At 46.9% G+C, this 144179-nt stretch overlaps 1 protein-coding gene across 1 annotated transcript; it reads right to left on the reverse strand.

Moving 5' to 3' along the window:
- Window positions 1–13306: 13306 nt before the first annotated feature.
- On the reverse strand, window positions 13307–78577 carry LOC142729278 (uncharacterized). Its single transcript, XM_075849246.1, has 15 exons — window positions 78492–78577; window positions 54638–54748; window positions 53823–53946; window positions 53257–53740; window positions 53024–53157; window positions 41667–41822; window positions 41400–41591; window positions 40712–41315; window positions 38880–40595; window positions 38122–38219; window positions 37581–37644; window positions 16887–16990; window positions 16570–16761; window positions 16064–16487; window positions 13307–15977 (listed from the first exon to the last, which is right to left on the reverse strand). The coding sequence occupies exons 3-15, from the start codon at window positions 53934–53936 to the stop codon at window positions 14782–14784; spliced, it is 5478 nt and encodes a 1825-aa protein (XP_075705361.1). The 5' UTR covers window positions 53937–53946; window positions 54638–54748; window positions 78492–78577; the 3' UTR covers window positions 13307–14781.
- Window positions 78578–144179: the final 65602 nt, after the last annotated feature.

Genomic DNA, 144179 nt, shown 5'->3' on the forward strand with positions numbered 1-144179 from the left:
TAACATCCGGCACTCCCCCCCCCCGGTGTATAACATGCGGAACCCCCCAGTGTATAACATCCGGCACTCCCCCCCAGTGTATAACATCTGAGACCCCCCCCCCCCCCTGGTGTATAACATCTGGCACTCCCCCCCAGTGTATAATATCCAGCACTCCCCCCCCTGTCTATAACACCCCGGCACTCCCCCCCGGTGTATAACATCCGGCAGTCCCCCCCCCCAGTGTATAACATCCGGCCTCCCCCCCCCCAGTGTATAACATCCGGCACTGCCCCCCCCAGTGTATAACATCTGGCACTCCCCCCCAGTGTATAACATCCGGCACTCCCCCCCCCCCCGGTGTATAACATCCTGCACTCCCCCCCAGTGTATAACATCCGGCACTCCCCCCCCCCCCCAGTGTATAGCATCCGCCACTCCCCCCCCAGTGTATAACATCCGCCACTCCCCCCCCAGTGTATAACATCCGCCACTCCCCCCCAGTGTATGACATCCGGCAGTGTATGACTCTCCCCCCCCCCAGTGTATAACATCCGGCACTCCCCCCCCCAGTGTATAACATCCGGCACTCCACCCCCAGTGTATAAAATCCGGCACTCCCCCCAGTGTATAACATCCGGCACTCCCCCCCCCCCCCAGTGTATAACATCCGGCACTCGCCCTGCAGTCACGTTACAGACATTATATAGATATAGTTGGTGTTGCTGAAACATGGCTGGACTCTTCACATGACTGGCTGTAAATCTACAGGGTTTTACACTGTTCCGGAAAGACAGGACACATAGGAAAGGTGGGTGTGTCTGTATGTGAGAAGTGATATGAAGACGGTGGTGTATGTCTGTATGTGAGAAGTGATATGAAGGTGGTGGTGTATGTCTGTATGTGAGAAGTGATATGAAGGCGGTGGTGTATGTCTGTAGTGAGAAGAGATATGAAGGTGGTGGTGTATGTCTGTATGTGAGAAGCGATATGAAGGTGAGTGTGAATGAGACATTAGAGGTTGAAGATTGTGAGGAGGTTGAAACCTTGTGGGTGGAATTACAAAGGGAGGTAAACAATGAAAAAATTACTTTTGGTGTAATCTATAGACCCCCCAATATAACTGAGGAGATGGAAGGTCAGCTATATAAACAGATGGAGCGGGCTGCGCAGGCGGGTACTGTAGTGATAATGGGAGATTTTAATTTCCGGGATATTAATTGGTGTCATGGTTCAGCTTCAACTTCAAAGGGGAGACATTTCCTCAACCTGTTGCAGGAAAATTTTATGGGCCAGTTTGTGGAAGACCCGACTAGAGGTGAAGCTCTGTTGGATCTGGTCATTTCTAATAATACAGAGCTTGTTGGGAATGTCAATATTCGTGAAAACCTCGGTAACAGTGATCATAATATAGTTACATTTTACCTATACTGTAAAAAACAAACGCAGGCTGGGAGGGCAAAAACATTTAATTTTAAGAAAGCCAATTTCCCCAGGATGAGGGCGGCAATTCAGGATATGGACTGGGAAGAACTAATGTCAAATAATGGAACAAATGATAAATGGGAGATTTTCACATCTACTTTGAGTTATTATAGTGCAAAACTTATTCCTATAGGTAACAAGTATAAACGACTCAAATTAAACCCCACATGGCTTACACCTTCTGTGAAAGGGGCAATACATGACAAAAAAAGGGCATTTAAAAAATACAAATCTGAGGGTACAGCTGTAGCCTTTGTAAAATATAAAGAGCTTAATAAAATCTGTAAAAATGTAACAAAATCAGCAAAAATACAAAATGAAAGGCAGGTGGCCAAGGATAGTAAAACAAATCCCAAAAAATTCTTCAAGTATATAAATGCTAAAAAGCCAAGGTCTGAACATGTAGGACCCCTAGATAGTGGTAATGGGGAGTTGATCACAGGGGATCAAGAGAAGGCAGAGTTACTAAATGGGTTCTTCCGCTCTGTATATACAACAGAAGAAGGAGCAGCTGATGTAGCCGGTGCCAGTGCTGTTAATATATCAGTTGATATACTGAATTGGATGAATGTAGATCTGGTCCAAGCTAAATAAAATAAAATAAATGTGCACAAGGCCCCGGGACCAGATGGGTTACACCCTAGAATTCTTAAAGAGCTTAGTTCAGTTATTTCTGCCCCCCTCTTCATAATATTCAGAGAATCTCTAGTGACTGGTATAGTGCCAAGGGACTGGCGCAGGGCAAATGTGGTGCCTATTTTCAAAAAGGGCTCTAGGTCTTCCCCGGGTAATTATAGACCAGTAAGCTTAACATCCATCGTGGGGAAAATGTTTGAGGGGCTATTGAGGGACTATATACAGAATTATGTGACAATAAATAGCATTATAAGTGACAGCCAGCACGGTTTTACTAAGGACAGAAGCTGTCAAACCAACCTAATCTGTTTTTATGAAGAGGTGAGCAGAAGCCTAGACAGAGGGGCCGCTGTGGATATAGTGTTTATATGAGAGGTGAGGAGAAGCCTAGACAGAGGGGCCGCTGTGGATTTAGTGTTTATATGAGAGGTGAGCAGAAGCCTAGACAGAGGGGCCGCTGTGGATATAGTGTTTATATGAAGAGGTGAGCAGAAGTCTAGACAGAGGGGCCGCTGTGGATTTAGTGTTTTTGGACTTTGCAAAGGCATTTGACACTGTCCCCCATAGACGCCTAATGGGTAAATTAAGGACTATAGGTTTAGAAAGTATAGTTTGTAATTGGATTGAGAATTGGCTCAAGGACCGTATCCAGAGAGTTGTGGTCAATGATTCCTACTCTGAATGGTCCCCGGTTATAAGTGGTGTACCCCAGGGTTCAGTGCTGGGACCACTATTATTCACCTTATTTATTAATGATAAAGAGGATGGGATTAATAGCACTATTTCTATTGTTGCAGATGACACCAAGCTATGCAATATAGTTCAGACTATGGAAGATGTTCATGAATTGCAGGCAGATTTAAACAAACTAAGTGTTTGGGCGTCCACTTGGCAGATGAAGTTTAATGTAGATAAATGTAAAGTTATGCATCTGGGTACCAACAACCTGCATGCATCATATGTCCTAGGGGGAGCTACACTGGCGGATTCACTTGTTGAGAAGGATCTGGGTGTAATAATCTGCAGCATCATATGTCCTAGGGGGAGCTACACGAGTCACTTGTTGAGAAGGATCTGGGTGTACTTGTAAATTATAAACTCAATAACAGCATGCAGTGTCAATCAGCTGCTTCAAAGGCCAACAGGATATTGTCGTGTATTAAAAGAGGCCTGGACTCGCGGGACAGGGATGTAATATTACCACTTTACAAAGCATTAGTGAGGCCTCATCTAGAATATGCAGTTCAGTTCTGGGCTCCAGTTCATAGAAAGGATGAAAAATACAAAGAAGATCAACGAAGCTAATAAGGGACATGGAGAATCTAAGTTATGAGGAAAGATTAAAAGAACTAAACCTATTTAGCCTTGAGAAAAGACGACTAAGGGGGGACGTGATTAACTTATTATATATTAATGGCACATACAAAAAATATGGTGAAATCCTGTTCCATGTAAAACCCCCTCAAAAAACAAGGGGGCGCTCCCTCCATCTGGAAAAAGAAAGGTTCAACCTGCAGAGGCGACAAGCCTTCTTTACTGTGAGAACTGTGAATCTATGGAATAGTCACCGCAGGAGCTGGTCGCAGCAGGGACAGGAGATGGCTTTAAAAAAGGCCTAGATAATTTTCTAGAACAAAAAAGTATTAGCTCCTACGTGTAGAAATATTTTACTTCCCTTTTCCCTTCCCTTCGTTGAACTTGATGGACATGTGTCTTTTTTCAGCCGTACTAACTATGTAACTATGTAATCATACAGCACATCCCTCCCGGCATCAGTCCCATCATACAGCACATCCCTCCCGGCATCAGTCCCATCATACAGCACATCCCTCCCGGCATCAGTCCCATCATACAGCACATCCCTCCCGGCATCAGTCCCATCATACAGCACATCCCTCCCGGCATCAGTCCCATCATACAGCACATCCCTCCCGGCATCAGTCCCATCATACATCACATCAATCCCAGCATCAGTCCCATCATACAGCACATCCCTCCCGGCATCAGTCCCATCATACAGCACATCCCTCCCGGCATCAGTCCCATCATACAGCACATCCATCCCGGCATCAGTCCCATCATACAGCACATCCCTCCCGGCATCAGTCCCATCATACAGCACATCCCTCCCGGCATCAGTCCCATCATACAGCACATCCATCCCAGCATCAGTCCCATCATACAGCACATCCCTCCCGGCATCAGTCCCATCATACAGCACATCCCTCCCGGCATCAGTCCCATCATACAGCACATCCCTCCCGGCATCAGTCCCATCATACAGCACATCCCTCCCGGCATCAGTCCCATCATACAGCACATCCCTCCCGGCATCAGTCCCATCATACAGCACATCCCTCCCGGCATCAGTCCCATCATACAGCACATCCCTCCCGGCATCAGTCCCATCATACAGCACATCCCTCCCGGCATCAGTCCCATCATACATCACATCAATCCCAGCATCAGTCCCATCATACAGCACATCCCTCCCGGCATCAGTCCCATCATACAGCACATCCCTCCCGGCATCAGTCCCATCATACAGCACATCCATCCCGGCATCAGTCCCATCATACATCACATCCCTCCCGGCATCAGTCCCATCATACAGCACATCAATCCCAGCATCAGTCCCATCATACAGCACATCCCTCCCGGCATCAGTCCCATCATACAGCACATCCCTCCCGGCATCAGTCCCATCATACAGCACATCCCTCCCGGCATCAGTCCCATCATACAGCACATCCCTCCCGGCATCAGTCCCATCATACAGCACATCCCTCCCGGCATCAGTCCCATCATACAGCACATCCCTCCCGGCATCAGTCCCATCATACAGCACATCCCTCCCGGCATCAGTCCCATCATACAGCACATCCCTCCCGGCATCAGTCCCATCATACAGCACATCCCTCCCGGCATCAGTCCCATCATACAGCACATCCCTCCCGGCATCAGTCCCATCATACAGCACATCCCTCCCGGCATCAGTCCCATCATACAGCACATCCCTCCCGGCATCAGTCCCATCATACATCACATCAATCCCAGCATCAGTCCCATCATACAGCACATCCCTCCCGGCATCAGTCCCATCATACAGCACATCCCTCCCGGCATCAGTCCCATCATACATCACATCAATCCCAGCATCAGTCCCATCATACAGCACATCCCTCCCGGCATCAGTCCCATCATACAGCACATCCCTCCCGGCATCAGTCCCATCATACAGCACATCCCTCCCGGCATCAGTCCCATGCCTTTGCAAAGGCATTTGACACTGTCCCCCATAGACGCCTAATGGGTAAATTAAGGACTATAGGTTTAGAAAGTATAGTTTGTAATTGGATTGAGAATTGGCTCAAGGACCGTATCCAGAGAGTTGTGGTCAATGATTCCTACTCTGAATGGTCCCCAGTTATAAGTGGTGTACCCCAGGGTTCAGTGCTGGGACCACTATTATTCAACTTATTTATTAATGATATAGAGGATGGGATTAATAGCACTATTTCTATTTTTGCAGATGACACCAAGCTATGTAATATAGTTCAGACTATGGAAGATGTTCATGAATTACAGGCAGATTTAAACAAACTAAGTGTTTGGGCGTCCACTTGGCAGATGAAGTTTAATGTAGATAAATGTAAAGTTATGCACCTGGGTACGAATAAGCTGCAGCATCATATGTCCTAGGGGGGCTACACTGGCGGATTCACTTGTAGAGAAGGATCTGGGTGTAATAATCTGCAGCATCATATGTCCTAGGGGGAGCTACACTGGGAGAGTCACTTGTTGAGAAGAATCTGGGTGTAATAATCTGCAGCATCATATGTCCTAGGGGGCGCTACACTGGGGGAGTCACTTGTTGAGAAGGATCTGGGTGTAATAATCTGCAGCATCATATGTCCTAGGGGGCGCTACACTGGGGGAGTCACTTGTTGAGAAGGATCTGGGTGTAATAATCTGCAGCATCATATGTCCTAGGGGGCGCTACACTGGGGGAGTCACTTGTTGAGAAGGATCTGGGAGTAATAATCTGCAGCATCATATGTCCTAGGGGGCGCTACACTGGGGGAGTCACTTGTAGAGAAGGATCTGGGTGTAATAATCTGCAGCATCATATGTCCTAGGGGGAGCTACACTGGGGGAGTCACTTGTTGAGAAGGATCTGGGTGTAATAATCTGCAGCATCATATGTCCTAGGGGGAGCTACACTGGGGGAGTCACTTGTTGAGAAGGATCTGGGTGTAATAATCTGCAGCATCATATGTCCTAGGAGGAGCTACACTGGGGGAGTCACTTGTTGAGAAGAATCTGGGTGTAATAATCTGCAGCATCATATGTCCTAGGGGGCGCTACACTGGGGGAGTCACTTGTTGAGAAGGATCTGGGTGTAATAATCTGCAGCATCATATGTCCTAGGAGGAGCTACACTGGGGGAGTCACTTGTTGAGAAGAATCTGGGTGTAATAATCTGCAGCATCATATGTCCTAGGGGGAGCTACACTGGGAGAGTCACTTGTTGAGAAGAATCTGGGTGTAATAATCTGCAGCATCATATGTCCTAGGGGGAGTTACACTGGGGGAGTCACTTGTAGAGACGGATCTGGGTGTAATAATCTGCAGCATCATATGTCCTAGGGGGCGCTACACTGGGGGAGTCACTTGTGGAGAAGGATCTGGGTGTAATAATCTGCAGCATCATATGTCCTAGGGGGCGCTACACTGGGGGAGTCACTTGTTGAGAAGGATCTGGGAGTAATAATCTGCAGCATCATATGTCCTAGGGGGCGCTACACTGGGGGAGTCACTTGTAGAGAAGGATCTGGGTGTAATAATCTGCAGCATCATATGTCCTAGGGGGAGCTACACTGGGGGAGTCACTTGTTGAGAAGGATCTGGGTGTAATAATCTGCAGCATCATATGTCCTAGGGGGAGCTACACTGGGGGAGTCACTTGTTGAGAAGGATCTGGGTGTAATAATCTGCAGCATCATATGTCCTAGGAGGAGCTACACTGGGGGAGTCACTTGTTGAGAAGAATCTGGGTGTAATAATCTGCAGCATCATATGTCCTAGGGGGCGCTACACTGGGGGAGTCACTTGTTGAGAAGGATCTGGGTGTAATAATCTGCAGCATCATATGTCCTAGGAGGAGCTACACTGGGGGAGTCACTTGTTGAGAAGAATCTGGGTGTAATAATCTGCAGCATCATATGTCCTAGGGGGAGCTACACTGGGAGAGTCACTTGTTGAGAAGAATCTGGGTGTAATAATCTGCAGCATCATATGTCCTAGGGGGAGTTACACTGGGGGAGTCACTTGTAGAGACGGATCTGGGTGTAATAATCTGCAGCATCATATGTCCTAGGGGGCGCTACACTGGGGGAGTCACTTGTAGAGACGGATCTGGGTGTAATAATCTGCAGCATCATATGTCCTAGGGGGCGCTACACTGGGAGTAATAATCTGCAGCATCATATGTCCTAGGGGGGGCTACACTGGGGGAGTCACTTGTTGAGAAGGATCTGGGTGTAATAATCTGCAGCATCATATGTCCTAGGGGGGCTACACTGGCGGATTCACTTGTAGAGAAGGATCTGGGTGTAATAATCTGCAGCATCATATGTCCTAGGGGGAGCTACACTGGGAGAGTCACTTGTTGAGAAGGATCTGGGTGTAATAATCTGCAGCATCATATGTCCTAGGGGGGGCTACACTGGGGGAGTCACTTGTTGAGAAGGATCTGGTGTAATAATCTGCAGCATCATATGTCCTAGGGGGGGCTACACTGGGGGAGTCACTTGTAGAGAAGGATCTGAGTGTAATAATCTGCAGCATCATATGTCCTAGGGGGAGCTACACTGGGGGAGTCACTTGTTGAGAAGGATCTGGTGTAATAATCTGCAGCATCATATGTCCTAGGGGGAGTTACACTGGGGGAGTCACTTGTTGAGAAGGATCTGGTGTAATAATCTGCAGCATCACATGTCCTAGGGGGCGCTACACTGGGGGAGTCACTTGTTGAGAAGGATCTGGGTGTAATAATCTGCAGCATCACATGTCCTAGGGGGCGCTACACTGGGGGAGTCACTTGTAGAGAAGGATCTGGGTGTAATAATCTGCAGCATCACATGTCCTAGGGGGCGCTACACTGGGGGAGTCACTTGTTGAGAAGAATCTGGGTGTAATAATCTGCAGCATCATATGTCCTAGGGGGAGCTACACTGGCGGATTCACTTGTAGAGAAGGATCTGGGTGTAATAATCTGCAGCATCATATGTCCTAGGGGGAGCTACACTGGGGGAGTCACTTGTTGAGAAGGATCTGGGTGTAATAATCTGCAGCATCATATGTCCTAGGGGGGCTACACTGGCGGATTCACTTGTAGAGAAGGATCTGGGTGTAATAATCTGCAGCATCATATGTCCTAGGGGGAGCTACACTGGGAGAGTCACTTGTTGAGAAGAATCTGGGTGTAATAATCTGCAGCATCATATGTCCTAGGGGGAGCTACACTGGGGGAGTCACTTGTTGAGAAGGATCTGGGGGTAATAATCTGCAGCATCATATGTCCTAGGGGGAGCTACACTGGGGGAGTCACTTGTAGAGAAGGATCTGGGTGTAATAATCTGCAGCATCATATGTCCTAGGGGGAGCTACACTGGGAGAGTCACTTGTTGAGAAGAATCTGGGTGTAATAATCTGCAGCATCATATGTCCTAGGGGGAGTTACACTGGGGGAGTCACTTGTAGAGAAGGATCTGGGTGTAATAATCTGCAGCATCATATGACCTAGGGGGCGCTACACTGGGAGTAATAATCTACAGCATCATATGTCCTAGGGGGCGCTACACTGGGGGAGTCACTTGTTGAGAAGGATCTGGGTGTAATAATCTGCAGCATCATATGACCTAGGGGGCGCTACACTGGGGGAGTCACTTGTAGAGAAGGATCTGGGTGTAATAATCTGCAGGCATCATATGTCCTAGGGGGGCTACACTGGGAGAGTCACTTGTAGAGAAGGATCTGGGTGTAATAATCTGCAGCATCATATGTCCTAGGGGGAGCTACACTGGGGGAGTCACTTGTTGAGAAGGATCTGGGTGTAATAATCTGCAGCATCATATGTCCTAGGGGGAGCTACACTGGGGGAGTCACTTGTTGAGAAGGATCTGGGTGTAATAATCTACAGCATCATATGTCCTAGGGGGCGCTACACTGGGGGAGTCACTTGTTGAGAAGGATCTGGGTGTAATAATCTGCAGCATCATATGTCCTAGGGGGCGCTACACTGGGAGTAATAATCTGCAGCATCACATGTCCTAGGGGGCGCTACACTGGGGGAGTCACTTGTTGAGAAGGATCTGGGTGTAATAATCTGCAGCATCATATGTCCTAGGGGGCGCTACACTGGGAGTAATAATCTGCAGCATCATATGTCCTAGGGGGCGCTACACTGGGGGAGTCACTTGTTGAGAAGGATCTGGGTGTAATAATCTGCAGCATCATATGTCCTAGGGGGCGCTACACTGGGGGAGTCACTTGTTGAGAAGGATCTGGGTGTAATAATCTGCAGCATCATATGTCCTAGGGGGCGCTACACTAGGGGAGTCACTTGTTGAGAAGGATCTGGGTGTAATAATCTGCAGCATCATATGTCCTAGGGGGCGCTACACTGGGAGTAATAATCTGCAGCATCACATGTCCTAGGGGGCGCTACACTGGGGGAGTCACTTGTTGAGAAGGATCTGGGTGTACTTGTAAATCATAAACTCAATAACAGCACAATGTCAATCAGCTGCTTCAAAGGCCAGCAGGATATTGTCGTGTATTAAAAGAGGCATGGACTCGCGGGACAGGGATGTAATATTGCCACTTTACAAAGCATTAGTGAGGCCTCATCTAGAATATGCAGTCCAGTTCTGGGCTCCAGTTCATAGAAAGGATGCCCTGGAGTTGGAAAAAATACAAAGAAGAGCAACAAAGCTAATAAGGGGCGCGGAGAATTTAAGTTATGAGGAAAGATTGAAAGAATTAAACCTATTTAGCCTTGAGAAAAGACGACTAAGGGGGGACGTGATTAACTTATATAAATATATGAATGGCACATACAAAAAATATGGTGAAATCCTGTTCCTTGTAAAACCCCCTCAAAAAACAAGGGGGCGCTCCCTCCGTCTGGAGAAAAAAAGGTTCACCCTGCAGAGGCGACAAGGCTTCTTTACTGTGAGAACGGTGAATTTATGGAATAGCCTACCGCAGGAGCCGTCACAGCAGGGACAGTAGACACCGCAGGAGCCGTCACAGCAGGGACAGTAGACACCGCAGGAGCCGACACAGCAGGGACAGTAGACACCGCAGGAGCCGTCACAGCAGGGACAGGAGACACCGCAGGAGCCGTCACAGCAGGGACAGGAGATGCTGCAAAAAAGGGTTAGATAATTTCCTAGAACAAAAAAGTATTAGCTCCTATGTGTAGAAATGTTTCCTTCCCTTTTCCCTTCCCTTGGTTGAACTTGATGGACATGTGTCTTTTTTCAGCCGTACAAACTATGTAACATTAGTGATAGAACGGGTCGTTATATAGAGATCAGTGACCTCCACCGCGGTCCTGTAATAGGACGTCTCCGGTGTAACTGGTCAGTTCCGGAAATTTCTTCCCTCCCAGATATTCCACCATCAGGTGTGACTGATATTATTATAACGTGGAAGGAACTGCCGCAACTCAGCCACGAAGTGCAGACCACGTAAAGTTACAGAGCAGGGGCCGAGTGCTGAGGAGCAAGTGCAGAGAAGTCACCAACACTCCGCTGACTCCATAACTGCAGAGTACAGACCTAATCTGGTGTCAACATCTGCAATCTTGTAGAAAGCCCCCAGAATAGTGGAAGGTGATTTACTGCAAAGGGGGAACCAATGCCATATTAATGTTTGGAGCGTGCTCTATATGTTCCTGGCTGTTTAACCCCTCAAATGCTGCGGTCCGAGCGCCACATCTGAGGCGTTGAAAAGAGGGGTGCGGCCCCCTCCGACAGCTCATCTCCCCCCCCCCCCGTGCAGTGAGATCGGGTGTGATGACGGTTGTTATGGCAGCCTAGGGTGTGGGGAGTGAAAAACAAAAATAAAAAAATAGCTTCGTCCCGAAGGGGTTAAAGGGAATGTGTCGCAAATTGATTTTGTGGGTTTTTACTTATTTTTATTATATTTTTGAAGCTTTTTTGTGGTATTTTTTTTTTCTACCACATGGTGGGAAGTATTAAATAATTTGACATGTTTTCCTATGTTGGCCACCAGAGGGAGCACTTCCCAGAATTACAGCAAGGTGAATGAGGGAAAGCAACCTGACTCACAGCTGCTGTAAATGTGGGAGGGAATGTGCGGACACACACACAGCTCTGCTACACACACAGCACTGCTACACACACACACACACACACACGCAGCTCTGCTACACACATGCAGCTCTGCTACACACACACGCAGCTCTGCTACACACACACACACAGCACTGCTACACACATACACAGCTTTGCTACACACACAGCGCTGCTACAACACAGCCCTGCTATATGTGCACACACACAGCACTGCTACGCACGCGCACACACAACACTGCTACACACACACAGCTGATACGCATACACACACAGCTCTGCTACGCGCACACACACATATAAACAGCTCTGCTACGCATACACACACCGCTTTGCTGCACACACACATATATACACAGAGCTTCTATGCACGCACACAGCTCCGCTACGCACACTCAGTTACAGCAGGTGTGCAAACTGGGGGGGGGGGGTCACGATAGGGGAGGGGCTGTGAGAGACAAACAGAGACACACACTTTATCTGCAGTGCGGCCGGTCTTCAAAATGGCACCGGCTTTACCCCTATAAACCAGCTTCTACGCTGGGTTGTGCTGCGCCTGCGCAGTAGAGTGAGACAGCAGAGGATACAATGGACGGGAGCCGCTCATTATGTCCTATGCCCTGTAGATGCCGTACCCCGTCTGTGTATGTGTCGTTAAGAGACGCATACAAAGATGTACTAAAACATGGCAGCCCCCAGTCCAGTCAGAAAGGGTTAATTAAAAAAAAAAACATTGTGTGTGAAAAAATAAATAAAAAGTCAATATATTTTACTAAATAAAAACACATAAATGAATAATTCATGACACTGTCCCTTTAGTGCCTATGGATTTAGGATGGGACGTCATAAAAGCTCCTGTAGAGTAACGTGGAGGCGTCCCAATACTTTTAGCCATATCGTGTATATCGCAAGCTCCAGATTATAAATCTATAGTTAATTGCCGCACAATATTGCAGGTAATAGTGCGCAGGTTTTCGGCTGCACGCGTGCACCACTACGTGTCCTCATCCTAAGGCCTGACGAGCTCATTATACATCTGTGTGCGGTCGGTTAAAAAAACGGACAGCACGCGGACCCATGCAATTCAATGGGGCTATTCACCTGTCCGTGTTTTTTCACGTAGCGTGTGTCCGTTACGTGAAACACATTGAATGTCCTATATTGCTCCGCAGATGTTGCATTTTTTTTGTGGCCGGAAAAATAAAGATTCTGGAGCAAAAATCGCAACTCTGAAAAAATAATAAATCTTATAGTTACCCAGAATTCTGTGCTTCTTCGTCCAGCCCGGCCCCCTTGGCTGACGTTTCATCCCATGTGACCGAGCAGCCGATAACAGGCTGCAGTGGTGACATGGAATGAAACCTCGTCCCAGGGCAACAGGACGGCAGAGGGACGCGTCGCGGTGGTTAAAGGATGAAACTTTTTGTTTTTTTCTAGCGCAGGATTTTCGTAGCGGACCTTCTGGCCGTAAAACTGCACCAATTTGGTTCGGTTTTCCGCCGGAATTCCCTGCGGGGACCAGGGCGGATACGTGGTGTGCTTTTACGCAGCATCCCTGTGTGAACATACCCGAACACTGCAGGCTCTTTAAAACTGAGATTATTTAAAGGGGAAGTTCACCTTTTACAAGTATTTTGCATTAGAACGGGCACAAAAATTTCTCCTTGTAAGATTTCTCGAATGGTTACATTGACTCGGATGGAAAGTCGATGTCTGATCACCAAATGACGCATTTTTTTACGATCCCAAAACGATGAACTTTTTGTGTTGACTTTAGACGTCGGAGGCCTCTACGACATAACAATGAAGTAACGCACAAGTCCAAGATCTAAATACTTTCTTTATTCAACTTTTTTTTTTTATGTACATTTTTTAATCTACATATTTACATAAGAAAGTCAAAAGGGGATCCCTGGGATCTGACGTTAGCAGAAAAAATGAGGTCCCCATTTGTGGCCACCTCGAGGCTGCTGGTGGGTTACTCGTTTCTCAGCAGCGGGGGGAGGGGATCCAGACATTCCCAAGTAAAGTGGAAAGCACAAGGTAACGATAGAAGTAAAATTAGTCCACAGGGTTTTATCATTTTATTTTTGTGTTGTTTTTTTTTAGATATAATACCGGGACATCTGTAAAACGCTTCGATAACCTAAACATGTGGAGCCATTAGATGTCCATCTAAGTGCCATGTGATGTAAAGAGCGCCCTACATGTTAATGGATTTCTTTCGGTGAACCCTTTTGGCCAGTCGGAAGCCCCGAATTGTGTTTTTTTTTCTCCCCATCACCTAATATTCTACAAAATACACAATAAAGGGGCATCTCACGTCCACCAATTATATGGAGAAGGTCTTCAGAGAGTGCAAAGTGTCTCGTGACCATACACAACGTAGAGTATCTCGCCTTCCCCGTATATACCTCAGAGTCCCACACCCCCATACACAATGTAGAGTATCTCGCCTTCCCCGTATATACCTCAGAGTCCCACACCCCCATACACAATGTAGAGTATCTCGCCTTCCCCGTATATACTTCAGAGTCCCACACCCCCATACACAATACAGTATCTCACCTTCCCCATATATACCTGAGTCTCACACCCCCATACACAACGTAGAGTATCTCGCCTTCCCCGTATATACCTCAGAGTCCCACACCCCCATACACAATGTAGAGTATCTCGCCGTCCCCGTATACACCTGAGTCCCACACCCTCATACACAATAGAGTATCTCACCTTCCCCGTATATACCTGAGTCCCACACCCCCATACACAACGTAGAGTATCTCGCCTTCCCCGTATATACCTCAGAGTCCCACACCCCCATACACAACGTAGAGTATCTCGCCATCCCCGTATATACCTCAGAGTCCCACACCCCCATACACAATGTAGAGTATCTCGCCGTCCCCGTATACACTTCAGAGTCCCACACCCTCATACACAATGTAGAGTATCTCGCCTTCCCCGTATATACCTGAGTCTCACACCCCCATACACAATGTAGAGTATCTCGCCTTCCCCGTATATACCTCAGAGTCCCACACCCCCATACACAATGTAGGGCACCTTCTACTCCATATATAAAGTAGATGTACCTGTCCCAAAGTGCAGAGTTCTTCCGATGGACTCGAAAGACTCACTTAAGGGAAGGAAACCACATTAACATACAAGGAATGCTTCATTTTGGCTTTCGGCTCAGGGCCTTCAGGAGGCATTTACTGGTGTGATTACCCCATATAATATATAAGGTCTCCGGAGGGTATGATATAATCTGGTTAGCCAAAATAAGAGCCGGTCACTGCTTTGTATGAGTCTTTAAATGCAGCGTCAGCAGTGCCTTCTGGACAAAACGTTTCCCGCAGACGGAACAAGAATATGGCTTTTCCCTAATGTGAATTTTCTGATGTTTAATTAAATGGGACTTGCAATTGAAACTTTTCTTGCAGTCCAAGCAAGAGAAAGATTTTATACCAGTATGGACCTTCAGATGCTTCGCACGGTCGGAATTGGTGGCAAAGCGTTTACCACATTCGGAGCATGGATATGGTTTCTCCCCTGTGTGAATTCTCCGATGGACAATAAGGCTAGCGCTACAATTGAAACTCTTCCCACACACGTTGCAGGAGTACGGTCTCTCTCCTGTGTGTATCCTACGGTGCACGGTGAGGTGAGCATTACGGTTGAAACATTTCCCACAATCAGAACAGGAAAAAGGTCTCTCTCCGGTATGAACTCGCTGATGAAGCGTAAGGTGGGCGCTGCAACTAAAACATTTCCCACATTCCGTACAAGGATAGATCTTCATCCCTTTATGAATCCTCTGATGGACATCAAAGAGAGACCTCGTCCTAAAGCAATCCCCACATTCTGTACATTCAAAAAGTTGAGAAGCTTTATGGCCTAACAACTCTGAGCCGTTGTTGAGGTGTTTTTGATCTTCGAAGATGTAGTATGTTTGGCCCGAGACGAGGGTCGCAGGGTTCATAGCCGTAAATCGCGTCCTTGTGTTTTTGACGGGTCTATAAAGGTTCTTGGCATCTTTGACTTTCCCTCCTTCCAATGAAACTGGTTCCTCTTTAATATGAGTAGGTGGGTACTGCAGATGATCTCTGGAAGTATAAATGTCGATGTCTAGGAGATGACCTCCTTCCCAGACGGGTTCCTCCTTAATGTATGGAGCGGAGTACTGTTGGATATGTTCTGTAGGTGAATAAATATCTGAATTTGTGAGGAACCCTTCATCACATAACCCATCCTTAATATGGATAGATGTATAGTGTACATCTGAAGGTGAATACATTTCCGGGTGTAGAAGATGTTCCTCTTCGAATGACACTGGTTCTTCTTTAATGTGTGGAGATGAATATTGTTGGATATAGTCTTCTATAGGTGTACAAATTTCAATTTCTCTGGGGTCTACTCCGTCACACAACGCTGGCTTAGTCTTACCACCAGCCAGTTGATATGCAGATGTGACCATTTTTGGTAAATCTGTTAGGAGTAAAGAAAAGGAAGTAAGATGTCTACGATTACCTTGTGTTATACTGATCATAGATGAACGTGGTTAAATCTCTTACCCGGAGGTGTGCGGTTCCGGTGGTCCTCCATCATGACGTCCTTGTAGAGATCCCTCTTACCCGATGATGTTTGGTTCCGGTGGTCCTCCATCATGACGTCCTTGTACAGATCCCTCTTACCCGGTGGTGTGTAGTTCCGGTGCTCCTCCAGCATGATGTCCTTGTACAGATCCCTCTTACCAGGAGGTGTGTGGTTCCGGTGGTCTTCCATCATGACCTTCTTGTACAGATCCCTCTTACCCGGTGATGTGCAGTTCCTGTGGTCCTCCATCATGACGTCCTTGTACAGATCCCTCTTACCCGGTGGTGTGCGGTGACGGTGGTCCTCCATCATGACGTCCTTGTAGAGATCCTTGTGGTCTTCTATATACTCCCACTCCTCCATGGAGAAATAGACGGTGAGATCCTGACATCTTATAGGAACCTGACACACAATGATACAGTCATCATCCCGACACCTTCACAGCGTTACTATATAACGTCCCAGCATTCCCGGTAGTGCTCACCTCTCCAGTCAGCAGATGAATGATCTTGTTGGTGAGGTCTAGGATCTTCTGCTCATCCTTTCTCTCATGTATGGGTGAAGGACGCGGAGGCTCCGTGATGGGGCTCTGGGTCCTCCTCAATCCTTCCGATTCACAAGGACGGCTGCCGGGGGTCGCACTCTCTCCAGACGTCTTCTTCACTACTGTGTAATCCTGTGTATGGAGAACAAACATCACTATATACATTCCAGTAATCCATCACCTCCCCAGTCACGTCTTCAGTGTGTTATCAATGGTCACTAGTGGTGCCATGAAGTCTTACTCCACTATTTCCTCACCTCTCCAGTTAGAATGAAGATGATCTCAAGAGTGAGATTTAGTATTCGGTTGGTGAGGTGCTTCTGGTACTTGTCCATCCTCCGTGGATATGTCAGATGATGTCCTCAAGACTGTTTATCAAAAACATAGGATTCACTTTGATGTTACCTCGGCTGGAGACAACGCTCTGCCCGGGTCCCTAAAGTGAGAAAGACAATTTGGTATCACAAATATATCTGTGTAGAATGCTATAGCCCACAGATTAGTCCACGAGCTAAAGGGGACTAAACTTGGCGTCCGTTATGTGAAAGACAGACACAATAGGCGGCGCATGCACCAGAAAACACATTTTTGTTTAGCCAGGCCTCTAACCACGCCGAATCCCTGCCCAAGCACACGCAATCACGCCGAATCCCTGCCGAAGCACACGCAATCACGCCGAATCCCTGCCCAAGCACACGCAATCACGCCGAATCCCTGCCCAAGCACACCCAATCACGCCGAATCCCTGCCCAAGCACACGCAATCACGCCGAATCCCTGCCCAAGCACACGCAATCACGCCGAATCCCTGCCGAAGCACACGCAATCACGCCGAATCCCTGCCGAAGCACACGCAATCACGCCGTATACCTGCCCAAGCACACGCAATCACGCCGAATACCTGCCCAAGCACACGCAATCACGCCGAATCCCTGCCCAAGCACACAATCACGCCGAATCCCTGCCGAAGCACACGCAATCACGCCGAATCCCTGCCCAAGCACACGCAATCAAGCCGAATCCCTGCCCAAGCACACGCAATCACGCCGAATCCCTGCCCAAGCACACGCAATCACGCCGAATCCCTGCCGAAGCACACACAATCACGCCGAATCCCTGTCCAAGCACACGCAATCACGCCGAATCCCTGTCCAAGCACACGCAATCACGCCGAATCCCTGCCCAAGCACACGCAATCACGCCGAATCCCTGCCCAAGCACACGCAATCAAGCCGAATCCCTGCCCAAGCACACACAATCATGCCGAATCCCTGCCCAAGCACACAATATCACGCCGAATCCCTTCCCAAGCACACACAATCAACCGAATCCCTGCCCAAGCACACGCAATCAAGCCGAATCCCTGCCCAAGCACACGCAATCACGCCGAATCCCTGCCCAAGCACACGCAATCACGCCGAATCCCTGCCCAAGCACACGCAATCACGCCGAATCCCTGCCCAAGCACACGCAATCACGCCGAATCCCTGCCCAAGCACACGCAATCACGCCGAATCCCTGCCCAAGCACACGCAATCACGCCGAATCCCTGCCCAAGCACACGCAATCACGCCGAATCCCTGCCCAAGCACACGCAATCACGCCGAATCCCTGCCCAAGCACACGCAATCACGCCGAATCCCTGCCCAAGCACACAATATCACGCCGAATCCCTGCTCAAGCAGACGCAATCACGCCGAATCCCTGCTCAAGCACACGCAATCACGCCGAATCCCTGCTCAAGCACACGCAATTTTTCATCCTCCAAATAACGACTAAGAACGAGGTGACAGCATTTACACCAGACCAGGGGCTGAGCGGTGGCAGCGTTTACACTAGACCGGGGGCTGAGCGGTGGCAGTGTTTACACTAGACCGGGGGCGGAGCGGTGGCAGCGTTTACACTAGACCGGGGGCTGAGCGGTGGCAGCGTTTACACTAGACCGGGGGCTGAGCGGTGGCAGCGTTTACACTAGACCGGGGGCTGAGCGGTGGCAGCGTTTACACTAGACCGGGGGCTGAGCGGTGGCAGCGTTTACACTATGCCGGGGGCTGAGCGGCGGCAGCGTTTACACTAGACTGGGGGCTGAGCAGTGGCAGCGTTTACACTAGACCGGGGGATGACTTAGCAACCACAACATGATGATGATGATGAGACTGCTGTATATAGTGACAGACCTGATGATGATGATGAGGACGTCGAGGACCAGCACAGACGCCGAGGACCAGCACAGACGCCGAGGACCAGCACAGACGCCGAGGACCTGCACAGACGCCGAGGACCTGCACAGACGCCGAGGACCTGCACAGACGCCGAGGACCTGCACAGACGCGGAGGACCTGCACAGACGCGGAGGACCTGCACAGACGCCGAGGACCTGCACAGACGCCGAGGACCAGCACAGACGCCGAGGACCAGCACAGACGCCGAGGACCAGCACAGACGCCGAGGACCAGCACAGACGCCGAGGACCAGCACAGACGCCGAGAACCTGCACAGACGCCGAGGACCAGCACAGACGCCGAGTATGTCGCACAGAAGTCGTCCATTCGCTGTCCATTTTTCCCCCGCACACCTAGAACTCAATGTGACAGCACGGACAAGAAATACTTGTGTGAATAAGTCCTTAGAAGGTATGGACCGCTGTGCAGCCGACACTCGATTAACCTGTTCCTCCCTGGTCACATGTTGTGAATTACCCTCCAGGCCGCTGAGGGGATATTGGAAGGGCTGGAGAGGGCTCTTGTGGATTAACTCTATTGTTGTTAGATTGTTTTAGTTACGGAGCCCCCACTCCCCCCCCCTAGGACCTACACACCCTATACAGCGACACACACATTTACATAACGAGACGGCTCCACGCAGCGTTATTACGTTATTGTGAAATAAATAAATAAAAGGTATCAAACTACTGACTAGTAGTATACTGCCGACGGCCACACCGCCGTATACTCCTAGACACACCGCCGTATACTCCAAGACACACCGCCGTATAATCCTAGACGCTCCGCCGTATACGCCCCCGCACACACCGCCGTATAATCCTAGACGCTCCGCCGTATAATCCTAGACACACCGCCGTATAATCCTAGACACACCGCCGTATAATCCTAGACGCTCCGCCGTATACGCCCCCGCACACACCGCCGTATAATCCTAGACGCACCACCGTATAATCCTAGACACACCGCCGTATAATCCTAGCCACACCGCCGTATACTCCTAGACACACCGCCGTATACTCCAAGACACACCGCCGTATAATCCTAGACGCTCCGCCGTATACGCCCCCGCACACACCGCCGTATAATCCTAAACGCTCCGCCGTATAATCCTAGACACACCGCCGTATAATCCTAGACACACCGCCGTATAATCCTAGACGCTCCGCCGTATACGCCCCCGCACACACCGCCGTATAATCCTAGACGCACCACCGTATAATCCTAGACACACCGCCGTATAATCCTAGCCACACCGCCGTATACTCCTAGACGCTCCGCCGTATACGCCCCCGCACACTCCGCTGTATAATCCTAGACGCACCGCCGTATAATCCTAGACACACCGCCGTATAATCCTAGACACACCGCCGTATAATCCTAGACGCTCCGCCGTATACTCCTAGACACACCGCCGTATAATCCTAGACGCTCCGCCGTATAATCCTAGACAAACCGCCGTATACTCCTAGACGCTCCGCCGTATACGCCCCCGCACACTCCGCTGTATAATCCTAGACGCACCGCCGTATAATCCTAGACACACCGCCGTATAATCCTAGCCACACCGCCGTATACTCCTAGACGCTCCGCCGTATACGCCCCCGCACACTCCGCTGTATAATCCTAGACGCACCGCCGTATAATCCTAGACACACCGCCGTATACTCCTAGACGCTCCGCCGTATAATCCTAGACACACCGCCGTATAATCCTAGACACACCGCCGTATAATCCTAGACACACCGCCGTATACTCCTAGACACACCGCCGTATACTCCTAGACACACCGCCGTATAATCCTAGACGCTCCGCCGTATACGCCCCCACACACACCGCCGTATAATCCTAGACGCTCCGCCGTATAATCCTAGACACACCGCCGTATAATCCTAGACACACCGCCGTATAATCCTAGACGCTCCGCCGTATACGCCACCGCACACACCGCCGTATAATCCTAGACGCTCCGCCGTATAATCCTAGACACACCGCCGTATACTCCTAGACGCTCCGCCGTATACGCCCCCGCACACTCCGCTGTATAATCCTAGCCACACCGCCGTATAATCCTAGCCACACCGCCGTATACTCCTAGACGCTCCGCCGTATACGCCCCCGCACACTCCGCTGTATAATCCTAGACGCACCGCCGTATAATCCTAGACACACCGCCGTATAATCCTAGACACACCGCCGTATACTCCTAGACACACCGCCGTATAATCCTAGACGCTCCGCCGTATACGCCCCCGCACACACCGCCGTATAATCCTAGACGCTCCGCCGTATAATCCTAGACAAACCGCCGTATACTCCTAGACGCTCCGCCGTATACGCCCCCGCACACTCCGCTGTATAATCCTAGACGCACCGCCGTATAATCCTAGACACACCGCCGTATAATCCTAGCCACACCGCCGTATACTCCTAGACGCTCCGCCGTATACGCCCCCGCACACTCCGCTGTATAATCCTAGACGCACCGCCGTATAATCCTAGACACACCGCCGTATAATCCTAGACACACCGCCGTATACTCCTAGACACACCGCCGTATAATCCTAGACGCTCCGCCGTATACGCCCCCGCACATACCGCCGTATAATCCTAGACGCTCCGCCGTATAATCCTAGACACACCGCCGTATATTCCTACACGCCCCCGCACACTCCGCTGTATAATCCTAGACGCACCGCCGTATAATCCTAGACGCACCGCCGTATAATCCTAGACACACCGCCGTATAATCCTAGCCACACCGCCGTATACTCCTAGACGCTCCGCCGTATACGCCCCCGCACACTCCTCTGTATAATCCTAGACGCACCGCCGTATAATCCTAGACGCACCGCCGTATAATCCTAGACGCTCCGCCGTATACGACCCCGCACACTCTGCTGTATAATCCTAGCCACACCGCCGTATAATCCTAGACACACCTCCGTATACTCCTAGACGCTCCGCCGTATACGCCCCCGCACACTCCGCTGTATAATCCTAGACGCACCGCCGTATAATCCTAGACACACCGCCGTATAATCCTAGCCACACCGCCGTATACTCCTAGACGCTCCGCCGTATACGCCCCCGCACACTCCGCTGTATAATCCTAGACGCACCGCCGTATAATCCTAGACACACCGCCGTATAATCCTAGACACACCGCCGTATAATCCTAGACACACCGCCGTATAATCCTAGACGCTCCACTGTATACTCCTAGACGCTCCGCCGTATACGCCCCCGCACACTCCGCTGTATAATCCTAGACGCACCGCCGTATAATCCTAGACACACCGCCGTATACTCCTAGACACACCGCCGTATACTCCTAGACACACCGCCGTATACTCCTAGACACACCGCCGTATACTCCTAGACACACCGCCGTATACTCCTAGACGCTCCGCCGTATACGCCCCCGCACACACCGCCGTATAATCCTAGACGCTCCGCCGTATAATCCTTCTAGCCACACCGCCGTATAATCCTTCTAGACACACCGCAGTATAATCCTAGCCACACCGCCGTATAATCCTAGACACACCGCCGTATAATCCTAGACACACCGCCGTATACCCCCCTGCACACTCCGCTGTATAATCCTAGCCACACCGCCGTATAATCCTAGACGCTCCGCCGTATACGCCCCCGCACACTCCGCTGTATAATCCTAGACGCATCGCCGTATAATCCTAGACACACCGCCGTATAATCCTAGCCACACCGCCGTATACTCCTAGACGCTCCGCCGTATACGCCCCCGCACACTCCGCTGTATAATCCTAGACGCACCGCCGTATAATCCTAGACACACCGCCGTATAATTCTAGCCACACCGCCGTATACTCCTAGACGCTCCGCCGTATACGCCCCCGCACACTCCGCTGTATAATCCTAGACGCACCGCCGTATAATCCTAGACACACCGCCGTATAATCCTAGAGACACCGCTGTATAATCCTAGACACACCGCCGTATAATCCTAGACGCTCCACTGTATACTCCTAGACGCTCCGCCGTATACGCCCCCGCACACTCCGCTGTATAATCCTAGACGCACCGCCGTATAATCTTAGACACACCGCCGTATACTCCTAGACACACCGCCGTATAATCCTAGACGCTCCGCCGTATACGCCCCCGCACACACCGCCGTATAATCCTAGCCACACCGCCGTATAATCCTTCTAGCCACACCGGCGTATAATCCTTCTAGACACACCGCAGTATAATCCTAGCCACACCGCCGTATAATCCTAGACACACCGCCGTATACGCCCCCGCACACTCCGCTGTATAATCCTAGCCACACCGCCGTATAATCCTAGACACACCGCCGTATACTCCTAGACGCTCCGCCGTATACGCCCCCGCACACTCCGCTGTATAATCCTAGACGCACCGCCGTATAATCCTAGACACACCGCCGTATACTCCTAGACGCTCCGCCGTATACGCCCCCGCACACTCCGCTGTATAATCCTAGACGCACCGCCGTATAATCCTAGACACACCGCCGTATAATCCTAGACACACCGCCGTATAATCCTAGACACACCGCCGTATAATCCTAGACACACCGCCGTATAATCCTAGACACACCGCCGTATAATTCTAGACGCTCCACTGTATACTCCTAGACGCTCCACTGTATACTCCTAGACGCTCCGCCGTATACGCCCCCGCACACTCCGCTGTATAATCCTAGACGCACCGCCGTATAATCCTAGACACACCGCCGTATACTCCTAGACACACCGCCGTATACTCCTAGACACACCGCCGTATACTCCTAGACACACCGCCGTATAATCCTAGACGCTCCGCCGTATACGCCCCCGCACACACCGCCGTATAATCCTAGACGCTCCGCCGTATAATCCTTCTAGCCACACCGCCGTATAATCCTTCTAGACACACCGCAGTATAATCCTACCCACACCGCCGTATAATCCTAGACACACCGCCGTATAATCCTTCTAGACACACCGCAGTATAATCCTAGACACACCGCCGTATAATCCTTCTAGACACACCGCAGTATAATCCTAGCCACACCGCCGTATAATCCTTCTAGACACACCGCAGTATAATCCTACCCACACCGCCGTATAATCCTAGACACACCGCCGTATAATCCTTCTAGACACACCGCAGTATAATCCTAGACACACCGCCGTATAATCCTTCTAGACACACCGCAGTATAATCCTAGACACACCGCCGTATAATCCTTCTAGGCACACCGCAGTATAATCCTAGCCACACCGCCGAATACTCCTAGACGCTCCGCCGTATACGCCCCCGCACACTCCGCTGTATAATCCTAGCCACACCACCGTATAATCCTAGACACACCGCCGTATACTCCTAGATGCTCCGCCGTATACGCCCCCGCACACTCCGCTGTATAATCCTAGACGCACCGCCGTATAATCCTAGACACACCGCCGTATAATCCTAGCCACACCGCCGTATACTCCTAGATGCTCCGCCGTATACGCCCCCGCACACTCCGCTGTATAATCCTAGACGCACCGCCGTATAATCCTAGACACACCGCCGTATAATCCTAGACACACCGCCGTATAATCCTAGACACACCGCCGTATAATCCTAGACGCTCCACTGTATACTCCTAGACGCTCCGCCGTATACGCCCCCGCACACTCCGCTGTATAATCCTAGACGCACCGCCGTATAATCCTAGACACACCGCCGTATACTCCTAGACACACCGCCGTATACTCCTAGACACACCGCCGTATACTCCTAGACACACCGCCGTATACTCCTAGACACACCGCCGTATACTCCTAGACACACCGCCGTATAATCCTAGACGCTCCGCCGTATACGCCCCCGCACACACCGCCGTATAATCCTAGACGCTCCGCCGTATAATCCTTCTAGCCACACCGCCGTATAATCCTTCTAGACACACCGCAGTATAATCCTAGCCACACCGCCGTATAATCCTAGCCACACCGCCGTATAATCCTTCTAGACACACCGCCGTATAATCCTAGACGCTCCGCCGTATACGCCCCCGCACACTCCGCTGTATAATCCTAGCCACACCGCCGTATAGTCCTAGACACACCGACGTATACTCCTAGACGCTCCGCCGTATACGCCCCCGCACACTCCGCTGTATAATCCTAGACGCATCGCCGTATAATCCTAGCCACACCGCCGTATACTCCTAGACGCTCCGCCGTATACGCCCCCGCACACTCCGCTGTATAATCCTAGACGCACCGCCGTATAATCCTAGACACACCGCCGTATAATCCTAGCCACACCGCCGTATACTCCTAGACGCTCCGCCGTATACGCCCCCGCACACTCCGCTGTATAATCCTAGACGAACCGCCGTATAATCCTAGACACACCGCCGTATAATCCTAGAGACACCGCCGTATAATCCTAGACACACCGCCGTATAATCCTAGACGCTCCACTGCATACTCCTAGACGCTCCGCCGTATACGCCCCCGCACACTCCGCTGTATAATCCTAGACGCACCGCCGTATAATCTTAGACACACCGCCGTATACTCCTAGACACACCGCCGTATAATCCTAGACGCTCCGCCGTATACGCGCCCGCACACACCGCCGTATAATCCTAGACGCTCCGCCGTATAATCCTTCTAGCCACTCCGGCGTATAATCCTTCTAGACACACCGCAGTATAATCCTAGCCACACCGCCGTATAATCCTAGAAACACCGCCGTATACGCCCCCGCACACTCCGCTGTATAATCCTAGCCACACCGCCGTATAATCCTAGCCACACCGCCGTATAATCCTTCTAGACCCACCGCCGTATAATCCTAGACACACCGCCGTATAATCCTTCTAGACACACCGCAGTATAATCCTAGACACACCGCCGTATAATCCTTCTAGACACACCGCAGCATAATCCTAGCCACACCGCCGTATAATCCTAGACACACCGCCGTATAATCCTTCTAGACACACTGCAGTATAATCCTAGACACACCGCCGTATAATCCTTCTAGACACACCGCAGTATAATCCTAGCCACACCGCCGTATAATCCTAGACACACCGCCGTATACTCCTAGACGCTGCGCCGTATACGCCCCCGCACACTCCGCAGTATAATCCTAGCCACACCGCCGTATACTCCTAGACGCTCCGCCGTATACACCTCCGCACACTCCGCTGTATAATCCTAGCCACACCGCCGTATAATCCTAGCCACACCGCCGTATAATCCTTCTAGACACACCGCAGTATAATCCTAGACACACCGCCGTATAATCCTTCTAAACACACCGCAGTATAATCCTAGACACACCACCGTATAATCCTTCTAGACACACCGCAGTATAATCCTAGCCACACCGCCGTATAATCCTAGACACACCGCCGTATAATCCTTCTAGACACACCGCCGTATAATCCTAGACACACCGCCGTATAATCCTTCTAGACACACCGCCGTATAATCCTAGACACACCGCCGTATAATCCTTCTAGACACACCGCCGTATAATCCTAGCCACACCGCCGTAAACTCCTAGCCAAACCGCAGTATACGCCCCCGCACACTCCGCTGTATAATCCTAGACGAACCGCCGTATAATCTCCTAGACACACCGCCGTATAATCCTAGACACACCGCCGTATAATCCTAGCCACACCGCCGTAAACTCCTAGACGCTCCGCCGTATACGCCCCCGCACACTCCGCTGAATAATCCTAGACGAACCGCCGTATAATCCTAGACACACCGCCGTATAATCCTAGACACACCGCCGTATAATCCTAGACACACCGCCGTATAATCCTAGACACACCGCCGTATAATCCTAGACGCTCCACCGTATACTCCTAGACGCTCCGCCGTATACGCCCCCGCACACACCGCCGTATACTCCTAGACACACCGCCGTATACTCCTAGACACACCGCCGTATACTCCTAGACACACCGCCGTATACTCCTAGACACACCGCCGTATACTCCTAGACACACCACCGTATAATCCTAGACGCTCCGCCGTATACGCCCCCGCACACACCGCCGTATAATCCTAGACGCTCCGCCGTATAATCCTTCTAGCCACACCGCCGTATAATCCTAGACACACCGCCGTATAATCCTTCTAGACACACCGCAGTATAATCCTAGACACACCGCCGTATAATCCTTCTAGACACACCGCAGTATAATCCTAGACACACCGCCGTATAATCCTAGACACACCGCCGTATAATCCTAGACACACCGCCGTATAATCCTAGACACACCGCCGTATACTCCTAGACGCTCCGCCGTATACGCCCCCGCACACTCCGCTGTATAATCCTAGACGCACCGCCGTATAATCCTAGACACACCGCCGTATACTCCTAGACGCTCCGCCGTATACTCCTAGACGCTCCGCCGTATACTCCTAGACGCTCCGCCGTATACGCCCCCGCACACTCCGCTGTATAATCCTAGCCACACCGCCGTATAATCCTAGACACACCGCCGTATAATCCTAGCCACACCGCCGTATAATCCTAGACGCTCCGCTGTATAATCCTAGACGCTCCGCCGTATAATCCTAGACACACCGCCGTATACTCCTAGACGCTCCGCCGTATACGCCCCCGCACACTCCGCCGTATAATCCTAGACACACCGCCGTATAATCCTAGACACACCGCCGTATAATCCTTCTAGACACACCGCAGTATAATCCTAGCCACACCGCCGTATAATCCTAGCCACACCGCCGTATAATCCTTCTAGACACACCGCCGTATAATCCTAGACACACCGCCGTATAATCCTTCTAGACACACCGCAGTATAATCCTAGACACACCGCCGTATAATCCTTCTAGATACACCGCAGTATAATCCTAGACACACCGCCGTATAATCCTTCTAGACACACCGCAGCATAATCCTAGCCACACCGCCGTATAATCCTAGACACACCGCCGTATAATCCTAGACACACCGCCGTATAATCCTAGCCACACCGCAGTATAATCCTAGACACACCGCCGTATAATCCTTCTAGACACACTGCAGTATAATCCTAGACACACCGCCGTATAATCCTTCTAGACACACCGCAGTATAATCCTAGCCACACCGCCGTATACTCCTAGACGCTCCGCCGTATACACCTCCGCACACTCCGCTGTATAATCCTAGACGCACCGCCGTATAATCCTAGACACACCGCCGTATACTCCTAGACGCTGCGCCGTATACGCCCCCGCCCACTCCGCAGTATAATCCTAGCCACACCGCCGTATACTCCTAGACGCTCCGCCGTATACACCTCCGCACACTCCGCTGTATAATCCTAGCCACACCGCCGTATAATCCTAGCCACACCGCCGTATAATCCTTCTAGACACACTGCAGTATAATCCTAGACACACCGCCGTATAATCCTTCTAGACACACCGCAGTATAATCCTAGACACACCACCGTATAATCCTTCTAGACACACCGCAGTATAATCCTAGCCACACCGCCGTATAATCCTAGACACACCGCCGTATAATCCTTCTAGACACACCGCCGTATAATCCTAGACACACCGCCGTATAATCCTTCTAGACACACCGCCGTATAATCCTAGCCACACCGCCGTAAACTCCTAGCCACACCGCAGTATACGCCCCCGCACACTCTGCTGTATAATCCTAGACGAACCGCCGTATAATCCTAGACACACCGCCGTATAATCCTAGACACACCGCCGTATAATCCTAGACACACCGCCGTATAATCCTTCTAGACACACCGCAGTATAATCCTAGACGCACCGCCGTATAATCCTAGACACACCGCTGTATAATCCTAGCCACACCGCCGTATACTCCTAGACGCTCCGCCGTATACGCCCCCGCACACTCCGCTGTATAATCCTAGCCACACCGCCGTATAATCCTAGACACACCGCCGTATAATCCTAGACACACCGCCGTATAATCCTAGACAAACCGCCGTATAATCCTAGACACACCACCGTATAATCCTAGACGCTCCGCCGTATAATCCTAGACGCTCCGCCGTATAATCCTAGACGCTCCGCCGTATAATCCTAGACGCTCCGCCGTATACGCCCCCGCACACACCGCCGTATAATCCTAGACGCTCCGCCGTATAATCCTTCTAGCCACACCGCCGTATAATCCTTCTAGACACACCGCAGTATAATCCTAGCCACACCGCCGTATACTCCTAGACGCTCCGCTGTATACGCCCCCGCACACTCCGCTGTATAATCCTAGACGCACCGCCGTATACTCCTAGACACACACCGCCGTATAATCCTAGCCACACCGCCGTATACTCCTAGACGTTCCGCCGTATAATCCTAGACACACCGCCGTATACGCCCCCGTACACACCGCCGTATAATCCTAGACACACCGCCGTATACTCCTAGACACACCGCCGTATAATCCTAGACACACCGCCGTATACGCCCCCGCACACACCGCCGTATAATCCTAGACGCTCCGCAGTATAATCCTACCCACACCGCCGTATAATCCTAGACACACCGCCGTATACGCCCCCGCACACACCGCCGTATAATCCTAGACACACCGCAGTATAATCCTACCCACACCGCCGTATAATCCTTCTAGACACACCGCAGTATAATCCTACCCACACCGCCGTATAATCCTAGACACACCGCCGTATAATCCTAGACACACCGCCGTATAATCCTTCTAGACACACCGCAGTATAATCCTAGACACACCGCCGTATACTCCTTCTAGACACACCGCAGTATAATCCTAGCCACACCGCCGTATAATCCTTCTAGACACACCGCAGTATAATCCTAGACACACCGCCGTATAATCCTTCTAGCCACACCGCCGTATAATCCTAGACACACCGCCGTATAATCCTAGACACACCGCCGTATAATCCTAGCCACACCGCCGTATACTCCTAGACGCTCCGCCGTATAATCCTAGACGCTCCGCCGTATAATCCTAGACACACCGCTGTATAATCCTAGACGCTCCGCCGTATAATCCTAGACGCTCCGCCGTATAATCCTAGACGCTCCGCCGTATAATCCTAGACGCTCCGCCGTATAATCCTAGACGCTCCGCCGTATAATCCTAGACGCTCCGCCGTATAATCCTAGACGCTCCCCTGTATACTCCCCCGCACACTCCACTGTATACGCCCCCGCACACTCCACTGTATACGCCCCCGCACACTCCACTGTATACGCCCCCGCACACTCCACTGTATACTCCCCCGCACACTCCACTGTATACGCCCCCGCACACTCCACTGTATACGCCCCCGCACACTCCACTGTATACGCCCCCGCACACTCCGCTGTATACGCCCCCACACACTCCACTGTATACGCCCCCGCACACTCCACTGTATACGCCCCCACACACTCCACTGTATACGCCCCCGCACACTCCGCTGTACCGCCCCCGCACACTCCACTGTATACTCCCCCGCACACTCCACTGTATACTCCCCCGCACACTCCACTGTATACGCCCCCGCACACTCCGCTGTATATGCCCCCGCACACTCCGCTGTATACGCCCCCGCACACTCCGCTGTATACGCCCCGCTCACTCCGCTGTATACGCCCCCCGCAGTCCGCTGTATACGCCCCCCGCAGTCCGCTGCATACGCCCACGCAGTCCGCTGCATACGCCCCCCGCATTCCGCTGTATACGCCCCCCGCAGTCCGCTGTATACGCCCCCCGCAGTCCGCTGTATACGACCCCGCGCACTCCGCTGTATACGCCCCGCTCACTCCGCTGTATACGCCCCCCGCAGTCCGCTGTATACGCCCCCCGCAGTCCGCTGTATATGCCCCCCCGCAGTCCGCTGCATACGCCCACGCAGTCCGCTGCATACGCCCCCCGCATTCCGCTGTATACGCCCCCCGCAGTCCGCTGTATACGCCCCCCGCAGTCCGCTGTATACGACCCCGCGCACTCCGCTGTATCCGCCCCCCGCAGTCCGCTGTATCCGCCCCCCGCACACACCGCTGTATACGCCCCCCACAGTCCGCTGTATACGCCCTGTTCCGCCTCCGCTGTATACGCGCTCCACTGTATACACCCCCCGCACGCTCCACTGTATACACCCCCCGCACGCTCCACTGTATACACCCCTTGCACGCTCCACTGTATACACCCCCCGCACGCTCCGCTGTATACGCCCCTCACACACTCCCTGTGCCGCCCCCGCTGTATACGCCCTGTGCCGCCCCCCCTGTATACGCCTTGTGCCGCCCCCCTGTATACGCCCTGTGCCGCCCCCCCAGTATACGCCCTGTGCCGCCCCCCCTGTATACGCCCTGTGCCGCCCCCCCAGTATACGCCCTGTGCCGCCCCGCTGTATACGCCCTGTGCCCCCCTCCCTGTATACGCCCTGTGCCGCCCCCGCAGTATACGCCCTGTGCCGCCCCCCCTGTATACGCCCTGTGCCGCCCCGCTGTATACGCCCTGTGCCCCCCTCCCTGTATACGCCCTGTGCCGCCCCCGCAGTATACGCCCTGTGCCGCCCCGCTGTATACGCCCTGTGCCGCCCCCCCTGTATACGCCCTGTGCCGCCCCCCCTGTATACGCCCTGTGCCGCCCCCCTGCCATGCCTTAACATTCCCTCTCTATAAATGTTTCCTGAGGTCTGTGCGGGGCAGTGGGATCCATCCTCTGTGGACACGTTTATTATAACATTATTACATTACCTGCTGTGCGCTGCGGGCGGGGGAGCTCCTCTTCCTCAGTGACTGGGAGAGAAAAGTTTTTTTTTTCTGCCCTTCCACTTCTTGTTGCTGCGTTTCACTTCACTTCCGGGTTGTCTATCCCAAGCCTCAATCCTACAGTGATGATCTCACAGGGGGCGGAGCCGACGTCAACCTACATGTCCCATGATGCCTAGCAAAGCAAAGGCAGACACTAAAACGAATGTGCGTGTTCCCTGCATCTCCAGTAAAGCTCACCGCGCATGTTCACAATCAGGCATGGTGGGAGATGTAGTCTCAGAGCAGAATATGCCGCTCTCCAGAACTCCTCCTACCCGGAAGTAAAGAAAAACATAAGCCGGAAGCAGATGTGAGGGGGGCAGGGCCCGGGTTACGTCTGTGAACGCATAACCTGGAAGCTCAACCGAGCACGTCCGACCGGCTGTCATACCGTCACTCGGAGAGAATAACGGAAAACATAAATAACATTCATAGTACTGCAGCAGAGCCTCATATACACCCCACAGCTGCTGCAGAACCTCATATAACATACCTCAGCTGCTGCAGAACCTCATATAACATACCTCAGCTGCTGCAGAACCTCATATACACCCCCACAGCTGCAGCAGAACCTCATACACAGCCACAGCTCCTGCAGAACCTCATATACACCCCCACAGCTGCAGCAGAACCTCATATAACATACCTCAGCTGTTGCAGAACCTCATATACACCCACACAGCTGCTGCAGAACCTCATATACACCCCCACAGCTGCTGCAGAACCTCATACACCCCCTCAGCTCCTGCAGAACCTTATATACACCTCTACAGCTGCTGCAGAACCTCATGAACATACCCCAGCTGCTGCAGAACCTCCTATAACATACCTCAGCTGCTGCAGAACCTCATATAACATACCTCAGCTGCTGCAGAACCTCATATACACCCCCACATCTGCAGCAGAACCTCATATAACATACCTCAGCTGCTGCAGAACCTCATATACACCCCCACAGCTGCTGCAGAACCTCATATACACCCCCACAGCTGCTGCAGAACCTCATATACACCCCCACAGCTGCTGCAGAACCTCATACACCCCCTCAGCTCCTGAAGAACCTTATATACACCCCTACAGCTGCTGCAGAACATCATGAACATACCCCAGCTGCTGCAGAACCTCATATAACATACCTCAGCTGCTGCAGAACCTCATATAACATACCTCAGCTGCTGCAGAACCTCATATACACCCCCACATCTGCAGCAGAACCTCATATAACATACCTCAGCTGCTGCAGAACCTCATATACACCCCCACAGCTGCTGCAGAACCTCATACACCCCCTCAGCTCCTGCAGAACCTTATATACACCCCTACAGCTGCTGCAGAACCTCATGAACATACCCCAACTGCTGCAGAACCTCATATAACATACCTCAGCTGCTGCAGAACCTCATATAACATACCTCAGCTGCTGCAGTACCTCATATACACCCCCACATCTGCAGCAGAACCTCATAGAAAACATACCTCAGCTGCTGCAGAACCTCATATACACCCCCACAGCTGCTGCAGAACCTCATATACACCCCCACAGCTGCTGCAGAACCTCATATACACCCCACAGCTGCTGCAGAACCTCATACACCCCCTCAGCTCCTGCAGAACCTTATATACACCCCTGCAGCTGCTGCAGAACCTCATGAACATACCCCAGCTGCTGCAGAACCTCATATAACATACCTCAGCTGCTGCAGAACCTCATATAACATACATCTGCTGCTGCATAACCTCATATACACCCCCACATCTGCAGCAGAACCTCATATAACATACCTCAGCTGCTGCAGAACCTCATATACACCCCCACAGCTGCTGCAGAACCTCATACACCCCTCAGCTCCTGCAGAACCTTATATACACCCCTACAGCTGCTGCAGAACCTCATGAACATACCCCAGCTGCTACAGAACCTCATATAAAATACCTCAGCTGCTGCAGAACCTCATATAACATACCTCAGCTGCTGCAGAACCTCATATACACCCCCACATCTGCAGCAGAACCTCATATAACATCTCAGCTGCTGCAGAACCTCATATACACCCCCACAGCTGCTGCAGAACCTCATACACCCCCTCAGCTCCTGCAGAACCTTATATACACCCCTACAGCTGCTGCAGAACCTCATGAACATACCCCAGCTGCTACAGAACCTCATATAAAATACCTCAGCTGCTGCAGAACCTCATATAACATACCTCAGCTGCTGCAGAACCTCATATACACCCCCACATCTGCAGCAGAACCTCATATAACATACCTCAGCTGCTGCAGAACCTCATATACACCCTCACAGCTGCTGGAGAACCTCATATACACCCCCACATCTGCAGCAGAACCTCATATAACATACCTCAGCTGCTGCAGAACCTCATATACACCCCCACAGCTGCTGCAGAACCTCATATACACCCCCACAGCTGCTGCAGAACCTCATACACCCCCGCAGCTCCTGCAGAACCTTATATTCACCCATACAGCAGCTGCAGAACCTTATGAACATACCCCAGCTGCTGCAGAACCTCATATAACATACCTCAGCTGCTGCAGAACCTCATATAACATACCTCAGCTGCTGCAGAACCTCATATACACCCCCACATCTGCAGCAGAACCTCAGAAAACATACCTCAGCTGCTGCAGAACCTCATATACACCCCCACAGCTGCTGCAGAACCTCATATACACCCCCACAGCTGCTGCAGAACCTCATACACCCCCTCAGCTCCTTCAGAACCTTATATACACCCCTGCAGCTGCTGCAGAACCTCATGAACATACCCCAGCTGCTGCAGAACCTCATATAACATACCTCAGCTGCTGCAGAACCTCATATAACATACCTCAGCTGCTGCAGAACCTCATATACACCCCCATATCTGCAGCAGAACCTCATATAACATACCTCAGCTGCTGCAGAACCTCATATACACCCCCACAGCTGATGCAGAACCTCATATACACCCCTCAGCTGCTCTAGAACCTCATATACATCCCCACAGCTGCTGCAGAACCTCATATACACCCCCACAGCTGCTGCAGAACCTCATAAAACACCAGCTACTGCAGAACCTCATACACCCCCAGCTGCTGCAGAACCTCATAAAACACCTCAGCTGCTGCAGGACCTCATACACATCCCCAGCTGCTGCAGAACCTCATATACGCACCCCAGCTGCTGCAGAACCTCATATACGCACCCCAGCTGCTGCAGAACCTAATTTCCCCCCTAGCTCCTGCAGAACCTCATACACCCCCAGCTGCTGCAGAACCTCATATACGCACCCCAGCTGCTGCAGAACCTAATTTCCCCCCTAGCTCCTGCAGAACCTCATACACCCCAGCTGCTGCAGAACCTCATATACACATCCCAGCTGCTGATGAACCTCATATATACATCCCAGCTCCTGCTCTACCATTGGATTCAGCTGTATCTGCGTCCTGAAGATGCAGATAGTTTAAACCGGGAAAAATAATTGATGAAACTGAAATTTGCAAGATGACGTCGATTAATTGCGCGGAACTTCGGTTTTGTATTTTTTTCGCGGTTTAAAGGTTCCCTTTAAGAGAATTATGGGATATGTGAATGAGAGAATAGAGTCCAGCAATCTGAGCCCGTTACAGCTGATACTTAAACTTTGCTTTGGGTGACCACCGCGTCCTAGGATCAGGGGGTAAATGACATTTTATAAGGGGGGCACCCCATCATCAACGTGTTACTGGAGGCCCTATCGTTTTTAATCAGACCATCCCTAAGTTCTGGGAAGTCACCTTGGACGTGCTAAAAACCGTTATTATGTTGGCTTCTATATCAGTTTCCGGATTTGCTCCGACTCTCGACCATAAGAAAAGACCTCGGACGCGGTTACAAGCAGCCATCTTTTATTTACACAGAAAATATCCATCACTTGAAGAACCGCAATCGAGTCCTCGGCACCATTCTGTGGTGTGTGGACCACTCCCGTTCCCGCTCTTCCATGGTCGGCAGCCTTCCATTACCCAATCACTTGTTCACTTTCTGTGTTGGGGACTACTTTCTCAATAAATGCAATAGTCACCATCGTTGGGGCCCACCAGTAGGTATTCTGTGCAGCAATTAGGACCCAAATATCATCCAGGACGTAGCATAAGCTACGAGCACAGAGACCAAATTTAGGGAGGTGAAGGATAAGTTTAAAAAAAAATAATTGGTGTGGAGCAGATGCTTCGCATGATAAAACGGTGTCTACTGGTTTCTGCCGGTAAACGAGAAAGCACGTGGACCGACGCTCGTTTAGCTCCATCTACATGAAGCAATGATTGTAATGTATAGGGACGATTTGTTCTTCCCCATTCAGTTTACATCATTGTCGACAACACATCTCGTTTACACGGGGCGATCAGTGATCAGTGAGCGTTTGACGGTTGATCGCTGGGCCCTTTTATATGGGCCGATGATTGGGAATGAGCGTTAAGTTTCCCCGATCATCGAGCCATGTAAAGGTGCCTTAATAGTTGGGCTCATAGTGTATTAAAGGCTTTTCTGGAAGGACTACGGCCGGGTTCCCACGTAGCGTAAATGGACTGCGCAGAGAAGAGGGAGGGGGGTAAGTATAAACTTTTTTTTTTTACCCCAGCTTTCCGCAGTGGAAATTCTGTTCGAAAAATCGCACCACAATGTGGTGCGGTTTTTCGGACGGAAGGTGCTGTAGGTTCCGGGTTGGATACGCTGCAGTTTTAACCTGTGGGAACCCGGCCTAAAGCCTATGAGATATGAAGACCCTAATTTAGCTGGTATCTTGAGCTGGCCATACACTTGAGATAGCTAGTTCGACCGCAGTTTCTGTAGTCTCGAACCACCGGGACCAAATTTTACCAAATTTATCTGGGCATCGTCTGCTGAGATATGGTTTTTGATACATGGGGCAGTGGCGTAACTACCGCCGTAGCGGCTGCTACGGGGCTCGCGGCATGAGGGGGCCCGTGTCGCCCGCCGGCACGGGCCCCCACCATGGCCGGAGGCTCCGCTAGCAGCCGCTATGGCTGCTACAGCGGGACGCCACTGAACACTACGGCAGAGCAGGGAGGTATCTCCCCGCTCTGCCATTAAACATAAGACATGTATCCCCTATCCACAGGATATCCACAGGACAGGGGATACATGTGTGATCGCTGGCAGCGATAGGGAGAACGGGGGACTGAAAGTCCCCTGAAGTTCTCCATCACAAACCTCGGACTTCCGGGGTCTGTGTCGACAGCTCCGTAGAAATGAATGGAGCGCCGGTCCCGCTTGTGCGCATGCGTGACCAGCGCTCCTTTCATTTTTATTGAGCTGCGCAGACGCCGGAAGTCAGAGGTTAGTCATGGAGAACTTTGGGGGACTTTTGGTCCCCCGTTCTTCCTATCGCTGCCAGCGATCACACATGTATCTCCTATCCTGTGGAGAGGAGATACATGTCTTTTGTAGGACACACTGTAGGTCAGATGTTTTTTGGGGGTTGGGGCTGCATGGCGTTACAAACAGGGGGCTGTATAGCGTTACCTACAGGGGGGCTGTATAGCGTTACCTACAGGGGGGCTGTATAGCGTTACCTACAGGGGGGCTGTAGCGTTACCTACAGGGGGGCTGTATAGCGTTACCTACAGGGGGGGCTGTATGACGTTACCTACAGGGGGGCTGTATGGCGTTATCTACAGGGGGGGCTGTATGGCGTTATCTACAGAGGGGGGGGGCTGTATGCGTTATCTACAGAGGGGGGGGCTGTATGGCGTTATCTACAGGGGGGGCTGTATGGCGTTATTTACAGGGGGGCTGTAAAAAAGGCACTATCTACAAGGGTAGATAGCCAGGGGAGGGGGGCCCCAGTCAAAAGTTTGCTATGGGGCCCAGTCTTTCCTAGTTACGCCCCTGACATGGGGATATATTTGTTCACCAGTTGCTTCCAATGCGCCAAGCTCAGACCCTCCGTATCCTTCCAGGCCATAATAACAATCTTTCTGGCACAGAAAAGAACAAAGCGAAAAAATATCTTGTCATAATGGCTCTGTATCACTTCATTCAAAATGCCCAAGAAGCACAACTGAGGGGTAACAAGTCGTGGAAATTCAAAGTGTGTGCATAGGAACTCCACTACCTCCGACCAAAAGGGGGCAACTCTGGGACATACCCACACACAATGTAAATAAGTACCAACATCCGACAGCGAAAACAACTATCTGAAGTCAATGCCCCCATCCTCTGAAGTGTGACTGGTGTGTAATAAATCATATGCAAAAACCGAGACTGTATCAGAAAATCTTTCCACCTCCTTCCAGTCCTCCTCTGCCAAGTCAGGGACACCCCCCCCCCCTCCAACATATTAATGCTTCATCAAACGGTCTATGTCCAAGGGATGTCATTAAGGTGTATACCCGGGTGAGGACCTTTGAAAGATCTGTATCGCCAAGAAGGTCCTCCAACCTGGAGAAACCCACCTGAGGTGACAGGGAACCAAATTGGGCACACCAAGCTTGTCGCAGCTGGAGATAATGGAAAAAAACTGTCCCCGAAATATTAAACCTCTCCTGAAGATCTGAAAAGGATACAAAGCCAGAGTCAACAGTAAACACCAGACCCAGGAATTTGACCCCCGACCACTCTCGGCAATGCCTCAAGATGGGACAACCAAGGATTATTCCATAATGGTGTCCTAGGTGAGTATACAGGGACCGTAGGGACCCCCATCGGAGCATGAGCCACTTACCAAGCCACAGCCACCGTCCAAAGAGGCAGCGGAATGCAACCTGGGGATTTAAATCAGTATAACAAATTTGTAAGACTTTCGTAAGAAGACAGGAGCGCCCCCGCCAGAACAGTGGCTGCATGACTCATATCTATCCACCAGCGTGCCATCACCAGTCGAGAGGCCAAGTAGTACATAGAAAGATTTGGCGCCGCCATTCCTCCCGTCCGTTTAGGGGCCTGCAGCAGACTAAGACTGAACGTAGGAACCAATGGAAGGATCGGGGAATACTATCCAGTTGTTTAAAGAATCTTTTGGACAACACAACAGGACAGGCAGGAAAGAGTTATTAAAATTTTGGTAAATAGTGTACATGTTATTTCAATGGGGACCATCATGGTCTGCAAATTGAAATCTAATTTTTTTAATCTAATTTCTAAGAGAAAAGCTTGGGGCTTTGGGTGAGAGGGTTACGTTCCGTCCCATAGGAGATGAGTGAGGTTTCAGCTTACTTCTTACTGTCTGCGTGAGTTTTCTGGTGTCGATGAAGGGAAGGCTTGCAGGCGAACGGTTTAGCGCACTCTGTGCAGGAGTATGGTTTCTCCCCAGAGTGAACCCTCCGATGTTTTTTAAGTTCCCAGGTTGTGATGAAACATTTACCGCAGTCAGAGCAGAAGTATGGCTTTTCTCCCGTGTGAGTTCTATGATGTTTTATTAGATCGGAGCTACTGATAAAACTTTTGCCACATTCTGTACAAGAATACGGCTTTTCCCCCGTGTGGATTTTAAGATGTACGATCAGGTGCGAGTTCCTGATGAAAGATTTTCCACATTCTGTACAAGAGTAGGGCCTCTCACCTGTGTGTGTCCTCACATGGGCAATTAGATCTCGGTTAGCGATAAAACGTTTCCCACATTCGTCACAAGAATACGGCCGATCCCCGCTGTGAAGTTTTTCATGTCTCCGGAGGTTTGGTTTCCTCACGAAACAGACCCCACATTCTGAACACTGAAACGGTTTCAAGTCTGAGTGGATTTTTTTATGGATGGAGAGATTAGACTTTGATTTGAATGATTTTCCACATTGGTTACATGGGTAAAACCTCCCATGTTGCCTCTGGTGTTGGACAAGATCAGATATAAAATAATAAAACTTGCCACAGTCCGAGCAGGGATAGGTTGGCTCTGTTGTGGCACGGCACTGAAGATTGGGATGGACTGAGCTGTGCTTAAAACCATCAGAAAGTGGTGGGGAGAGACAGTCTTGATGTTCAGAATTCATATGACTTGTGGGTGTATGAATGTTGGTGAGACTTTTTCCATTAGGTGAGACTTGTTCCTCCTTAATTTTAGTGGATGGATATAATTGTACGTGATCTGTGGGTGTATAGATGTTGAGGTCTGTGCATTTTCTTCCATCACCTGAGACTTCTTCCTCCTTATTATGAGGAGATGGATATTGTTGTACATGATCTGTGAGGGTACAAATGTTAGGGTCCTTGAGGTTTCCACCATCACCTGAGACTGGTTCCTCCTTAATATGAGGAGATGGATGTTGTTGTACATGATCTGTGAGGGTACAAATGTTAGGGTCCTTGAGGTTTCCACCATCACATGAAACTGGTTCCTCCTTAATATGAGGAGATGGATGTTGTTGTACATGATCTGTGAGGGTACAAATGTTAGGGTCCTTGAGGTTTCCACCATCACCTGAAACTGGTTCCTCCTTAATATGAGGAGATGGATATTGTTGTACATGATCTGTGAGGGTACAAATGTTAGGGTCCTTGAGGTTTCCACCATCACCTGAGACTGGTTCCTCCTTAATATGAGGAGATGGATGTTGTTGTACATGATCTGTGAGGGTACAAATGTTAGGGTCCTTGAGGTTTCCACCATCACATGAGACTGGTTCCTCCTTAATATAAGTAGATGGATATTGTTGTACATGATCTGTGCAGTTTCCTCCATCACGTAAGACTGGTTTCTCCTTAACACAACTAGATGGGTATTGTTGCGAATGATCTTCGGGTGCATAAATATCCGGTTCTGTGAGGTTTCCTCCATCTCGCGAGACTGGTTCCTTTTTAACTTTAGAACATTGATACTGTTGCTTAGGACCTGTCAGCTTACTGCAACTCTCTTCAAAATCTGATTCATGAAAAGGCAATAATTCTTCTTTTATGCAAGTAGAGGGACAACCGGTCGCGGAATTCTTAGGTGGTCCTGTTGGAAGAAATGTATTGACCTCAAAATCATTTTCTAGATCCTAATCTTTAACATTTGCTCAGTTTCTTAATTGTATACTCTGCTGATGTTTAAAAGGGATTATGTTATCTTACCCATTGATGTGAGGGGCCGGTGGTCCTCCATCATGACGTCCTTGTACAGATCCTTCTTACCCGAAGGTGTGCGGTTCCGGTGGTCCTCCATCATGACGTCCTTGTAGAGATCCTTCTTACCCGGTGGTGTGCGGTTCTGGTGGTCCTCCATCATGACGTCCTTGTACAGATCCCTCTTACCCGGGGGTGTGCGGTTCCGGTGGTCCTCCATCATGACGTCCTTGTACAGATCCTTCTTACCCGGTGATGTGAGGGGCTGGTGGTCCTCCATCATGACGTCCTTGTACAGATCCCTCTTACCCAGTGATGTGCGGTCCCGGTGGTCCTCCATCATGACCTCCTTGTACAGATCCCTCTTACCCGGAGATGTGCAGTTCCGGTGGTCCTCCATCATGACGTCCTTGTACAGATCCCTCTTACCCGGAGATGAGCGGTTTCGGTGGTCCTCCATCATGACCTCCTTGTACAGATCCCTCTTACCGGGTGGTGTGAGGGGCCGGTGGTCCTCCATCATGACGTCCTTGTACAGATCCTTGTGTTCTTCTAGATACTCCCACTCCTCCATGGAGAAATAGACGGAGACATCCTGACATCTTATAGGCACCTGACACACAATGATACAGTCATCATCCAGACACATTATACCTTGTGTTATTATATAATGTCCCAGCATTCCCGGCAGTGTCACCTCTCCAGTCAGCAGCTCAATGATCTTGTGGGTGAGGTCTAGGATCTTCTCATCATTGTTATTCTCATGTATCAGTGAGTGAGGTGTAGGCTCCGTGATGGGGGTCTGGGTCCTGCACCATCCACCGGACACATGAGGACGGCTGCTGGGGGTCACACGCACTCCAAATTTCTTCTTTACTACCGTGTAGTCCTGTGTATAGACAGACACTGATGAATATCACAATAAACATTCCAGGAATTGGACATAATTCCTAGAATCGCTCACCTCCCTGATCAGAAGGTAGACGATCTCTAGGGCAAGATTTAATATCCTCTCTGCCATGCAAGTTTTCATCTTGTCCATTCTCTGCTCAGCAACTGATTCATCTCTGCCATTAAAGATTATTACTGGAATAATGATGTACGCCTCCGATAAATCAATCTGAAATAGAAACATAAGGTTATCTGAGGATATTGCCAATGAATAATTTCCATGCATGTTTGACGTATGCACCGGGAAAGCTGATAAAGGGATGGATGTGCTGTATGATGGGACTGATGCCGGGAGGGATGTGCTGTATGATGGGACTGATGCCGGGATGGATGTGCTGTATGATGGGACTCATGCCGGGAGGGATGTGCTGTATGATGGGACTGATGCCGGGAGGGATGTGCTGTATGATGGGACTGATACCGGGAGGGATGTGCTGTATGATGGGACTGATGCCGGGAGGGATGTGCTGTATGATGGGACTGATGCCGGGAGGGATGTGCTGTATGATGGGACTGATTCCGGGAGGGATGTGCTGTATGATGGGACTGATGCCGGGAGGGATGTGCTGTATGATGGGATTGATGCCGGGAGGGATGTGCTCTATGATGGGACTGATGCCGGGAGGGATGTGCTGTATGATGGGACTGATGCCGGGAGGGATGTGCTGTATGATGGGACTGATGCCGGGAGGGATGTGATGTATGATGGGACTGATGCCGGGAGGGATGTGCTGTATGATGGGACTGATGCCGGGAGGGATGTGCTGTATGATGGGACTGATGCCGGGAGGGATGTGCTGTATGATGGGACTGATGCCGGGAGGGATGTGCTGTATGATGGGACTGATGCCGGGAGGGATGTGCTGTATGATGGGACTGATGCCGGGAGGGATGTGCTGTATGATGGGACTGATGCCGGGAGGGATGTGCTGTATGATGGGACTGATGCCGGGAGGGATGTGCTGTATGTTGGGACTGATGCCGGGAGGAATGTGCTGTATGATGGGATTGATGCCTGGAGGGATGTGCTGTATGATGGGACAGATGCCGGGAGGGATGTGCTGTATGATGGGACTGATGCCGGGAGGGATTTGCTGTATGATGGGACTGATGCCGGGAGGGATTTGCTGTATGATGGGACTGATGCCGGGAGGGATGTGCTGTATGATGGGACTGATGCCGGGATGGATGTGCTGTATGATGGGACTGATGCCGGGAGGGATGTGCTGTATGATGGGACTGATGCCGGGAGGGATGTGCTGTATGATGGGACTGATACCGGGAGGGATGTGCTGTATGATGGGACTGATGCCGGGAGGGATGTGCTGTATGATGGGACTGATGCCGGGAGGGATGTGCTGTATGATGGGACTGATGCCGGGAGGGATGTGCTGTATGATGGGACTGATGCCGGGAGGGATGTGCTGTATGATGGGACTGATGCCGGGAGGGATGTGCTGTATGATGGGACTGATTCCGGGAGGGATGTGCTGTATGATGGGACTGATGCCGGGAGGGATGTGCTGTATGATGGGATTGATGCCGGGAGGGATGTGCTGTATGATGGGACTGATGCCGGGAGGGATGTGATGTATGATGGGACTGATGCCGGGAGGGATGTGCTGTATGATGGGACTGATGCCGGGAGGAATGTGCTGTATGATGGGACTGATGCCGGGAGGGATGTGCTGTATGATGGGACTGATGCCGGGAGGGATGTGCTGTATGATGGGACTGATGCCGGGAGGGATGTGCTGTATGATGGGACTGATGCCGGGAGGGATGTGCTGTATGATGGGACTGATGCCGGGAGGGATGTGATGTATGATGGGACTGATGCCGGGAGGGATGTGCTGTATGATGGGACTGATGCCGGGAGGAATGTGCTGTATGATGGGACTGATGCCGGGAGGGATGTGCTGTATGATGGGACTGATGCCGGGAGGGATGTGCTGTATGATGGGACTGATGCCGCGAGGGATGTGCTGTATGATGGGACTGATGCCGGGAGGGATGTGCTGTATGATGGGACTGATGCCGGGAGGGATGTGCTGTATGATGGGACTGATGCCGGGAGGGATGTGCTGTATGATGGGACTGATGCCGGGAGGGATGTGCTGTATGTTGGGACTGATGCCGGGAGGGATGTGCTGTATGATGGGACTGATGCCTGGAGGGATGTGCTGTATGATGGGACAGATGCCGGGAGGGATGTGCTGTATGATGGGACTGATGCCGGGAGGGATTTGCTGTATGATGGGACTGATTCCGGGAGGGATGTGCTGTATGATGGGACTGATGCCGGGAGGGATGTGCTGTATGATGGGACTGATGCCGGGAGGGATGTGCTCTATGATGGGACTGATGCCGGGAGGGATGTGCTGTATGATGGGACTGATGCCGGGATGGATGTGCTGTATGATGGGACTGATGCCGGGAGGGATGTGCTGTATGATGGGACTGATGCCGGGAGGAATGTGCTTTATGATGGGACTGATGCCGGGATGGATGTGCTGTATGATGGGACTGATGCCGGGAGGGATGTGCTGTATGATGGGACTGATGCCGGGATGGATGTGCTGTATGATGGGACTGATGCCGGGAGGGATGTGCTGTATGATGGGACTGATGCCGGGAGGGATGTGCTGTATGATGGGACTGATGCCGGGAGGGATGTGCTGTATGATGGGACTGATGCCGGGAGGGATGTGATGTATGATGGGGCTGATGCCGGGAGGGATGTGCTGTATGATGGGACTGATGCCGGGTGGAATGTGCTGTATGATGGGACAGATGCCGGGAGGGATGTGCTGTATGATGGGACTGATGCCGGGAGGGATGTGCTGTATGATGGGATTGATACCGGGAGGGATGTGCTGTATGATGGGACTGATGCCGGGAGGGATGTGCTGTATGATGGGACTGATGCCGGGAGGGATGTGCTGTATGATGGGACTGATGCCGGGAGGGATGTGATGTATGATGGGACTGATGCCGGGAGGGATGTGCTGTATGATGGGACTGATGCCGGGAGGAATGTGCTGTATGATGGGACTGATGCCGGGAGGGATGTGCTGTATGATGGGACTGATGCCGGGAGGGATGTGCTGTATGATGGGACTGATGCCGCGAGGGATGTGCTGTATGATGGGACTGATGCCGGGAGGGATGTGCTGTATGATGGGACTGATGCCGGGAGGGATGTGCTGTATGATGGGACTGATGCCGGGAGGGATGTGCTGTATGTTGGGACTGATGCCGGGAGGGATGTGCTGTATGATGGGACTGATGCCTGGAGGGATGTGCTGTATGATGGGACAGATGCCGGGAGGGATGTGCTGTATGATGGGACTGATGCCGGGAGGGATTTGCTGTATGATGGGACTGATTCCGGGAGGGATGTGCTGTATGATGGGACTGATGCCGGGAGGGATGTGCTGTATGATGGGACTGATGCCGGGAGGGATGTGCTCTATGATGGGACTGATGCCGGGAGGGATGTGCTGTATGATGGGACTGATGCCGGGATGGATGTGCTGTATGATGGGACTGATGCCGGGAGGGATGTGCTGTATGATGGGACTGATGCCGGGAGGAATGTGCTTTATGATGGGACTGATGCCGGGATGGATGTGCTGTATGATGGGACTGATGCCGGGAGGGATGTGCTGTATGATGGGACTGATGCCGGGATGGATGTGCTGTATGATGGGACTGATGCCGGGAGGGATGTGCTGTATGATGGGACTGATGCCGGGAGGGATGTGCTGTATGATGGGACTGATGCCGGGAGGGATGTGCTGTATGATGGGACTGATGCCGGGAGGGATGTGATGTATGATGGGGCTGATGCCGGGAGGGATGTGCTGTATGATGGGACTGATGCCGGGTGGAATGTGCTGTATGATGGGACAGATGCCGGGAGGGATGTGCTGTATGATGGGACTGATGCCGGGAGGGATGTGCTGTATGATGGGATTGATACCGGGAGGGATGTGCTGTATGATGGGACTGATGCCGGGAGGGATGTGCTGTATGATGGGACTGATGCCGGGAGGGATGTGCTCTATGATGGGACTGATGCCGGGAGGGATGTGCTGTATGATGGGACTGATGCCGGGATGGATGTGCTGTATGATGGGACTGATGCCGGGAGGGATGTGCTGTATGATGGGACTGATGCCGGGAGGAATGTGCTTTATGATGGGACTGATGCCGGGATGGATGTGCTGTATGATGGGACTGATGCCGGGAGGGATGTGCTGTATGATGGGACTGATGCCGGGATGGATGTGCTGTATGATGGGACTGATGCCGGGAGGGATGTGCTGTATGATGGGACTGATGCCGGGAGGGATGTGCTGTATGATGGGACTGATGCCGGGAGGGATGTGCTGTATGATGGGACTGATGCCGGGAGGGATGTGATGTATGATGGGGCTGATGCCGGGAGGGATGTGCTGTATGATGGGACTGATGCCGGGTGGAATGTGCTGTATGATGGGACAGATGCCGGGAGGGATGTGCTGTATGATGGGACTGATGCCGGGAGGGATGTGCTGTATGATGGGATTGATACCGGGAGGGATGTGCTGTATGATGGGACTGATGCCGGGAGGGATGTGCTGTATGATGGGACTGATGCCGGGAGGGATGTGCTGTATGATGGGGCTGATGCCGGGAGGGATGTGCTGTATGATGGGACTGATGCCGGGAGGGATGTGCTGTATGATGGGACTATATTCTGTCTCCAGAGGTTTGTCTCCCTCTCTGTTACGGGGCTTTACCTCCACGTGCTCAGGCATGACAGGCAGAACTGTGGGGCATATAGCCGTCATCCTTAGGGTTACGTACAGGAGCATACACTGGACTGGCACAGACAGCAATGCCCTGCACATTTCGTGTGTAGTTTATACATTAAATAATTTGTCCATTTTGCACCCCTGAATTCCTGACTGTGATCCTGTCCCTGTCTGGATCAGCCATGGATCTGTCCTTTCATAGACATGACGGATGTTCTAATCCCCTTCACCTCCCCCCTCGTTTACATCCCCGAGCCCAGCACTCACCCCAGCACTTCCTCAGACAGCAGCTGTACAACAAAGAGGTTCCGGAGTCACTGAGCTCCTGCCCCACCTTCTATGGCGTCACTTCCTCTGAGAGCTAAACTGACCTCTGAACAATACTACCCTCATCATGTTACTCTGGAGCCCGAGCATGCTGGGACTTGTAGTTTTCTCTGGTTACACATCATCCCTGTATTGTCCTATAGCCTATAACACAAGTATGGAAATAGTAGTTGACATGTTGGAGGTTGTAGTTCTCTGCTGTTAGGCATCCATACTGTATTTTTCTTGATATTCCATATTATGAACTGGCATCTACCTGGTTGATTTTATGAGATTGAGGGGGGGGGGGGGGGGGCGGGGGGGGACGTCATGGAATTATTTTTATATTTTTGGATGAACTCGATCATCCAGAATTGCTGTTTTTTTTGGTCACCTCCGCTCCCAAATTAAATGGAATAAAATGTGATCGAAAAGTTATAGATACCCAAAAATGATACCAATAAGGACTACAGCAGAAAACAAGTTCTCACGCCGCTCCATGGACGGAAAATGAAGACGTTACGGCTCGCAGAATACGGCGACACAATGTTTTATACAGACGCGCAGAACAAAGTGAACATGTCGTTTTTACTGCACGGTGAACGTCTTAGAAAACAAAACCTGAAAAACAATTGGAGGAATCTCGTTTTTTTTTTTATATTCCACACCACAAAGAATGTTTTGCCGTTTCCCAGTACATTATATGGTACAATAAATGATGCGTTTAAAAACAACTACGTTTAACTAGTAATAACTTACTGCGTCTCTTTTTTAGAATCGGTCACACAACGGCCTCCCAAATCCAGGGTGTAGTTTAACCTACAGGTATTTCCAAGCCAGGCCTATAGAGACTACTAGTAGTTGCGCTCCTTTAGTGGTGCTTACACCGAACATTTTGCACTAACATTATACAGTGCGTTGAAAAACTATTTGCCCCTTACTTGAATTAAAAATGTTGATAATTTGTCCCATTTAAATGTTTCACATCATCCAACCTATTTTAATTCCATTCCATTTAATGAGAATAATTAAAAACCTATTTTGCCCATGTGATCAAGTATTTTCCCCCCTAAAGCGAATAACTGGTTGCGCCAGCCTTGGTGGTAACAACTGCAATCAAACGTTTGCGATAACTTGCGATGAGTCTTTTACATCTCTGTGGAGGAATTTTGGCGCGCTCGTCTTTGCAGAATTGTTTTTATTTGGTTACATTGGAGGGTTTTCGAGCATGAAGTGCCAATTTAAGGTTTTGCCACAGCATCTCAATGGGATTCAAGTCAGGACTTTGACTCGGCCACCCCAAATCCTTAATTTTGTTTCTGTTGACCCATTCAGAGGTGGACTTGCTTGTGGACCTCGGATCTTTGTCCTGCCCCTTGGTGCTGCAGCTAGTCTGTGCTCCTGGGGGAGAGGCTCTAAGCAAAATTATTCTCCTTCCTACTCTGGCAGCTGACAACAGTGCCTTATTTTCCCAGCAGGAGGAGTCTCCAAAGCTATACCGCCATGGAACTGCAGAGGCTCCGCTCCTTTCCTGACAAGCAGGAATGAAAGCTATTTCTATTGGCTGATCTGCAGGTATCAGAAGATTACAATGCAGAGACAAGGTTGTGGGGAGAGTGACTGTGCATGCATGTCCACCAGAATTGAGCTCACTAGGTGGACGTGCACATTGCTATACACTTCGAACACCCGGAGGCGCCATAAATATGTAAGGTAAATTTCATAACTCTCCACTGGATCATTTTTTTTTTTAACAGTAAATGGAAAACATTATTTTTTTTATGATCTTTACAATGTATATGATATTTAATAATGGGACCACTAAGTTAAGGGTCTAAAAGTAGTCATGGCGACGTGTCCCTCTATTGTCCAGCAGCCCGGCCTCCTGGGATGACGTTTCATCTCAGGTGACTGCTGCAGCCTGTGATTGGCGGCAGCCAATCACATGGGATGAAACGTCATCCGAGGAGGCCGGCCTGGATGGAGAAGTATATAAAGCGGGTAAGTTTAAGCTTTTCTTTTGTTTCAGCTATTCCGTCGCAAAAAACGCAACATTTAAGATTTGTCGCAAGTTTTACCTCCGCATTAAATTAAATGGGGAAAACCTGCAAGAAAAAACCAGCAATTTCACAGCATAATGCTGCGGATTAATATAAATCTGATTGTTCAAATCTCATTCCCTCTACTGCTCCTGCATTAGGCCTCAGGCACACGAACGTAAAAACACCCGTAATTACAGGCCCATAGACTTCTATTAGCCATGGGTACCTTCCCGTTTACTTACAGGAAGGTGCCCGTGGCGTTGAAAAACATGTCCTATTTCGGGCTGTAATAACGGCACGGGCAGGCCCACAGAAGTCTATGGGGCTCCCGTAATTACGGGAGCGTTGCTAGGCAACGTCAGGGGATAGTCACTGTCCAGGGTGCTGAAAGAGTTAACTGATCTGCAGTAACTCTCAGCACCCGGGACAGTGACTACCGCTGGAGTTAATAGTATTAAAAGTTAACTTACCCAGAACTCCCTGCTTCTTCCTCCAGTCCGGCCTCCCGGGATGACGTTTCATCCCATGTGACTGGTGCAGCCAATCACAGGCCAATCACAGGCTGCAGCGGTCACATGAACTGCCGCGTCATCCAGGGAGGACGAACTGGATGTCAAAAGAGGGGCGCGTCACCAAGACAACGGTACGTATGAACTTCTTTTACTTTCAATAGCTGCGGAAATTCTACCCAAAAGGGCTGCCCCTTCTCTCTTTCCAGCACTGATAGAGAGAAGGGGCTGCCGATTAGTGCAGCGAAAACGGATATGTAAATACTGGTGGAATATGGGTCAAATACGTGTAACAAAGGACCCGCATTTATGCCAGTATTTACGGGAGGAAAAAAATACGTTCGTGTGCATGAGGCCTTAGGCTGCAGATTTTACGCAATGAAATACGTTGCGAAAGATCTGCAGTATTTATTCTACTAAATGTCTATACTCAATAGACCGAGATGTGATCCTTAAAAAGTTGTGGTGTAAAGGGGAAATTCGCGTAATAAAGTAAAACAAATAATGTTATTCTCAGACTGTAAAAGAGATCAAAACCTGAGAGGGTCTTTTTGGAGGTAAAAAAATAACAAAAACGTTGAGTTTTCATTTATATACCCGACGAAGCTAAGAATTATCCATAAAGGCCAGACAGTCGTCTTAGGAGATCCCGTCCTTAGTTACAGCTTGTGACGAATATTTTTGAAACATACATCGAATAATATCTGGTTTCTGCCGGACAGCCGCCTCCTGTAATGTCCGTGGCTGCGGGCTGTCGGTGCCAACCTCCCACTGACAGCCGCAGCCACGAGTCGGCAAGCGCTGGCCCCAGCCTCCTCCTCAGGAGACGCCAGCTCTTGCATCCACTCCCCTCTGCCGTCCCGTAGGGTGCGCGCGCATGCTCGTGCCCGCTCTTAAAGGGGCAGCGCGCGCACCGAACCTCACGGGTCAAAGTTCGTCCTTGAGGTTCGGTGCGCGCGCATGCTCGTGCCCGTTCTTAAAAGGGCAGCGCGCGCACCGAACCTCAAGGACGAACTTTGACCCGTGAGTACCCTGGACTATAAGAGGGGTCCAGCACCCTAGTTCTATGGCTGAGTTTTGTTGTGTTCCCTATAGTTTGTTTATGTGATGGCCTCCTAGTGTGTTTCCTGTTCCAGTCCCTGTCCCTATATCTGTTTCCAGTTCCTGTTCCTAGCAATCCATACCTTCCTGGTCTAGCACTGAGCTGTGCCAAAGTCGTGCCGTGCTGCATCCACATCTGATTTGCTTCACCTCGCCTGACGTTCGCCTGCTACCCAAGTCCCAGCCGAGCCTGCACTGCAGCTGTCTGAGCTGCCACAGGTCCTATAGAACTATAGACCCTCACCTGCTCCCTGTTGGCCAGCTGCCTTACCGCCAAGGCGGTACGGCCCAGTGGGTCCAAAGACCCTTCGTGACACCTCCATTGTAATGAATGGAAATCCTAAGAAAAGGGGCTTTGCCTTCTAAACTCTCATGGGCGGTTGTGTGGGTGCATCTACTTAGTGACGGAGTGCCCTCCACGTTGCACTAATCATAGTAGGCACAAGTAGATATCGTAGGTATTAATACCCAGACTGACAAGGGAAGAGTTTGTGTATTTCATATGTCTATTTTCAGTGAACATAAAAAGAATATTTCTCACCCCAAAAAATCTGAACACGTGATTACAAGTTTTCTATAACCCCTTAACACAGAATGACGTCCATACAGCTACGTCGACGGAAAAATAAAAACTTTATGGCTCTTGGAATGCAACGATGGAAAAACCAAAAACAATGCTTGGTCCTTAAAGGGGTTGTCCGGGCACGGGGCGGTTTTTCATACTGAGGACCTATCCACAGGATAGGTCCTCAGGATAGGCATGGACATCCGGTGCTCGGAATCAGCCGGAGCAGCTGATCGGTGCCGGGTCTTTATTTATAAAATCTGTTTCCATCTAAGGACGGTGATTTGTCAATTTCCCGTTTAGAGAACATAATCATTCTTTACATCAATGTTCTCCCACAATTGAACATGTCATTTTTGTCTCACTTTTGTGGGATTTTGGATGTATATTAAAACATTTTCCAAAATCAGAGCAGAAAAACGGCTTCTCTCCAGTGTGCGTCCTTTGATGGATGGTCAGATACGTCTTCAATGAAAAACATTTCCCACATTCGGTGCAAGAGAATGGCTTCTCACCTGTGTGGGTTTTCCGATGGTTGACGAGACTTAGGCCTCATGCACACGACCGTAGCCGCGTGCACGGCCGTGATTTTCGGGTCGGCCGGCTGCGGACTGTCAGCGGACTGTCAGCCGCAGGCCGCCCGCAAATCGCGGCACATGCACATTGTTTTCAATGAGCCGGGACCGCAGAACCGGGCCGTAATAAGACATGCCTGTTCTTTCTGCGGTCCGGGCTCCCGGGCCGTGCAAGGACCGCAAAAACTACGGTCGTGTGCATGGCCCCATAGAAAAGAATGGGGCCGCAATTCTCCCGTGGATTTTCGGGGGAATTGCGGCCGCAAAAACACGGTCGTGTGCATGGGGCCTTAGTTTATCAGCAAAGAGCTTCCCGCAATCAGCACATGGATATGGTTTCTCCCCTGTGTGAACCCTCTAGTGTCTTCTAAGTTTTGATCCACTTCTAAAGCATTTTCCGCATTGTCCACATTGGAACGGCTTATCCTCGGTGTGAGTTTTCTTATGTTTATTCAGATAGGATTTTAGTGGAAAACATTTCCCACACTCAGAACATGAAAACATATTATTGTCCTTACAATCTGTACTAGGTGAATTGACGCTCAATCTAATAGAAGAACATTCCTGGTGGTCAGAAGAATCGGATGATAAACCGGCACTAACAACCCTTGGAGAAGTGACGTTTTCTCCTGGAGAACCTTGAGTGATGTTGCCGTTGTCCAGTATACAGTCTGGAGATAAAAAGAGACATCCTTCCAAAATATTTTTGCTGTCCTCGCCATCTGTGGGAGCATATGTGAAGATGTTAAATGTAAAGATCTCTTATCAAAGTGTCAGAGTAGAAAGTTATGACAATGATGATAAGATGTCACAGCATTTCCAAGGATGGCAGGAGTCCAAAAGATGATGTTGGCTCCTCGTAGCCCCTACTGGACACTAAACACATACCAAGGCTACCTGCTCATGATTGTTTGTATTTGCGTCCCGCAAACAATGGATCCATTGTCCGTGTTTTTGCGGTACGACAGTGTGTCCTCCGCATCCGTCCCATTTGTTCCATAGGTTTGACTTGAATGGGCGAGACCGAGCCACAAATGCTGACAGGAACAGGACCTGCTCTGAGTTTTGTGGCCCGGTCCCACACAAGGATCTGTGAAGAACATGGTAGTGTGCACGGAGCTATAGAAATGAAGGGGTCAGTCTGCCGTCCGTTACCATACGGATAGCACACTGACGAGAAGAACGGTCGTCTGCATGCAGCCAAGGAAAGTTCATAAAAAGGGATTGTTTTAGTCACTGAACAGTTTGTGGTTGTCGCTCACCTGGGTAGATATTGTTAGAAGTTTCTTCCTTATTGCACTTTTGATCCTGCCACACATACGCCTAGTATCCTCCGTCTACATTCTCAACTTTAATATGAATATTTCCCTAAACACCCACATAAAATATTAAAAATTGTTTCCTCAGTTAATGAGCTGAAATGTAACAAATTATTAGGTAATATTGGCAAAGCATGAAGTGCACATTCACCTTTATGGGATTTGACGAGACTTTGGTTCCACCTACGTGATGACCCTCTGGGACGTTGTGATATTCCTGTGGACAATCCCGGGAAAACACAGAACTGGGACATCTCTCTGATGGATTTCTCGTACTGGATATACCTGTAGGAGACACATACAGTGGAGGACATTGTCTATATGTACTGTAGTTATCAGGTGATGGGTGCATCTTGTGGACTGTCAAAAATGCTCTCCTCTTACCCGCTGATGTGATGGGCCGGTAGTCCTCCATCATGACGTCCCTGTACAGATCCCTCTTACCCGGTGATGTGAGGGGCTGGTGGTCCTCCATCATGACGTCTCTGTACAGATCCCTCTTACCCGGTGATGTGAGGGGCAGGTGGTCCTCCATCATGACGTCCTTGTACAGATTCCTCTTACCCGGTGGTGTACGGTTCTGGTGGTCCTCCATCATGACGTCCTTGTACAGATCCCTCTTACCCGGTGATGTGCGGGGCCGATGGTCCTCCATCATGATGTCCTTGTACAGATCCCTCTTACCCGGTGATGTGCGGTCCCGGTGGTCGTCCATCATGACGTCCTTGTACAGATCCCTCTTACCCGGTAATGTGCGGTCCCGGTGGTCCTCCATCATGACGTCCTTGTACAGATCCTTGTGGTCTTCTATATACTCCCACTCCTCCATGGAGAAATAGACGGGGTCATCCTGACCTCTTATAGGAACCTGACACACAATGAGACAGTCATCATCCCGACACCTTCATAGCGTTACTATATAATGTCCCAGCATTCCCGGTAGTCCTCACCTCTCCAGTCAGCAGATGAATGATCTTGTTGGTGAGGTCCAGGATCTTCTGCTCATTATTTCTCTTAGGTATCAGTGAAGGCTCCGTGATGGTACTGGTCCATCCTCCAGACATGTGGGGACAGCTGTTGGGGGATAGAGAGTCACCAGATGTCTTCTTCACTACTGAACAATCCTGGATATCGAGATGGAACTTACAAGAGAATCAAAATGAACAGGAAGTCCTCAGTAAACATTTTGATCGTATGAGCCCACCTGCCTCCTCATGGCGACTTCTTTTAAGTGGGTCCCTAATCTATTAGGTGCCGCACCACATGGCAACCAGTGCCACCGCAACACCCCTCCTGCAGAGGGAGCAACACAGTCCCCAGGCTAAGACACCTTATGTTGTAGCCGACAGATCAGTCCATAGTAATGCATCCAAAGGATAACTGAATGCAACCACCACCAGGTAACACTGTCCAGGTATAGAACAGGTGAATGATAGGTTATTAACCCCTTAATGAACAGCCTATTTTCGGTTTTTTGAATTTTCGTTTTTACCTCCCAGCATTCCAAAAATCATAACTTTTATAATGCGTGTCCACCGCGGACTGTTTAGGAAGGTGGAAGCAGCTTTAGGGGGGGTCAGTCGAAATGCTAGGGGGCGCTATCATTGTATTAAAATAAATATCTATGCACCAGAGAAGATTTGTTACAGCATTTATATTTACAAATCAATTATGATGACGTGATCTTTTGCTTTTTATATAATATTGTCCGTAGGATAGAAAAGATAAGAGAAAGGACATATACATGAGTCCCGGATTATTTTACCTCTCCGGTAAGAAGGTAGATTATGTCCAGGGTGACGTTCAGTATCTTCTCCGTTATGTGTCCCTTATCCATCACAAAGAACAATGACGTGTAGATGGTTTCAAATGAGATCTACAAATAAAGAGATGATAACTAGATGATATAATTATGAAATGTTAAAGGGACACTCCGGCCATAACTAACCTCTCCCATGTGCTGCATTCTGGTATTCCATGTGTCAGTCCCTCACCTGTTATTTATCTCTATATATCAGACCGGGACGGTTGCTTAGCAGCAGTGTGAATCCGGCTCGGTGACTACTTTCTCTACTTGGGTCTATGGAGATCTATGTGTCACCCGTCACAGGCTTCAGCAGTTTCTGTACCACACTAGTTATACACAGGGGGAAACAGAAACTTCTATCATCAACTGCCACTGATACTTAGACAGGTTCCTGTCACACAGGTGTAGCAGAATATAGTGCAGCCTCCCTGTCTGTATACTTATGGTTTCTCAGCTTATTTAGAAGAATATAGAGAGAATAATAATCACAATCTCCCCCAGCATAAAGAAATGATATGGTCTTTAGCTGGTCATGTGATTGATAGCAAAGCAGAGAGGAAGAGAAAGCTGGGGAAATCTAAGAATCAAGACAGAGGCTTTCTTAAAGCACGGACAAGGCAGGAGTTCAAAAAGTAAGTACAGTATACATAAAAGAAGTGTAGAAAGATATATACAGTCAGGTGGGGGGTGCAGACATGGAAAGTTGTGCTTCCACTGGAGCTCTTCTTTAATTTTTAGTTCCGTGTCTCTTGGCAGTAAGGAGAAAATACAGCATGTGGGAGGTGAGAGACAATACTATATGGATAAAAGTACGTGAACTCCCCACCTAATTATTGAGCTTAGGTGTTTCAGCTTCACGCATTGCAAACAGGTGCATAAAATCAAGCCCACAGGCATGCAATCTCCAGAGAAACATTGCTAGTAGTATGGGTCGTACTGAAGAGCTCAGTGGCTTTAAACGTGGCACAGAACAAGAACTGTGTGTCAGGAGCTTCTTGAAATGGATTTCCTTAGATCCCCATGCACAATGCCAGGCGTAAGCTGGAGAGGTGTAAAGCACGTCGTTCTCTAGAGTGATGAATCACGTCTTGTTATCTGGTAGTCTGATGGGTGAATCTGGGCCTCTAAACGTTACCTACAGGAATATATAGTGTCTACTGTAAAAATTTAGGGGAGGAAGGATAAATGTCTGGGGATGGTTTTTAGGGTTTGGGCTACATCTCTTATTTCCATTGAAGAGTAATGTTAATGCTTCCACATAGGAAGACATTTTGGACAATTGTGGGAACAGTTTGGGGAAGGACCTTTCCTGTCCCAGCATGACTGCGCCCCTGTAAGCAAGGTCCATAAAGACATGGTTTGATGAGTTTGTTGCGTAGGGACTCGAGTGGCCTGCACAAAGGACCATCCAACACCTTTGGGATGAATTATAACACGGGTTGCGAGCAAAACCTACTCATCCAATATCAGTGCTTGTCTGTGGGAATTTGTGCCCATTCAGCCAAAAAAAGCATCTGTGAGGTCACACTCCAAAATCTTGTGGCAAGCCTTCCCAGAAGAGTAGAGACTGTTAAAGCCGCAAAAGGGCTGTAATGCCGGGGTAGGGAGACAGACAGGTGAGCCCTAATCTACCCGCCACTCAGTCCCTGCCTACTTGCACGGCCTGTCCTAGGCGACGGCGTACAACTGGGCGACGGTCCCTACGCTCAATAAGTGCACGACAGACAAACAGACGAGGGTACACAGAAGCTAAGGGAAATGGGGCAGTTGCCCACGGCAACACCGTGAGCAACAAGAGTAGTGAACGAGCCAAGTCAAACCAGGAGTGTACGAGGTACTAAATGCAGAGCAGGAGAGTAGTCAGTAAAGCCAGGGTCAAATTGAAGCAGAGGTCAATAGTACTAGCAGGAACAGCAGAGCCAGGAAACCAGACAGAATCACAGGCAAAGGAAAAGCAGGAAATGAAGGTATAAATAGACCGAGGGCGGCAGCTAGCGCCGTCTGGCCAGGCTGTGATAGGTTCTCCCACTCCTCAGCCTACCAGCCTGAGTGGTAGCAGATCGAGTCACTCTATCAGACCTAGGAGCAGATGCAGACTGATTAATCACGGGCGTCGACACAGAAGCTGTGTCTGGTAAATCCTTTACAGTACCCCCCCTTTTATGAGGGGCAACTGGACCCTTCCTAGGTGGACCTGGCTTATTGGGGAACTGAAGATGGAACCTCCTGAGCAATACCCCAGCGTGAACCTCCCGGGCGGGTACCCAAGTCCTCTCCTCAGGCCCGTATCCTCTCCAATGGACCTGGTGCTGGAGGGAGCCTTGGACCATCCTGCTATCCACAATCTTGGTCACCTCGAATTCTACCCCTTCAGGGGTGAGAACAGGGACCGGAGGTTTCCTCGAGGTAGTTCTAGGACGGGGAGCAGCGTTTCAGGAGCGAGGCATGAAACACGTTGTGTATTTGAAAAGACGGGGGTAACTGCAGCCGGAAGGAGACAGGGTTAAGAACCTCAATGACCTTGTATGGCCCTATATACCGGGGAGCAAATTTTTTGGACGGAACTTTAAGACGCAAATTTTTTGAAGACAGCCACACCAGATCCCCGACCACAAACAATGGGTTAGCAGAACGTCTTCTATCTGCCTGAGTCTTTTGTATGTTCTGGGACGCCTCTAGGTTCTTCTGAACCTGGGCCCAGACTGTGCACAGTTTCCGATGAACTACATCTACCTCGGGATTGTTGGAACTACCAGGTAAAACGGAGGAGAACTGTGGATTAAACCCAAAATTACAGAAAAAGGGGGAGACCCCTGCCGAGTTACTGACCCGGTTATTAAGGGAAAATTTGGCGAGGGGAATGAAGGAGACACAATCATATTGACAGTCAGAGATAAAACACCTTAAATATTGTTCTAGAGATTGATTAGTCCTCTCGGTTTGGCCATTAGTTTCAGGATGGAGGGCCGAAGAGAAGGACAGATCAATCTCCAACTTTTTACAGAAGGCTCTCCAAAACAAAGAAATAAATTGTACCCCTCTGTCCGAAACAATATTGACAGGGACCCCATGGAGACGCAGGATGTGTTTGACAAACAAGGTAGCTAACGTCTTGCCATTGGGTAGTTTCTTGAGGGGCACAAAGTGGCACATCTTACTGAAGCGGTCTACTACAACCCACACCACCGACTTGCCTTGAGGTGGAGGCAGATCGGTGATAAAATCCATGGAGATATGGGTCCAAGGTCTCTGGGGAATGGGCAAAGAATGTAGTAAGCCCGCTGGTCGGGACCTGGGAGTCTTGGACCTAGCACAAACCTCACAAGCGGCGACGTATGCCTTAACGTCTTTAAGCAACCCAGGCCACAAATAGTTTCTGGCAATGAGGTGTTTGGTACCCAGGATGCCTGGATGGCCAGATAGTGCCGAGTCATGATTTTCCCTGAGTACCCTTAGCCGGAATTGCAGGGGAACAAACAGCTTGTTCTCAGGAAGGTTCCCGGGAGCTGAACCTTGATCGGCCGCAATTTCGGAGACTAAGTCAGAATCAATAGAGGAAATGATTATACCTGTGGTCAAAACACAAGCAGGATCTTCCTCCGCAGGAGGGCTGGCCATGAAGCTACGCGACAGTGCATCAGCCGTAATATTTTTAGACCCAGCCCTATAGGTGACCACAAAGTTGAATCTAGTAAAAAACAACGCCCATCGAGCTTGTCTCGGGTTTAGCCTCCGGGCAGATTCTAGGAAAACCAGATTCTTTCGGTCGGTAAGGACCGTTACCTGGTGCCTAGCCCCCTCCAGGAAGTGGCGCCACTCTTCAAATGCCCATTTAATGGCCAAGAGTTTGCGGTTGCCCACGTCATAGTTACTCTCAGTGGGCGAGAACTTCCTGGAGAAGTAGGCACAGGGACGGAGATGTGTGAGAGACCTGGTACCCTGGGACAAGACAGCCCCCACTCCCACCTCGGAGGCGTCAACCTCCACGATGAATGGCTCCATTTGGTTAGGCTGAATCAGCACTGGGGCCAAGATAAAGCACTTCTTAAAGGGAATGTGTTGCCAGAAAAACATGTTTTTTTTTTAAAAATTAAACATTTAGTGTGTGGGTGATTAAACATTGTTCAAATTTTTTTTATTTTTTTCGCGAGTCAGGAAATATTATAAATTATTTCTAATTTATAATACTAAGGTTCACTGAAGTAACAATTGAGTAAAAAATACCTTTTAATAGTAACTTGTTAAAAACAGGGGTAACACACCACTGTGACATAAGCCCCACCGTGATTATTAAAAAATGTATTAAACAAAAAACACTGAGTCATTATGATGCATATATCTCGGTGTTTGTAACGATATTTTGTCTGGAATCAGCATATATCCAGGGCACACCAGTAGTACAATCCCCAAATAAAGCACAGGTGTCCGAATAAATCGGATCTCCTAGTGCTGGGTGTAACACAATATGACTGTCCCCAATGCAAACATTCCATAAACAATAAACGACCCTACGCGTTTCAGATACTCATCCTCAGGGGTCCGTATCTTGGTAACTCTGGCCTCTTCACCAGCGATAGTGATATTCAACAGCAGATATTCTGCTGTGCGTCACGGCAAGATGCACGTATCGATGTCAACGGCATACTTCATTGCAGGCGCTAGGTTACTATAAACGCTAAAACTCCACCCCTCGTATTAGGCGGCAACACATGAACTGACCAATCCCAGCACCCTCTCGATTCGTGACACCTGCCCATGTGACCCCCCGCCGTCAGCTGACAACCAGGGGTCATCATCGGCCGCATCAACCCGAACGCGCAGGCGCAGTAGAAGCCAAGGACAAGTCGCCCAGACTGCCAAACACGAGGAGGTAAGCGCTACACGATAATGTATTATAAGTATATCTTGCGGGACAGTTAAACACCGCAAGTGGACTACCTCACAGAGCAACTCAAAAGTAAATAAACACTTGTAAGGTGGACATGAATACTAGATCCCTCATGTCAGGAGGGACTGACTGGCAATCTCTAAATGTATCGGCTGACCCATATGGCCATCTCAAAACTTAGTATATTAGGCAAATATGAACTCACCCACCCTATAGGCAACCCAGTGGAGATAGGCCACCCACAGGGGAATGGTAAGGCATATTAGATGAAACATGTGTAATTAGTCTGCTCATTTAAACCTGCTGGTTGTATACATTCCAGTCTATGGATCCATTGTGCTTCTTTGCGTAAAATCAGGTTGTCCCAATCCCCTCCTCTTTTAGGGGGTCTAACAAGTTCAATTGCTTGAAACTTTAAGCATGCTGCCTGACCTTGGTGTTTTGCATGCACATGCTTAGATATTGGGGTGTCCCTAACATGGATAATGTCTCCAACATGCTCCCTAATACGGCGACGAAATTGTCGTGCTGTTTTACCCACATAATTAAGGGGGCATGGACATGTGATTAGGTAGACCACTCCCGCTGTCTTGCAATTGACATAATCCCGAATATTGTATTGTTTCTGTGTGACGACACTAGTGAAGCTATTCCCTTTAAAAATGAATTCACAGGCTTTACAGCTACCACATCTAAAAGTGCCTGGTATTTGTCTATCCAGCCACGTACCCCTAGGTGAGATGGGGTCAAAACAGCTATGCATGACTCTGTCCCTTATGTTTTTCCCTCTCCGATATGTGACAGACGGCCTCTGTGTGATCTGATCTACTAAATCTACATCAGAACTGAGAATACGCCAATACCTATTCAGTATCTGCATGATGTCATTTTGTTTGGAATCATAGGTGCCTATGAGTCTCGTGACCTGTTCTTCTTTCCGTTTTTTAGGGACCAGGAGACATTGCCTATCTGCATCCCTTGCTCCCTCATAGGCCTTCCTAATAACACTCTTGGGGAAGCCTCTGTCCTTCAATCTTGTTTTGAGTTCCTGGGCCTGGCACTCAAAATCACCCATAGAGCTACAATTCCTGCGTACTCTCATAAATTGGCCTTTCGGAATGCCACGTTTGAGGGAATAAGGATGACAGCTATTCCATTGCAGAAAACTATTAGTTGCTGTTTCTTTCCGATGTACCTTGGTGCGGATTGTGCCTTCTTCTGTTTTTGTGATTTTCAAGTCTAAAAAGGACAATTCTTTCTCACTGATCTCACTTAATTTATAATACTACCCATTTTTGGTCACTAGATGGAGCTAGTTCCCAAAATTGCAGCATTGCAACATTGGGTTAAAAGCCCTCGCTCTAGTGAGCTCTCAGCATCCCCCCCTCCTTTATCCTGGCTAGTGCCGGGATAAACGAGGGGTTTGAACGGTGTAACCTCCTACACTGTGTGTCGCCATTTTTTGAGCTAACACACAGCGTAGTAGGTTTACATACAGTAGTAAACACACACAAACACGAACATACATTGAAATCTCTTACCTGCTCCTGCCGCCGCGGCTCCCTCCGGCCCGTCCGCTCCGTTTGCTGCCGCTGGTCCAAGTGCACAAATCCGGAAGCCGCGACCGGAAGTAGTAATATTACTGTGAGCCGCGACTTCCGGTCCACAGGAAAATGGCGCCGGACGGCGGCAATTTCGAATTGGACTGTGTGGGAGCGGCGCATGCGCAGTTCCCACACAGACGCCGTACACGGAAGTCAATGGGACGGGAGCCGTTCACAGTCCCTATGGGACTGTGGCTGCCGTACTTCATGTCTGTATGTGTCGTTAATCGACACAGACAGAAATTGAACAAAAAATGGCAGCCCCCATAGGGAAGAAAAAGTGTAAAAATAAGAAAAAGTAAAACACAAACACACAAATGAATATAAACGTTTTTAATAAAGCACTAACATCTTTAACATATAAAAAAATAATTTGTGATGACACTGTTCCTTTAAGGATCTCAAAAGCCTGGACAGCCTCAGGAGGCCAGCGGAGGAGATCAGAACCCTTGCGAGTGAGATCCGTAAGAGGTTTAGCGATGACCGAGAAGTTAGCAATAAATCTCCTGTAATAATTAGCGAACCCCAGGAAGCACTGTAACGCCTTTAGGGAGGCAGGTTGGACCCATTCCGCCACAGCCTGGACCTTGGCGGGTCCATGCGGAATTCATTAGGAGTGAGGATTTGACCCAAAAATGGTATCTCCTGCACCCCAAACACACATTTTTCGGATTTAGCAAAGAGTTTGTATTCCCGTAGTGCCTGGAGCACCTTCCTGACATGCTCAATGTGGGAGGACCAGTCCTTGGAAAACACCAGTATGTCATCAAGGTACACTACAAGAAATACCCCCAGGTAATCTCTAAAAATCTCATTTATGAAATTCTGGAAGACCACGGGAGCATTACACAACCCAAAGGGCATGACGAGGTATTCGAAATGGCCTTCGGGCGTGTTAAACGCAGTCTTCCACTCATCCCCTTCTCTGATTCGGATAAGGTTATAAGCCCCCCGTAGATCAAACTTAGAGAACCATAGGGCCCCCTGAACCTGATTGAAGAGATCAGGAATCAAAGGAAGGGGATACTGGTTCCTTACATTGACCTTATTCAAGTTACAGGAGTCAATGCATGGCCTAAGACCACCATCCTTCTTCCCTACGAAAAAGAAGCCAGCACCTACCGGAGAAGTAGAGGGGCGAATGTAACCCTTGGCCAGGCATTCCTGGATATACTCTCTCATGGCCTCACGTTCGGGACAAGAGAGATTAAATATCCTACCCTTAGGGAGCTTAGCTCCTGGTACCAAATCGATAGCGCAATCGTATTCTCTATGAGGAGGTAACACTTCGGAGGCCTCCTTAGAGAAAACATCGGCGAAGTCCTGAACAAACTCAGGTAGAGTGTTTACCTCCTCAGGGGGAGAAATAGAATTAACAGAAAAACATGACGTCATGCATTCATTACCCCATTTGATAAGATCCCCAGTATTCCAGTTAAACGTGGGATTATGCAACTGCAACCAGGGAAGGCCTAAAACCAAATCGGACGATAATCCCTGCATCACCAGTACAGAGCACTGCTCCAAATGCATGGAGCCAACAAGGAGTTCAAAAACAGGGGTATGCTGTGTAAAATAACCATTAGCAAGAGGAATGGAGTCGATACCCACTACCGGGACAGGATTAGGCAAATCAATCAATGGCATAGCTAGAGACATAGCAAATTCCACAGACATGATATTAGCAGAAGACCCTGAATCCACGAAGGCGCTGCCGGTAGCAGACCTACCACCAAAAGAGACCTGAGGGAGACACGGAGGCCCCGAGTTGCATTGGTTCATCCGAGTTTTTCGTGGAAGAACGAAGCAACGGAACCTCGGGAGGCATCATGGGGGAGTCAGAGGAGAAAACACAAAAACGTTCAAGTCGTCGTTCCCTGAGACGTCGGTCAAGTCGTACCGCTAAAGTCATAACCTGATCTAGAGAGTCAGAAGAGGGATGGCTAACTAGCAGGTCCTTCAGGGCGTTCGACAGACCCAACCTAAACTGGCACCTCAAGGCAGGGTCATTCCACCGAGAAGCTACACACCACTTCCTAAAGTCAGAACAGTACTCCTCAACAGGTCTCTTACCCTGACGTAAGGTCACCAGCTGACTCTCGGCAAAGGCAGTCCTGTCAGTCTCGTTATAGATGAGCCCAAGAGCAGAAAAAAAAGGTCAACAGAGGAAAGTTCAGGGGCGTCAGGTGCCAAGGAGAAGGCCCATTTTTGGGGGCCGTCCTGGAGCCGGGACATAATTATACCCACTCGCTGGCTCTCAGAACCTGAGGAGTGGGGCCTTAGACGGAAATAGAGCCTACAACTCTCCTGAAAGGAGAAAAAAGTCTTCCGGTCCCCTGAGAACCGGTCAGGCAACTTGAGGTGGGGTTCAAGAGGTGAGGTGGAGGGCACTACCTGGGTAGCATCACGCTGGTTGCACCCCCGAGCCAGAGCTTGGACCTGTAGGGAGAGACCCTGCATTTGCTGAGCCAGGGCCTCAAGGGGGTCCATAGTAGTGTGGGAACCAGGGTAGAAAAGGTATATGGGCCTGTGATTATGTAATGCCGGGGTAGGGAGACAGACAGGTGAGCCCTAATCTACCCGCCACTCAGTCCCTGCCTACTTGCACGGCCCGTCCTAGGCGACGGCGTACTACTGGGCGACAGTCCCTATGCTCAATAAGTGCACGACAGACAAACAGACGAGGGTACACAGAAGCTAAGGGAAATGGGGCAGTTGCCCACGGCAACACCGTGAGCAACAAGAGTAGTGAACGAGCCAAGTTAAACCAGGAGTGTACGAGGTACCAAACGCAGAGCAAGAGAGTAGTCAGTAAAGCCAGGGTCAAATTGAAGCAGAGGTCAATAGTACCAGCAGGAACAGCAGAGCCAGGAAACCAGACAGAATCACAGGCAAAGAAAGAGCAGGAAATGAAGGTATAAATAAACCGAGGGCGGGAGCTAGCTTCGCCTGGCCAGGCTGTGATAGGTTCTCCCACTCCTCAGCCTACCAGCCTGAGTCGTAGCAGATCGAGTCACTCTATCAGACCTAGGAGAAGATGCAGACTGATTAATCACAGGCATCGACACAGAAGCTGTGTCTGGTAAATCCTTTACAAGGGCAATGATCGAGAACGAGGGTTCATATGGCAGTAAAACTTCTACTGATCGCAAAATGATGGCATAACCCAACGATATGCCATCACTTTGTGTGATGAGAATATTCTGTTACTTCTTCAGTGGAGATCCACACAGTAACAGCCAATATCCTATGGCCTTCCTCTATCTATCAGAAGTTTAGTCCAGATGGGCCTGTGCTGTCTATACGTGTCTGCAGGAACATGATCAAAAGATGGTCTCTTGGTTATGGCCATGTCAACTTCCAGCAGATGGTGAGTACTGGTCATTACATTGTAATATGTACCCGGTAATGTAATAAGTGGTGATATATGACACCCGGACCCCACACCGATCAGCTGTTCGGGCTGCCTCCGGGCACCGGATGTTATGCTGGGTATGCAGTGCTTCATACACTGTATAGCGGCCATGCTGCAGTACTGCAGCTCCAGTCCCATTCACGGCCGCTATACTGTGAGCCATCTGCTTCCGGAACGGACCCCCATCAATGATATACCGATGACCTATCCTATGGAAAGGTCATCAGTATGAAAAACCGCCCCCTGCCCGGACAACCCCTTTAATTCTGGAGCACTGAACTCTCTTTAGCCATGGGAACCTTCCAGTATTACACTTGAAGATCTCTGACCAAAAATGGAGCCAACTCAACGTTCTATAAACAAGTCAACTTTATGGTCCAGTCAGGTAATGTCCTTGTCAGAGGTTATAATGTTGTCAGTCATTATAATGCCTGAACTGAAGTGTCCACATCTCACCTGACCCAGCTCCTCTCCAGACACTGATACCTTCAACATGCTCAGAACTGACGCTGTGCCGAGAAAATCCTGACAATCCACCAAAAACATTCACCAAATATTTTTTATCAATGCCAGATTAGGGGCCGTTCACATATGACCGTTGCTCCTGTCAGTTTCCCTCCGGCGTGTTGCAGAACAGCCGGAGTGAAACTGATGCTAGAACGGATTCCATAGCTTTCTATGTGATCTGTCCTGGCACAGGGAACATCAGTTGTGGCTCCGTCCATTGATAGACCACTGCAGGAACCAGGATCCAAAAACGTTACCTGCAGCGTTTTTTGGTCTGGCTCCCAGGATGTCCGGCGCCATATCCTATCTATTTTAACTGTGGCCGGATGAACGCCAGGTGCTGCCGCGTCCACCTTCCAGCAGCACCCGGCGGAAAGGCAGCCGGGGGTATGTCCCGCTGTCAACTGTATCTGCAGCCTCAGAACGCAGATAGAGTTGAACCCAATTCTGAAGCAGGGAACCATCAGCTCCCTGCTTCAGAATTAGTTCAGAGTGGAGAAGTAGAGGGAGCTCCTCCACTTGCTGAGGACTCTCTGGCCACAGCGCTACCTACGGGGAAGCCCTTGACGTCACTGTCCATGTATGGACAGTGACGTCAGTGGCTACGGATTGGGAAGAATCCCCGTTGCCGATGATCTTGGCTCCTAGAGGAAACCCCTGAGGTTAATGTCCATATTTGGACATTGACGTCAGGGATCTCCTCCTGGAGCAGAATCCCTGGCCAGGGGATTCCACTCAAGGAGTAGACACTGACGTCACTGTCCATATATGGACTGTGGCGTCAGGGGGTCCTTAATGAGGCAATCCCCGGCCACAGCATGACTTAAGGTATGTTTGATGCTTCCGCTATCTACGACCTTACACCCCAAACCCCAATAAGAGACCACACATGAATTTTGGTGTAAAGGCCACAGCAGCCATTTATTAAACACACCTTTTTTCTGAAAAAGAGCATAACCATAAACACATCATAACTCCATGATAACATCCTGCTCTATTTCCCAACTCCAGATAAAGGATCCTTGAAGGCACTTCAATCATTAAACTCCATCGTTTCCTTATTAGGTCTGGACCCCTTACCCTACAGCCGTTCTGCACCTGACCCGAGGGCACCAACCATGTCCAAGACCTCTCTCTCCCTTCCTGGGGACCCTGCCCATCAGGAATATATATGAGCTGGGTAACCACTCCCCAGCCCCTCCAATACTATCCCGGGTTAAACGCCCCGAGTTCTCTTGCAACAATCTCCATTGTTGCTTCTCCTTCTCATTCCGTGCCTCCAAAGACCCCTCCTCCTACCGCCATTGCTACTGTGACAAAACAAAACCCCAACCGACAAATTCCCATAAACAGGAGAAAATACTGGGAGGGCGGGCGGGACAAAAATTTCTCCTGTTGTCCAGCGGGAAAGAGGGCTGCCTCTTCCCCGCATGGACTTATATACTTTATTCTCCACCCACCACATATAGATACATTTTGCCCCATGCCCCCTTTCACATAACCCTCCCATCCCTACAAATATAGCCTAACACATAATACCTAATACATAATAGCCTAGAACTCCCAAACACCTAGTCATGCGCTTGCTTCATTACGGCTGCGCCTACATTACGCTGGGCTTACTTGACTTAAGGTATGTTTGATGCTTCCGCTATCTACGACCTTACACCCCAAACCCCAATAAGAGACCACACATGAATTTTGGTGTAAAGGCCACAGCAGCCATTTATTAAACACACCTTTTTTCTGAAAAAGAGCATAACCATAAACACATCATAACTCCATGATAACATCCTGCTCTATTTCCCAACTCCAGATAAAGGATCCTTGAAGGCACTTCAATCATTAAACTCCATCGTTTCCTTATTAGGTCTGGACCCCTTACCCTACAGCCGTTCTGCACCTGACCCGAGGGCACCAACCATGTCCAAGACCTCTCTCTCCCTTCCTGGGGACCCTGCCCATCAGGAATATATATGAGCTGGGTAACCACTCCCCAGCCCCTCCAATACTATCCCGGGTTAAACGCCCCGAGTTCTCTTGCAACAATCTCCATTGTTGCTTCTCCTTCTCATTCCGTGCCTCCAAAGACCCCTCCTCCTACCGCCACGACAATCATGTGTGACCCCTTACACATGATTGTCCCTCCACAACTGCAGGGCTTTCTCCATGCCCTCCTTAATGTCCAAGGTCCACATATCCAGACCCACCTCGTTTAGATGAACACCATCCGCCCTGAGGAAACCTACCTCTCTACCCTCCAACTCCTTATGCCTCACCACAACACCGCCATTGCGTGCCACAAACCTGCCAACTACCTTGTTGACCTTTGCTCGCGCTTTGTTTAAGCTATGTATGGAACGTGCCTGCCGCCACACCTTGCGAGCCACAATATCAGACCATACAATAACCACTCCTGGGAACGCCGACCACAACCGCAAAAGGTCAATCTTCACATCCCTCACTAAATCCCTGGACGACCGAATGCCCAAATCATTGCCGCCAAGGTGCACCACTAAGATATCCGGCGCCCTGTCCAATCCCGCATAAAATTGTACCTCTGGTAACAGCCTACACCACAGCATGCCCCGCAGGCCCAACCATCTGACCTGCACCTCTGCGTGATCCATGCCCAACTGCCGTCCGGCCGGACGAACATCAGCACGCACACCTCCCCAGTGTACGTAGGAGTGCCCCATGATCCAAATCAAGCAGGGACCTGCACCTAAAACAACACAAAACAACAACGTAACTACTCCATATCCACCTCCAGCACATCTTATCACCACCGCCTCAAAGCAAGTGAGGCCGCACATACAACCTGTATCTGTCTGACTCCCACCTACCAATCTTCTTAACCATCGCCGGGGATAAACCCCACCGAGCTGCTTCCGTAGCTGCGCCAATTCTAAAGGAATGAGAGCTAAAACCTGCTCCCCCTCTGCCGGACAACAGGATACATTTTTTGAACACCTGTGAAAACTGGAATTTTGACAGAGACAGCCCGTCTGCATGAACCAACAAGGATGCCGGGCCCTCAGGCCTCACCGCAACAAACTCCCGAAAACAGCGGACCGGGCACACCCGCGACCCTGGTAACTCATACAAACGCACCACAAAACCTCTCCCCTCCTGATCTGTCTTAGATCTACGGAGCAAACAAGAAAGGCAGGAGCCATCCAAATCCACATCAGCATACAATAAACCCCCTGCCACACTCTTACTGGCCGACACCAACTCCGATATCCGGAACGCCCCAAAGAAAGCCAAAGAAAAGGCCAGTGTAAATAGCCGCACTTCAAATGCTGAAACACAAACCTCCCTCAACAATTCACAAATCGCTACCAACAGCTCAAATGACACCGGCTTCCTGAGATCCCTAACTGCGGAACCCCTCCTGAAACCCTTCATTGCCTGCCGCACCAGAAAGGACTTAGTCACGTCCTCCTCACCTTTCTTCTTAAACCAAAAAGCCAAGGCCGACAAACTGCGAGCGACCATTGCTGCAGACGACCCCTCACTGTACGCATTTCCTATAAAATACAGCACACACGCCTGCCGATCTGCAATACCTGCCTGCGCATTTTCCAACAACGTCTCCCATACTTGCCACACCGCACTGTACCTCTGCCACGTGACCGCACTAACCGACCTTTCCACAAGCGACATCGCCATTGTCACACCACCTTCCACAGATGCTCTGGACAAGGCAGGCCATGAGACTCCGCCCCCGGCGCCAGCAGACGAAACCTGTCCCACTGTTGACGAGAAAGGGAATCAGCCACAGAATTCAGCACCCCAGGAATATGCACTGCCACAAAATGCGCATTCAACATCAGACCTCTCAAAACTAAATGTCGCAATAGTCGCACGACTGGCGGAGAATTAGCTGTCTGCGCATTAACAGCCTGAACGACACCTAGATTGTCACATACGAAACGCACTCTCCGGTCCCGCAGACAATCCCCCCACAACTCCGCAGCCACCACAATCGGGAACAATTCCAGCAGAGCCAAGTTACGGACAAAACCACATTCATGCCATGTATCAGGCCAAACTCCTGCACACCACTGCCCCTGGAAATAAGCCCCAAATCCACATGCACCTGATGCATCAGTATACAGCTCCAAGTCCACACTAGACACCGGCTGATACATGAGCACCGACCGCCCATTATAGGTCTGCAAAAACTCCCCCCACACCAACAAGTCAGCTTTCAACTCCGCCGACAACCTAATGAAATGATGAGGGGAATGCACCCCTGCGGTAGCATTCGCCAACCGCCTGCAAAACACCCGCCCCATGGGCATAATCCTACAAGCGAAATTCAAATGCCCCAACAAGGATTGCAAGTCCCGCAATTGTATCTTCTTCCTGCGCAGCGCACTCGCCACCAACTCTCTCATCTCCAGCAACTTATCATCAGGCAAGCGACACTCCATGTTATCTGAATCAATCATGATTCCCAAAAACTTAATGACCGTCGTGGGTCCCTCAGTTTTCTCAGGCGCCAAAGGTACCCCAAAATCCATTGCCACTCTCTCCATAGTGTGTAGCAATCCTGCACACACATAGGTACCCGGCGGACCGATAAACAGGAAATCATCCAGATAATGTAGGGCAGATTGCACCTGCGCCTCCCGACGGACCACCCACTCCAAAAACGTGCTAAACATCTCAAAATAAGCGCATGAAATGGAGCAGCCCATCGGGAGGCAACAATCCACAAAATATTCCTCCTGCCAATAACATCCCAGCAAACAAAAACTATCCGGATGCACCGGCAATAAACGAAAAGCGGCCTCAATGTCAGTTTTCGCTAACAGAGAGCCCTTCCCGTATTTCCGAACCCAAACAACCGCCGCATCAAAGTTAGTGTAACTGACCGCGCACAGGGCCGGATCAATGCCGTCATTCACCGACTCGCCTTCCGGATAAGACAAGTGATGAATAAGGCGGAATTTATTCACCTCCTTTTTTGGAACCAAACCTAACGGGGAAACACGCAAATTCTGAACAGGCGGGGAGGAAAACGGCCCTGCCATGCGGCCCAAAGCCACCTCCTTCAGCAGCTTATCCGTAACCAGATCAGGCCGCGCCAAAGCAGACGACAAATTACGGACTACCCCGTCACGTCCAACCGACGTACAAGGAATCCGAAAACCTTCTGAAAATCCTAACCACAACAAATCCGCCACTTTCTTATTTGGATAGCCCCTTAAAAACGGGAGCATCCTTTCCACCCTCACCGGCGTCGCCCCTCTTCTGCTCAGCATCTCCCTGCCTGCCCTTATGCTTCTTGAAGCATCTGGACAAACCATGGGCGCCTCCGCAACCGGAGCACTCGTGCTTGTACCTACAATCTGGGCCGAACTTGCAATGCCCCTCATTATACTGCCAGCAACACCCCTTTCCTGAGGATCCTGACCGACCCGCTGCTGACCCCTGACCGCCGGCCGCATCACGAAAGGGCTGCTGCCCCTGTTTTGGCGCAGACATCAGACGCATCCATAAACTGATATCCTTGTGATCCCATCGCAACGACGGGCGCACCGACTTCCGCTGACGAAACTGTTCGTCATACCGCAACCACGCATTACCACCGTATACACGATACGCCTCCCCTACCGAATCCATATAACAGAATAGCGCCGAACAGTTCTCCGGCGCCTTCTCACCCACCACACTAGCCAAGATAGCGAAGGCCTGCAGCCAATTCGCAAAAGTCCGTGGAATCAAACGATACCGCCGCCGCTCCTCCTCCTCCTTCTTACTTTCATCCGGTTTCCACCGGTCCAAATTAAACTTCTCTAACGGCAGCAAAGAAAAAATCTCAACATATTCATCTTTCCATATCTTTTCCCTAATCTCCACCTTCAAATGTGCCCCCAGCGGGCCCTCAAAACACACATAAACCTCACCTTTAGCGGCGTCAGCCAAACGCACATCCTCCACCACCTTCTTAGCTGTACTAGCCGCCTCGTCAACTGCTTTTCCCACAGCCACTACGGCACCCACAACCGGCGCCACTTCACTAACACCCGCAATCACTGCCGCAGCTGCACCAGAAATCGCCTCATTAGCAACCGCACTCCCTGCCGCACTAGCAGACGCCTCACTAGCAGCGCCCCATACCCTCGCTGGCGACTGCTCTACGCCTGGCACAATTCTCATAAAATACTCCTGCATCCCTCTAAACAACAATTGCATCTGTGACATTGACAATATCCCCCCCACATCCCCCCCACACATCCCCGGCACCACATCAGTGGTAGACTCACCCGTACGTCCCTGAGGTGACCTCCCAGCGGACGCGTCCATCACTCCAGATAATCCAGGCGTCGGTCGTGACGATCCTAGGGAGTGGTGCTCCTGCACCCCACGCTCCCCGTAGCTCCCCGCACTTCCAGTCGCTGCTGCTCTAGGCTCCGCGGAATGCGGCCCGTCCACGATCCTGCCACCCCCTGGTGGCGTGGCATATTCAGAACGACAGCCCTGCCGATCCAGTCCTTCTGCAGGGCTGTCAAAATAAAATCTTCTTGTAGTCGTCGCTGCCTGTATAGCAGACCGCTGCCCCCCCTCGTCCGGATGGGGCCCGGCGTCATTCCAAGAAGTTGCCCGGGTACCTCCGGTCGCTGTCGCCGCCGCACGCCTCCCTGCTCCTGCAGGAGGCGATCTCGCTCCCCATCTAGATGCCGCCCGCCTCTTCCTGCGGGTCGGCGCTGGTGTCCTGATGTCTGTCCGCTGAGCTCCTCCGGCACCTGGAGCATCGGCGCCGGAGAAAGCCGTCACTTCCGGACCTGCGCGCGCATCCGGCCCCGCACGCACATCCGGTCCTGTGCGCGCATCCGGTCTTGCGCGCGCATCCGGTCCCGCCTCCACTTCCGGCGTTGTTGTTGAAGACAGGAGGGAGGAAGATGGCCGCCGCGGCCCCCCCCCTCCTGTCACCTCCGGTCTCGCCCGCCTGATGGGATTCCTCCCAGACCTCCGTGGACCGACGCCAGGGTGCAGCTCCGGACCAGCAGGAGGAGGAGGGTCCCTGGAGGGGCTCCCTCGGCGCCGACCAGACCGAGGCGTCTCTGCAGATGAAGGCCTCTCCTGAGGCCTGGAACGCCTGCTGCTGCGTCCCTCACTCTCCTCTCCAGCCGCTGGAACCGGAGGAAGAGCCCCGGCAATCAGCGCATCCAGCCATCCCACGCCGTGCTGCATCGCTGCATCGCGGATCCTGGCCATCGTTGTCTCCATCGCCGCTTCCATCAGGTAAGTAGAAATATTAATCTGTATATTTGTCTTTTAAATATAATAACAGGACAAAAATTTCTCCTGTTGTCCAGCGGGAAAGAGGGCTGCCTCTTCCCCGCATGGACTTATATACTTTATTCTCCACCCACCACATATAGATACATTTTGCCCCATGCCCCCTTTCACATAACCCTCCCATCCCTACAAATATAGCCTAACACATAATACCTAATACATAATAGCCTAGAACTCCCAAACACCTAGTCATGCGCTTGCTTCATTACGGCTGCGCCTACATTACGCTGGGCTTACTTTGCGCTGTGTGGCACAATCTACAGTGGGCGCTGTGTGGCGTTATCTACAGGGGGGTGTGGCATTATATACAGAGGGCACTGTGGCATTATTTCCAGGGAGTGTGGCATTATATACAGAGGGCACTGTGGCATTATCTCCAGGGAGTGTGGCATTATATACAGAGGGCACTGTGGCATTATCTCCAGGGAGTGTGGCATTATATACAGACGGCACTGTGGCATTATCTCCAGGGAGTGTGGCATTATATACAGAGGGCACTGTGGCATTATCTCCAGGGAGTGTGGCATTATATACAGAGAGCACTGTGGCATTATCTCCAGGGAGTGTGGCATTATATACAGACGTCACTGTGGCATTATATACAGGGAGTGTGGCATTATATACAGAGGGCACTGTGGCATTATCTCCAGGGAGTGTGGCATTATATACAGAGGGCACTGTGGCATTATCTCCAGGGAGTGTGGCATTATATACAGAGGGAACTGTGGCATTATCTCCAGGGAGTGTGTCAGCATCTACAGAGGGCACTGTGGCATTATCTCCAGGGAGTGTGGCATTATATACAGAGGGCACTGTGGCATTATCTCCAGGGACTGTGGCATTATATACAAAGGGCACTGTGGCATTATCTACAGGGAGTGTGGCAGCATCTACAGAGGGCACTGTGGCATTATCTCCAGGGAGTGTGGCATTATATACAGAGGGCACTGTGGCATTATCTACAGGGAGTGTGGCATTATATACAGAGGGCACTGTGGCATTATCTCTAGGGGGTGTGGCATTATATACAGAGGGCACTGTGGCATTATCTCCAGGGAGTGTGGCATTATATACAGAGGGCACTGTGGCATTATCTCCAGGGAGTGTGGCATTATATACAGAGGGCACTGTGGCATTATCTCCAGGGAGTGTGGCATTATATACAGAGGGCACTGTGGCATTATCTCCAGGGAGTGTGGCATTATATACAGAGGGCACTGTGGCATTATCTCCAGGGAGTGTGGCATTATATACAGACGGCACTGTGGCATTATCTCCAGGGAGTGTGGCATTATATACAGAGGGCACTGTGGCATTATATACAGGGAGTGTGGCATTATATACAGAGGGCTCTGTGGCATTATCTACAGGGAGTGTGGCATTATATACAGAGGGCACTGTGGCATTATCTACAGGGAGTGTGGCATTATATACAGAGGGCACTGTGGCATTATCTACAGGGAGTGTGGCAGCATCTACAGAGGGCACTGTGGCATTATATACAGAGGGCACTGTGGCATTATCTCCAGGGAGTGTGGCATTATATACAGAGAAAATCCTGACAATCCACCAAAAACATTCACCAAATATTTTTTATCAATGCCAGATTAGGGGCCGTTCACATATGACCGTTGCTCCTGTCAGTTTCCCTCCGGCGTGTTGCAGAACAGCCGGAGTGAAACTGATGCTAGAACGGATTCCATAGCTTTCTATGTGATCTGTCCTGGCACAGGGAACATCAGTTGTGGCTCCGTCCATTGATAGACCACTGCAGGAACCAGGATCCAAAAACGTTACCTGCAGCGTTTTTTGGTCTGGCTCCCAGGATGTCCGGCGCCATATCCTATCTATTTTAACTGTGGCCGGATGAACGCCAGGTGCTGCCGCGTCCACCTTCCAGCAGCACCCGGCGGAAAGGCAGCCGGGGGTATGTCCCGCTGTCAACTGTATCTGCAGCCTCAGAACGCAGATAGAGTTGAACCCAATTCTGAAGCAGGGAACCATCAGCTCCCTGCTTCAGAATTAGTTCAGAGTGGAGAAGTAGAGGGAGCTCCTCCACTTGCTGAGGACTCTCTGGCCACAGCGCTACCTACGGGGAAGCCCTTGACGTCACTGTCCATGTATGGACAGTGACGTCAGTGGCTACGGATTGGGAAGAATCCCCGTTGCCGATGATCTTGGCTCCTAGAGGAAACCCCTGAGGTTAATGTCCATATTTGGACATTGACGTCAGGGATCTCCTCCTGGAGCAGAATCCCTGGCCAGGGGATTCCACTCAAGGAGTAGACACTGACGTCACTGTCCATATATGGACTGTGGCGTCAGGGGGTCCTTAATGAGGCAATCCCCGGCCACAGCATTGCGCTGTGTGGCACAATCTACAGTGGGCGCTGTGTGGCGTTATCTACAGGGGGGTGTGGCATTATATACAGAGGGCACTGTGGCATTATTTCCAGGGAGTGTGGCATTATATACAGAGGGCACTGTGGCATTATCTCCAGGGAGTGTGGCATTATATACAGAGGGCACTGTGGCATTATCTCCAGGGAGTGTGGCATTATATACAGACGGCACTGTGGCATTATCTCCAGGGAGTGTGGCATTATATACAGAGGGCACTGTGGCATTATCTCCAGGGAGTGTGGCATTATATACAGAGAGCACTGTGGCATTATCTCCAGGGAGTGTGGCATTATATACAGACGTCACTGTGGCATTATATACAGGGAGTGTGGCATTATATACAGAAGGCACTGTGGCATTATCTCCAGGGAGTGTGGCATTATATACAGACGGCACTGTGGCATTATCTCCAGGGAGTGTGGCATTATATACAGAGGGCACTGTGGCATTATCTCCAGGGAGTGTGGCATTATATACAGAGGGCACTGTGGCATTATCTACAGGGAGTGTGTCAGCATCTACAGAGGGCACTGTGGCATTATCTCCAGGGAGTGTGGCATTATATACAGAGGGCACTGTGGCATTATCTCCAGGGACTGTGGCATTATATACAGAGGGCACTGTGGCATTATCTACAGGGAGTGTGGCAGCATCTACAGAGGGCACTGTGGCATTATCTCCAGGGAGTGTGGCATTATATACAGAGGGCACTGTGGCATTATCTACAGGGAGTGTGGCATTATATACAGAGGGCACTGTGGCATTATCTCTAGGGGGTGTGGCATTATATACAGAGGGCACTGTGGCATTATATACAGGGAGTGTGGCATTATATACAGAGGGCACTGTGGCATTATATACAGGGAGTGTGGCATTATATACAGAAGGCACTGTGGCATTATCTCCAGGGATTGTGGCATTATATACAGAGGGCACTGTGGCATTATCTCCAGGGACTGTGGCATTATATACAGAGGGCACTGTGGCATTATCTACAGGGAGTGTGTCAGCATCTACAGAGGGCACTGTGGCATTATCTCCAGGGAGTGTGGCATTATATACAGAGGGCACTGTGGCATTATCTCCAGGGACTGTGGCATTATATACAGAGGGCACTGTGGCATTATCTACAGGGAGTGTGGCAGCATCTACAGAGGGCACTGTGGCATTATCTCCAGGGAGTGTGGCATTATATACAGAGGGCACTGTGGCATTATCTACAGGGAGTGTGGCATTATATACAGAGGGCACTGTGGCATTATCTCTAGGGGGTGTGGCATTATATACAGAGGGCACTGTGGCATTATATACAGGGAGTGTGGCATTATATACAGAGGGCTCTGTGGCATTATATACAGGGGGGGGGGGTGACATTTTCAGACCATAGGCGACCTTTTTGGTGGACCATTGTGGTAAAAACTGATGTTAAAAATGGATGACAACGAACGACAACTGATGGTTTTGTAGTAAAAATTGTGAAAAAGTCTGATGCAACTGATACATTTTTGAATCGGTTTTTGCATCAGTTGTAATCACTTGAGACCAAAAAACTGACGATGATGCAATTGATATATGTGAACGCACCCTTAGATGGAACTCCAAACAATGTAACAGTGGCCATCAGCTGTTAATCAACTGTTATGGGGGACTTTGACTGTTGCTGTTATGTGGGCACTGCGGCTGTCACTGTTATGGGAGCACTATGGCTGTCACTTTCCTGGGGGAGAGTCGGTTGTCCCTGTTATGGAGGACTTTGACAGTTACAGTGCCCACATAACAGCAACAGTCAAAGTCCTCCATAACAGGGACAACCAAAACTCCCCCAGAACAGTGACAGCCATAGTGCTCCCATAACAGTAACAGCCACAGTGCCCACATAACAGCAACAGTCAATGTTATGGGAGCACTTTGGCTGTCACTGTTCTGGCAGAAAGGTGGTTGTCCCTGTTATGGGGGCCCTTGACTGTTGCTGTCATGTGGGCACTGTGACCGTCACTGTATTACGCCTCGAATTACGCCTGAAAAGACGGCTCCAATACGTCAGCAAACATCTGCCCATTGCCTGCAATGGGTTTTACGATGTTCTGTTCCCACGAGGTGTAATTTTACGCGTCGCTGTCAAAAGATGGCGCATAAAAATACGCCCGCGTCAAAGAAGTGCAGGACACTTCTTGGGACGTTTTTGGAGCCGGTTTTTATTGACTCCAATGAAGAACAGCTCCAATTACGGCCGCGAAAAACGCGAGTGCATGCAAAAACGTCTGAAATTCAGGAGCTGTATTCTTCTGACAACAGCTCCGTAATTTCAGATGTATTTTGCGCTGTCGTGTGAACATACCCTTAGGGTATGTTCACATGGCCTATTTTCGGCCGTTTTTCCATCCGTAAACAAAAGCGGCCGAAAGATCGAAAGCAGAAACATTGATTTCAATGGGAAACGGCGTTCTGTTCCGACAGAGCGTTTTTCGTGGCGTTTTTTTACTCATAAAAAAATTGGCCGCGAAAAAGAAGTGCAGGTCACTTCTTGGGACGTTTTTGGAGCCGTTTTTCATTGACTCTAGCGAAAAAAGCTCCAAAAACAGCCGTAAAAAACGCAGCGAAAAAGGCGAAAGTGGCTTAAAAAAGTCTGAAAATCAGGAGCTGTTTTCAAGGGAAAACAGCTCCTGATTTTCAGACGTTTTTTGAGCCACTCGCGTTTTTATGGCTGTTTTTGGAGCTGTTTTCAATAGAGTCAACGAAAAACGGCTCCAAAAACGCCCCAAGAAGTGACCTGCACTTCTTTTGACGAGCCGTCTACGCGCCGCATTTTGACAGCGACACGTATAATTACACCTTGTCTAAACAGAACATCGTAAAACCCATTGCAAGCAACGGGCAGATGTTTTTAGGCGTAATGGAGACGGTTTTTCAGGCGTAAATCGAGGCGTAAGGCTGGGTTCACACAGAGTTTTTTGCAGGCGGAATTTCTGCCTCAAAATTCCGTTTGGAAGTTTAAGGCAGATTTTCCTCTCCCTGCACGCCGATTTTCGTGGCGTTTTTCGCCCGCAGCCATTGAGCGCCGCAGGCATAAAACGCTGCGAAACACGCTTTCTCTGCCTCCCATTGAAGTCAATGGGAGGTCAGAGGCGTAAACGCCCGAAGATAGGGCATGTCGCTTCTTTTTCCCGCGAGGCGGTTTTACCGCTGGCGGGAAAAAGACGCCTCCTCCTCCCATTGAAATCAATGGGAGGCATTTTCGAGCCGTTTTTGACAAGTATTTTTGGCGCGGTTTCCGCATCAAAAAACTTGTCAAAAAACTCTGTGTGAACATAGCCTAAAATGCCTGAATTACGTCTGAAAATAGGTTGTGTGAACATACCCTTATGGCTACACTGGTGTTACCACGGTTACATAGGAGAGGGGGGTGTCACAGGGGCTCTGAAAAAAGATCAAATATCTGTTTTATATCCACAAAAAGTGTGAGGTTTGATTCTGGAACATGTAAATGGTAATAATATAATAATGTTGTGTCATAGCGCCACCTGGTGGCCATAGTACAGATTGCGTTCATCATCCGCCTGATAAGCATTTTAGTAAAAATCTCACATACAAAGAAGCTGAATATGTTTATACTACGCACATCATGCGTCACACACTGACACGTAATAAACGGACAGGAAAGATTCTGACTGTAAATACCTGAATGATTGCCTCGCTTCACCCAGAAGTCATAAACGTCACTTCCTGGTTGTGTGTTCCAGTCATTTTTCTTCCGGGTACTCAGATGGCCTACCAAGACAGTTGCCAAAGTGACCACACGAGGCCGCTGTTGCTACTGCACATCTTTTGTGCTGTCTGCGTCATATAAAACTAGGTCTATAAATTCCCTGCAGTATTGCTATATTATTCATTAATATATACAATATTGGAACAATTTGAAAGTAAAAAGTTCCCTGCGGTGACCACACGATGGCGCGCTGCTGCTCCTTGTATCACTAGGCTGCCTGCATTACTTTGAATTTAGTGAGCATTTCACAGCATTGACCACACGATGGCGCTGCTGCTCAGCGTATCACTAAGGCGGTCTGAATTACATTGAATTTATTGTGCATTTCCCAGCATTAACCACACGATGGCGCTGCTGCTCAGCGTATCACTAGGCTACCTGCATTACATTGAATTTAGTGAGCATTTCTCAGCATCGACCACACGATGGCGCTGCTACTGGGCGTATCTTTAAGGCTACATGAATTACATTGAATATTGTGAGCATTTCCCAGCATTGATCACAAGATGGCGCTGCTGCACAGTGTATCACTAGGCTGCCTGCATTACATTCAATTTAGTGAGATTTCTCAGCATTGACCACATGATGGCGCTGCTGCTTAGCGTATCACTAAGGCTACCTGCAATACAATGAACTTAGTGAGCATTTCCCAGCATTCACCACACGATGGCGCTATTGCGCCATATAGCCAATGCAGCCTTCCGTAAGTAATAAGGTCGTAAAATATAGTCAGTAGTACCAGCGATGACCACATAATGGCGCTATTACTTCATCCATGAAAGTAAACAGTTCCCCGCGGTGACCACACCGTGGCTCTCTATACTTTGTAAGTTTTTTCCTGCAGCGCATCATCTATAGAGGCTGTTCCACTTGCATTATATAACTAGACGAGACACTAGAGTCTGCTCACGGGCGTAACTAGGAAAGACTGGGCCCCATAGAAAACTCTTGGCCGGGCCCCCCCCATATAAATAGTGCCCCCTGTAGAATGTGCCATACAGCCCCCCTGTAGACAGTGCTATATAGCCCCTCCTATAGACAGTGTCACCCCACTGCCGTAGCTATAGGGGTCGCAGCGGTCGCAATTGCGACCGGGCCCCGAAGCCAGGGGGGCCCACGGCCCCCCGCACCACATCAATAAAAAGTTACTATAGTAACTCGGGCCGCGGGCCCCTGTTACTATAGTAACATACTTTACTTACCTTCCTGGTTCCGGATCGCAGCGGAGGTCCTGACGTCAAGCACTGTGCGCAGCGCATGACGTCACAGCGCTATGCGCCGCGCACAGCATCGAGACTACAGAACTCCCGCCGCGGCCGAAGAGGAAGGTAAGGTTATCCCTGACTGGCGGGGTCTGACTCCCGGGACCCGCCAATCAGCTGTTTTGAAGGGGCCGCAGCACTCGTACGAGAGCTGCTCCCCTTCATTCCTGTCACACTGTGAATCGGTGTCGGCGATTCACAGTGTGAGCGAGTAGTGAAGTGAAGGGGAAGCAGCTCTCGTACTAGTGCTGCGGCCCCTTCAAAACAGCTGATTTGCGGGTCCCAGGCGACACATCAGCTATTGATGGCCTATCCTGAGGATAGGCCATCAATGTTTAGGGACTGTACAACCCCGAAGCCTACGATGTAGCAGGCTTAGGGGGCCCATGAGACAGGATCACAGATTGTGTGATCCTGTCTGCTGGGCCCTGTATCTAAGCCAATCACATGGTAGGCTTAGATACATGGCCCATGTGTGATCCTGTCTGCTGGGCCCTGTATCTAAGCCTACCACACTGTAGGTTTAGATACAGGGCCCCAGCACACAGTAATCTTATACTGTATAAGATTACTGTCTGCTGGACCCTGTATCTAAGCCTAACTTGTGGTAGGCTTAGATACAGGGTCCCACAGACAGTATCACACATGGGCCCTGTATCTAAGCCTTAGGGTATGTTCACAGACACTAATTACGTCCGTAATTGACGGACGTATTTCGGCCGCAAGTACCGGACCGAACACAGTGCAGGGAGCCGGGCTCCTAGCATCATAGTTATGTACGACGCTAGGAGTCCCTGCCTCTGCGTGGAACTACTGTCCCGTACTGTAATCATGTCTTCAGTACGGGACAGTTGTCCGGCAGCGAGGCAGGGACTCCTAGCATCGTACATAACTATGATGCTAGGAGCCCGGCTCCCTGCAGTGTGTTCGGTCCGGTACTTGCGGCCGAAATACGTCCGTCAATTACGGACGTAATTAGTGTGTGTGCACATACCCTAACACATGTGTTACTAATCATTTTGTGTGTGTTTTCTTACAGGTTCGGTCGTTGGACTACGGCGGATTCCAGGACTACTTCGATGACAGCTTTTTATATTATCAATAAAATGGTTAATGAGGGCTGTGTGGGTTTTTTTTTTTAATTTCAATAAAATATTTTTTCTATGTCTTTGTGTTTTTTTTTTAAACTATATTACTACCGCTTTAGTAATGGCCGCCGGCTGATTGACAGCATCCATTGCTAAGGCGGGGCTTAGTGTTAGCCGGTGCAGAGGCGAACACTAACCCCCTTTATTACCCTAGTACCCACCGCCACCAGGGGTGCTGGGAAGAGCCGGGTACGATCCAGTACCTGACCATCTGTAGTGATGGTCAGCCACTGGGGTGGCCGCAGGCTGGTATTATCAGGAGGGGAAAGGCCAAAAACAGTGGCCCCTACCACCCTGGTAATGCTGCCTGCTGCTGCTTTATTGTATCTGGCTGGTTATGAAAATGGGGGGGACCCCACGTCATTTAAAAAAAGAAAAAATTATTGGAAAGAACGATGTCAGGTCCCCCCCAATTTTCATAACCAGACAGATACAACACAGCAGCAGCAGGCAGCATTACCAGGGTGGGAAGGGCCACTGTTTTTGGCCTTCCCCAGCCTAATACTACCAGCCTGCGGCCACCCCGGTGCCTGCCCGTCACTACAGATGGTCGGGTACTGGTTTGTACCCGGCTCTTCCCAGTACTCCTGGTGGCGGTGGGTACCGGGCTAATAATGGGGGTTAGTGTAGCCTCTGCACCGGCTAACATTAAGCCTCGCCTTAGTAATGGAGTTTGTCAATCAGTCAGCGGCCATTACTAAGGCGGTGATAATAAAGTTTAAAAAGATACAAGCACATAGAAAAAATATTTTATTGAAATAAAAAAACACAACCCTCATTAACCATTTTATTGAGAATAAAAAAAACGCCGTCATTGAAGTCCTCGAATCCGAAGTCCAACAACCGAACCTGTAAAAAAAACACAAACACACAAAAATAATCAGTAACACATAAAGAAGCAAAATTATTATTCTTACCTTTCCTGGGTCCAGCGCTGGAGACGCAATGTCAGCGAGCTGAGCCCTGTATCTAATCCTATCATGTGTGATACAGTCTGCTGAGCTGTGTATCTAATCCAATCATGTATGATACTGTCTGCTGGGCCCTATATCTAATCCGATCATGTGTGATACTGTCTGCTGAGCCACTGTATCTAATCCTATCATGTGTGATACTGTCTGCTGAGCCACTGTATCTAATCCTATCATTTGTGATACTGTCTGCTTAGCCACTGTATCTAATCCTATCATGTGTGGTACTGTCTGCTGAGCCACTGTATCTAATCCTATCATGTGTGATACTGTCTGCTGGGCCACTGTATCTAATCCTATCATGTGTGATACTGTCTGCTGAGCTGTGTATCTAATCCTATCATGTGTGATACTGCCTTCTGAGCCACTGTATCTAATCCTATCATGTGTGATACTGTCTGCTGAGCTGTGTATCTAATCCTATCATGTGTGATACTGCCTTCTGAGCCACTGTATCTAATCCTATCCTGTGTGATACTGTCTGCTGAGCCACTGTATCTAATCCTATCCATAGTTTATAGGGTCGTAGTGCTATAGATATGCTATGCTGTATCCTATACACACATGTTTTTGGGCGGACGCATATGTATTGGGGCTATTTCCCTGACATTTTAAGCCCTGAGGGTATGTCCACACGGCAGCGTCTGTTATGGCTGAAATTACTGTGCTGTTTTCAGGAGAAAACAGCACCGTAATTTCAGCCGTAATGGCATGTGCAGGCGTTTTTTGGAGTCCATGGAAAACGGCTCCATTTACGTCTGAAGAAGTGACAGGCACTTTTTTACGCGCCGCCTTTTGACAGGGGCGCGTAAAAAAAAATGACCATCAGCACAGAACATCGTAAGACCCATTCAAATGAATGGGCAGATCTTTTCCGACGCTTTTGAGCCGCATTTTCGGCCGTAATTCAATGCTAAAACGCCCGAATTACGTCCGTAAATAGTGTGTGTGAACCCAGCCTTAGTGACGCCCCGGCTGATAGTGCTGCATTGTTGGGTCACTTAGGAGACCCAGCGATGCAGCTGAAAGCGGACCGTCGGCCATGAGAAGTTTGCGGGGGGGGGGGGGGGCCCAGTAAGAATTTTTGCATCGGGGCCCATGAGCCTATAGCTACGCCCCTGTGTCACCCCATTTGTAGATAGCACCCCCACCTCCCCCTTGTAGAATGCCATAAAGCCCCCACTGTATATAGTGCCACACAGCCCCCTCCCTTGTATATAGTGCCACACAGCCCCCCTTAGTAGAAAGTGCAGCACAGCCCCCCCTTAGTAGATAGTGCCACACACAGACACCTGTAGATTGTGCCACACTCAGCCCCCTGTAGATTGTGCCACATCCCTCCCCCTTGTAAATAGTGCCACACAGCCCCCCTATGTGTATAGTGCCACACAGCTCCCCCTTGTGTATAGTGCCACACAGCTCTCTCCCTTGTGTATAGTGCCACAAGGCAATGGCGCATCCGAGAAAATTGTATCAGCCAGGGAGATGTCACTCAAACATGGAAAGGTGGGTTTGGAGGCAGGACTATGTGACTCGTGAGGATATCGGCACCGCCCCATGACCCTCTAATGAGTAATTAGCATACGTTTTAAAAGTGGATTTTAAGGATTTTGCTGCATCTGAAAAAACATACAGGGGAATACAGTCAGATCATGTATTACCGCATGGTGACGGTTCAAGGGGTTAAAACTACCAGACAGGTTCCCATGAAATATACAATGAATTGAGAAAAATGCCATCTGCCCTGCAATTTTGTTATAAATATATCCTATATAATTACAGCTCCAGAACCAAGCTCTGACATATATACAGTACCAAGCTCAGTACATATATACAGCACTAGAACAAAGCTCTGACATATATACAGCACCAGAACCAAGCTCAGTACATAAAAAGAGCACTAGAACCAAGCTCAGTACATACATACAGCACTAGAACAAAGCTCTGACATATATACAGCACCAGAACCAAGCTCAGTACATACATACAGCACTAGAACCAAGCTCTGACATATATACAGTACCACAACCAAGCTCAGTACATAAAAAGAGCACTAGAACCAAGCTCTGACATATATACAGTACCACAACCAAGCTCAGTACATATATATACAGCAATAGAACCAAGCTCAGTACATAAAAAGAGCACTAGAACCAAGCTCTGACATATATACAGTACCACAACCAAGCTCAGTACATAAAAAGAGCACTAGAACCAAGCTCTGACATATATACAGCACCAAACCAAGCTCAGTACATACATACAGCATTAGAACCAAGCTCTGACATATATACAGTACCACAACCAAGCTCAGTACATAAAAAGAGCACTAGAACCAAGCTCTGACATATATACAGCACCAGAACCAAGCTCAGTACATAAAAAGAGCACTAGAACCAAGCTCAGTACATACATACAGCACTAGAACAAAGCTCTGACATATATACAGCACCAGAACCAAGCTCAGTACATATATACAGTACCACAACCAAGCTCAGTACATATATACAGCAATAGAACCAAGCTCAGTACATAAAAAGAGCACTAGAACCAAGCTCTGACATATATACAGCACCAGAAAAACTCTCAGTACATATATACAGCACCACAACCAAACTCAGTACATATATACAGCACCAGAACCAAGCACAGTACATAAATACAGCACTAGAACCAAGCTGTAATGACTGGGTAGGGAGACAGACAGGTGAGCCCTAATCTACCCGCCGTCCTAGACGACGGTGTACAACTGGGCGACGGTCCCTATGCTCAGTAAGTGCACGACAGACAAACAGATAAGGGTACAAAGAAGCTAGGGAAACGGGGCAACTGCCCACAGAGACACCGTGAGCAACGAGAGTAGTGAACGAGTCGAGTCAAACCAGGAGTGCACGAGGTACAAAACGCTGAGCAGGAGAGTGGTCAGTAAGCCAAGGTCAATAACAAGCAGAGGATAAGTAGTTCAAGCAGCAGCAGCAGCAGAAGCAGCAGCAGCAGCAGAGCCAGGAAACAAGCAGAGCAGAATCACAGGCAAAGGAGGAACAGGAGAGGCAGGTATAAATAGACAGTGGGCGGGAGCTAGCTCCGTCTGGCCAGGCTCTCCCACTCCTAAGCCTGCCATCCTGAGTGGTGGATGATAGAGTCAGTCTGACAGACATAGGAGCAGGTGCAGACTGATTACCCACGGGCGTCGACACAGAAGCTGTGTCTGGCAGATCCTTTACACAAGCTCTGAAATATATACAGCACCAGAACAAAGCTCAGTACATACATACAGTACCACAACCAAGCTCAGTACATAAATACAGCACTAGAACAAAGCTCAGTACATAAATTCATCCCCTGAACCAACCTCTGTACATAAAAACATCCAGCACCAGAACGAAACTCATTACATATATACAGCACCAGAACCAAACTCATTACATATATACAGCACCAGAACAAAGCTCATTGCATATATACAGCACCAAAACAAATCTCATACGTATATACAGCACCAAAACAAATCTCATACGTATATACAGCACCAGAACCAAGCTCAGTACTTACATACAGCATTAGAACCAAGAGTAGTACATATATACAACACCAGATCAAATACAGCTCAATTTAGTGCAACCCCTGCCGTATAGGTTTGTACGGTGTAAAGCTACATCTCCCAGCATGGCCCGAACAATGGTGATGATATTCTGGGAGATGCTGTTTCACACAAAAAAAATCATACCACCCATCATCTCGCTGCAGATCATACAGTGACTACAGTGCTGATTAGAGGCAGAATGAACATTTACATTAAGTGACTCACCGGTGACGTCTCAGATTCGAGTTCTTTTCTTCTCCCTCTGGTCCAGACCTCTATGATGGATTTCTACCAGCCATGACCCATTTCTGCAGAGTTTGCCGGTCAGATGTCTTCAGCTTCTCACTTCTAAAACATTTCTGCACCTATAAACGAAGTTAAAATTCTCAACACCTCTAAATATAATAAAGCGCCATACACTGCACCTCTAACTATAATAGCGCCATACACTGTGTCCCTGATTATAATCGTACCATGCACTGTCACACACACCGTGCCCCCTGTAAATAGTGCCCCCATAGCCCCCTATAAATAGTGACCCCCATAGAGCCTCTGTTGAAAGTGACCTACATAGAAGCCCCTGTAGATAGTGTCCCACATACAGCCCTCTGTAGATAGTGCCCACATATGGACTCCAGAGCTGCAAGGCAATAGTGCTAACCACTAAGCCACCATACATATAGCTTCCCCTATAGACAGTGCCCAATGTATAGCCCACATCTGTAGATAGTCTCACATATAGCTCCCCTGTATATAGTGTACCAAATATAGCCCACCCCTGTAGACAGTGCCCTACATATAGCCACCCTGTAGCTAGTGCCCCACAGGTAACCCACCCCTGTATATAGTGTCCCACATATAGCCCACCCCTATAGAAAGTGCCCTAAAAAAATAGCTCCCCTATAGATAGTGCTCTACATATAGCCCAGCCCTGTATAGTCTCACATATAGCTGCCCCTGTATATAGTTCCCCGCATATAGACCCCCTGTAAATAGTGCCCCACATCCCCACATATAGACCCCCCTGTAGACAGTGGCCCAAATATAGACCCCCCTGTATATAGTGGCCCACATCTCCATATATAGACCCCCTGTAGACAATGGCCCAAATATAGACCCCCTGTATGTAGTGGCCCTCATATAGACCACCCCAGTATATAGTGGCCCAAATATAGACCGCCCTGTATATAGTGGCCCACATATAGACCCCCCTGTATATAGTGGCCCACATCCCCACATATAGACCCCCCTGTAGATTGTGCCCCACATCCCCACATATAGATCCTCCCCTGTATATAGTGCCCCACATCCCCACATATAGACCACCCCTGTAGATAGTGCCCACATCCCCCCCTATATATAGTGGCCCACATATAGACGAGCCCCCTGTAGATAGAGCCCCCACTATAGAAAATGCTACTCACAGTTTTATGAGAAAAAAACTTTACATACTCACATGACCCCGTTCCCACCCTGTCCGCTGACAATGCTGACAATGCTCTCTTCTGAGCGGGTCTGCAGGAGTTGAACGACACGTCGCTCAATGACGCTGATTGGCGGGGCAGAATGACTTGCCCCGTCAACCAGCACCTTTCAAGCACGGAAGCGGCGCGATGATGTCATCGCACCGCTAGCCAATCAGCGTAATTGTAAGGCGCTGAATGGTCAGGCACGAAACATGCCCGGCCATTCAGCGCTAATGCATGTATTTGGCTGTCGCTAGCACCGGGGCCCCCTCCGGTGGTAGCGACATCTACGGGCATGAGAGGGCCTGTGTCGTCCTGCCCATACTTGTTAGAGACTCGGAGGCGTGGGTCACATAATAGCAGCACTACCGCTGTACTAGCCATAACGGCTGCTATGGGGGAGCATATGGGGGAGCGTGTCAGCTGGCGGCACGGGCCCCCACAAGCCGCGGGCCCCGTAGCAGCTGCTGTAGTTACGCCAATGAGTCTGCTGCTACTCTTCTACAACAAACCAGCACAGACGAGACCCCACAGTCTGCTAATCATGTGTAACAAGAAGGATATGTTCACACGCAAACGCAAAATACCTCTGAAATTACGGAGCGGTTTTCAGGCGAAAACAGCTCCTGAATTTCAGACGTAATTGCAATTACTCGCGTTTTTCGCGGCGTCTTTTACAGACGTAATTGGAGCTGTTCTTCATTGGAGTCGATGAATAACGACTCCAAAAACGTCCCAAGAAGCGTCCTGCACTTGTGTGACGCGGGCGTATTTTTACATGGGCGTTTCTTTCAGTAAATTCACATTACCAATCCCTCCCGCTGATTGGCTTAGCGATCGGGCGGGGTTTCAGAAGTTTGGGGGTCGGAGCACTGCCGGCACTATCACCTGTCAGAATTTATTTGACCATTCAGTTACCCTGTAATCCAGGTGAAGGAGACTCTGGTGTGTGTCGTGTAATTGTAATACAGGTGAAGCAGACTGCAGTGTGTTCTCTGTCAAGTCATTGCAGTACAGGCGGAGCAGACTATGGTGTCTTGAGTGTTTGTCGTGTAATTGTAATACAGGTGAAGCAGACTGCAGTGTGTTCTCTGTCAAGTTATTGCAGTACAGGCGGAGCAGACTCTGGTGTCTTGAGTGTGTGTCGTGTAATTGTAATACAGGTGAAGCAGACTGCAGTGTGTTCTCTGTCAAGTTATTGCAGTACAGGCGGAGCAGACTCTGGTGTCTTGAGTGTGTGTTGTGTAATTGTAATACAGGTGAAGCAGACTGCAGTGTGTTCTCTGTCAAGTTATTGCAGTACAGGCGGAGCAGACTCTGGTGTCTTGAGTGTGTGTCGTGTAATTGTAATACAGGTGAAGCAGACTGCAGTGTGTTCTCTGTCAAGTTATTGCAGTACAGGCGGAGCAGACTATGGTGTCTTGAGTGTTTGTTGTGTAATTGTAATACAGGTGAAGCAGGCTGCAGTGTGTTCTCTGTCAAGTTATTGTAGTACAGGCGGAGCAGACTCTGGTGTCTTGAGTGTTTGTCGTGTAATTGTAATACAGGTGAAGCAGACTGCAGTGTGTTCTCTGTCAAGTTATTGTAGTACAGGCGGAGCAGACTATGGTGTTTTGTATGTCTTGTTATTGTTACACATGATTAGCAGACTGTGGTGTCTCATCTGTGCTGGTTTATTGTAGAAGAGTAGCAGCAGACTCTCGTGTCTCGTCTAGTAATTGTAATACAAGTGGAACAGCCTCCAGTTCAGGGGTCTCAAACTCGGCCGGGGAAGTGGGCCACATATAGGAATAAATAGAAGTTGACGGGCTGCATTTCAGCAATTAAGTGTCGCTAAGGGTATGTTCACACGGCGGGGGTCCGTAACGGCTGAAATTACGGGGATGTTTCAGCCTGAAAACATCCCCGTAATTTCAGCCGTACCGGCATGTGCAGGCGCTTGAACGCCGCGTCGATTACGGCCGTAATTAGCGCTGCTATTCATTGGAGTCAATGAATAACGGCTCTAATTACGGCCAAAGAAGTGACAGGTCACTTCTTTGACGCGGGCGTCTATTTACGCGCCGTCATTTGACAGCGGCGCGTAAATATACGCCTCGTGTGAACAGACAAACGTCTGCCCATTGCTTTCAATGGGCAGATGTTTGTCAGCGCTATTGAGGCGCTATTTTCGGGCGTAATTCGGGGCAAATACGCCCAATTTACGTCCGTAAATAGGCCGTGTGAACATACCCTTAGCGTTTGGCAGACACACAAATGTCATGATTGGGCAGCCCCTATTAAGATGGTGCCACAGAGCCCTCTGTAGATACTGCCACAGTGCCCTCTGTAGATAGTGCCACAGAGCCCTCTAAAGATGCTGCCACAGAGCCCTCTGAAGATACTGCCACAGAGCCCTCTAAAGATGCTGCCACAGAGCGCTCTGTAGATGCTGCCACAGTGCCCTCTGAAGATACTGCCACAGTGCCCTCTAAAGATACTGCCACAGAGCCCTCTAAAGATACTGCCCCAGAGCCCTCTAAAGATGCTGCCACAGAGCCCTCTGAAGATACTGCCACAGAGCCCTCTGTAGATGCTGCCACAGTGCCCTCTGTAGATGCTGCCACAGTGCCCTCTGTAGATGCTGCCACAGTGCCCTCTGTAGATGCTGCCACAGTGCCCTCTGTAGATGCTGCCACAGAGCCCTCTGTAGATACTGCCACAGAGCCCTCTGAGGATACTGCCACAGAGCCCTCTAAAGATGCTGCCACAGTGCCCTCTAAAGATGCTGCCACACACCCACCTATAGATACTGCCACAGTGCCCTCTGTAGCTGCTGCCACAGTGTCCTCTGTATATGCTGCCACAGTGCCCTCTGAAGATGCTGCCACAGAGCCCTCTGAAGATACTGCCACAGTGCCCTCTGTAGATGCTGCCACAGTGCCCTCTAAAGATACTGCCACAGAGCCCTCTAAAGATACTGCCCCAGAGCCCTCTAAAGATGCTGCCACAGAGCCCTCTGAAGATACTGCCACAGAGCCCTCTAAAGATACTGCCACAGAGCCCTCTAAAGATACTGCCCCAGAGCCCTCTAAAGATGCTGCCACAGAGCCCTCTGAAGATACTGCCACAGAGCCCTCTGTAGATGCTGCCACAGTGCCCTCTGTAGATGCTGCCACAGTGCCCTCTTTAGATGCTGCCACAGTGCCCTCTGTAGATGCTGCCACAGATCCCTCTGTAGATACTGCCACAGAGCCCTCTGAGGATACTGCCACAGAGCCCTCTGTAGATAGTGCCACAGAGCCCTCTGTAGATACTGCCACAGAGCCCTCTGTAGATGCTGCCACAGAGCCCTCTGTAGATACTGCCACACACCCCTAGATAATGCCACAGTGCCCTCTGTAGATGCTGCCACAGAGCCCTCTGAGGATATTGCCACACACCCCTAGATAATGCCACAGTATCCTCTGTAGATGCTGCCACAGTGCCCTCTAAAGATGCTGCCACACACCCACCTATAGATACTGCCACAGTGCTATATGCTGCCACAGTGCCCTCTGAAGATGCTGCCACAGAGCCCTCTGAAGATGCTGCCACAGAGCCCTCTGAAGATGCTGCCACAGTGCCCTCTGTAGATACTGCCACAGTGCCCTCTGTAGATGCTGCCACAGTGCCCTCTGTAGATGCTGCCACAGAGCCCTCTGTAGATGCTGCCACAGTGCCCTCTGAAGATACTGCCACAGAGCTCTCTGTAAATTCTGCCACAGTTCCCTCTGTAGATAATGCCACACACCCATAGATAATGCCACAGTGTCCTCTGTAGATACTGCCACAGTGCCCTCTGCAGATGCTGCCACAGTGCCCTCTAAAGATGCTGCCACACACCCACCTATAGATACTGCCACAGTGCCCTCTGTAGCTGCTGCCACAGTGTCCTCTGTAGATGCTGCCACAGTGCCCTCTGTAGATGCTGCCACAGTGCCCTCTGTAGATGCTGCCACAGTGCCCTCTGTAGATGCTGCCACAGTGCCATATATGGACAGTGATGTCACAGAATCCCGGAGCAGAGCCTATACTAGCGCTCTGCCTGGGACTCCGGCTCTAGGAAAGCCCTAGACATTGCGTGTCTATATATGGACAACGATGTCAGGGGATTCCACAGAGTCCTGGCGTAGAGCCTATACTAGCGCTTTACCCGGGACTCCGCTCTGGGGAAGACCCTGACAACACTGTAGAATCCCTGACATCGCTGTCCATATATGAACAGTGTTGTCACGGTCTTCCCCAGAGCGGAGTCCCGAGCAGAGCGCTAGTATCGGCTCTGCTCCGGGACTCGGTCCATATATGGACAGCGATGTCAGGGAATTCCACCGTGTCCCGGAGCAAAGCCTGTACTAGCGCTCTGCTCGGGACTCCGCTCTGGGGAAGACCCTGACAACACTGTCCATATATGGGCAGCGATGTCAGGGATTTCCACCGAGTCCCGTAGCAGAGCCTGTATTAGCGGGTCTGTGTCCCGCGGACCGAGTGCTTGAGACCCCTGCTCTAGTTCTAGTCTATTCCGGCTCATTGTAGTAAAAGAGGAGCATTCTGGTGTCTTGTCAGAGCTGGGTAATTTGAATACAGGTGGAGCAGACTATAGTGTCTTGTCTGTGCCTGGTCATTCTATTACGAAAGGAGCAGTCGCTGGTGTCTTTCCTGTGCTGGGTTCTTGTAATACAGGTGGAGCAGATTCTAGCGTACTGTATGTGCCGGGACTTGGGTTATTGTAATACAGGTGGAGCAGATTCTAGCGTACTGTATGTGCTGGGACTTGGGTTCCTGTAATACAGGTGGAGCGTACTCTAATGTCTTTCCTGTTACAGTACACTAGAATCTGTTCCATCTGAATTACATCAATACGTATGTGCTGGGTTTTATGAATACAGGTGAAGTAGACTCTGGTGTCTATTCTGTGCCGGGTTATTGTATTACAGGTGAAGCAAACTATAGTTGCTCGTCTGTTCCGTGTTATTGTAATACAGGTGGAGCAGACTATAGTTTGTTGTCTGTGCCGGGTTATTATATTACAGGTGAAGTAGACTATAGTTGCTAGTCTGTTCTGGGTTATTGTAATACAGGTGGAGCAGACTATAGTTGCTAGTCTGTTCTGGGTTATTGTAATACAGGTGGAGCAGACTATAGTTGCTAGTCTGTTCCGGATTACTGTAATACAGGTGGAGCAAACTTTGTTGTTTCTTTTTTTTGGTGCAAGGTTATTGTAGCCGCAAACTCTAGTGTGTTTAGTCGCTATTGTAATTGCCTGGTTATTGGAGGAGCAGTCTCTGGTTTCTTCTACACGCTGTAATAGAATAGGGACATAATGCGGTAATAGGAGGGAGCAGGGACATAATGCCGGTAATAGGAAGTAACAGGAACATAATGCCGGTAATAGGAAGGAACAGGGACATAATGGCAGTAATATGAAGGAACAAGGACATAATACCTGTAAGATGAAGGAACAAGGACATAATGCCGGTAATATGAAGGAACAGGGACATAATGCCAGTAATATGAGTGAAAAGGGAAAACATGCAGGTAAGATGAGGGAACAATGACATAATGCCGGTAATAAGAAGGAACAGGGACATAATGCCGGTAATATGAAGGTACAAGGACATAATGCCAGTAAGATGAGTGAATAGGGACAAAATGGCGGTAATATGAAGGAACAGGGACATAATGCCGGTAATATGAAGAAATAGGGACATAATGCCTATAATATGAAGAAACAGGGACATAATTCCGGTAATATGAAGGAACAGGGACATAATGCATGTAATATGAAGGAACTGGGACATAATGCCTGTAATATGAAGGAACAGGGACATAATGCATGTAATATGAGGGAACAGGGACATAATGCCGGTAATATGAAGGAACAGGGACATAATGCCGGTAATATGAAGGAATAGGACATAATGCCTGTAATATGAAGGAACAGGGACATAATGCCGGTAATACGAAGGAACAGGGACATAATGCCAGTAATATGAAGGAACAGGGACATAATGGCGGTAAGATGAAGGAACAGGGACATAATGTCGGTAATATGCAGGAACAGGCACATAATGCCGGTAATATGAAGGAACAGGGACATAATGCCGGTAATATGAAGGAACAGGGACATAATGCCGGTAATATGCAGGAACAGGGAAATAATGCATGTAATATGAAGGAACAGGGAAATAATGCCGTTAATATGAAGGAATAGGGACATAATGCCTGTAATATGAATAAACAGGGACATAATGCCGGTAATTTTAAGGAACAGGGACATAATGCCGGTAATATGAAGGAATAAGGACATAATGCCGGTAATATGAAGGAACAGGGACATAATGCCGGTAATATGAAGGAACAGGGACATAATGCCGGTAATATGAAGGAACAGGGACATAATGCGGGTAATATGAAGGAACAGGGACATAATGCCGGTAATATGAAGGAACAGGCACATAATGCCTGTAATATGAAGGAACAGGCACATAATGCTGGTAAGATGAGGGAACAGGGACATAATGCCGGTAATATGAAGGAACAGGGACATAATGCCTGTAATATGAAGGAACAGGGACATAATGCCTGTAATATGAAGGAACAGGGACATAATGGCGGTAATATGAAGAAACAGGGAAATAATGCCTGTAATATGAAGGAACAGGGACATAATGCCGGTAATATGAAGGAACAGGGACGTAATGCCGGTAATATGAAGGAACAGGGACGTAATGCCGGTAATATGAAGGAACTGGGAAATAATGTCGGTAATATGAAGGAACAGGGACATAGTGCCGGTAATATGAAGGAACAGGGACATAATGCCTGTAATATGAAGGAACAGGGACATAATGCCGGTAATATGAAGAAATAAGGACATAATGCCGGTAATATGAGGGAACAGGGACGTAATGCCGGTAATATGAGGGAACAGGGACATAATGCCGGTAATATGAAGGAACAGGGACATAATGCCGGTAATATGAAGGAACAGGGACGTAATGCCGGTAATATGAAGGAACAGGGACATAAAGCCGGTACTATGAAGGAACAGGGACATAATACCGGTAATATGAAGGAACTGGGAAATAATGCCGGTAATATGAAGGAACAGGGACATAATGCCGGTAATATGATGGAAGAGGGACATAATGCCGGTAATATGAAGGAACAGGGACATAATGCAGGTAATATGAAGGAATAAGGACATAATGCCGATAATATGAAGGAACAGGGACATAATGCCAGTAATATGAAGGAACAGGGACATAATGCCGGAAATATGAAGGAACAGGGACATAATGCCAGTAATATGAAGGAACAGGGACATAATGCATGTAATATGAGGGAACAGGGACATAATGCCGGTAATATGAAGGAACAGGGACATAATGCCGGTAATATGAAGGAATAGGACATAATGCCTGTAATATGAAGGAACAGGGACATAATGCCGGTAATATGAAGGAACAGGGACATAATGCCGGTAATATGAAGGAATAGGACATAATGCCTGTAATATGAAGGAACAGGGACATAATGCCGGTAATATGAAGGAACAGGGACGTAATGCCAGTAATATGAAGGCACAGGGACATAATGCCAGTAATATGAAGGAACAGGGACATAATGCCGGTAATATGAAGGAACAGGGACATAATGCCGGTAATATGCAGGAACAGGCACATAATGCTGGTAATATGAAGGAACAGGGACGTAATGCCGGTAATATGAAGGAACAGGGAAATAATGCCGGTAATATGAGGGAACAGGGACATAATGCCGATAATATGAAGGAACAGGGACATAATGCCAGTAATATGAAGGAAGAGGCACATAATGCTGGTAAGATGAGGGAACAGGGACATAATGCCGGTAATATGAAGGAACAGGGACATAATGACCCTAATATGAAGGAACAGGGACATAATGCCAGTAATATGAAGGAATAGGGACATAATGCCGGTAATATGAAGGAACAGGGACATAATGCCGGTAATATGAAGGAACAGGGACATAATGACCCTAATATGAAGGAACAGGGACATAATGCAGGTAATATGAAGGAACAGGGACATAATGCCGGTAATATGAAGGAACAGGGACATAATGCCGGTAATATGAAGGAACAGGGACATAATTCCTGTAATATGAAGGAACAGGGAAATAATGCCGGTAATATGAAGGAACAGGGACATAATGCCGGTAATATGAAGGAACAGGGAAATAATACCGGTAATATGAAGGAGCAGGGACATAATGCCGGTAATATGCAGGAACAGGGATATAATGCCGGTAATATGAAGGAACAGGGACATAATGCCGGTAATATGAAGGAACAGGGACATAATGCCGGTAATATGAAGGAACAGGGATATAATGCCGGTAATATGAAGGAACAGGGACATAATGGCGGTAATATGAAGAAACAGGGAAATAATGCCTGTAATATGAAGGAACAGGGACATAATGCCGGTAATATGAAGGAACAGGGACATAATGCCGGTAATATGAAGGAACAGGGACGTAATGCCGGTAATATGAAGGAACTGGGACATAATGCCGGTAATATGAAGAAATAAGGACATAATGCCGGTAATATGAGGGAACAGGGACGTAATGCCGGTAATATGAGGGAACAGGGACATAATGGCGGTAATATGAAGGAACAGGGACATAATGCCGGTAATATGAAGGAACAGGGACGTAATGCCGGTAATATGAAGGAACAGGGACATAATACCGGTAATATGAAGGGACAGGGAAATAATGCCGGTAATATGAAGGGACAGGGAAATAATGCCGGTAATATGAAAGAACAGGGACATAATGCCGGTAATATGAAGGAACAGGGACATAATGCCGGTAATATGAAGGAACAGGGACATAATGCCGGTAATATGAAGGAATAGAGACATAATGCCTGTAATATGAAGGAACAGGGACATAATGCCTGTAATATGAAGGAACAGAGACATAATGCCTGTAATATGCGGGAAAAGGGACATAATGCTGGTAATATGAAGGAACAGGGACATAATGACGGTAATATGAAGGAACAGGGACATAATGCCTGTAATATGAAGGAATAGGGACATAATGCTGGTAATATGAAGGAACAGGGACATAATGACGGTAATATGAAGGAACAGGGACATAATGCCTGTAATATGAAGGAACGGGGACATAATGCCTGTAATATGAAGGAATAGGACATAATGCCTGTAATATGAAGGAACAGGGACATAATGCCGGTAATATGAAGAACAGGGACATAATGCCGTTAATATGAAGGAACAGGGACATAATGCATGTAATATGAGGGAACAGGGACATAATGCCGGTAATATGAAGGAACAGGGACATAATGCCGGTAATATGAAGGAATAGGACATAATGCCTGTAATATGAAGAACAGGGACATAATGCCGTTAATATGAAGGAACAGGGACATAATGCCTGTAATATGAAGAAACATCGACATAATGCCGGTAATATGAAGGAACAGGGACATAATGCCTGTAATATGAAGAAACAGGGACATAATGCCGGTAATATGAAGGAACAGGGACATAATGCCGGAGATATGAAGGAACAGGGACATAATGCCAGTAATATGAAGGAACAGGAAAATAATGCATGTAATATGAAGGAACAGGGACATAATGCCGGTAATATGCAGGAACAGGGACATAATGCCGGTAATATGAAGGAACAGGGACATAAAGCCGGTAATATGAAGGAAGAGGCACATAATGCTGGTAAGATGAGGGAACAGGGACATAATGCCGGTAATATGAAGGAACAGGGACATAATGACCCTAATATGAAGGAACAGGGACATAATGCCGGTAATATGAAGGAACAGGGACATAATGCCGGTAATATGAAGGAACAGGGACATAATGCCTGTAATATGAAGGAACAGGGAAATAATGCCGGTCATATGAAGGAACAGGGACATAATGCCTGTAATAAGAAGGAACAGGGACATAATGCCGGTAATATGAAGGAACAAGGACATAATGCCGGTAATATGAAGGAAAAGGGACATAATGACGGTAATAAGAAGGAAAAGGGACATAATGCCGGTAATATGAAGGTACAAGGACATAATGCCGGTAATAAGAAGGAACAGGGACATAATGCCAGTAATATGAAGGGACAGGGACATAATGCCTGTAATATGAAGGAACAGGGACATAATGCCGGTATGATGAGGGAACAGGGAAAAAAAGCCGGTAATATGAAGGAACAGGGACATAATGCCTGTAATATGCAGGAACAGGGACATAATGCCGGTAATATGAAGAAACCGGGACATAATGCCGGTAATATGAAGAAACAGGGACATAATGCCTGTAATATGAAGAAACAGGGACATAATGCCGGTAATATGAAGGAACAGGCACATAATGCTGGTAAGATGAGGGAACAGGGACATAATGCCGGTAATATGAAGGAACAGGGACATAATGCTGGTAATATGAAGAAATAAGGACATAATGCCGGTAATATGAAGGAACAGGGAAATAATGCCTGTAATATGAAGGAATAGGGACATAATGCCGGTAACATGAAGGAACAGGGACATAATGCCGGTAATATGAAGGAACAGGGACATAATGCCGGAAATATGAAGGAACAGGGAAATAATGCCTGTAATATGAAGGAATAGGGACATAATGCCTGTAATATGAAGGAACAGGGACATAATGCCGGTAATATGAGGGAACAGGGACATAATGCCGGTAATATGAAGGAACAGGGACATAATGCCGGTAATATGAAGGAATAGGGACATAATGCCGGTAATATGAAGGAACAGGGACATAATGCCTGTAATATGAAGGAACAGGGACATAATGCCGGTAATATGAAGGAACAGGGACATAATGCCGGAAATATGAAGGAACAGGGACATAATGCCAGTAATATGAAGGACCAGGAAAATAATGCATGTAATATGAAGGAACAGGGATATAATGCCGGTAATATCAAGGTACAGGGACATAAAGCCGGTAATATGAAGGAACAGGGACATACTGCCGGTAATATGAAGGAACAGGGACATAATGCCGGAAATATGAAGGAACAGGGACATAATGCCAGTAATATGAAGGAACAGGGACATAATGCATGTAATATGAGGGAACAGGGACATAATGCCGGTAATATGAAGGATCAGGGACATAATGCCGGTAATATGAAGGAATAGGACAAATTGCCTGTAATATGAAGGAACAGGGACATAATGCCGGTAATATGAAGGAACAGGCACATAATGCTGGTAAGATGAGGGAACAGGGACATAATGCCGGTGATATGAAGGAACAGGGACATAATGCTGGTAATATGAAAGAAAAGGGAAATAATGCCTGTAATATGAAGGAATAGGGACATAATGCCGGTAACATGAAGGAACAGGGACATAATGCCGGTAATATGCAGGAACAGGGATATAATGCCGGTAATATGAAGGAACAGGGAAATAATGCCTGTAATATGAAGGAATAGGGACATAATGCCTGTAATATGAAGGAACAGGGACACAATGCCGGTAATATGAGGGAACAGGGACATAATGCCGGTAATATGAAGGAACAGGGACATAATGCCGGTAATATGAAGGAATAAGGACATAATGCCGGTAATATGAAGGAACAGGGACATAATGCCTGTAATATGAAGGAACAGGGACATAATGCCTGTAATATGAAGGAACAGGAAAATAATGCATGTAATATGAAGGAACAGGGATATAATGCCGGTAATATGAAGGAACAGGGACATAAAGCCAGTAATATGAAGGAACAGGGACATACTGCCGGTAATATGAAGGAACCGGGACATAATGCCGGAAATATGAAGGAACAGGGACATAATGCCAGTAATATGAAGGAACAGGGACATAATGCCTGTAATATGAAGGAACAGGGACATAATGCCGGTAATATGAAGGAACAGGGACATATTGCCGGTAATATGAAGGAATAGGACATAATGCCGGTAATATGAAGGAACAGGGACATAAAGCCGGTAATATGAAGGAAGAGGCACATAATGCTGGTAAGATGAAGGAACAGGGACATAATGCCGGTAATATGAAGGAACAGGGACATAATGACCCTAATATGAAGGAACAGGGACATAATGCCGGTAATATGAAGGAACAGGGACATAATGCCGGTAATATGAAGGAACAGGGACATAAAGCCGGTACTATGAAGGAACAGGGACATACTGCCGGTAATATGAAGGAACAGGGACATAATACCGGAAATATGAAGGAACAGGGACATAATGCCAGTAATATGAAGGAACAGTGACATAATGCATGTAATATGAGGGAACAGGGACATAATGCCGGTAATATGAAGGAACAGGCACATAATGGCGGTAATATGAAGGAATAGGACATAATGCCTGTAATATGAAGGAACAGGGACATAATGCCGGTAATATGAAGGAACAGGCACATAATGCTGGTAAGATGAGGGAACAGGGACATAATGCCGGTGATATGAAGGAACAGGGACATAATGCCAGTAATATGAAGGTACAGGCACATAATGCCTGTAATATGCAGGAACAGGGACATAATGCCGGTAATATGAAGGAACAGGGACATAATGCGTGTAATATGAAGAAACAGGGACATAATGCCGGTAATATGAAGGAAAAGGCACATAATGCTGGTAAGATGAGGGAACAGGGACATAATGCCGGTAATATAAAGGAACAGGGACATAATGCCGGTAATATGAAGAAATAAGGACATAATGCCGGTAATATGAAGGAACAGGGAAATAATGCCTGTAATATGAAGGAATAGGGACATAATGCCGGTAACATGAAGGAACAGGGACATAATGCCGGTAATATGCAGGAACAGGGACATAATGCCGGTAATATGAAGGAACAGGGAAATAATGCCTGTAATATGAAGGAATAGGGACATAATGCCTGTAATATGAAGGAACAGGGACATAATGCCGGTAATATGAGGGAACAGGGACATAATGGCGGTAATATGAAGGAACAGGGACATAATGCCGGTAATATGAAGGAATAAGGACATAATGCCGGTAATATGAAGGAACAGGGACATAATGCCTGTAATATGAAGGAACAGGGACATAATGCCGGTAATATGAAGGAACAGGGACATAAAGCCGGTAATATGAAGGAACAGGGACATAAAGCCGGTAATATGAAGGAAGAGGCACATAATGCTGGTAAGATGAAGGAACAGGGACATAATGCCGGTAATATGAAGGAACAGGGACATAAAGCCGGTAATATGAAGGAACAGGGACATACTGCCGGTAATATGAAGGAACAGGGACATAATGCCGGAAATATGAAGGGACAGGGACATAATGCCAGTAATATGAAGGAACAGGGACATAATGCCTGTAATATGAAGGAACAGGGACATAATGCCGGTAATATGAAGGAACAGGGACATAATGCCGGTAATATGAAGGAATAGGACATAATGCCGGTAATATCAAGGAACAGGGACATAATGCCTGTAATATGAAGGAACAGGGACATAATGCCGGAAATATGAAGGAACAGGGACATAATGCCAGTAATATGAAGAAACAGGGACATAATGCCTGTAATATGAAGGAACAGGGACATAATGCCGGTAATATGAAGGAACAGGGACATAATGCCGGTAATATGAAGGAATAGGACATAATGCCGGTAATATCAAGGAACAGGGACATAATGCCGGTAATATGAAGGAAGAGGCACATAATGCTGGTAAGATGAAGGAACAGGGACATAATGCCGGTAATATGAAGGAACAGGGACATAATGCCGGTAATATGAAGGAACAGGGACATAATGACGGTAATATGAAGGAACAGGGACATAATGCCGGTAATATGAAGGAACAGGAAAATAATGCCGGTCATATAAAGGAACAGGGACATAATGCCGGTAATATGAAGGAACGGGGACATAATGCAGGTAATATGAAGGAACAGGGAAATAAAGCCGGTAATAAGAAGGAAAAGGGACATAATGCCTGTAATATGAAGAAACAGGGACATAATGCCGGTAATATGAAGGAACAGGCACATAATGCTGGTAAGATGAGGGAACAGGGACATAATGCAGGTAATATAAAGGAACAGGGACATAATGCCGGTAATATGAAGGAACAGGGACATAATGCAGGTAATATAAAGGAACAGGGACATAATGCCGGTAATAGGAAGGAACAGGGAAATAAAGCCGGTAATAAGAAGGAAAAGGGACATAATGCCTGTAATATGAAGAAACAGGGACATAATGCCGGTAATATGAAGGAACAGGCACATAATGCTGGTAAGATGAGGGAACAGGGACATAATGCAGGTAATATAAAGGAACAGGGACATAATGCCGGTAATATGAAGGAACAGGGACATAATGCCAGTAATATGAAGGAACAGGGACATAATGCATGTAATATGAGGGAACAGGGACATAATGCCGGTAATATGAAGGAACAGGGACATAATGCCGGTAATATGAAGGAATAGGACATAATGCCTGTAATATGAAGGAACAGGGACATAATGCCGGTAATATGAAGGAACAGGCACATAATGCCGGTAAGATGAAGGAACAGGGACATATTGCCGGTGATATGAAGGAACAGGGACATAATGCCTGTAATATGAAGGAACAGGGACATAATGCCTGTAATATGAAGGAACAGGGACATAATGCCGGTAATATGAAGGAACAGGCACATAATGCCGGTAATATGAAGGAACAGGGACATAATGCCGGTAATATGAAGGAACAGGGACATAATGCCTGTAATATGAAGAAACAGGGACATAATGCCGGTAATATGAAGGAAAAGGCACATAATGCTGGTAAGATGAGGGAACAGGGACATAATGCCGGTAATATGAAGGAACAGGGACATAATGCCGGTAATATGAAGAAATAAGGACATAATGCCGGTAATATGAAGGAACAGGGAAATAATGCCTGTACTATGAAGGAATAGGGACATAATGCCGGTAACATGAAGGAACAGGGACATAATGCCGGTAATATGCAGGAACAGGGATATAATGCCGGTAATATGAAGGAACAAGGAAATAATGCCTGTAATATGAAGGAATAGGGACATAATCCCTGTAATATGAAGGAACAGGGACATAATGCCGGTAATATGAGGGAACAGGGACATAATGGCGGTAATATGAAGGAACAGGGACATAATGCCGGTAATATGAAGGAACAGGGACATAATGCCGGTAATATGAAGGAACAGGGACATAATGCCTGTAATATGAAGGAACAGGGACATAATGCCGGTAATATGAAGGAACAGGGACACAATGCCGGTAATATGAAGGAACAGGGACATAATGCCGGAAATATGAAGGAACAGGGACATAATGCCAGTAATATGAAGGAACAGGAAAATAATGCATGTAATATGAAGGAACAGGGATATAATGCCGGTAATATGAAGGAACAGGGACATAAAGCCGGTAATATGAAGGAACAGGGACATACTGCCGGTAATATGAAGAAACAGGGACATAATGCCGGAAATATGAAGGAACAGGGACATAATGCCAGTAACATGAAGGAACAGGGACATAATGCATGTAATATGAGGGAACAGGGACATAATGCCGGTAATATGAAGGAACAGGGACATAATGCCGGTAATATGAAGGAACAGGGACATAATGCCGGTAATATGAAGAAATAAGGACATAATGCCGGTAATATGAAGGAACAGGGAAATAATGCCTGTAATATGAAGGAATAGGGACATAATGCCAGTAACATGAAGGAACAGGGACATAATGGCGGTAATATGCAGGAACAGGGATACAATGCCGGTAATATGAAGGAACAGGGAAATAATGCCTGTAATATGAAGGAATAGGGACATAATGCCTGTAATATGAAGGAACAGGGACATAATGCCGGTAATATGAGGGAACAGGGACATAATGCCGGTAATATGAAGGAACAGGGACATAATGCCGGTAATATGAAGGAATAAGGACATAATGCCGGTAATATGAAGGAACAGGGACATAATGCCTGTAATATGAAGGAACAGGGACATAATGCCTGTAATATGAAGGAATAGGGACATAATGCCTGTAATATGAAGGAACAGGGACATAATGCCGGTAATATGAGGGAACAGGGACATAATGCCGGTAATATGAAGGAACAGGTACATAATGCCGGTAATATGAAGGAATAAGGACATAATGCCGGTAATATGAAGGAACAGGGACATAATGCCTGTAATATGAAGGAACAGGGACATAATGCCTGTAATATGAAGGAACAGGGACATAATGCCTGTAATATGAAGGAACAGGGACATAATGCCGGAAATATGAAGGAACAGGAAAATAATGCATGTAATATGAAGGAACAGGGATATAATGCCGGTAATATGAAGAAACAGGGACATAATGCCGGTAATATGAAGGAACAGGCACATAATGCTGGTAAGATGAGGGAACAGGGACATAATGCCGGTAATATGAAGGAACAGGGACATAATGCTGGTAATATGAAGAAATAAGGACATAATGCCGGTAATATGAAGGAACAGGGAAATAATGCCTGTAATATGAAGGAATAGGGACATAATGCCGGTAACATGAAGGAACAGGGACATAATGCCGGTAATATGAAGGAACAGGGACATAATGCCGGAAATATGAAGGAACAGGGAAATAATGCCTGTAATATGAAGGAATAGGGACATAATGCCTGTAATATGAAGGAACAGGGACATAATGCCGGTAATATGAGGGAACAGGGACATAATGCCGGTAATATGAAGGAACAGGGACATAATGCCGGTAATATGAAGGAATAGGGACATAATGCCGGTAATATGAAGGAACAGGGACATAATGCCTGTAATATGAAGGAACAGGGACATAATGCCGGTAATATGAAGGAACAGGGACATAATGCCGGAAATATGAAGGAACAGGGACATAATGCCAGTAATATGAAGGACCAGGAAAATAATGCATGTAATATGAAGGAACAGGGATATAATGCCGGTAATATCAAGGTACAGGGACATAAAGCCGGTAATATGAAGGAACAGGGACATACTGCCGGTAATATGAAGGAACAGGGACATAATGCCGGAAATATGAAGGAACAGGGACATAATGCCAGTAATATGAAGGAACAGGGACATAATGCATGTAATATGAGGGAACAGGGACATAATGCCGGTAATATGAAGGATCAGGGACATAATGCCGGTAATATGAAGGAATAGGACAAATTGCCTGTAATATGAAGGAACAGGGACATAATGCCGGTAATATGAAGGAACAGGCACATAATGCTGGTAAGATGAGGGAACAGGGACATAATGCCGGTGATATGAAGGAACAGGGACATAATGCTGGTAATATGAAAGAAAAGGGAAATAATGCCTGTAATATGAAGGAATAGGGACATAATGCCGGTAACATGAAGGAACAGGGACATAATGCCGGTAATATGCAGGAACAGGGATATAATGCCGGTAATATGAAGGAACAGGGAAATAATGCCTGTAATATGAAGGAATAGGGACATAATGCCTGTAATATGAAGGAACAGGGACACAATGCCGGTAATATGAGGGAACAGGGACATAATGCCGGTAATATGAAGGAACAGGGACATAATGCCGGTAATATGAAGGAATAAGGACATAATGCCGGTAATATGAAGGAACAGGGACATAATGCCTGTAATATGAAGGAACAGGGACATAATGCCTGTAATATGAAGGAACAGGAAAATAATGCATGTAATATGAAGGAACAGGGATATAATGCCGGTAATATGAAGGAACAGGGACATAAAGCCAGTAATATGAAGGAACAGGGACATACTGCCGGTAATATGAAGGAACCGGGACATAATGCCGGAAATATGAAGGAACAGGGACATAATGCCAGTAATATGAAGGAACAGGGACATAATGCCTGTAATATGAAGGAACAGGGACATAATGCCGGTAATATGAAGGAACAGGGACATATTGCCGGTAATATGAAGGAATAGGACATAATGCCGGTAATATGAAGGAACAGGGACATAAAGCCGGTAATATGAAGGAAGAGGCACATAATGCTGGTAAGATGAAGGAACAGGGACATAATGCCGGTAATATGAAGGAACAGGGACATAATGACCCTAATATGAAGGAACAGGGACATAATGCCGGTAATATGAAGGAACAGGGACATAATGCCGGTAATATGAAGGAACAGGGACATAAAGCCGGTACTATGAAGGAACAGGGACATACTGCCGGTAATATGAAGGAACAGGGACATAATACCGGAAATATGAAGGAACAGGGACATAATGCCAGTAATATGAAGGAACAGTGACATAATGCATGTAATATGAGGGAACAGGGACATAATGCCGGTAATATGAAGGAACAGGCACATAATGGCGGTAATATGAAGGAATAGGACATAATGCCTGTAATATGAAGGAACAGGGACATAATGCCGGTAATATGAAGGAACAGGCACATAATGCTGGTAAGATGAGGGAACAGGGACATAATGCCGGTGATATGAAGGAACAGGGACATAATGCCAGTAATATGAAGGTACAGGCACATAATGCCTGTAATATGCAGGAACAGGGACATAATGCCGGTAATATGAAGGAACAGGGACATAATGCGTGTAATATGAAGAAACAGGGACATAATGCCGGTAATATGAAGGAAAAGGCACATAATGCTGGTAAGATGAGGGAACAGGGACATAATGCCGGTAATATAAAGGAACAGGGACATAATGCCGGTAATATGAAGAAATAAGGACATAATGCCGGTAATATGAAGGAACAGGGAAATAATGCCTGTAATATGAAGGAATAGGGACATAATGCCGGTAACATGAAGGAACAGGGACATAATGCCGGTAATATGCAGGAACAGGGACATAATGCCGGTAATATGAAGGAACAGGGAAATAATGCCTGTAATATGAAGGAATAGGGACATAATGCCTGTAATATGAAGGAACAGGGACATAATGCCGGTAATATGAGGGAACAGGGACATAATGGCGGTAATATGAAGGAACAGGGACATAATGCCGGTAATATGAAGGAATAAGGACATAATGCCGGTAATATGAAGGAACAGGGACATAATGCCTGTAATATGAAGGAACAGGGACATAATGCCGGTAATATGAAGGAACAGGGACATAAAGCCGGTAATATGAAGGAACAGGGACATAAAGCCGGTAATATGAAGGAAGAGGCACATAATGCTGGTAAGATGAAGGAACAGGGACATAATGCCGGTAATATGAAGGAACAGGGACATAAAGCCGGTAATATGAAGGAACAGGGACATACTGCCGGTAATATGAAGGAACAGGGACATAATGCCGGAAATATGAAGGGACAGGGACATAATGCCAGTAATATGAAGGAACAGGGACATAATGCCTGTAATATGAAGGAACAGGGACATAATGCCGGTAATATGAAGGAACAGGGACATAATGCCGGTAATATGAAGGAATAGGACATAATGCCGGTAATATCAAGGAACAGGGACATAATGCCTGTAATATGAAGGAACAGGGACATAATGCCGGAAATATGAAGGAACAGGGACATAATGCCAGTAATATGAAGAAACAGGGACATAATGCCTGTAATATGAAGGAACAGGGACATAATGCCGGTAATATGAAGGAACAGGGACATAATGCCGGTAATATGAAGGAATAGGACATAATGCCGGTAATATCAAGGAACAGGGACATAATGCCGGTAATATGAAGGAAGAGGCACATAATGCTGGTAAGATGAAGGAACAGGGACATAATGCCGGTAATATGAAGGAACAGGGACATAATGCCGGTAATATGAAGGAACAGGGACATAATGACGGTAATATGAAGGAACAGGGACATAATGCCGGTAATATGAAGGAACAGGAAAATAATGCCGGTCATATAAAGGAACAGGGACATAATGCCGGTAATATGAAGGAACGGGGACATAATGCAGGTAATATGAAGGAACAGGGAAATAAAGCCGGTAATAAGAAGGAAAAGGGACATAATGCCTGTAATATGAAGAAACAGGGACATAATGCCGGTAATATGAAGGAACAGGCACATAATGCTGGTAAGATGAGGGAACAGGGACATAATGCAGGTAATATAAAGGAACAGGGACATAATGCCGGTAATATGAAGGAACAGGGACATAATGCAGGTAATATAAAGGAACAGGGACATAATGCCGGTAATAGGAAGGAACAGGGAAATAAAGCCGGTAATAAGAAGGAAAAGGGACATAATGCCTGTAATATGAAGAAACAGGGACATAATGCCGGTAATATGAAGGAACAGGCACATAATGCTGGTAAGATGAGGGAACAGGGACATAATGCAGGTAATATAAAGGAACAGGGACATAATGCCGGTAATATGAAGGAACAGGGACATAATGCCAGTAATATGAAGGAACAGGGACATAATGCATGTAATATGAGGGAACAGGGACATAATGCCGGTAATATGAAGGAACAGGGACATAATGCCGGTAATATGAAGGAATAGGACATAATGCCTGTAATATGAAGGAACAGGGACATAATGCCGGTAATATGAAGGAACAGGCACATAATGCCGGTAAGATGAAGGAACAGGGACATATTGCCGGTGATATGAAGGAACAGGGACATAATGCCTGTAATATGAAGGAACAGGGACATAATGCCTGTAATATGAAGGAACAGGGACATAATGCCGGTAATATGAAGGAACAGGCACATAATGCCGGTAATATGAAGGAACAGGGACATAATGCCGGTAATATGAAGGAACAGGGACATAATGCCTGTAATATGAAGAAACAGGGACATAATGCCGGTAATATGAAGGAAAAGGCACATAATGCTGGTAAGATGAGGGAACAGGGACATAATGCCGGTAATATGAAGGAACAGGGACATAATGCCGGTAATATGAAGAAATAAGGACATAATGCCGGTAATATGAAGGAACAGGGAAATAATGCCTGTACTATGAAGGAATAGGGACATAATGCCGGTAACATGAAGGAACAGGGACATAATGCCGGTAATATGCAGGAACAGGGATATAATGCCGGTAATATGAAGGAACAAGGAAATAATGCCTGTAATATGAAGGAATAGGGACATAATCCCTGTAATATGAAGGAACAGGGACATAATGCCGGTAATATGAGGGAACAGGGACATAATGGCGGTAATATGAAGGAACAGGGACATAATGCCGGTAATATGAAGGAACAGGGACATAATGCCGGTAATATGAAGGAACAGGGACATAATGCCTGTAATATGAAGGAACAGGGACATAATGCCGGTAATATGAAGGAACAGGGACACAATGCCGGTAATATGAAGGAACAGGGACATAATGCCGGAAATATGAAGGAACAGGGACATAATGCCAGTAATATGAAGGAACAGGAAAATAATGCATGTAATATGAAGGAACAGGGATATAATGCCGGTAATATGAAGGAACAGGGACATAAAGCCGGTAATATGAAGGAACAGGGACATACTGCCGGTAATATGAAGAAACAGGGACATAATGCCGGAAATATGAAGGAACAGGGACATAATGCCAGTAACATGAAGGAACAGGGACATAATGCATGTAATATGAGGGAACAGGGACATAATGCCGGTAATATGAAGGAACAGGGACATAATGCCGGTAATATGAAGGAACAGGGACATAATGCCGGTAATATGAAGAAATAAGGACATAATGCCGGTAATATGAAGGAACAGGGAAATAATGCCTGTAATATGAAGGAATAGGGACATAATGCCAGTAACATGAAGGAACAGGGACATAATGGCGGTAATATGCAGGAACAGGGATACAATGCCGGTAATATGAAGGAACAGGGAAATAATGCCTGTAATATGAAGGAATAGGGACATAATGCCTGTAATATGAAGGAACAGGGACATAATGCCGGTAATATGAGGGAACAGGGACATAATGCCGGTAATATGAAGGAACAGGGACATAATGCCGGTAATATGAAGGAATAAGGACATAATGCCGGTAATATGAAGGAACAGGGACATAATGCCTGTAATATGAAGGAACAGGGACATAATGCCTGTAATATGAAGGAATAGGGACATAATGCCTGTAATATGAAGGAACAGGGACATAATGCCGGTAATATGAGGGAACAGGGACATAATGCCGGTAATATGAAGGAACAGGTACATAATGCCGGTAATATGAAGGAATAAGGACATAATGCCGGTAATATGAAGGAACAGGGACATAATGCCTGTAATATGAAGGAACAGGGACATAATGCCTGTAATATGAAGGAACAGGGACATAATGCCTGTAATATGAAGGAACAGGGACATAATGCCGGAAATATGAAGGAACAGGAAAATAATGCATGTAATATGAAGGAACAGGGATATAATGCCGGTAATATGAAGGAACAGGGACATAATGCCGGTGATATGAAGGAACAGGGACATAATGCCTGTAATATGCAGGAAAAGGGACATAATGCCTGTAATATGAAAAAAAAGGGACATAATGCCGGTAATATGAAGGAACAGGCACATAATGCTGGTAAGATGAGGGAACAGGGACATAATGCCGGTGATATGAAGGAACAGGGACATAATGCCGGTAATATGAAGGAATAGGACATAATGCCTGTAATATGAAGGAACAGGGACATAATGCCGGTAATATGAAGGAACAGGCACATAATGCTGGTAAGATGAGGGAACAGGGACATAATGCCGGTGATATGAAGGAACAGGGACATAATGCCAGTAATATGAAGGTACAGGCACATAATGCCTGTAATATGCAGGAACAGGGACATAATGCCGGTAATATGAAGGAACAGGGACATAATGCGTGTAATATGAAGAAACAGGGACATAATGCCGGTAATATGAAGGAAAAGGCACATAATGCTGGTAAGATGAGGGAACAGGGACATAATGCCGGTAAGATGAAGGAACAGGGACATAATGCCAGTAATATAAAGGAATAGGACATAATGCCTGTAATATGAAGGAACAGGGACATAATGCCGGTAATATGAAGGAACAGGGACATAATGCCGGTAATATGAAGGAATAGGACATAATGCCTGTAATATGAAGGAACAGGGACATAATGCCGGTAATATGAAGGAACAGGGACGTAATGCCAGTAATATGAAGGCACAGGGACATAATGCCAGTAATATGAAGGAACAGGGACATAATGCCGGTAATATGAAGGAACAGGGACATAATGCCGGTAATATGCAGGAACAGGCACATAATGCTGGTAATATGAAGGAACAGGGACGTAATGCCGGTAATATGAAGGAACAGGGAAATAATGCCGGTAAGATGAGGGAACAGGGACATAATGCCGATAATATGAAGGAACAGGGACATAATGCCAGTAATATGAAGGAAGAGGCACATAATGCTGGTAAGATGAGGGAACAGGGACATAATGCCGGTAATATGAAGGAACAGGGACATAATGACCCTAATATGAAGGAACAGGGACATAATGCCAGTAATATGAAGGAATAGGGACATAATGCCGGTAATATGAAGGAACAGGGACATAATGCCGGTAATATGAAGGAACAGGGACATAATGACCCTAATATGAAGGAACAGGGACATAATGCAGGTAATATGAAGGAACAGGGACATAATGCCGGTAATATGAAGGAACAGGGACATAATGCCGGTAATATGAAGGAACAGGGACATAATTCCTGTAATATGAAGGAACAGGGAAATAATGCCGGTAATATGAAGGAACAGGGACATAATGCCGGTAATATGAAGGAACAGGGACATAATGCCGGTAATATGAAGGAACATGGACATAATGCTGGTAATATGAAGGAACAGGGAGATAATGCAGTTAATATGAAGGAACAGGGACATAATGCCGGTAATATGAAGGAATAGGACATAATGCCTGTAATATGAAGGTACAGGGACATAAGGCCGGTAATATGAAGGAACAGGGACATAATGCCAGTAATATGAAGGAACAGGGACATAATGCCTGTAATATGAAGGAACGGGGACATAATGCCTGTAATATGAAGGAACAGGGATATAATGCCGGTAATATGAAGGAACAGGGAAATAATGCCGGTAATATGAAGGAACAGGGAAATAATACCGGTAATATGAAGGAACAGGGACATAATGCCGGTAATATGCAGGAACAGGGATATAATGCCGGTAATATGAAGGAACAGGGACATAATGCCGGTAATATGAAGGAACAGGGACATAATGCCGGTAATATGAAGGAACAGGGACATAATGCCAGTAATATGAAGGAACAGGGAAATAATACCGGTAATATGAAGGAACAGGGACATAATGCCGGTAATATGCAGGAACAGGGATATAATGCCGGTAATATGAAGGAACAGGGACATAATGCCGGTAATATGAAGGAACAGGGACATAATGCCGGTAATATGAAGGAACAGGGATATAATGCCGGTAATATGAAGGAACAGGGACATAATGGCGGTAATATGAAGAAACAGGGAAATAATGCCTGTAATATGAAGGAACAGGGACATAATGCCGGTAATATGAAGGAACAGGGACATAATGCCGGTAATATGAAGGAACAGGGACATAATGCCAGTAATATGAAGGAACGGGGACATAATGCCTGTAATATGAGGGAACGGGGACGTAATGCCGGTAATATGAAGGAACAGGGACATAATGCCGGTAATATGAAGGAACAGGGACGTAATGCCGGTAATATGAAGGAACTGGGAAATAATGTCGGTAATATGAAGGAACAGGGACATAGTGCCGGTAATATGAAGGAACAGGGACATAATGCCTGTAATATGAAGGAACAGGGACATAATGCCGGTAATATGAAGAAATAAGGACATAATGCCGGTAATATGAGGGAACAGGGACGTAATGCCGGTAATATGAGGGAACAGGGACATAATGCCGGTAATATGAAGGAACAGGGACATAATGCCGGTAATATGAAGGAACAGAGACGTAATGCCGGTAATATGAAGGAACAGGGACATAATACCGGTAATATGAAGGAACTGGGAAATAATGCCTGTAATATGAAGGAACGGGGACATAATGCCTGTAATATGAAGGAATAGGACATAATGCATGTAATATGAGGGAACAGGGACATAATGCCGGTAATATGAAGGAACAGGGACATAATGCCGGTAATATGAAGGAATAGGACATAATGCCTGTAATATGAAGAACAGGGACATAATGCCGTTAATATGAAGGAACAGGGACATAATGCCTGTAATATGAAGAAACATCGACATAATGCCGGTAATATGAAGGAACAGGGACATAATGCCTGTAATATGAAGAAACAGGGACATAATGCCGGTAATATGAAGGAACAGGGACATAATGCCGGAGATATGAAGGAACAGGGACATAATGCCAGTAATATGAAGGAACAGGAAAATAATGCATGTAATATGAAGGAACAGGGACATAATGCCGGTAATATGCAGGAACAGGGACATAATGCCGGTAATATGAAGGAACAGGGACATAAAGCCGGTAATATGAAGGAAGAGGCACATAATGCTGGTAAGATGAGGGAACAGGGACATAATGCCGGTAATATGAAGGAACAGGGACATAATGACCCTAATATGAAGGAACAGGGACATAATGCCGGTAATATGAAGGAACAGGGACATAATGCCGGTAATATGAAGGAACAGGGACATAATGCCTGTAATATGAAGGAACAGGGAAATAATGCCGGTCATATGAAGGAACAGGGACATAATGCCTGTAATAAGAAGGAACAGGGACATAATGCCGGTAATATGAAGGAACAAGGACATAATGCCGGTAATATGAAGGAAAAGGGACATAATGACGGTAATAAGAAGGAAAAGGGACATAATGCCGGTAATATGAAGGTACAAGGACATAATGCCGGTAATAAGAAGGAACAGGGACATAATGCCAGTAATATGAAGGGACAGGGACATAATGCCTGTAATATGAAGGAACAGGGACATAATGCCGGTATGATGAGGGAACAGGGAAAAAAAGCCGGTAATATGAAGGAACAGGCACATAATGCCTGTAATATGCAGGAACAGGGACATAATGCCGGTAATATGAAGAAACCGGGACATAATGCCGGTAATATGAAGAAACAGGGACATAATGCCTGTAATATGAAGAAACAGGGACATAATGCCGGTAATATGAAGGAACAGGCACATAATGCTGGTAAGATGAGGGAACAGGGACATAATGCCGGTAATATGAAGGAACAGGGACATAATGCTGGTAATATGAAGAAATAAGGACATAATGCCGGTAATATGAAGGAACAGGGAAATAATGCCTGTAATATGAAGGAATAGGGACATAATGCCGGTAACATGAAGGAACAGGGACATAATGCCGGTAATATGAAGGAACAGGGACATAATGCCGGAAATATGAAGGAACAGGGAAATAATGCCTGTAATATGAAGGAATAGGGACATAATGCCTGTAATATGGAGGAACAGGGACATAATGCCGGTAATATGAGGGAACAGGGACATAATGCCGGTAATATGAAGGAACAGGGACATAATGCCGGTAATATGAAGGAATAGGGACATAATGCCGGTAATATGAAGGAACAGGGACATAATGCCTGTAATATGAAGGAACAGGGACATAATGCCGGTAATATGAAGGAACAGGGACATAATGCCGGAAATATGAAGGAACAGGGACATAATGCCAGTAATATGAAGGACCAGGAAAATAATGCATGTAATATGAAGGAACAGGGATATAATGCCGGTAATATCAAGGTACAGGGACATAAAGCCGGTAATATGAAGGAACAGGGACATACTGCCGGTAATATGAAGGAACAGGGACATAATGCCAGTAATATGATGGAACAGGGACATAATGCATGTAATATGAGGGAACAGGGACATAATGCCGGTAATATGAAGGATCAGGGACATAATGCCGGTAATATGAAGGAATAGGACAAAATGCCTGTAATATGAAGGAACAGGGACATAATGCCGGTAATATGAAGGAACAGGCACATAATGCTGGTAAGATGAGGGAACAGGGACATAATGCCGGTGATATGAAGGAACAGGGACATAATGCTGGTAATATGAAAGAAAAGGGAAATAATGCCTGTAATATGAAGGAATAGGGACATAATGCCGGTAACATGAAGGAACAGGGACATAATGCCGGTAATATGCAGGAACAGGGATATAATGCCGGTAATATGAAGGAACAGGGAAATAATGCCTGTAATATGAAGGAATAGGGACATAATGCCTGTAATATGAAGGAACAGGGACATAATGCCGGTAATATGAGGGAACAGGGACATAATGCCGGTAATATGAAGGAACAGGGACATAATGCCGGTAATATGAAGGAATAAGGACATAATGCCGGTAATATGAAGGAACAGGGACATAATGCCTGTAATATGAAGGAACAGGAAAATAATGCATGTAATATGAAGGAACAGGGATATAATGCCGGTAATATGAAGGAACAGGGACATAAAGCCAGTAATATGAAGGAACAGGGACATACTGCCGGTAATATGAAGGAACCGGGACATAATGCCGGAAATATGAAGGAACAGGGACATAATGCCAGTAATATGAAGGAACAGGGACATAATGCCTGTAATATGAAGGAACAGGGACATAATGCCGGTAATATGAAGGAACAGGGACATAAAGCCGGTAATATGAAGGAAGAGGCACATAATGCTGGTAAGATGAAGGAACAGGGACATAATGCCGGTAATATGAAGGAACAGGGACATAATGACCCTAATATGAAGGAACAGGGACATAATGCCGGTAATATGAAGGAACAGGGTCATAATGCCGGTAATATGAAGGAACAGGGACATAAAGCCGGTACTATGAAGGAACAGGGACATACTGCCGGTAATATGAAGGAACAGGGACATAATGCCGGAAATATGAAGGAACAGGGACATAATGCCAGTAATATGAAGGAACAGTGACATAATGCATGTAATATGAGGGAACAGGGACATAATGCCGGTAATATGAAGGAACAGGGACATAATGGCGGTAATATGAAGGAATAGGACATAATGCCTGTAATATGAAGGAACAGGGACATAATGCCGGTAATATGAAGGAACAGGCACATAATGCTGGTAAGATGAGGGAACAGGGACATAATGCCGGTGATATGAAGGAACAGGGACATAATGCCAGTAATATGAAGGTACAGGCACATAATGCCTGTAATATGCAGGAACAGGGACATAATGCCGGTAATATGAAGGAACAGGGACATAATGCGTGTAATATGAAGAAACAGGGACATAATGCCGGTAATATGAAGGAAAAGGCACATAATGCTGGTAAGATGAGGGAACAGGGACATAATGCCGGTAATATAAAGGAACAGGGACATAATGCCGGTAATATGAAGAAATAAGGACATAATGCCGGTAATATGAAGGAACAGGGAAATAATGCCTGTAATATGAAGGAATAGGGACATAATGCCGGTAACATGAAGGAACAGGGACATAATGCCGGTAATATGCAGGAACAGGGACATAATGCCGGTAATATGAAGGAACAGGGAAATAATGCCTGTAATATGAAGGAATAGGGACATAATGCCTGTAATATGAAGGAACAGGGACATAATGCCGGTAATATGAGGGAACAGGGACATAATGGCGGTAATATGAAGGAACAGGGACATAATGCCGGTAATATGAAGGAATAAGGACATAATGCCGGTAATATGAAGGAACAGGGACATAATGCCTGTAATATGAAGGAACAGGGACATAATGCCGGTAATATGAAGGAACAGGGACATAAAGCCGGTAATATGAAGGAACAGGGACATAAAGCCGGTAATATGAAGGAAGAGGCACATAATGCTGGTAAGATGAAGGAACAGGGACATAATGCCGGTAATATGAAGGAACAGGGACATAAAGCCGGTAATATGAAGGAACAGGGACATACTGCCGGTAATATGAAGGAACCGGGACATAATGCCGGAAATATGAAGGAACAGGGACATAATGCCAGTAATATGAAGGAACAGGGACATAATGCCTGTAATATGAAGGAACAGGGACATAATGCCGGTAATATGAAGGAACAGGGACATAATGCCGGTAATATGAAGGAATAGGACATAATGCCGGTAATATCAAGGAACAGGGACATAATGCCGGTAATATGAAGGAAGAGGCACATAATGCTGGTAAGATGAAGGAACAGGGACATAATGCCGGTAATATGAAGGAACAGGGACATAATGCCGGTAATATGAAGGAACAGGGACATAATGCCGGTAATATGAAGGAACAGGGACATAATGCCGGTAATATGAAGGAACAGGAAAATAATGCCGGTCATATAAAGGAACAGGGACATAATGCCGGTAATATGAAGGAACGGGGACATAATGCAGGTAATATGAAGGAACAGGGAAATAAAGCCGGTAATAAGAAGGAAAAGGGACATAATGCCTGTAATATGAAGAAACAGGGACATAATGCCGGTAATATGAAGGAACAGGCACATAATGCTGGTAAGATGAGGGAACAGGGACATAATGCAGGTAATATAAAGGAACAGGGACATAATGCCGGTAATATGAAGGAACAGGGACATAATGCAGGTAATATAAAGGAACAGGGACATAATGCCGGTAATAGGAAGGAACAGGGAAATAAAGCCGGTAATAAGAAGGAAAAGGGACATAATGCCTGTAATATGAAGAAACAGGGACATAATGCCGGTAATATGAAGGAACAGGCACATAATGCTGGTAAGATGAGGGAACAGGGACATAATGCAGGTAATATAAAGGAACAGGGACATAATGCCGGTAATATGAAGGAACAGGGACATAATGCCAGTAATATGAAGGAACAGGGACATAATGCATGTAATATGAGGGAACAGGGACATAATGCCGGTAATATGAAGGAACAGGGACATAATGCCGGTAATATGAAGGAATAGGACATAATGCCTGTAATATGAAGGAACAGGGACATAATGCCGGTAATATGAAGGAACAGGCACATAATGCCGGTAAGATGAAGGAACAGGGACATATTGCCGGTGATATGAAGGAACAGGGACATAATGCCTGTAATATGAAGGAACAGGGACATAATGCCTGTAATATGAAGGAACAGGGACATAATGCCGGTAATATGAAGGAACAGGCACATAATGCCGGTAATATGAAGGAACAGGGACATAATGCCGGTAATATGAAGGAACAGGGACATAATGCCTGTAATATGAAGAAACAGGGACATAATGCCGGTAATATGAAGGAAAAGGCACATAATGCTGGTAAGATGAGGGAACAGGGACATAATGCCGGTAATATGAAGGAACAGGGACATAATGCCGGTAATATGAAGAAATAAGGACATAATGCCGGTAATATGAAGGAACAGGGAAATAATGCCTGTAATATGAAGGAATAGGGACATAATGCCGGTAACATGAAGGAACAGGGACATAATGCCGGTAATATGCAGGAACAGGGATATAATGCCGGTAATATGAAGGAACAAGGAAATAATGCCTGTAATATGAAGGAATAGGGACATAATCCCTGTAATATGAAGGAACAGGGACATAATGCCGGTAATATGAGGGAACAGGGACATAATGGCGGTAATATGAAGGAACAGGGACATAATGCCGGTAATATGAAGGAACAGGGACATAATGCCGGTAATATGAAGGAACAGGGACATAATGCCTGTAATATGAAGGAACAGGGACATAATGCCGGTAATATGAAGGAACAGGGACACAATGCCGGTAATATGAAGGAACAGGGACATAATGCCGGAAATATGAAGGAACAGGGACATAATGCCAGTAATATGAAGGAACAGGAAAATAATGCATGTAATATGAAGGAACAGGGATATAATGCCGGTAATATGAAGGAACAGGGACATAAAGCCGGTAATATGAAGGAACAGGGACATACTGCCGGTAATATGAAGAAACAGGGACATAATGCCGGAAATATGAAGGAACAGGGACATAATGCCAGTAACATGAAGGAACAGGGACATAATGCATGTAATATGAGGGAACAGGGACATAATGCCGGTAATATGAAGGAACAGGGACATAATGCCGGTAATATGAAGGAACAGGGACATAATGCCGGTAATATGAAGAAATAAGGACATAATGCCGGTAATATGAAGGAACAGGGAAATAATGCCTGTAATATGAAGGAATAGGGACATAATGCCAGTAACATGAAGGAACAGGGACATAATGGCGGTAATATGAGGGAACAGGGACATAATGCCGGTAATATGAAGGAACAGGGACATAATGCCGGTAATATGAAGGAATAAGGACATAATGCCGGTAATATGAAGGAACAGGGACATAATGCCTGTAATATGAAGGAACAGGGACATAATGCCTGTAATATGAAGGAATAGGGACATAATGCCTGTAATATGAAGGAACAGGGACATAATGCCGGTAATATGAGGGAACAGGGACATAATGCCGGTAATATGAAGGAACAGGTACATAATGCCGGTAATATGAAGGAATAAGGACATAATGCCGGTAATATGAAGGAACAGGGACATAATGCCTGTAATATGAAGGAACAGGGACATAATGCCTGTAATATGAAGGAACAGGGACATAATGCCTGTAATATGAAGGAACAGGGACATAATGCCGGAAATATGAAGGAACAGGAAAATAATGCATGTAATATGAAGGAACAGGGATATAATGCCGGTAATATGAAGGTACAGGGACATAAAGCCGGTAATATGAAGGAACAGGGACATACTGCCGGTAATATGAAGGAACAGGGACATAATGCCGGAAATATGAAGGAACAGGGACATAATGCCAGTAATATGAAGGAACAGGGACATAATGCCGGTAATATGAAGGAACAGGGACATAATGCCGGTAATATGAAGGAACAGGGACATAATGCCGGTAATATGAAGGAATAGGACATAATGCCTGTAATATGAAGGAACAGGCACATAATGCTGGTAAGATGAGCGAACAGGGACATAATGCCGGTGATATGAAGGAACAGGGACATAATGCCTGTAATATGCAGGAAAAGGGACATAATGCCTGTAATATGAAAAAAAAGGGACATAATGCCGGTAATATGAAGGAACAGGCACATAATGCTGGTAAGATGAGGGAACAGGGACATAATGCCGGTGATATGAAGGAACAGGGACATAATGCCGGTAATATGAAGGAATAGGACACAATGCCTGTAATATGAAGGAACAGGGACATAATGCCGGTAATATGAAGGAACAGGCACATAATGCTGGTAAGATGAGGGAACAGGGACATAATGCCGGTGATATGAAGGAACAGGGACATAATGCCAGTAATATGAAGGTACAGGCACATAATGCCTGTAATATGCAGGAACAGGGACATAATGCCGGTAATATGAAGGAACAGGGACATAATGCGTGTAGTATGAAGAAACAGGGACATAATGCCGGTAATATGAAGGAGAAGGCACATAATGCTGGTAAGATGAGGGAACAGGGACATAATGCCGGTAATATAAAGGAACAGGGACATAATGCCGGTAATATGAAGAAATAAGGACATAATGCCGGTAATATGAAGGAACAGGGAAATAATGCCTGTAATATGAAGGAATAGGGACATAATGCCGGTAACATGAAGGAACAGGGACATAATGCCGGTAATATGCAGGAACAGGGACATAATGCCGGTAATATGAAGGAACAGGGAAATAATGCCTGTAATATGAAGGAATAGGGACATAATGCCTGTAATATGAAGGAACAGGGACATAATGCCGGTAATATGAGGGAACAGGGACATAATGGCGGTAATATGAAGGAACAGGGACATAATGCCGGTAATATGAAGGAACAGGGACATAAAGCCGGTAATATGAAGGAACAGGGACATAATGCCTGTAATATGAAGGAACAGGGACATAATGCCGGTAATATGAAGGAACAGGGACATAAAGCCGGTAATATGAAGGAACAGGGACATAAAGCCGGTAATATGAAGGAAGAGGCACATAATGCTGGTAAGATGAAGGAACAGGGACATAAAGCCGGTAATATGAAGGAACAGGGACATAAAGCCGGTAATATGAAGGAACAGGGACATACTGCCGGTAATATGAAGGAACCGGGACATAATGCCGGAAATATGAAGGAACAGGGACATAATGCCAGTAATATGAAGGAACAGGGACATAATGCCTGTAATATGAAGGAACAGGGACATAATGCCGGTAATATGAAGGAACAGGGACATAATGCCGGTAATATGAAGGAATAGGACATAATGCCGGTAATATCAAGGAACAGGGACATAAAGCCGGTAATATGAAGGAAGAGGCACATAATGCTGGTAAGATGAAGGAACAGGGACATAATGCCGGTAATATGAAGGAACAGGGACATAATGCCGGTAATATGAAGGAACAGGGACATAATGCCGGTAATATGAAGGAACAGGGACATAATGCCGGTAATATGAAGGAACAGGGAAATAATGCCGGTCATATAAAGGAACGGGGACATAATGCCGGTAATATGAAGGAACGGGGACATAATGCAGGTAATATGAAGGAACAGGGAAATAAAGCCGGTAATAAGAAGGAAAAGGGACATAATGCCTGTAATATGAAGAAACAGGGACATAATGCCGGTAATATGAAGGAACAGGCACATAATGCTGGTAAGATGAGGGAACAGGGACATAATGCAGGTAATATAAAGGAACAGGGACATAATGCCGGTAATATGAAGGAACAGGGACATAATGCAGGTAATATAATGGAACAGGGACATAATGCCGGTAATAGGAAGGAACAGGGAAATAAAGCCGGTAATAAGAAGGAAAAGGGACATAATGCCTGTAATATGAAGAAACAGGGACATAATGCCGGTAATATGAAGGAACAGGCACATAATGCTGGTAAGATGAGGGAACAGGGACATAATGCAGGTAATATAAAGGAACAGGGACATAATGCCGGTAATATGAAGGAACAGGCACATAATGCCGGTAAGATGAAGGAACAGGGACATATTGCCGGTGATATGAAGGAACAGGGACATAATGCCTGTAATATGAAGGAACAGGGACATAATGCCTGTAATATGAAGGAACAGGGACATAATGCCGGTAATATGAAGGAACAGGCACATAATGCCGGTAATATGAAGGAACAGGGACATAATGCCGGTAATATGAAGGAACAGGGAAATAATGCCTGTAATATGAAGGAATAGGGACATAATGCCTGTAATATGAAGGAACAGGAACATAATGCCGGTAATATGAGGGAACAGGGACATAATGGCGGTAATATGAAGGAACAGGGACATAATGCCGGTAATATGAAGGAACAGGGACATAAAGCCGGTAATATGAAGGAACAGGGACATAATGCCTGTAATATGAAGGAACAGGGACATAATGCCGGTAATATGAAGGAACAGGGACATAAAGCCGGTAATATGAAGGAACAGGGACATAATGCCTGTAATATGAAGGAACAGGGACATAATGCCGGTAATATGAAGGAACAGGGACATAAAGCCGGTAATATGAAGGAACAGGGACATAAAGCCGGTAATATGAAGGAAGAGGCACATAATGCTGGTAAGATGAAGGAACAGGGACATAAAGCCGGTAATATGAAGGAACAGGGACATAAAGCCGGTAATATGAAGGAACAGGGACATACTGCCGGTAATATGAAGGAACCGGGACATAATGCCGGAAATATGAAGGAACAGGGACATAATGCCGGTAATATGAAGGAACAGGGACATAAAGCCGGTAATATGAAGGAACAGGGACATAATGCCTGTAATATGAAGGAACAGGGACATAATGCCGGTAATATGAAGGAACAGGGACATAAAGCCGGTAATATGAAGGAACAGGGACATAAAGCCGGTAATATGAAGGAAGAGGCACATAATGCTGGTAAGATGAAGGAACAGGGACATAAAGCCGGTAATATGAAGGAACAGGGACATAAAGCCGGTAATATGAAGGAACAGGGACATACTGCCGGTAATATGAAGGAACCGGGACATAATGCCGGAAATATGAAGGAACAGGGACATAATGCCAGTAATATGAAGGAACAGGGACATAATGCCTGTAATATGAAGGAACAGGGACATAATGCCGGTAATATGAAGGAACAGGGACATAATGCCGGTAATATGAAGGAATAGGACATAATGCCGGTAATATCAAGGAACAGGGACATAAAGCCGGTAATATGAAGGAAGAGGCACATAATGCTGGTAAGATGAAGGAACAGGGACATAATGCCGGTAATATGAAGGAACAGGGACATAATGCCGGTAATATGAAGGAACAGGGACATAATGCCGGTAATATGAAGGAACAGGGACATAATGCCGGTAATATGAAGGAACAGGGAAATAATGCCGGTCATATAAAGGAACGGGGACATAATGCCGGTAATATGAAGGAACGGGGACATAATGCAGGTAATATGAAGGAACAGGGAAATAAAGCCGGTAATAAGAAGGAAAAGGGACATAATGCCTGTAATATGAAGAAACAGGGACATAATGCCGGTAATATGAAGGAACAGGCACATAATGCTGGTAAGATGAGGGAACAGGGACATAATGCAGGTAATATAAAGGAACAGGGACATAATGCCGGTAATATGAAGGAACAGGGACATAATGCAGGTAATATAATGGAACAGGGACATAATGCCGGTAATAGGAAGGAACAGGGAAATAAAGCCGGTAATAAGAAGGAAAAGGGACATAATGCCTGTAATATGAAGAAACAGGGACATAATGCCGGTAATATGAAGGAACAGGCACATAATGCTGGTAAGATGAGGGAACAGGGACATAATGCAGGTAATATAAAGGAACAGGGACATAATGCCGGTAATATGAAGGAACAGGCACATAATGCCGGTAAGATGAAGGAACAGGGACATATTGCCGGTGATATGAAGGAACAGGGACATAATGCCTGTAATATGAAGGAACAGGGACATAATGCCTGTAATATGAAGGAACAGGGACATAATGCCGGTAATATGAAGGAACAGGCACATAATGCCGGTAATATGAAGGAACAGGGACATAATGCCGGTAATATGAAGGAACAGGGACATAATGCCTGTAATATGAAGAAACAGGGACATAATGCCGGTAATATGAAGGAAAAGGCACATAATGCTGGTAAGATGAGGGAACAGGGACATAATGCTGGTAATATGAAGGAACAGGGACATAATGCCGGTAATATGAAGAAATAAGGACATAATGCCGGTAATATGAAGGAACAGGGACATAATGCCGGTAATATGAAGAAATAAGGACATAATGCCGGTAATATGAAGGAACAGGGAAATAATGCCTGTAATATGAAGGAATAGGGACATAATGCCGGTAACATGAAGGAACAGGGACATAATGCCGGTAATATGCAGGAACAGGGAAATAATGCCTGTAATATGAAGGAATAGGGACATAATCCCTGTAATATGAAGGAACAGGGACATAATGCCGGTAATATGAGGGAACAGGGACATAATGGCGGTAATATGAAGGAACAGGGACATAATGCCGGTAATATGAAGGAACAGGGACATAATGCCGGTAAAATGAAGGAACAGGGACATAATGCCTGTAATATGATGGAACAGGGACATAATGCCGGTAATATGAAGGAACAGGGACACAATGCCGGTAATATGAAGGAACAGGGACATAATGCCGGAAATATGAAGGAACAGGGACATAATGCCAGTAATATGAAGGAACAGGAAAATAATGCATGTAATATGAAGGAACAGGGATATAATGCCGGTAATATGAAGGAACAGGGACATAAAGCCGGTAATATGAAGGAACAGGGACATACTGCCGGTAATATGAAGGAACAGGGACATAATGCCGGAAATATGAAGGAACAGGGACATAATGCCAGTAACATGAAGGAACAGGGACATAATGCATGTAATATGAGGGAACAGGGACATAATGCCGGTAATATGAAGGAACAGGGACATAATGCCGGTAATATGAAGGAACAGGGACATAATGCCGGTAATATGAAGAAATAAGGACATAATGCCGGTAATATGAAGGAACAGGGAAATAATGCCTGTAATATGAAGGAATAGGGACATAATGCCAGTAACATGAAGGAACAGGGACATAATGCCGGTAATATGCAGGAACAGGGATACAATGCCGGTAATATGAAGGAACAGGGAAATAATGCCTGTAATATGAAGGAATAGGGACATAATGCCTGTAATATGAAGGAACAGGGACATAATGCCGGTAATATGAGGGAACAGGGACATAATGCCGGTAATATGAAGGAACAGGGACATAATGCCGGTAATATGAAGGAATAAGGACATAATGCCGGTAATATGAAGGAACAGGGACATAATGCCTGTAATATGAAGGAACAGGGACATAATGCCTGTAATATGAAGGAATAGGGACATAATGCCTGTAATATGAAGGAACAGGGACATAATGCCGGTAATATGAGGGAACAGGGACATAATGCCGGTAATATGAAGGAACAGGTACATAATGCCGGTAATATGAAGGAATAAGGACATAATGCCGGTAATATGAAGGAACAGGGACATAATGCCTGTAATATGAAGGAACAGGGACATAATGCCGGTAATATGAAGGAACAGGGACATAATGCCGGAAATATGAAGGAACAGGGACATAATGCCAGTAATATGAAGGAACAGGAAAATAATGCATGTAATATGAAGGAACAGGGATATAATGCCGGTAATATGAAGGAACAGGGACATAAAGCAGGTAATATGAAGGAACAGGGACATACTGCCGGTAATATGAAGGAACAGGGACATAATGCCGGAAATATGAAGGAAAAGGGATATAATGCCGGTAATATGAAGGAACAGGGAAATAATGCCGGTAAGATGAGTGAACATGGACATAATGCCGGTAACATGAAGCAACAGGGACATAATGCCGGTAATATGCAGGAAAAGGGATATAATGCCGGTAATATGAAGGAACAGGGAAATAATGCCTGTAATGTGAAGGAATAGGGACATAATGCCTGTAATATGAAGGAACAGGGACATAATGCCGGTAATATGAGGGAACAGGGACATAATGCTGGTAATATGAAGGAACAGGGACATAATGCCGGTAATATGAAGGAATAAGGACACAATGCCGGTAATATGAAGGAACAGGGACATAATGCCTGTAATATGAAGGAACAGGGACATAATGCCTGTAATATGAAGGAACAGGGACATAATGCCGGAAATATGAAGGAACAGGGATATAATGCCGGTAATATGAAGGAACAGGGACATAATGCCGGTATTATGAAGGAACAGGGATATAATGCCGGTAATATGAAGGTACAGGGACATAAAGCCGGTAATATGAAGGAACAGGGACATACTGCCGGTAATATGAAGGAACAGGGACATAATGCCGGAAATATGAAGGAACAGGGACATAATGCCAGTAATATGAAGGAACAGGGACATAATGCCGGTAATATGAAGGAACAGGGACATAATGCCGGTAATATGAAGGAACAGGGACATAATGCCGGTAATATGAAGGAATAGGACATAATGCCTGTAATATGAAGGAACAGGCACATAATGCTGGTAAGATGAGCGAACAGGGACATAATGCCGGTGATATGAAGGAACAGGGACATAATGCCTGTAATATGCAGGAAAAGGGACATAATGCCTGTAATATGAAAAAAAAGGGACATAATGCCGGTAATATGAAGGAACAGGCACATAATGCTGGTAAGATGAGGGAACAGGGACATAATGCCGGTGATATGAAGGAACAGGGACATAATGCCTGTAATATGCAGGAACAGGGACATAATGCCTGTAATATGAAGGAACAGGGACATAATGCCGGTAATATGAAGGAACAGGGACATAATGCCTGTAATATGAAGAAACAGGGACATAATGCCGGTAATATGAAGGAACAGGCACATAATGCTGGTGAGATGAGGGAACAGGGACATAATGCCGGTAATATGAAGGAACAGGGACATAATGCCGGTAATATGAAGAAATAAGGGCATAATGCCGGTAATATAAAGGAACAGGGACATAATGCCTGTAATATGAAGGAATAGGGACATAATGCCGGTAATATGAAGGAACAGGGACATAATGCCTGTAATATGAAGGAATAGGGACATAATGCCGGTAACATGAAGGAATAGGGACATAATGCCGGTAATATGCAGGAACAGGGATATAATGCCGGTAATATGAAGGAACAGGGAAATAATGCCTGTAATATGAAGGAATAGGGACATAATGCCTGTAATATGAAGGAACAGGGATATAATGCCGGTAATATGAGGGAACAGGGACATAATGCCGGTAATATGAAGGAACAGGGACATAATGCCGGTAATATGAAGGAATAAGGACATAATGCCGGTAATATGAAGGAACAGGGACATAATGCCGGTAATATGAAGGAACAGGGACATAATGCCGGAAATATGAAGGAACAGGGACATAATGCCAGTAATATGAAGGAACAGGAAAATAATGGATGTAATATGAAGGAACAGGGACATAATGCCGGTAATATGAAGGAACAGGGACATAATGCTGGTAAGATGAGGGAACAGGGACATAATGCTGGTAAGATGAGGGAACAGGGACATAATGCCGGTGATATGAAGAAACAGGGACATAATGCCAGTAATATGAAGGAACAGGCACATAATGCTGGTAAGATGAGGGAACAGGGACATAATGCCGGTAATATGAAGGAACAGGGACATAAAGCCGGTAATGTGAAGGAACAGGGACATACTGCCGGTAATATGAAGGAACAGGGACATAATGCCGGAAATATGAAGGAACAGGGACATAATGCCAGTAATATGAAGGAACAGGGACATAATGTCTGTAATATGAAGGAACAGGGACATAATGCCGGAAATATGAAGGAACAGGGACATAATGCCAGTAATATGAAGGAACAGGAAAATAATGCCGGTAATATGAAGGAACAGGGACATAATTCCTGTAATATGAGGGAACAGGGACATAATGCCGGTAATATGAAGGAATAGGACATAATGCTGGTAATATGAAGGAACAGGGAAATAATGCCGGTAATATGAAGGAACAGGGATATAATGCCGGTAATATGAAGGAACAGGGACATAATGCCGGTAATATGAAGGAACAGGGAGGTAATGCCGGTAATATGAAGGAACAGGGACATAATGCCGGTAATATGAAGGAATAGGACATAATGCTGGTAATATGAAGGAACAGGGACATAATGCCGGTAATATGAAGGAACAGGGATATAATGCCGGTAATATGAAGGTACAGGAACATAAAGCCGGTAATGTGAAGGAACAGGGACATACTGCCGGTAATATGAAGGAACAGGGACATAATGCCGGAAATATGAAAGAACAGGGACATAATGGCAGTAATCTGAAGGAACAGGGACATAATGCATGTAATATGAGGGAACAGGGACATAATGCCGGTAATATGAAGGAATAGGACATAATGCCTGTAATATGAAGGAACAGGGACATAATGCCGGTAATATGAAGGAACAGGCACATAATGCTGGTAAGATGAGGGAACAGGGACATAATGCCGGTGATATGAAGGAACAGGGACATAATGCCGGTAATATGAAGGAACAGGCACATAATGCCTGTAATATGCAGGAACAGGGACATAATGCCGGTAATATGAAGGAACAGGGACATAATGCCTGTAATATGAAGAAACAGGGACATAATGCCGGTAATATGAAGTAACAGGCACATAATGCTGGTAAGATGAGGGAACAGGGACATAATGCCGGTAATATGAAGGAATAGGGACAGAATGCCGGTAACATGAAGGAACAGGGACATAATGCCGGTAATATGCAGGAACAGGGATATAATGCCGGTAATATGAAGGAACAGGGAAATAATGCCTGTCATATGAAGGAATAGGGACATAATGCCGGTAACATGAAGGAACAGGGACATAATGCCTGTAATATGAAGAAACAGGGACATAATGCCGGTAATATGAAGGAACAGGCACATAATGCTGGTAAGATGAGGGAACAGGGACATAATGGCGGTAATATGAAGGAACAGGGACATAATGCCTGTAATATGAAGGAAAAGGGACATAATGGCGGAAATATGAAGGAACAGGGACATAATGCCAGTAATATGAAGGAACAGGAAAAAAATGCATGTAATATGAAGGAACAGGGATATAATGCCGGTAATATGAAGGAACAAGGACATAAAGCCTGTAATATGAAGGAACAGGGACATACTGCCGGTAATATGAAGGAACAGGGACATAATGCTGGAAATATGAAGGAACAGGGACATAATGCTAGTAATATGAAGGAACAGTGACATAATGCATGTAATATGAAGGAACAGGGACAAAATGCCGGTAATATGAAGGAACAGTGACATAATGCATGTAATATGCAGGAACAGGGACATAATGCCGGTAATATGAAGGAACAGGGACATAATGCCTGTAATATGAAGAAACAGGGACATAATGCCGGTAATATGAAGGAACAGGGACATAATGCCGGTAATATGAAAAAATAAGGACATAATGCCGGTAATATGCAGGAACAGGGACATAATGCTGGTAATATGAAGGAACAGGGAAATAATGCCTGTAATATGAAGGAATAGGGACATAATGCCTGTAATATGAAGAAACAGGGACATAATACCGGTAATATGAAGGAACAGGCACATAATGCTGGTAAGATGAGGGAACAGGGACATAATGTCGGTAATATGCAGGAAAAGGGACATAATGCCTGTAATATGAAGGAACAGGGACATAATGCCGGTAATATGAAGGAACAGGGAAATAATTCCGGTAATAAGAAGGAAAAGGGACATAATGCCTGTAATATGAAGGAACAGGGACGTAATGGCTGTAATATGAAGGAACAGGGACGTAATGCCTGTAATATGAAGGAACAGGGACAAAATGCCGGTAATATGAATGAACAGGGACATAATGTCGGTAATATGCAGGAAAAGGGACATAATGCCTGTAATATGAAGGAACAGGGACATTATGAATGTAATATGAAGGAACAGGGACATAATGCCGGTAATAAGAAGGAAAAGGGACATAATGCCGGTAATATGAAGAAACAGGGACATAATGCCGGTAATATGAAGGAACAGGGACATAATGCCGGTAATATGAAGGAACAGGGACATAATATCGGTAATATGAAGGAACAGGGGCATAATGCCTGTAATATGAAGGAACAGGGACATAATGCCTGTAATATGCAGGAACAGTGACATAATGCCGGTAATATGAAGGAACAGGGACATAATGCCGGAAATATGAAGGAACAGGAAAATAATGCATGTAATATGAAGGAACAGGGACATAATGCCGGTAATATGAAGGAACAGGGACATAATGCCGGTTATATGAAGGAACAGGGACATAATGCCGGTAATATGAATGAACAGGGACATAATGTCGGTAATATGAAGGAACAGGGACATAATGCCGGTAATATGAAGGAATAGGGACATAATGCCTGTAATATGAAGGAACAGGGACATAATGCCGGTAATATGAAGGAACGGGGACATAATGCCTGTAATATGAAGTAACGGGGACATAATGCCGGTAATATGAAGGAATGGGGATATAGTGCCTGTAATATGAAGGAACAGGGACATAAGGCCTGTAATATGCAGGAACAGGGACATAATGCCGGTAATATGAAGGAACAGGGAAATAATGCCGGTAATATGAAGGAACAGGGAAATAATGCCTGTAATATGAAGGAACAGGGACATAATGCCGGCAATATGAAGGAACAGGGACGTAATGCCTGTAATATGAAGAAACAGGGACGTAATGCCGGTAATATGAAGGAACAGGGACATAATGCCTGTAATATAAAGGAACAGGGACATAATGCCGGTAATATGAAGGAACAGGGACATCATGCCTGTAAAATGAAGGAACAGGGACATAATGCCGGTAACATGAAGGAACAGGGACATAATGCCTGTAATATGAAAGAACAGGGACATAATGCCGGTAATATGAAGGAACGGGGATATAGTGCCTGTAATATGCAGGAACGGGTACATAATGCCTGTAATATGAAGGAACAGGGACATAATGCCTGTAATATGAAGGAACAGGGACATAATGCCTGTAATATGAAGGAACAGGGACACAATGCCGGTAATATGAAGGAACAGGGACATAATGCCTGTAATATGAAGGAACAGGGACATAATGCCGGTAATATGAAGGAACAGGGACATAAGGCCTGTAATATGAAGGAACAGGGACATAATGCCTTTAATATGAAGGAACAGGGAAATAATGGCGGTAATATAAAGGAACAGGGACAAAATGCCGGTAATATGAAAAAACAAGGACATAATGCCTGTAATATGAAGGAACAGGGACATAATGCCGGTAATATGAAGGAACAGGGACATAATGCCGGTAATATGAAGGAACAGGGAAATAATGGCGGTAATATAAAGGAACAGGGACAAAATGCCGGTAATATGAAGGAACAGGGACAAAATGCCAGTAATATGAAGGAACAGGGACAAAATGCCGGTATAATGAAGGGACAGGGACATAATGCCGGTAAGATGAGGGAACAGGGACATAATGCCGGTAATATGAAGGAACAGGGACATAATGCCGGTAATATTAAGGAACAGGGACATAATGCCGGTAAGATGAGGGAACAGGGATAAATTGCCGGTAATATGATGGAACAGGGACATAATGCCTGTAATATGAAGGAATAGGGACATAATTCCTGTAATATGAAGGAACAGGGACATAATGCCGGTAATATAAAGGAACAGGCACATAATGCCGGTAATATGAAGGAACAGGGACATAATGCCTGTATTATGAAGGAACAGGGACATAATGCCTGTATTATGAAGGAACAGGGACATAATGCCGGTAATATGAGGGAACAGTGAGATAATGCCGGTAAGATGAGGGAACAGGGACATAATGCCGGTAAGATGAGGAAACAGGGACGTAATGCCGATAATATGAAGGAGCCTGGACGTAATGCCGGTAATATGAAGGAACAGGGACATAATGCCGATAATATGAAGGAGCCTGGACATAATGCCTGTAATATGAAGGAACAGGGACATAATGCCTGTAATATGAAGGAACAACGACATAATGTCGGTGATATGAAGGAACAGGGACATAATGCCGGTAATATGAAGGAACAGGGACATAATGTCGGTGATATGAAGGAACAGGGACATAATGCCGGTAATATGAAGGAACAGGGACATAATGCCGGTAATATGAAGGAACAGGGACATAATGCCGGTAATATGAAGGAACAGGGACATAATGCCGGTAATATGAAGGAACAGGGACATAATGCCGGTAAGATGAAGGAACAGGGACATAATGCCGGTAATATGAAGGAACAGGGACATAATGACCCAAATATGAAGGAACAGGGACATAATGCCGGAAATATGAAGGAACAGGGACATAATGCCGGTAATATGAAGGAATAGGGACATAATGGCTGTAATATGAAGAAACAGGGACATAATGCCTGTAATATGCAGGAACAGGGACGTAATGCAGGTAATATGAAGGAACAGGGACATAATGCTGGTAAGATGAGGGAACAGGGACATAATGCCGGTAATATGAAGGAACAGGGACATAATGCCGGTAATATGAAGAAATAAGGACATAATGCCGGTAATATGAAGGAACAGGGAAATAATGCCTGTAATATGAAGGAATAGGGACATAATGGCGGTAACATGAAGGAACAGGGACATAATGCCGGTAATATGAAGGAACAGGGACATAATGCCTGTAATATGAAGGAACAGGGACATAATGCCGGAAATATGCAGGAACAGGGACATAATGCCTGTAATATGAAGGAACGGGGACATAATGCATGTAATATGAAGGAACAGGGATATAATGCCGGTAATATGAAGGAACAGGGACATAATGCCGGTAATATGAAGGAATAGGGACATAATGCCTGTAATAAGAAGGAACAGGGACATAATGCCGGTAATATGAAGGAACGGGGACATAATGCCGGAAATATGCAGGAACAGGGATATAATGCCGGTAATATGAAGGAACAGGGAAATAATGCCTGTAATATGAAGGAACAGGGACATAATGCCGGTAATATGAAGGAACAGGGACATAATGCCGGTAATATGAAGGAATAGGGACATAATGCCTGTAATATGAAGGAACTGGGACATAATGCCGGTAATATAAAGGAACAGGGACATAATGCCGGTAATATGAAGGAACAGGGACATAATGCCGGTAATATGAAGGAATAAGGACATAATGCCTGTAATATGAAGGAACAGGGACATAATGCCGGAAATATGAAGGAACAGGGACATAAAGCCGGTAATGTGAAGGAACAGGGACATACTGCCGGTAATATGAAGGAACAGGGACATAATGCCGGAAATATGAAGGAACAGGGTCATAATGCCAGTAATATGAAGGAACAGGGACATAATGCCTGTAATATGAAGGAACAGGGACATAATGCCGGAAATATGAAGGAACAGGGACATAATGCCAGTAATATGAAGGAACAGGAAAATAATGCCGGTAATATGAAGGAACAGGGACATAATGCCGGTAATATGAAGGAACAGGGACATACTGCCGGTAATATGAAGGAACAGGGATATAATGCCGATAATATGAAGGTACAGGGACATAAAGCCGGTAATGTGAAGGAACAGGGACATACTGCCGGTAATATGAAGGAACAGGGACATAATGCCGGAAATATGAAGGAACAGGGACATAATGGCAGTAATATGAAGGAACAGGGACATAATGCATGTAATATGAGGGAACAGGGACATAATGCCGCTAATATGAAGGAACAGGGAAATAATGCCTGTAATATGAAGGAATAGGGACATAATGCCGGTAACATGAAGGAACAGGGACATAATACCGGTAATATGCAGGAACAGGGACATAATACCGGTAATATGCAGGAACAGGGATATAATACCGGTAATATGCAGGAACAGGGACATAATGCCGGTAATATGAAGGAACAGGGACATAATGCCTGTAATATGAAGGAACAGGGACGTAATGCCTGTAATATGAAGGAACAGGGAAATAATGCCTGTAATATGAAGGAACAGGGACATAGTGCCTGTAATATGAAGGAACAGGGACATAATGCCGGTAATATGAAGGAACAGGGACATAATGCCTGTAATATGAAGGAACAGGGACATAATGCCGGTAATATGAAGGAACAGGGAAATAATGTCTGTAATATGAAGGAACGGGGACATAATGTCGGTAATATGAAGGAACGGGGACATAATGCCGGTAATATGAAGGAGCAGGGACATAATGCTGGTAATATGAAGAAACAGGGACATAATGCCTGTAATATGAAGGAGCAGGGACATAATGCTCGTAATATGAAGGAACGGACATATTGCCGGTAATATGAAGGAACAGGGACATAATGCCGGTAATATGAAGGAACAGGGAAATAATGCCTGTAATATGAAGAAACGGGGACATAATGCCGGTAATATGAAGGAACGGGGACATAATGCCGGTAATATGAAGGAGCAGGGACATAATGCTGGTAATATGAAGAAACAGGGACATAATGCCTGTAATATGAAGGAGCAGGGACATAATGCTCGTAATATGAAGGAACGGACATATTGCCGGTAATATGAAGGAACAGGGACATAATGCCTGTAATATGAAGGAACAGGGACATAATGCCGGTAATATGAAGGAACAGGGACATAATGCCGGTAATATGAAGGAACAGGGACATAATGCCTGTAATATGAAGGAACAGGGAAATAATGCCGGTAATATGAGGGAACAGGGACATAATGCCTGTAATATGAAGGAACAGGGACATAATGCCGGTAATATGAAGGAACAGGGACATAATGCCGGTAATATGAAGGAACGGGGACATAATGCCGGTAATATGAGGGAACAGGGACTTAATGCCTGTAATATGAAGGAACAGGGAAATAATGCCGGTAATATGAGGGAACAGGGACATAATGCCTGTAATATGAAGGAACAGGGACATAATACATGTAATATGAAGGAACAGGGACATAATGCCGGAAATATGAAGGAATAGGACATAATGCCTGTAATATGAAAGAACAGGGAGATAATGCCGGTAATATGAAGGAACAGGGACATAATGCCGGTAATATGAAGGAACAGGGACATAATGCCTGTAATATGAAGGAACAGGGACATAATGCCTGTAACGTGAAGGAACAGGGACATAATGCCGCTAATATGAAGGAACAGGGACATAATGCCTGTAATATGAAGGAATAGGGAAATAATGCCTGTAATATGAAGGAACAGGGACATAATGCCTGTAATATGAAGGAACAGGGACATAATGCCTGTAATATGAAGGAACAGGGAGATAATGCCTGTAATATGAAGGAACAGGGACATAATGCCTGTAATATGAAGGAACAGGGACATAATGCCGGTAATATGAAGGAACAGGGACATAATGCCGGTAATATGAAGGAACAGGGAAATAATGCCTGTAATATGAAGAAATAGGGACATAATGCCGGTAATATGAAGGAACAGGGATATAATGCTAGTAATATGAAGGAACGGGGACATAATGCCGGTAATATGAAGGAACAGGGACATAATGCCGGAAATATGAAGGAACAGCGACATAATGCCGGTAATATGAAGGAACAGGGATATAATGCCTGTAATATGAAGGAACAGGGACATAATGCCTGTAATGTGAAGGAACAGGGACATAATGCCGGTAATATGAAGGAACAGGGACATAATGCCGGTAATATGAAGGAACAGGGACATAATGCCGGTAATATGAAGGAACAGAGACATAATGCCTGTAATATGAAGGAACGGGGACATAATGCCGGTAATATGAAGGAACAGGGACATAATGCCTGTAATATGAAGGAACAGGGACATAATGCCTGTAATATGAAGGAATTGGACATAATGCCTGTAATGTGAAGGAACAGGGACATAATGCCGGTAATATGCAGGAACAGTGACATAATGCCGGTAATATGAAGGAACAGGGACATAATGCCTGTAATATGCAGGAACAGGGACATAATGCTGGTAATATGAAGGAACAGGGACATAATGCCGGTAATATGAAGGAACAGGGACATAAAGCCGGTAATATGAAGGAACAGGGACATAATGCCGGTAATATGAAGGAACAGGGACATAAAGCCGGTAATATGAAGGAACAGGGACATAATGCCTGTAATATGAGGGAGCAGGGACGTAATGCCGGTAATATGAAGGAACAGGGACATAATGCATGTAATATGAAGGAACAGGGACATAATGTCGGTAATATGCAGGAACAGGGACATAATGCCGGTAATATGAAGGAACAGGGACATAAAGCCGGTAATTTGAAGGAACAGGGACATAATGCCTGTAATATGAAGGAGCAGGGACATAATGCCGGTAATATGAAGGAACAGGGACATAAAGCCGGTAATATGAAGGAACAGGGACATAATGCCTGTAATATGAGAGAGCAGGGACGTAATGCCGGTAATATGAAGGAACAGGGACATAATGCATGTAATATGAAGGAACAGGGACATAATGTCGGTAATATGCAGGAGCAGGGACATAATGCCGGTAATATGAAGGAACAGGGACATAAAGCCGGTAATATGAAGGAACAGGGACATAATGCCTGTAATATGAGGGAGCAGGGACGTAATGCCGGTAATATGAAGGAACAGGGACATAATGCATGTAATATGAAGGAACAGGGACATAATGTCGGTAATATGCAGGAACAGTGACATAATGCCGGTAATATGAAGGAACAGGGACATAATGCCTGTAATATGAAGGAACAGGGACATAATGCCGGTAATATGCAGGAACAGGGACATAATGCCGGTAATATGAAGGAACAGGGACATAATGCCGGTAATATGAAGGATCAGGGACATAATGCCGGTAATATGAAGGAACAGGGACATAATGCATGTAATATGAAGGAACAGGGACATAATGCCGGTAATATGAGGGAGCAGGGACATAATGCCGGTAATATGAAGGAACAGGGACATAATGCCGGTAATATGAAGGAACAGGGACATAATGTCGGTAATATGCAGGAACAGGGACATAATGCCTGTAATATGAAGGAACAGGGACATAATGCCGGAAATATGAAGGAACAGGGACATAATGCCAGTAATATGAAGGAACAGTGACATAATGCATGTAATATGAGGGAACAGGGACATAATGCCGGTGATATGAAGGAACAGGGACATAATGCCAGTAATATGAAGGTACAGGCACATAATGCCTGTAATATGCAGGAACAGGGACATAATGCCGGTAATATGAAGGAACAGGGACATAATGCGTGTAATATGAAGAAACAGGGACATAATGCCGGTAATATGAAGGAAAAGGCACATAATGCTGGTAAGATGAGGGAACAGGGACATAATGCCGGTAATATAAAGGAACAGGGACATAATGCCGGTAATATGAAGAAATAAGGACATAATGCCGGTAATATGAAGGAACAGGGAAATAATGCCTGTAATATGAAGGAATAGGGACATAATGCCGGTAACATGAAGGAACAGGGACATAATGCCGGTAATATGCAGGAACAGGGACATAATGCCGGTAATATGAAGGAACAGGGAAATAATGCCTGTAATATGAAGGAATAGGGACATAATGCCTGTAATATGAAGGAACAGGGACATAATGCCGGTAATATGAGGGAACAGGGACATAATGGCGGTAATATGAAGGAACAGGGACATAATGCCGGTAATATGAAGGAATAAGGACATAATGCCGGTAATATGAAGGAACAGGGACATAATGCCTGTAATATGAAGGAACAGGGACATAATGCCGGTAATATGAAGGAACAGGGACATAAAGCCGGTAATATGAAGGAACAGGGACATAAAGCCGGTAATATGAAGGAAGAGGCACATAATGCTGGTAAGATGAAGGAACAGGGACATAATGCCGGTAATATGAAGGAACAGGGACATAAAGCCGGTAATATGAAGGAACAGGGACATACTGCCGGTAATATGAAGGAACCGGGACATAATGCCGGAAATATGAAGGAACAGGGACATAATGCCAGTAATATGAAGGAACAGGGACATAATGCCTGTAATATGAAGTAACAGGGACATAATGCCGGTAATATGAAGGAACAGGGACATAATGCCGGTAATATGAAGGAATAGGACATAATGCCGGTAATATCAAGGAACAGGGACATAATGCCGGTAATATGAAGGAAGAGGCACATAATGCTGGTAAGATGAAGGAACAGGGACATAATGCCGGTAATATGAAGGAACAGGGACATAATGCCGGTAATATGAAGGAACAGGGACATAATGCCTGTAATATGAAGAAACAGGGACATAATGCCGGTAATATGAAGGAACAGGCACATAATGCTGGTAAGATGAGGGAACAGGGACATAATGCAGGTAATATAAAGGAACAGGGACATAATGCCGGTAATATGAAGGAACAGGGACATAATGCCAGTAATATGAAGGAACAGGGACATAATGCATGTAATATGAGGGAACAGGGACATAATGCCGGTAATATGAAGGAACAGGGACATAATGCCGGTAATATGAAGGAATAGGACATAATGCCTGTAATATGAAGGAACAGGGACATAATGCGTGTAATATGAAGAAACAGGGACATAATGCCGGTAATATGAAGGAACAGGCACATAATGCTGGTAAGATGAGGGAACAGGGACATAATGCAGGTAATATAAAGGAACAGGGACATAATGCCGGTAATATGAAGGAACAGGGACATAATGCAGGTAATATAAAGGAACAGGGACATAATGCCGGTAATAGGAAGGAACAGGGAAATAAAGCCGGTAATAAGAAGGAAAAGGGACATAATGCCTGTAATATGAAGAAACAGGGACATAATGCCGGTAATATGAAGGAACAGGCACATAATGCTGGTAAGATGAGGGAACAGGGACATAATGCAGGTAATATAAAGGAACAGGGACATAATGCCGGTAATATGAAGGAACAGGGACATAATGCCAGTAATATGAAGGAACAGGGACATAATGCATGTAATATGAGGGAACAGGGACATAATGCCGGTAATATGAAGGAACAGGGACATAATGCCGGTAATATGAAGGAATAGGACATAATGCCTGTAATATGAAGGAACAGGGACATAATGCCGGTAATATGAAGGAACAGGCACATAATGCCGGTAAGATGAAGGAACAGGGACATATTGCCGGTGATATGAAGGAACAGGGACATAATGCCTGTAATATGAAGGAACAGGGACATAATGCCTGTAATATGAAGGAACAGGGACATAATGCCGGTAATATGAAGGAACAGGCACATAATGCCGGTAATATGAAGGAACAGGGACATAATGCCGGTAATATGAAGGAACAGGGACATAATGCCTGTAATATGAAGAAACAGGGACATAATGCCGGTAATATGAAGGAAAAGGCACATAATGCTGGTAAGATGAGGGAACAGGGACATAATGCCGGTAATATGAAGGAACAGGGACATAATGCCGGTAATATGAAGAAATAAGGACATAATGCCGGTAATATGAAGGAACAGGGAAATAATGCCTGTAATATGAAGGAATAGGGACATAATGCCGGTAACATGAAGGAACAGGGACATAATGCCGGTAATATGCAGGAACAGGGATATAATGCCGGTAATATGAAGGAACAAGGAAATAATGCCTGTAATATGAAGGAATAGGGACATAATCCCTGTAATATGAAGGAACAGGGACATAATGCCGGTAATATGAGGGAACAGGGACATAATGGCGGTAATATGAAGGAACAGGGACATAATGCCGGTAATATGAAGGAACAGGGACATAATGCCGGTAATATGAAGGAACAGGGACATAATGCCTGTAATATGAAGGAACAGGGACATAATGCCGGTAATATGAAGGAACAGGGACACAATGCCGGTAATATGAAGGAACAGGGACATAATGCCGGAAATATGAAGGAACAGGGACATAATGCCAGTAATATGAAGGAACAGGAAAATAATGCATGTAATATGAAGGAACAGGGATATAATGCCGGTAATATGAAGGAACAGGGACATAAAGCCGGTAATATGAAGGAACAGGGACATACTGCCGGTAATATGAAGAAACAGGGACATAATGCCGGAAATATGAAGGAACAGGGACATAATGCCAGTAACATGAAGGAACAGGGACATAATGCATGTAATATGAGGGAACAGGGACATAATGCCGGTAATATGAAGGAACAGGGACATAATGCCGGTAATATGAAGGAACAGGGACATAATGCCGGTAATATGAAGAAATAAGGACATAATGCCGGTAATATGAAGGAACAGGGAAATAATGCCTGTAATATGAAGGAATAGGGACATAATGCCAGTAACATGAAGGAACAGGGACATAATGGCGGTAATATGCAGGAACAGGGATACAATGCCGGTAATATGAAGGAACAGGGAAATAATGCCTGTAATATGAAGGAATAGGGACATAATGCCTGTAATATGAAGGAACAGGGACATAATGCCGGTAATATGAGGGAACAGGGACATAATGCCGGTAATATGAAGGAACAGGGACATAATGCCGGTAATATGAAGGAATAAGGACATAATGCCGGTAATATGAAGGAACAGGGACATAATGCCTGTAATATGAAGGAACAGGGACATAATGCCTGTAATATGAAGGAATAGGGACATAATGCCTGTAATATGAAGGAACAGGGACATAATGCCGGTAATATGAGGGAACAGGGACATAATGCCGGTAATATGAAGGAACAGGTACATAATGCCGGTAATATGAAGGAATAAGGACATAATGCCGGTAATATGAAGGAACAGGGACATAATGCCTGTAATATGAAGGAACAGGGACATAATGCCTGTAATATGAAGGAACAGGGACATAATGCCTGTAATATGAAGGAACAGGGACATAATGCCGGAAATATGAAGGAACAGGAAAATAATGCATGTAATATGAAGGAACAGGGATATAATGCCGGTAATATGAAGGTACAGGGACATAAAGCCGGTAATATGAAGGAACAGGGACATACTGCCGGTAATATGAAGGAACAGGGACATAATGCCGGAAATATGAAGGAACAGGGACATAATGCCAGTAATATGAAGGAACAGGGACATAATGCCGGTAATATGAAGGAACAGGGACATAATGCCGGTAATATGAAGGAACAGGGACATAATGCCGGTAATATGAAGGAATAGGACATAATGCCTGTAATATGAAGGAACAGGCACATAATGCTGGTAAGATGAGCGAACAGGGACATAATGCCGGTGATATGAAGGAACAGGGACATAATGCCTGTAATATGCAGGAAAAGGGACATAATGCCTGTAATATGAAAAAAAAGGGACATAATGCCGGTAATATGAAGGAACAGGCACATAATGCTGGTAAGATGAGGGAACAGGGACATAATGCCGGTGATATGAAGGAACAGGGACATAATGCCTGTAATATGCAGGAAAAGGGACATAATGCCTGTAATATGAAAAAAAAGGGACATAATGCCGGTAATATGAAGGAACAGGCACATAATGCTGGTAAGATGAGGGAACAGGGACATAATGCCGGTGATATGAAGGAACAGGGACATAATGCCAGTAATATGAAGGTACAGGCACATAATGCCTGTAATATGCAGGAACAGGGACATAATGCCGGTAATATGAAGGAACAGGGACATAATGCGTGTAATATGAAGAAACAGGGACATAATGCCGGTAATATGAAGGAGAAGGCACATAATGCTGGTAAGATGAGGGAACAGGGACATAATGCCGGTAATATAAAGGAACAGGGACATAATGCCGGTAATATGAAGAAATAAGGACATAATGCCGGTAATATGAAGGAACAGGGAAATAATGCCTGTAATATGAAGGAATAGGGACATAATGCCGGTAACATGAAGGAACAGGGACATAATGCCGGTAATATGCAGGAACAGGGACATAATGCCGGTAATATGAAGGAACAGGGAAATAATGCCTGTAATATGAAGGAATAGGGACATAATGCCTGTAATATGAAGGAACAGGGACATATGCCGGTAATATGAGGGAACAGGGACATAATGGCGGTAATATGAAGGAACAGGGACATAATGCCGGTAATATGAAGGAACAGGGACATAAAGCCGGTAATATGAAGGAACAGGGACATAATGCCTGTAATATGAAGGAACAGGGACATAATGCCGGTAATATGAAGGAACAGGGACATAAAGCCGGTAATATGAAGGAACAGGGACATAAAGCCGGTAATATGAAGGAAGAGGCACATAATGCTGGTAAGATGAAGGAACAGGGACATAATGCCGGTAATATGAAGGAACAGGGACATAAAGCCGGTAATATGAAGGAACAGGGACATACTGCCGGTAATATGAAGGAACCGGGACATAATGCCGGAAATATGAAGGAACAGGGACATAATGCCAGTAATATGAAGGAACAGGGACATAATGCCTGTAATATGAAGGAACAGGGACATAATGCCGGTAATATGAAGGAACAGGGACATAATGCCGGTAATATGAAGGAATAGGACATAATGCCGGTAATATCAAGGAACAGGGACATAAAGCCGGTAATATGAAGGAAGAGGCACATAATGCTGGTAAGATGAAGGAACAGGGACATAATGCCGGTAATATGAAGGAACAGGGACATAATGCCGGTAATATGAAGGAACAGGGACATAATGCCGGTAATATGAAGGAACAGGGACATAATGCCGGTAATATGAAGGAACAGGGAAATAATGCCGGTCATATAAAGGAACGGGGACATAATGCCGGTAATATGAAGGAACGGGGACATAATGCAGGTAATATGAAGGAACAGGGAAATAAAGCCGGTAATAAGAAGGAAAAGGGACATAATGCCTGTAATATGAAGAAACAGGGACATAATGCCGGTAATATGAAGGAACAGGCACATAATGCTGGTAAGATGAGGGAACAGGGACATAATGCAGGTAATATAAAGGAACAGGGACATAATGCCGGTAATATGAAGGAACAGGGACATAATGCAGGTAATATAATGGAACAGGGACATAATGCCGGTAATAGGAAGGAACAGGGAAATAAAGCCGGTAATAAGAAGGAAAAGGGACATAATGCCTGTAATATGAAGAAACAGGGACATAATGCCGGTAATATGAAGGAACAGGCACATAATGCTGGTAAGATGAGGGAACAGGGACATAATGCAGGTAATATAAAGGAACAGGGACATAATGCCGGTAATATGAAGGAACAGGCACATAATGCCGGTAAGATGAAGGAACAGGGACATATTGCCGGTGATATGAAGGAACAGGGACATAATGCCTGTAATATGAAGGAACAGGGACATAATGCCTGTAATATGAAGGAACAGGGACATAATGCCGGTAATATGAAGGAACAGGCACATAATGCCGGTAATATGAAGGAACAGGGACATAATGCCGGTAATATGAAGGAACAGGGACATAATGCCGGTAATATGAAGGAAAAGGCACATAATGCTGGTAAGATGAGGGAACAGGGACATAATGCCGGTAATATGAAGGAACAGGGACATAATGCCGGTAATATGAAGAAATAAGGACATAATGCCGGTAATATGAAGGAACAGGGACATAATGCCGGTAATATGAAGAAATAAGGACATAATGCCGGTAATATGAAGGAACAGGGAAATAATGCCTGTAATATGAAGGAATAGGGACATAATGCCGGTAACATGAAGGAACAGGGACATAATGCCGGTAATATGCAGGAACAGGGATATAATGCCGGTAATATGAAGGAACAAGGAAATAATGCCTGTAATATGAAGGAATAGGGACATAATCCCTGTAATATGAAGGAACAGGGACATAATGCCGGTAATATGAGGGAACAGGGACATAATGGCGGTAATATGAAGGAACAGGGACATAATGCCGGTAATATGAAGGAACAGGGACATAATGCCGGTAAAATGAAGGAACAGGGACATAATGCCTGTAATATGATGGAACAGGGACATAATGCCGGTAATATGAAGGAACAGGGACACAATGCCGGTAATATGAAGGAACAGGGACATAATGCCGGAAATATGAAGGAACAGGGACATAATGCCAGTAATATGAAGGAACAGGAAAATAATGCATGTAATATGAAGGAACAGGGATATAATGCCGGTAATATGAAGGAACAGGGACATAAAGCCGGTAATATGAAGGAACAGGGACATACTGCCGGTAATATGAAGGAACAGGGACATAATGCCGGAAATATGAAGGAACAGGGACATAATGCCAGTAACATGAAGGAACAGGGACATAATGCATGTAATATGAGGGAACAGGGACATAATGCCGGTAATATGAAGGAACAGGGACATAATGCCGGTAATATGAAGGAACAGGGACATAATGCCGGTAATATGAAGAAATAAGGACATAATGCCGGTAATATGAAGGAACAGGGAAATAATGCCTGTAATATGAAGGAATAGGGACATAATGCCAGTAACATGAAGGAACAGGGACATAATGCCGGTAATATGCAGGAACAGGGATACAATGCCGGTAATATGAAGGAACAGGGAAATAATGCCTGTAATATGAAGGAATAGGGACATAATGCCTGTAA

The sequence above is a fragment of the Rhinoderma darwinii genome, unplaced genomic scaffold (genome assembly GCF_050947455.1).
Source record: "Rhinoderma darwinii isolate aRhiDar2 unplaced genomic scaffold, aRhiDar2.hap1 Scaffold_717, whole genome shotgun sequence".
Taxonomy (NCBI): domain Eukaryota; kingdom Metazoa; phylum Chordata; class Amphibia; order Anura; family Rhinodermatidae; genus Rhinoderma; species Rhinoderma darwinii.

Bases quoted from the DNA above. Each gene is read 5' to 3' on its own strand.
- LOC142729278 (XM_075849246.1), bottom strand. From the start codon at position 53,936: ATGTCTGGAGGATGGACCAGTACCATCACGGAGCCTTCACTGATACCT. The intron at 53,158-53,256 runs GTAAGAGGAGAG...TGTCTCCTACAG, and splicing joins CCGGCCCATCACATCAGCGG to GTATATCCAGTACGAGAAAT. The intron at 41,316-41,399 runs GTGACACTGCCG...ATTGTGTGTCAG, and splicing joins TTGAGCTGCTGACTGGAGAG to GTGCCTATAAGATGTCAGGA.